This window comes from Uloborus diversus, unplaced genomic scaffold (genome assembly GCF_026930045.1).
Source record: "Uloborus diversus isolate 005 unplaced genomic scaffold, Udiv.v.3.1 scaffold_12, whole genome shotgun sequence".
NCBI classification, from domain to species: domain Eukaryota; kingdom Metazoa; phylum Arthropoda; class Arachnida; order Araneae; family Uloboridae; genus Uloborus; species Uloborus diversus.
The window spans coordinates 5,453,920-5,598,098 of record NW_026557876.1 but is presented as its reverse complement, the minus strand read 5'-3'; the positions used below and the strand labels follow the sequence as shown (position 1 = coordinate 5,598,098).

General features: G+C 33.0%; 2 protein-coding genes across 2 annotated transcripts; both read left to right on the top strand.

Moving 5' to 3' along the window:
• Positions 1-21,239: 21,239 nt before the first annotated feature.
• On the top strand, positions 21,240-28,816 carry LOC129232476 (anaphase-promoting complex subunit 10-like). The gene is made up of 3 exons (XM_054866622.1): positions 21,240-21,325; positions 25,717-25,879; positions 28,531-28,816. The coding sequence occupies exons 1-3, from the start codon at positions 21,241-21,243 to the stop codon at positions 28,814-28,816; spliced, it is 534 nt and encodes a 177-aa protein (XP_054722597.1). The 5' UTR covers position 21,240.
• A 34,328-nt stretch (positions 28,817-63,144) lies between these two features.
• LOC129232369 (cholinephosphotransferase 1-like) lies at positions 63,145-120,115 on the top strand. Its single transcript, XM_054866520.1, has 9 exons — positions 63,145-63,477; positions 68,280-68,427; positions 75,136-75,277; positions 79,447-79,531; positions 85,360-85,491; positions 99,102-99,260; positions 101,735-101,860; positions 106,343-106,499; positions 119,984-120,115. The coding sequence occupies exons 1-9, from the start codon at positions 63,244-63,246 to the stop codon at positions 120,100-120,102; spliced, it is 1,302 nt and encodes a 433-aa protein (XP_054722495.1). The 5' UTR covers positions 63,145-63,243; the 3' UTR covers positions 120,103-120,115.
• Positions 120,116-144,179: the final 24,064 nt, after the last annotated feature.

Here is a 144,179-nt window from a genome sequence, read left to right as displayed (position 1 = left end):
GGCCGGGTAGTTCTCGAGTTTTGTGAGTTCAAACACACAGACGCTTTTTGGAGACTTCATTTTATACTATGTAGAGATGTGTACATGGTAAATAAAGTGATTTTTCTAAAAATTGATTCATCAAATGGATGTTTCTTCTTATTTTTGTCCCAAATGTAACAAAGAAAGAAGTGGTGACATCAAAGGAAGATATACATGACAGTATTTTTTGTGCACTATTCTCAAGAAGAATGATTTTTTTTTTTTAAATGCTTCTTTTAACTATCTTGTGTGTTAATACATTTTTAAGACATAACTTGAGAATTTTCCGGGGGAGAAACCCTTGGACCCCCGTCATGGAGTGAATATCATACTCAGGATTAGGTTCATGTTGTCAATATTTAGTAGTGACTTCCTCTTAAACCAAAAACTGAACCCCATTTTCTTTCCCTAAGTTTGAGATACGTTTGAAATAATTCAGGAGCCATCAATTTCATACACTCCCTTACTTTTCTAACCTAGCTACATCCCTGCACATATGCTTCTAGAGCGAGTTACATAAAAAGCATTCATACTAGTTAATATTTGTCTTTGGTACATTAACCAACTGGAAATTTCGTTGTAACACAAATGTAGTTCTTTCTGAAAATTGTATGAATTTCATGATTACATAGAACATTATAACCTTTTTTTTTTTTTGAGCAATCACGATTGCTTATTGTTCTCACTTGACTGTTTTGGCGTGCTATCATTTTATTTTCCCACCGCCACCCTCCTCACCATCACCGTCGACGGGCTCCTCACGATGCTGCTCCTATAGCGAAAGTCGTCTCCAGGTTGCATCCATGTCCTACACACACGCGCATACATACACACGCACGCACACACATATACACACAAACACATACACACACATACACAAACACACACAAATACATACAGACACCTACACATGCACACACACAAGTACATACAAACAACTACCCACACATTCATGCCTGCACACAGAAACAAACACATATGCCTACACACATACACATACCCCACCCCCACACACACATTCATACACAACTACCCACACACTTATGCCAGCACACAGACACAAACACACATGCCCCCTACGCACAAACACACATAACCCCCACACACAAACACACACGCCTACATACACACACTCGTGATTGCGAAAAACATAATTTGAATTCAAGATGTCAAAATTCAAATTATTATTATTTTTTTTTCTTTTGCATTTGTGTGGTGGGGAAGAGGGGTGACACCATAAATTATCGCCCCGGATGACCCCTTGCTAGGTACGCCACACCACTGGGTAAAATGAAAATAATTTCAGAGCATTAAAGTATACATGACAGATACATTTGTGTAAATTTTCTAGATGAGAAAAAAATTGTTATGTTTTTAAATTGTCATCTTTTATTTGCTGCCTTTAACTTTCATCTTAAGTTTTTTTCAGTATAAGTGAACTTAGTTTCTGTACATGCAAAAATCTTTGTTGATTAGTAATTAAAGCAATCTTCCAAATGTTCTGGGTTTTACTAAAATATTTTTTAACTAAAAATTAGCAGGGTTAAATGTACAATTTGCAGATGATTTTTTTTCACTTTGTGATTTGTTGAAATCAGAATTTTCCTTAAAGCTGTGTTTTCCAGTAAGTTAAAAAAAAAAAAAAAAAAAAACAAATGAAAGTGTGCTCTTAATCAGTTAATAATATCGCTCGTTTGGAAAAAGTGCCACAATACGAAATTTTTTATTTTCTTCTTTTTTTTTTCACTTAAAGGGCTTCAAATGAAGTTATCTTCTTTGGAAAATAATGACATATTTCTGTTCTAATATAAACCACTGGAGAGCACAGCATATTTACTTTTCTTACAGCAAATTTCTTGAAAAGTTCTCAACTTCAAACACTTCTCCTGTAAAATGTCATTTCTTCGTATTATGGCCCTCTTCTTCCAAATGAGCGATATTTTGACCCGTTTCAAGGACTTTTAATTTATTTTCCTAGTTTCAGAAAAGTTTTATTCATAATTCCGTAAATATATGAATTTAACTCACAGCTTTCATTGAAAATCAGCACCAAATAAGCTTTACATTATGTTGATGTACATTAAAAATAAAGCTAGCATCTATTTCACTAAGTAGGATACTCTTTTTTCTTTCTTTTCTATATCTAATATATAGAAGAAAGTATTGGATTCGTGCAAATTTTCAAATTTTGAATTTTGACGGATTCGAACGTTTTGAGGTGAGCTGAGTCCATTTCGACTATTTTTGGAAAATGTCTGTCTGTCTGTGTGTGTGTGTCCGTGTGTGTGCCTGTGTGTCACGTCTGTGTGTGACCAGTTTTTTGTGGCCGCTCTACAGCAAAAACTACCGCATGAAATCGAACGAAATTTGGTACACATATGTGCCGCTATGTGAACTTGTGCCCATTGGTTTTTGGCGCGAATTCCTCCAAGGGGGGTGGAGCAATGGGACGTTTTTTGAGTTTCGCGTGCTTGCTATTCCTCAGGAAGTAACTGGCGAATCAAATAAAATTTGGTCCATGTGTTGCCATTAGCAGGAACAGGTGCTGATTCAATTTTGGTGTCAATAACTCAAACGGGGGTTGAGCTATAGAACGTTTTTTGTCGTCAATTGTGACTGCTGTATCTCAAGAAATAATGAACGGAATGAAAGAAAAATTTATCGGCAAGTAGCCCTTAGTGGGTATAAGAGCTGATTTTATTTTGGTGTCAACAGCTAAAAAGGGGGTAGCGCAATCGCCCGTTCTTTTTTTTCCTTTGTGAGTGCCCTATCTCAAGAAGTAATGCTACGTTCTGGTTGAAATTTGGAATATATGTGAATCCATATGTAAACAGGCTTTGGTTCAATTTTGACGCCAATCGCTCCAAGAGGTGTTGATTTTTTTTTTTTTTTTTTTTTTTTTTTGCGACTAAAAATAGCTTTAATAATGCAACAATAAGAAAGATAAATCGTAATAGATTGTCGTCTGCGGATTTCCCGTGATTTTAATTGTATGGAAACGATCGGAAATATTATCTCAATGATTTAAAATTTTTAACTGTTGCCATCTTATGTTTTTTAACAAATAAAATATTTGTAATTAATTCAAGCAAGACTTTTAAAATAACTTTCAATTTTCGCTCTTTGCTTTGCTTTTGTTATAGTTCAGACATTGGGATGGTCGTCAAGTTTTTGCATGTGTAATTTTGTTTTTGTTGGGAATACTGCTTCCTCGTCAAGCATGGGGAGGGATCAGAAAAAAAAAGAAAAATATAGAAGAAAGTTTCGTGATGGCCACAACATACTAGTTTGTTATGGCAAAGTGTTTTAAGTTCTTAAATTTTAGTCAGTATTTGGTAGTATTTAGTCAGTATTGGTCAGTATTTTTTAAATTTTGGTCAGTAAAGTCAGTATTTTAGTCCCTCCAAACAGTTTTAGCTCCCCTTCCCATTTTTGTGTTGTTTTAGAAAAATAGCAATCTACTGGGAAATCAAGGAATTCTCAAGGAAGTTTTACTTTCTGGAAAATATCAGGGAGTTGCCTCTAAAATCAAGAATTTTTTTTAATCGCTTGCAATCACCCTAAGAGCAACCCCAGATCAGTTTTCCTATCCCCTTCGAGCATGCAGAGCTTACTGCAGAGCATTCGACTAAGTTCTGTTGCATAGTTCGTTTCTGCGCGCATTGCAACATAAAAAGAGCGATCATCGAATGCAAGCTGTCTTCGTGTGGAATATCCACATTTGCTTTCTGTGCCAATGCGTCCAATAAAGATTAAATGTGCACAACAAGCACACGCAAATTACACAACATACCCGGAGGAATGTAGAAGGAATTAGAATTGAAACAGAAGCAAAAAAAGAAAGGGTTGTGATGAAGAAATGAAGAAAATGGAAAAAATTATTAAATACGCTATTGAAAGTGAAACTGTAGTTCTGAATGAAAAAAAAATAAAGATCATCTTCACAAGGTCGCCCATATAAGGGGCAAGAGTGGGCTCAAGCCCCTCCTTATTTAAAATTAGAACTTTTTTTCTTTTAGTACTTTTTTCTTTGCAAAAATGAAAAAACATTTCTTCTCCAGCCTATAGCGAAAAAGTTATTAAAAATATCAAATTTTAATAACTCTAATTTGTACTGATATCGGTTTCTATGGGGAAAATATCCTGCTAAACCATAGGGGAAATATCTGAGGCCCCCCCCCCCTTTAAATTTTGCATATGGGTGCCCATGCATCTTCAAACCAATGCAGCAAGAGAAAAGCTGTTTGCAGAAGCTTCCCAGAAACTAAAAAAAGCTCTAGAAAAAATGGCCTTAAAACAGCAAAAGTAGCTCAAAATATGCTAGACGGAATTTAAAGTACCCAAGCTAAAGAAAAAGTGAAAGAAAAAGAAGTAGAAATAATTCAGAAGACAGAAGTCGAAAAAAAGAAAATCAAATGTTATCACATCATTTTGTTGTAAAAAGCCAAAAATATAAGGAAATAATACCAATGCCAGAGGTGCCACCCCCCCCCCTAAGAGCAAGGGCGCATCCCCCAAAATATAAGAGATCCCCAAAAGCAAGAGCCCCTCCCAAAAAAGAAAAAAATACACTTTAAAATAACTCCCCTAAAATTTCAATGGCGCTTTCTGACCAATCTCCCCCCCTCCCCCCAGGTGGGCACCCCTGCCAATGCAATATTTTTCTGCCCACCTGATTTGAACGAAAAACTCCTGCTCTTTAAGAAATTTCTGTTTTGCAGTTGATTTCTACCAGTCGAACCTGGATCTATAAGCTTCAAGCCCCTACGTCACCCCTAAGGACCCCCAGTTCCTATCACTTTAGCAACAAATTAGATGGGAGTCCCTCAGGATTCAAACCCCTACAATGAAATCCACCCCTCGAAAAGAAAACTGTGCCTCTGCATCTTGTAAACATTTCAAATATTTTTTTCAATTGAAAGTTATTCTTACTTGTTCTACTTTGGATAAACTTTTTTTTATTATGATAGTTACTGTTATGTTAGCTCAGTTTATAGAAGAATTCTCAACTCAAAGAAACACAACTCATTTTCTCTAGTGGACTGTATTTTTTATTTGCGGCTTCTCTAAGCGCACACTCCTCACAGTCTCTCTCATTGCATACTAACATCAACTCAAACTCTCTCAAAATAGGTGGCGCAACATACCGCCCCCCTTGACATGTTACAACATTCAATAATATATATTACTACTCTCAAGTAACAATATACATGCTCAAAATTCACTGTTATTCAGTTAGTAAATATTCACATTTACCATTATTGCTCCACAGTTCACAATTAAACTCAGATTATATTTAAAATATTGTATAATACTCAGAAACACAATAAGCAACAACTCAAATTACAATCAAGCAACCAATATTTATACCAATAAGCACAATAAAATTCAATTACACTCACAAATGTACAATTGATAAAAGTAAGGTGTGTAATTGCTATTCTGGCATAGGTATCAGACAAACCTTAGAAATGAATCTTTTAAAGGTTCCACTTTGAGTTTTCACTAACACAACTCTTATTTTGCCATCTTTACCAGAATAAACGTCAATAATTCTACCTAGAGGCCATGTAGAAATTGGTAAATTTTCCTCCACAATAACAACTAAGTCTCCGATCTTAACATTATTTTTATCAAATCTCCACTTATTTCGTTGTTGCAACTCATTTAAGTAACTACGGTGCCATCGCTTCCAAATTGATTGCACAGTTTTTGTCAACTTTTGCCACTTATCAAGTTGATTATCTCTTAAATTAGTCAAATCAGGCTCAACCACTGAAGTAATAAGCCATCCAATTAGAAAATGCGACGGCGTTAAAACATTTAAGTCCTCTATATCCGTAGATAACGGAACCAGTGGCCTAGAGTTCAAAATTCCTTCAATCTGGATAAGTACCGTGAAGAATTCTTCATAGGTTAATTTTAAATTACCCACAACTCTTTTTAAGTAATACTTAAGAGATTTGACACCTGCCTCCCATATGCCTCCGAAATTCGGAGCTCTAGGTGGAAGAAATTTCCAACTTATTCCTTCATTTGATAGGTACCCTGCAAGGGTTTCACTGGGATTTTTCACCATATCGTTCAACCGCTTTAACTCTCTATTTGCACCAACGAAATTTGTACCGTTATCTGAAAATATTTTCTGGGGCTTACCTCTTCTGGATACAAATCGTTTAAGTGTTGCAATGAATGCGTCTGAAGACAAGTCTGAAACCATATCTAAATGCACTGCTCGTGTCGAAAAACAAATAAACAAGCACACATAAATTTTATTATGAGTACCTTTCCTCTGTCCCTTGTATTTTATATAGAAATGCCCACAAAAGTCAACACCACAGATATTAAATGGGAAGTTTTGTGTTCTGGTAAGTCTCCCATTAATTGCTCAACGACTTTTGGGTTTGCTTTAAAACATACAACACAATTGTGTACAATTTTTCTACACATATTTCTACCATTAAGTATCCAAAATTGTTGCCTTATTTGATGTAGTAAGGCTTGAGGCCCTGCATGCAAATATTTTTGATGGAACATGGCCCCACTGAATGCGCTGGCGCTTACCAGGCCTTGACAATTTTTGACTTTCCTGTGTTAAACCGGGGCAACTATTTCTACACTTGAACATGGCCACACTAGATGGAAAAACTTAAAAACTTCATATTTGCCCAATCTGACCGCAAGGAGGTGCCACAAGCCACGGTTGCATCAACCAATCAACGACAAGTTTCAAAGCTTGTTTACTTTAATTAATAAATGAAACAGAAAACAAACATCAATATTTCGCAAGATGCTCAGAAATATACCGAATCAACCAATTCGAATCGAATCAGTAATGTTATTCAGCTGATTATTTAATGCGTAAATGGGGTATCTAAAGTTGGTTAGGCAATTTCCTTTAATTTAATTTTACATGCTCATTTATACTTTGTGCTTCATTTGTTGGATTATTTTACGCTTAATGGAGAAACTTAATTATTCAGAGAATTATTTTTTATTTTAATGGACTTTTTGATCTTGTTTCTATGCTTGCTTCGCTTATAAGTCTTTAAAAAGACAAAATAGTTTGTGGTATCGCCAAATAAGTACTTTATATGTAACTTGAAATAGTCCCTGACAATAAATAAAATTCAAACTAATCGCCAGCTTAAAAAATGCACCGGTACGTACCTATAACGGAAAATTACCCCCCTCTCCACCCCTTTTTCATTTTAAGAAATGCTAGATATTTAGAGCTGCTCCTAATGCTATACAATTAGAGCAAGATTACAAAAATTTGTAAGCAGATCCTAGACTCCTGCGGATTCTTGACGGTCTACTGTGTATATTTTATTTTTCCAACAGAAAATTCATATCCTAATTTTCGCCAAACTTGGCGATCTAATTTCTTGCAAAGTTTCTAGTTCAAAGCTCCTTTCTCATTCATTTTTCAAGTGCAGAAAATAGTTTTTTTATGACTAGAATTCAATGTTTACAGGATTTTACATCGCTAAATATTTTAATTTTCTTTTAAAAATACAGTCGATTTGCGATAACTCGAAGTCCAGTAACTCAAAGATTACTATAACTCGAAGTTTTTATCAAGTCCCGACTTTTTTGTCTTTAATTTCATTCTAATTATTCTAAATAACTCAAAGTTAACTTCTTTCAACTCGAAGTTTTTTCCAAGATTACTCGAAATTTATTTCGAAAGAACGAAAAAAAAAAAAAGAAAGAAAGAAGTGACTATGTGAGAATAATTATTTCACTTTCACTTGCAATCCGAATTTGAAACGAATGAAGATGTGCACATTTCCTGAAGTAGAATCAGCTCTATTCAAGCGGTTCCAGCATGTTTTTGATTTTTTTCTATCAATACATTTGATTAAACTGTGCATATTGTGCTAAAAAACTTAAGTTCTGTAATTTTGTCTGTTATATGTACATATTAATTAAAGTATTCAATGGTTTTTAATATTAAAATATCAAAAACCAAAACCATCGTTAAGTCAAACTTTCGATAAGTCGAAGTTTTCCGTCGGTCTTTTTACATTCGAGCTATTTGCAAATCGAATGTATGTTTAAAAATATCTTAAAATGGCAAGTAAAAAAAAATCATATCATTGTTTTGCTTTTGTAAGGACAAAATAAATTTTGTGCGGAACTCTCCCCTGCTAGGATTTTACAAAATATCAACAGTGTTGATATTTTGTAAAATAATCTGTTCCCCATTTTAAAAAAAAAATTAGTTTCACAAATTCATGTGTAGATATTTGAGGAGTTTCTTTCCCTATTGCATGTATTTGTTAAATGTTAAAAATAAATTTTAAAAAATAATAATAACTTGAATTTTGGCGGCTTGAGTTCGAATTAAGTTATTCACGATCATGAATTGCGATAGGATCCTACTCGTTGGGTTTCTTGTTTCTACAAATGGAATGAAATGGAAATGACTAAGAAATTTGCACCCGTCATAATATGACTGTTGATTTTCTAGAATAGGTAATACGAGGCCGTAAATAAGATAAATATTTTATGGTCGAATCTGACCTTTACCATAAAAATTATTTACTGCGTGAACACTTTATAACAATTGAAAAATATATTGAAGTAACAGCACTGGGATGCTATAGGTAAGGTGGGAGCCTGGGGGTGGGGATAGAATCTGAGCTAAAGTGAACGCTCTCCGGTCTGTGCACCTTCGGATGTGTGTGTGTACACCCAAACCTGTTTTTGTGCGGACTATTTTTTTTTTTTTGTGTAGTTTGTAAAAAGTATTTATAAAACGAGCGAAAATTATTTATCAAACGAGTGCGTGGTAGTATCATCAAGGGTCGACAGGGGCATCCGATGGGAAGTCACTGTGACTTTCCAAAAATTCCAGAAATTTTTCGGGAGTCGGCAAAATTATCATCGTTTGGTTTATTTTGATTTCGTTTAAATATAATATTTTGGGTATTTTCTACGTGAGACTTTTTTTATGCAGTCCCTATCCACCGCATAAAAAATATCTTTTAACTCAGTTGCGAAAACATTTTAAAGCTACTGGTGAAGTTTCAAGCATTTTTTTACGCGATTTTTTTATGCGGTCCCTATTCACCGCATAAAAAGAGGATTGGGTGTATATATATACATTTTTTTAATGCTCAAAGCGTGTGAAGTAACAGGGTCGTTTCCGAAATTTTAAGTTTTTTTTTTTTTTTCTGAAAAAACATTATTAAAATCATAGGATCTGACCATTTTTTAAAATAACTTGACTAAGTTTAATATTTAAAAAAAATGCATTAATCGGTGCTCTTTCATTGTTTACGCTTCTGCCGATGACATCACAAATGATGAAATGCCATTCACTGATGATACTCACAGAGCACAATATTCACAAGTGTTGGCAACTATATGATTGATAGTAAGCGTAGAGTGCAATATGTAATTCGCTTCTTGATCATCATAACGTAGAAACGCGGTAGACAGATGCGCCAAAGTACATCATTTGGGACGTCATAAAGACCACGCCTTATTTTCAAAATCGGACATTTAAAAAAATTAGTTAAAAACTGAGCTTCGGAAAAATGAAAGTTTTTTCTAGCTCCATGTTATTTTTATTTATTTTTTGATTATGCTATGAATTTCCTTTTGTAAGGAAAAAAATCTGCACTTTTTCGAAATAGCTCTTGTGCACTAAACGTTTGTGCATCTCTGTGTATTTTGTGCACTAATATACTACTAAAATCTACACTAAATTTATTATAACATGAGATGTGCTAAAAATGGAAGGGGAAAAAGATAATAGACATTATTTTGGTGTCCGTAAAATATTGACGCGAGAACCACGGACCCGTAGTAGAACCATGTATTAGTCACACTCTGAATTTTAAATGTTTTTAAAATTATGTTAATGGTTCATTTTCTTAAATTGCCATCATATTTTTAACTTTTCTATTGTTCTTCTTCATTTGAAAAAGAATATTCCTAACCAGGCCTGTCCAGTGGGGATATCACGGGGGGGGGGGGGAAGGGGGCAATTATGACACCCCTAAATTTTTCAAACATACTAAAATTAGGCATTTTGCTCGTATTTTGTTGTTTTTTCCCGAACACAAAACCTTTGCCCCCCCCCCTCCGGAAATTTTTAAATGTCGGGCCTGTTCCCAAACGTACATTTTTAATTAAATTCTATTCGTTGTAAAATATACACTACATTACGAGCGGAAAGAATGGCAATTGTTAACGTAAATTCCTATACATCCCCCTGTCTAATCCCCATCAGCGTCAAATGGGGGCAATGAATGACCCTCTTAAGTTTTGAGAAATGAATGTATTTACAGATTGCGGAGCATATTTTTTTTTTTTTTTTCGATGTAATTTATTGAGCAGAAAAAATTCGCATGTAAATGAGCATGTAAAGTTAGAAATGAGGGCTGCCTGCCATATATCATCAATCTTAGAGCTGTTGTATCTAAAAAGGAAACCCCAGGGGATTTTCAAAAAAAAAATTGAAAATTATTTGCAAAGCTTTAAAAAAAAGGCGTTTGAAAAAATATATTAAGAATTACGCATTAATTTTAAATAAAAATCATATGTTTTCTGTGTTTAGTTTAGAATTTTTACTACGCATAATTTTTGATATGATATTAAAATAACAATAAGAAATGCTCTTCACCTTTGTAATACAATGTTTATTTAGCACTTTTTCTCTTCATTCCTTCTTTTGAAATTAAAATTTTCGTCAAATGACGTACGCCCGATAATAAGTCGAGAAATCACGTAATCACAGATGCCAAAGCGCCAACGCTCAGAATCACGCCAAGTGGAAACAAAAACAGGGGTAGCCAGTGGCGCCCTCTTTGTTGCCATGAGTTTCAGCGATTGCCACGGCCGTTAGTATTCAGTGGGGCCATGGATGGAAATACTCCACAATCAAATGAGTTAATTTATGTTTCGTAGGCAACAAAATTGGATACTTTTTATCATAGCTTAAATTGCTATTTCTAAGCCTGCCTCCTACTCTCAAAATTCCTTTCTTATCCACAAATGGATTCAAACTCCTCAAACGGCTGTTATGGGGAATCATCTTACCTTTTTGTAAATTATTGATTTCTTCTCTAAAAGACTCCCACTGAACCTGTCTTACCAAATAGTTTTCTGCACGTTTCAGATCCTCTATATCTAAAGGGCCGCTTTTCTGCTGTCCTTTACACTTATGCAGAAATCTGTAAATAAAACTAAGAACTCTAACAATTTTAGAATATTTGTTACTAATATTTAACAATTCATCTAAGAAGGAATTAGAAATTATGTTCAAGTTAACCAAATTAAAGTCATTCGATTTCAGTTCAGACACATAATTATCTTGTATAACTGCTTCAGGAACAGGTCTATCTGGATACTCGTCCTCCTTAAGGAATTCGGAACCATTCCACCAAAGTGAACAGTCGCACAAATCTTGTGGGGCCATACCTCTTGAGATATAGTCTGCTGGATTTTGATCCGAAGCCACCCACCGCCATTGCGAGATCTCTGTCAGTTCCTGTATCTTACAGACCCTGTTTGATACAAATGTTTTAAGCTGATATGGCTCCTTCTTTAGCCATGCTAACACAATCATCGAATCTGACCACAAATATACGTTAGATAGTTCCAGATGAAGAGAAACTTTAATGCGATGAACCAATTTCGCAAGGACTACTGCGGCACTCAACTCAAGTCGTGGAATCGTTGTAGTCTTGATAGGAGTTACTCTACTCTTGCTGGCTATTAATTTCACAAGCACTTCTCCTCGGACTGTCATCGATTTACAGTAAACAGCAGCTCCATAGCTGAACTCTGACGCATCCGCAAATCCGTGTATTTCAATCAGTTCTGCACAAGGTAGTAATATGCATCTACTAATGTGGATACTATTAACCAATAGTAGAGATTCGATAAACTGTATCCAGTCTTTTTGAAATCTTAGAGGTAATAACTGAAGCCAGTCCACTTTTAAAAACCACAGTTTCTGTAGAAATATTTTCGCTCTAGATATCACTGGTCCTAATAATCCAAGGGGATCAAACAGTCTGGCAATCAAAGATAAAACGTCTCTTTTTGTATAAGATGACTTTTCTTCTATTTTTACTTTGAATGAAAAACAGTCATATTCCGGATTCCAGGAAACACCTAATGTCTTTACTTCTTCGGGGTTCGCAAACACATAAGTTGATTCTGTACTCTTCACTAGAGAGTTATCATTACTACACCATTTATGTAGCTCCATGCCTCCTTTACCAAAAATTCCTTGAAGTTGTCTTTGAAGCTCTTCTGCTTCGCTCAAGGTTTCTGTACCACTCAATATGTCGTCGATGTACATATCCTTTGATTCTACTTGAGCAGCTAAAGGGAACTCTTTGGCTTCGTCCATAGCCAATTGCTGCAGAATTCTTGTGGCCAAATATGGCGAACTTTTACTGCCATAGGTGACTGTGTTGAGTTCAAAAGTTTTTATGGGGTCATCTAAATGTTCTTTCCACAAGATTCGTTGTAATTTTCTCTGCTCTGGATGAACCCATATCATCCTATACATCTTTTTTTTCACATCTGCCGTGAATGCATAAATATGCTTTCGGAACCTCACCATAAGAGAAAAGAAATCATCTTGCGGCACTCCTCCATTATACTGTATAGTATTTAAAGAAGTTCCGTTAATCGTCGAAGATGAAGCGTTAAACACAACTCTAAGTGGGGTTGTACTATTATCTGGACGATACACGCCTAAGTGTGGTATGAAATACATTCCCCTTTCTTCACCTCCATTTACTTCCGTCATATGTCCCATCTCTTGGTATTCTCTCAAAAAGTTTCTATATAACTCTAAATAGTTAGCATCTTTTTCCAGCTTGTTCCACAGTGAACTAAGTCTCTTATCGCAATATCTCTAGAATTGCCTAAACACTCTGGATTCTCTTTTAGGGGCATTTTTAAGACATATTTCCCCGTTTGATCCCTCTCATGGGTTTTCAAAAAATGCTCTTCACAAATTACAGTTTCTTTATTTTTGACTGGTTCTGGTTCAAAATTTTCTATCTCCCAAAAACTCTTTAGAATTTTTTCTAAATTATCACCCTCTGTAATGAACCCACAATGTATTTTATTTGCATTAGGACTTGATACACTACCCGTGACAATATACCCAAAAACTGAATTTTGCAAAATTAATTTAGTGTTTAATGGAGTGTTTAATGGCGCTAATATATTAGCGCATCAATATTTCCCGGTTTATCAAAATTCTCATCGGCTAATTTTATTCTACTAAATAGCTCTTTATTTATTTTGAGTGGTTCTGAAGGAATTTTATCAGTGATTCGCGGTACAATTAGAAAATCCAAGTTTGCTTGGAAGCTCATATCCGCGTTTGTTATTTCTGCATTTACACAAGACTTAACGATTAACGCGACCTCATTAACACCGGATAAAATTCTGTTTATTTTTTCTCTTTTAAGCCGTAATCTCTCTGTGCAATCCTGAGTCATCAGGTTACAAGTACTACCACTGTCCGCCAGGATCCTCAATTGATGAACATTACCATAATCATCTCTTAAATAACAAAGAGCTGTGCTAAGCAATGGTATTTTTGCTGACTCATATTTTATAGCCGCGAACGATTTATTGCTACTATGAGCCACATCTGGATTAGAAGGAATGAATTCCGAAGTTGTTGGCGCCAGATCACGCGCATTTGCATTTGAGAAACTAAGAATCCCTCCCTCTGCTCTGTTTAAATCAGAACTTATTAGGTTCGAATCTTGCTCTTGACCTTGAGAATAATGTATGGAGCCATGGTGACGCTTACTACACTGAGTGCATGAGTACTTCGATTTACAACTAGACACTTTATGAAATGATAGGCAATTGAAACACAAATTATTAAGTTTGATTAACTTAATCCTCTCTTTTACTGATAATTTTTTGTATTTAGGACATTTATATAAAGCATGCGATTCAGAACATAAAACACATTTCGCAGTTTTCGTTTCGGAATTTTGATACATTTTTGGGGGGATTTCGATACTTTTGAAAATTACCCGAATTTGAGGTAAAATATAAATCTGCCTCTTTCCCCATCTCTAAGGGATCGAACCACTTATCTGCTTGCCGTATAGATATGTGCGACGCTGTCTTTATCTATGGTTTCAAATAGCTTGTCTGAAACTAGAATCTTTTTTAGGGACTCGAAATTAGAAACATCTCTTAATTTTAAATAATATTTAAAATTTGTAGCTAATCTCGACGCGAATTGAACGTGCGACTCATTTAGTCTGCGCGCCTTTTTAAACTGCTCTAAGGACATTTGGGTCGTTGGCTGGAACTCTCGCAATACTAGCTCTTTAATTTTCTCATAATTGTTTAGTTCATCATCTTTTATGTAAACAATGATGTGTGATGCACGTTCTCCAAGCAAATTCAACAAAATCTCTGCTTTCAAGTTCTCTGGAACCTTTTTTGTTAAAAAAGCTCTCTCTAAAGATGAGATGTATCCCCACGCTTCTGCTTTAATTGGAACTTTCAAGGTTAAAGTTCTTATGCTTTTGATAAGCGAATCTAACGACTCATAAGTTTCGCTTTTGCTGTTCTCTTGACTGTTCTCATTTTTGGAATCGGCTCTTAGTTGAGAAAGTTCAAGTTCCGTTTTAATTCTTTCTAACTTAATTTTCTCTAACTCAACTTCCTTTAGTTCATTAGCTTGTCGATTTCCAATTATTGAATTTGCAATCTCATTTACTGATTCTGGATCATTTTTATAAGCTTCGCTGCTTTTGATCAATTGATTTATCATATATACAGTACTTTTTTCATTTGTGTCAATATTTAACTCAGCAGCTATGTGCCTTAAATCCTCTTTTAACGCTCCTTTAAACATTTTGAACTCAATGCAAATTTGCAATTAATAATCAAAAAGAATGTCAAAATTCACGTACCTGTGAATTTATTGAGGCGGATAACTTTTCAATTCGTTTGGCACACTCTCATCTCTAGCAGAGCTCACAAATTGACAAATTGTCCAGTCAAATCACTTAAAACTCACATAGGTATCCATAGGTATGGATGTTCTCCGGCTCGACGGACCACATGTTATGATAGCTCAGTTTATAGAAGAATTCTCAACTCAAAGAAACACAACTCATTTTCTCTAGTGGACTGTATTTTTACTTTCTTCTATATCTAATATATAGAAGAAAGTATTGGATTCGTGCAAATTTTCGAATTTCGAATTTTGACGGATTCGAACGTTTTGAGGTGTGCTGAGTCCATTTCGACCATTTTTGGAAAATGTCTGTCTGTCTGTGTGTGTGTGTGTGTATGTATGTATGTGTGTGTGTGTGTATGTATGTGTGTCACGTCTGTGTGTGACCAGTTTTTTGTGGCCGCTCTACAACAAAAACTACCGCATGAAATCGAACGAAATTTAGTACACATATGTGCCCCTATGTGAACTTGTGCCCATTAGTTTTTGGCGCGAATTCCTCCAAGGGGGGTGGAGCAATGGGACGTTTTTCGAGTTACGCGTGCTTGCTATTCCTCAGGAAGTAACTGGCGGAATCAAACAAAATTTGGTCCATATGTTGGTATTAACAGGAACAGGTGCTGATTCAATTTTGGTGTCAATAACTCAAACGGGGGTTGAGCTGTAGAACGTTTTTTGTCGTCAATTGTGACTGCTGTATCTCAAGAAATAATGAACGGAATGAAAGAAAAATTTATCGGCAAGTAGCCCTTAGTGGGTATAAGAACTGATTTTATTTTTGTGTCAACAGCTAAAAGGGGGGTAGCGCAATCACCCGTTCTTTTTTTCCATTTTGAGTGCCCTATCTCAAGAAGTAATACTACGTTCTGGTTGAAATTTGGAATATATGTGAATCCATATGTAAACAGGCTTTGGTTCTATTTTGACGCCGATCGCTCCAAGAGGTGTTGATTTTTTTTTTTTTTTTTTTTTTTTTTTGCGAATAAAAATATTTTTATTAATGCAACAATAAGAAAGATAAATCGTAATAGATTGTCGTCTGCGTATTTCTCGTGATTTTAATTGTATGAAAATGATAGGAAATATTGTCTCAATGATTTAAAATTTTGAACTGTTGCCATCTTATGTTTGTTAACAAATAAAATATTTGTAATTCATTCAAGCAAGGCTTTTAAAATAACTTTCAATTTTCGCTCTTTGCTTTGCTTTTGCAATAATTCAGACATTGGGATAGTCGTCAAGTTTTTGCATGTGTCATTTTGTTTTTGTTGGGAATATTGCTTCCTTGTCAAGCATGGGGAGGGATCAGAAAAAAAAAAAAAAAAAAGAAGAAAAATATAGAAGAAAGTTTCGTGATGGCCACAACATACTAGTTTATTTGCGGCTTCTCTAAGCGCACACTCCTCAGTCTCTCTCGTTGCATACTAACATCAACTCAAACTCTCTCAAAGTAGGTGGCGCAGTGGTACGCGCGCAGGCGCAACAGTTACTATATTTTTTTAATAACTTTAATTATTTTTTTAAATAACATTATATTTAGTAATTTTTTTAAAAACTTGAATGCAATTTTTTAATAACATTTCTCTTTACTTGGGCCCGTTATCAATCAACTTCACACTAGAAACTGTGATGTTGCATATATGAAGATCAAAATACCACTAGAGCATAGAGCAACTAAATGAATTTCCTGTTTGCTTCAGAGGAGTCTTTATTCAAAAGTTGCGATGTGACTACTAATGATTAATAGAGGGGAAATATTTAGGGGGATACTCCCCCAAAGCAAGAGCCCCCTAAAAAAGAAAAACACCTCAAAACACCCCCCCCCAGCCAAGGGGCACCCCTGAATAGCATTAATGTTTTATGGTACTTTCCTTAACATTGAGTAAAGAAAGTACCTTTGTTTTATGGCACTTTCTTTATAATGGATTTTATATTTAATCGTTTAATATTGAAATTAAATGAAGTTCATTGTTTTTTTGCCCACAACTTTTTTTCTAAAGAACAAATATGGTGAAGCGAAGGTTTGGGACTTAAGTTAGATCACTCCTATCCATTAAACAAAAAAACCATAAAAATTGTTTCACTAGGTGAGACGCTATGAATTTACAAACAATAAAGCGCGAGTAAGAAATTTGAAGAGTTCCCTCGATTTCACCAGGATCCCTCATAACCGTGCTTGAAGACCATTAGACGACCGGGGGAAAAAAAACGTTCATACAGAAAAAGAATTTTCCTAATCGATCCAGGCGTCTTCTAATAATCGGGGAGCATAGTACATAAAAAAAAAAAAAAAATCCAACAAATTCAGTTAATTAGTATTGCCATAACTGAAAATCAAACTGACGGCGTCCTGAAATATTAAATCTAGAATACTTGTCAAACTTCAGAAAATTTAATCGTCGACGAGGGGGAGGGGGGATTTTTGTCTTCAGTTCCCCTTAAATTGAACACTAAATATATTTTAAAACTTAAATATTGAAAAAAGAAAGTTTAATGACTAAATGAAGTTATTTATTAGCAAAAAAAAATTTTATATTAAAGTAAATAATTCAACTATTTTCGTAGGAAAATACTCAGGAAATTTTTCATAAGTAAAAATATTGTTACATGCACTTTATGTATTTTGGGGTCACACTCTAAACCATTCCTTCTCTTTTTCATCAATAAAAGCTAGAAGTAAACTGTGGTCTATGTATTGTGAAAAGTATTGCAACAAACATCAGTGCAACTGCATGGCTGCGCATTTTCGGTTCTCCATAAGAGAAGCACGATAAATACAGATACAAATACAAAAGTGACGACCAGCAACAGGCTCTGGGCCCAGCTAGACTGGTCCTAGTCGATTTACAATCCCCAGTGAAGATCAATGGCCCTCTTAAAACTATCTACTCCCTTGCTCATTACCACCTCTTCCGGTAAACTGTTCCAAGGTTCCACTACCCTGCTATAATAATAATTTTTCCTAACATCCATGTCAGCCTGAGATTTAAATAGACTAAAACAATGACCCCTTATCCTGTTTTCAGTGCTTCAGCCCCGTAACATCTTTCACTTTAATAAATTTAAACAACTGAATCATGTCCCCTCGGTCTCTTCTTTGCTCAAGACTGTACATTTTTAGCCTCTAAGCCTGGAATAATAGTCTAAGTGAGAAAGTCCATTTACTAGCCTTGTAGCCCGCCTTTGAACCTTTTCTAATACATTAATGTCAAACTTAGCTTCTAATAACTTAACTTCTCTTCGCATTCAAATGGTAGAGCATGCAACGGCGGAACCCGCTTCTGGTCAGGTCATCATAGGAAAAGAGGAAGTCAACGTGTAGTTTTAGGTTCTTCAAAAAGGAGTATGAGGCAAATTTTTCTAAATATGAGTCTCCAAAATACACCTTTCGGCTATATTTGATCGCTTAGTTGGGGGCAGTTATGTCTCCCCTTTTGAATCCACGCCTAAAAGCAGGCGTTCGCACATGCTCAATGTAATGATTCTATGAAGTTAAATCGAACGTTCTGGTCAAAAGCTTCTGAGGAAACAAAGCATTCATATATTTTCATCTTCAACTAAAGACATAGCATTCAAAGTTGAACTTTTTCGGTAGGGCTTCAATTGTATCATGCTCGATAAAAAAGGTAAAAACTCGTTTCTCAGAAGAAACAAATTAATAAAGGGTGAACAAAAAAAAAAAAAAAAAAAAAAAAAAAAACGCTTGAACTTAAGAATTTATCTCAAACATAAATTTGTTAAAACTCCGCTATTATAACATTTTTTACGCGAACCCCCAGGGGTTCGCGAACCACCGGTTGGGAAATGCTGCTCTAATGTTACGCATAAGATGACGCTTACGTCATTTTACTAATCGTGAATCATCTAAATAATTCTATCTCAGTCCCAAACAAACACGTGGCAGATGTCACTACTGTTACTGTGTGAAAAGATTGCAGTTACTGCGCTTTATCTTCCCATTGCAGCAATGAGGCAGTGAGAAGCAAAGTGATGTAAGTGGATATTTTCAAGTTTTGAGTAAAATTCATTTAAAGTTCTGGGCAGATAGGCTTTCACTGAATTTTTTCCTAAATTATGCTGTATAGCAGCATCTACCAGGACTACTTATACTATCTCTTGCACCAAAACAGAGGAGAAGTTCACCTACCATTTGTACTGGTTGTCTAGAAATTTTTAATTTTGACACTTACATACCTTTTTGCTTCTCACTGCCTCATATAAATTATTCACACGTGCCTCCAATGTTGTGTTCACAAGAATAGGCGTCGTAACCAGACAGGGGGGGGGGGGGGTATGGTCCGAGAGGTTCATACTCCCTCAGTAATTTAGGATTGAACAACTTCAATAATTGGAAGATAAAAATCCATCATTGTTTGTGGAAAGTTATTGCTGTTTTAATTTCAAGATAAATGTACATATGCTATTACGAAATGCATAATTTATTATGTCACTAAAACAAAATAAATTTCTGAAAAGAAAAAAAAACATATATATATATATATATATATATATATATATATATATATATATATATATATATATATATATATATATATATATATATATATATATATATATATATATGATAGCAATATAAGGATTGAACAAGAACGAAAAAATCTTTTAAAAGAAGGAAAAAATGAAAAAATCCCAAATTACCCTGGGGCCTCATCAGGGGGTACTCCCCAAGGGTAGGGAAAAACCATGAGATGTTTCGTGAGTGCTGCTGGCGAAATTTGCCTAAAAAAGCAGCACTAGTCCCCGACATCTCACAAAACAAGCAAGTGGGTTACTGAAAGTCCAGTGGCGCAACTAAGAAGTAATAGGGGCCTTTATAATTCTCCCACAAAGCCGTCAAGTTATATACGCAGATGCAAACTTGTGTGAATGCATATGGTACTCAATGCCTAAAATTGTCTATAAGCGTTTAATTTTGGAAAAAATTCCTGCCTAATATCATCAAAGCTAGCCTTAAATTTCATTTTCAGAACTTTAATTTTAGAATTTTTCGGAGGAGATAGCTGCTCATTCACCCTTCCCTCCAAACTTGGCTAAATATGTACCTATGTACCAATATATTTGGGTTTTTAGAATTTCAATTTACAGTTCCGAGTAGAGAACCTGATTCTATCTCTTGTTTAACGTCACCAAAGATAGAGGTTTAGAATGTACTTTTATGAGAGAGAGTCCCCGAATTCCCCATCGCTTCTCACATCGTCACCAAGAATAGCTTTAAAATTTCGTTTTTCGAACCTCCATGTTGAAAACTTTTTCCTGTTCCCTGAATCTTATCTCTTTCCACGACAACACTTAACATTGTCTAAAAGTTTATTTTTAGGCTTTCAATTTAGGAACATTTCCGACGGAGAGAACCCACTTTCTAGCCGATGCCTCTAGGGATACTCCCTGAAACTTTACCTCTAAAACATTACTTATGTTTCATAAGAGTAACCCCACTTCTTTCCTTTCTTCTAGTTTAATTCCAAACTGAGTATTGCGTATCCTAGCACTGGTACACACTTTAAATTATCTTTTCTAACAATCAAGCAGTGCTTTTTATGGCACTGAAACAGACATTAATATTTTCATAAAACTTTGAAATCGCGCAATTTACCACCTCCAAATTAAATTTATTTTCTAGTTAAGTTCCGAACTATGTTTTGCGTATACAAGCACAGGTATACTCTTTCATTTTATTTTAGCATTGAATCTTATGGCGCTAAAACAGATATTCTTACTTAAACAAAAAATGTTTTAGCTTCGGAAATTGCCGCCCTAGGCAGCCGCCAACCCCAGGAGGCGTGCCTGTTTCTTGTTTAAATTTTGATTGTAGTGACCTGTAGACCCCTATATGAAAATGTACTAAAGTTTCAAATTTTCATCTAGAAACTCTAGTCCTCTGTGAGTGCGGATCAACCGGTTTGCTCCCGTCGAACAAACCTATAATATTACATCTCCTCTTTACTCCAAAGTGAAATTAGCTTTAACTGTGACTGTTGTTAGTAAACTGCCGGTGATTGGCTATATGTAGCTATACTCTGTTTTGATTGGTGTGTCTTTGTTGTTTGTTGTCATTTTTGAGGAACTTTAGTAAGAAAACATTATTTCTTTTGCTTTCTAATAAATTACTATAGATATAAGAATGAACTAGGAGTTTAAAAATTAAATCAAGATTTCTATGAAGTGCATCGTTATTCATGCTATTTTGCTTGAAATTAATCTTTTTTTTTCCAGTGTAATCGATGGATATTTTGGCAGAAGAGCGAGAAGGAAAAGTTCGCGAGATTGGACCCAAAGCAGTGTGGTCACTTTCTTCTTGTAAGCCTGGTATGTAAAATTTTGAAGAGAACATATTTCTATCGATTTCCTAAGTTTTTATGTCACTATGCATTATGTATACATTTTGGACAGGCCCAGATCAACAAATTTTGAGCCCCCCTCAGGCCCCTTACTGCCCACTGGATTAGGCTTTTGAACCTCAGTGGTGTGCCCCCCCCCCCCATCCTCTTCGGGGTCTACAGGTAGGTAGATCTGGGCCTGGTGTTGCACTAATTAAGCAGATTTTTCTGGCTTATCAACATTTATTTTGATGGTAACGCTAACTACTGCCATCTATACCAAAATATGGTTGGATTGTTGACACTACGTCTCACCTCCCAAATAGGTCCTTGAGTAAAAAAGTTTAAGAGTTCTTTTTTTTCAAACGTATGAAAAAATACAGAGGAGTGGATTCATCTTTCTGGTTTAGGATGGAGTCATTACTGGATATAAGCAATTTGAACCTTGTCTGAAGTATAATATTCAGTCAGATAGGGGGCCCGGAGGTTTCTCCCCCGTAAAATGCTTGAAATAGTAGTTATAAAAACACAGGTTTAGACGATAATTGGAAAGGTTAAGTGGCTTCAATTGGAAAGATTCGGTGGTCCCTCCCTGGTATTTTTTCCGAAATTCAAATATAAAAAACAACTGTAGATAATAAGATAAATAAATACCTTTGTGCTGAATAGTAAAGTCAGAACAAACAACGTAAGTAGAAGCACAAATTTGTAAATTACAGCAGACACGTGTTTCGGCGTTACAGGGACGACAAGTCGGATGTCTTTTCATCCATAAGCTCATTATTTTTTGCATTGAAAAAGGCGTTCCCTGTAACGCCGAAACACGTGTCTGCTGTAATTTACAAATTTGTGCTTCTACTTACGTTGTTTGTTCTGACTTAACTGTAGATACTCTTTCGTAATGTAAGGGAGATTGGGCGGGTTCGGGGGTTCCCATAGAAAAGTTTTCAAAATTGTATTTCCAAAAACGCAGTTTTAAACTATCTATGGTAATGTTAGGTAGAGAAAAGATTCGGGAGGTCTCCCTCAGAAATTTTTCAAATTTGAAGTCTTAAAATTGTGATTTCAAGCTATCTACGGTTAGGGGACAGATACTTTTCTGAAATTGAAGCTCTAAAATTACAATTGTAGCTGACCTTCGTGACGTTAGGGAAAGGAGTTTTAGGAAGCACTCCCCAGAAAATTTTTCGAGATTGAAGCCCTGAAAACCAAATTTAAGATGTTCTTTAATGATTTTGATGAGAGTGGAGGAAGGGAGAAGTGTGCTCCACTTAAGTTTTCTAACCTGTTGCTTTAGAAATGCAATTTTTATAGATCTTTGATCATAAACAAAAAGTCAAACAGGGTGCTTTTTAACTTTCGCCCGAGCCTGAGGGAAGGTCTGTTAATTGTATATCTTGAATTATCAGGCTTTGTAGGCTCCTTCAAAACTCCTCCAATACTCCTTCATTTAGGAAATTGTTTTGAAGGACCCTTCAAACTCCTTCATTTTGGGTTAAACTCCTTCAAAACTCCTACTTTTTTAGTTCAAGACTACATAATCTTCTTCTATGACAATAACTAAAATATTTCAATCGACTACTTAACTTCATCACAAGGGTGATTGTATACGGGCAATTTTAATGTAATTTGGTATATACAGTAGCCCCTCGTTATATCGCCCCTCGTTATGCTGCTCATTCGGATATATCGCTCTTTTCTTCTGTCTCCCGAAATATTAAAGCCTAAAATAAGAAAAAAACTTTGCTTTAAGTTTGAAACCATTTCTGAAAACATATGGTATTGCACAGAGAAGGTCTCTTTCTTCTCTATTTTGTCAATGAACAAAAGGAAGCAATTCTTCTGAATTCGCTGGAAAAGCAGCAACAATTCCTGTCATCCAAATGTACATACCCGCAGAGTATATTTCAGTTTAAGATGGTCTGTAAACTACTTGACATCTTCTTTTGTATTGATACATTGCCTTTACAAGGAGTGAGAGACATCAAGCAAGTGTCATAGTAGCCCATGTAGAAGAGAACATACGCCCTTCTTTTAGTACAGAAAAGATTTGTACTTGGTTGCACAAACCAGGATTTGCATCAAAGGAGGGAATAATTATCTTCAGGGGCAAAATAGTTTCCTGGAAACAATCTGGTTTCTTTTACTTTTCACATCCTTTCTACAGCAAGTAAAACCGATTAGGAAACCTACTCGGAATAAGAGGGTATTGGAATGCTCACTCTTATCTCGCGGTAGCTCAGAAAGATCGTCTTCATTCGCCATTTGATGATTTTAACTTTCTGACGGTGAAAATTTACTTAAATTTCAATCTTGTTTAAATTTCAATAGGTGTGATAGTACCCACATCGAAACCATTAGAAACTAATGTCAAAAAGAAAGAATGCCAATTTACTTGTGTATTAGACATAACTATTTTTAATGCCCCCCGTTATATCGCGCTTTCGGATATATCGCTCTTTTTCTTTGTCCCCCGAAAAGCGCGATATAACGAGGGGTTACTGTATATATATTTTTTCTTTTGTTTCATAAAGATGTGATTTACAAATTGATATAGAAGTCATAAAAGTTGAAGGTGAAAGTATTATTAGTTAACTAAGACGTTTCACAAGTGAAGTAAAACATGGTACTTAAATGGTGCTCGGCTATTTTTTCAAGTTATATGATTATTGTTTCTCCCTTCACCACACTCACAGCAGCAAAAGTCAGGTTGTGTAATTATTTAAATATTTATAAATTCATACGTTGATGTACTGTACTAAATGAGTGTGTTAAAAAAGCAATTGTTTAGTAAATTGCAGATATGATATTGTAAAAAGGGTCATCCACAAGTGATGTCATGCCTTGAGGGGAAGACAGGTTCATGAAATTGTGACAAGGGGAAGAGAGAGGACGACATCACCGTTATTGTAACAATATGTTTATAAAAAAATATGACATGTGTAGTGATGTGGATTGGGTAAATACCCAGCAGGTAGGTAAATAATTTTTGGGTATTTACCCAAGGCCTGGGTAAATGCCCAAAAACTGGGTATTTTAGAAAAAAATGCAAAACGTGAATGGGATTTTTTTTTTTTTTAAATCTAAATATGAAATAATTGGTAAAACTGATTCATACATATGTATTACACAGTTTATAATATTTTTTATTGAAAGACTTGATGAAATTATGAAAGAAACACATTGTGAAACAAAGAATCTTTCTTTTCAATGCCATAATTGGAGAAGTATAAGCAATTCAATGATGAACTTCTGAATTTCGAAATCACAATCTAGGTTAGTCATATCCAAAATGAAAAAAAAGGAAGCAAGAGGGATGTTTTGAAGAATAAACTGAGAAGTTATTAAGACTGTGATATTATTTATTTTTTTGCTGTTTAAGTGATAATGTGGTAAATATAGAAACAGTTTTCACATTAATACGCAAAAAAAAAAATATTGTTTCCTGTTGCCTTGCTCATTTGCATTTGCTCCCCGGTACTTCATGATGAAGACTTGTTCAAACTATTTTTAATACACGCAATTAGTGATGTAGGGTGGGAAGGTAAATATTTTTTTTTGGGGGGGGGGTATTTATCAGAAGGCAGGGTAAATCCCCTAGTAATTGCGCACTTTACAAAAAAATTTTGGGTGGTATCAAAACGTGATGATTTTCGTTTTAAAACATAAACCGTAAAATGAAAGATTAAAAATATAAAAATTTATGTATTATAATTTTTTTAATTAAAGGCTTAATGAAATCTTATCAAAAAAACTGTCAGAATTGAGAATGAACTATTCCAAAACTTAAATGGGATATTTGCTTTTTTTTGTAACAAGTTAAGCTTTTCACTTTTTGTTAGAATGGCTTTTTATATCTGAAATTTGGCTATCAACATTAAGTAGGCATATCCAACACATTTAATGTGAATATCATATTAAATTGCTAAGTTGTTTCACACAATAATTCTTTAAATAGGTGATCAAAATACAATTTTTGGGCAAAAATTTATTGTTTCGTATATGGTTGGTTATATATACATAGTGGAATACATACAGAAAAGTATTATAGTTGAGTACAAACTTTTGAAATAAATACCCGTTTGGGGTATATACCCTGGGTATTTACCCCTAAAAATAAATACCCGGGTATTTTCCATCACTAGACATGTGGCAAGAGGAAGAGTTAGGTGAAGTGTGACACTTTGTGACAAGGGGGGAAGGGGGGGGGGGGTCAAATATGTTGAAAAAATTGCAAGATCATTAACTGACAGCCCATTAGTACTCCTTCAAAATCTCATTTTACTTCTCCAAAACTCCTTCATTTTATTTCTGAAATTGAGTACGAGCCCTATTATGTGTTGAAGCTACTCCTTTCATTTATTAAGTTTTTATTTTCAGGCTTTGGTGTGGATCAACTCAGGGATAATTGCTTAGAAACATACTGGCAGTCTGACGGTCCTCAACCTCATTTAGTTAACATCCACTTTCGTAAAAAGACAACCGTCAAAGATGTTTGCATTTATGCTGATTACAAATTGGATGAAAGCTACACTCCCAACAGGTACTTTTTTTTTCTTACTAAAACTAATGAAGTTTTCTTTCATTTTCAGGGGATTTTTTTTGATTGGAAACATAAAATTTACTATTTTTTGTCTATGCTTTTTATTTGTTAGTTATAGTTGTAAATAACTTTCCTTGATAAAATTTTGAACATTCAAAGAATTAACATTAGCCCTCATGTATAATATAGTTCATGGAAGAATTGGCGTTCGGTAATTTACTTATCCTAACATGCCTATATATATATATATATCAGAGCCGTGTCCAAGGGGAGGGTTTTAGGGGTTAAACCCCTCCCATTGACAAAAAAAAAGTATGTCAAATGAAGAAAACGATGGACTTAAATTAACTTTAATGTGAAAGCCTGCGTTTAACGCCCCCCCCCCCCTTTCTCTCTGAAGTTTTTCTGTAATTTTAACTCAGTAATTCTGTATTTTTTTTCCTCTAATTCAACTCAGATGGACCTAAATGTTTGCACTTCTTTCTTCTTTTATAACTTGAAAAATTTTGCATAACATTCAGATGTTATGCAATTTACAACTGTTAAAGCTTTGCCGGCTGAAATAATATTTTGGAAAAACTTTGGTGGTAGAACCGTTGAATTATCTACCAATACAAAGCATTAATAATGTTTATTGTAAGGAGGTAATGATGAATTTGGCATCTGTTGCAGCTGTGAAGATGTATTAGTGATTGTGTTTAGTAATGTAATTTGCATCTAGAATAGGCTCATTCTGAGCATTATTTCAGAACATAAAATCTGATATGCATTCTCTTACATAAGAAGAATTCGTGGAGAGTTTTAAATACTTGTTGCAATAAACCGCATAGTTAACAGATTTAATTAAAAAGAAACAAACAAGTTTTGATAAAAGTGAACCTGTAAAATGAAGGAATACTTTGGTCACGAGCAGCCAGAATTATTCTTCTAAGGGAAGGGGGGGGGGCTACAGCAGTACTTACAGGTGCATAAACGCCATACTGGGATCGTTAATTTGTAGTAAAACTAAAGGTTGTGAGGGATTGAATCCCCCACCCCCAGGTAAGATTAACCCCCCCCCCTTTATGAAAATCTGGACACGGGCCTGATATATATATATATATATATATATATATATATATATATATATATATATATATATATATATATATATATAAGCTGTCTTCTCCTGAAAAATTCTAGTTATGCCACTTAGATCAATATGATTGAGTCACATCTGTTATTAGGGCTGCTGTCTTTGATCCACTGGATCAAGGGTCTCCAGTAGCGTAACTATGGGGTCTAGCGAACTAAAGAAATTGCACCCCCTCCTTCCCCCGCAGAGTCGCCCACATGGAAAGTCACCGGAGGTCACTGTGACCTCCCTTTCTTGGGAAGGGGGGCAGGGACATTTTGATTAAATAATTTGACAAATTATGAGGCAGCATTGTAATTTTTTTCTTATTATTTTTTTAGAATTGTTTTCAATGATTGTTCCAATGTTCCGTAACAGTAGATCATAAAAACCCCATCTAGTTCTTTTTCTTGCAATTTTTTTTTTAATAATTTTTTTAAAGAATTTTTCAAATTCTATAATTTAAAAAAAAAAAAAAAAAAAAACTCTTAAAAGAGTAGATTATATATACTCCATCTAGCTCTTTTTCTTGTAAGTTTTTTTTTTTTTTTAATTTTTTTTAAAGCATTTTTCAAATGCTTTAATCAAAAAAAAAAAAAAACTCAACTTAAATTTTTTATTTAATCAGTTAAAATGACGCCCCCCCCCCCCCCCCCCCCCCCGCTGCTGCGGCCCTGGCAAAAGCCACTCCTGCCAACTTCTAGTTACACTACTGGGGGTCTCCAACCTTTTTCATTCAAGGTGCACCCACGGCCGAACTATTTAGAAAACTTGCATTACCTTTAAGTTTCTAAATTTATTAAATCTGTAATTTTATCTATAAAGCTTTGCTAGTTACTTTGCTTTAATTAGATTTTACTCTTTGCAATAATGTGTAAAATTTATGAAAACATCTGGGGGAGAAATGATGAAATTTGTCAAAAAAAAAAACATTTTTGAAAAAAAAAAAACATGTGGTTTTTAAAAATAAACCACTTGGTTTAAATCATGGTTTAAAGCAACGTGGTTTAAACGAAACAACCATGACAATTACTGGAGCTAATTTTTTTAAAAGGTATTGGCACGAAGAAAACGAATTTAGAGGTTGCCAATCCCGAAAATTCGTTTTCCTCGGGGAACCAATCGCGAGTAAGTTTCTCTCTCCTCAATGGCTCGCCTCAATCTTATCGACCGCTGATATGACCAATGGCTATTCTGTATTGCAGATATTTAACTAATACAATATGCATCAGATTTATATTCTTTGCAACCCCCCCCTTAAAGTGTTGGATAGATCGACCTAAATAATTGGATAGATAAATATCTATATCTGGAGAGTGATATATACTGGTATTAAAATTCTGATATTGTCCAGCCCTACTAGAAATGTATTGCGCTTGAAAAGAAAATTTTTAAAAATGCTGCAAGATTGAAAATGGTATGGATATGTAACTCCAGGTTGGGTTTTTAGTTTGACTTCTCATTTGTTACAATTTTTAAAGTCAGCCTTGGAAAAAAAAAATTTACAATGTAAAAAAGATATCTTTAATTCTTGCAGGATTTCAGTTCGTGCAGGAACACATTTTCATGACCTCCAGGAATGTGAAGTTATAGAATTAAATGAACCAACTGGATGGGTGAAGATTCCACTAAAAGATGCATTGGATCAGCCGATACGTACCTATTTAGTTCAAATTGCAGTACTCTCTAATCATCAAAATGGGAGAGATACCCATATGAGGCAAATTCGTGTACATACTCCTGTTGAAAGTAATTGCGTTTCAGCAATTAAATTTCCGATGTTATCTAGTGTTGAGTGTTCTGCATACAGTACTATTAGATAGAAAAAAAATAGTGAAATGTATAGTTTGCAAAAGTTTTGCAAAATAAGAAAATTCCATTACAACGAACTTCAAGGGAACACAAATTTTATTCATTATAACAAGAATTTCGTTGTAATGGAAACCAAAAAATAAAAAGGAAATTTAATCATACCTTAAAATTCATTTCATCAAAATAGATATTTCATTGTATTGATGGTTGTTGCAAGAAAATTTTACTGTATTATCTAGATTTGTTAATTTTGTTCAAGTTCAGTTCACTTTATTCAAAATATAACTTCCTTCAGTATTTTTTAAATGAATTTTTGGTATTTTTTAATGCATTTATCATTTTCTACAATTTTTTCTCTTGAAATTTGTGGCTTATGCGTGTATTGGTCTGTAGAAAAGTGACATAAGGCATAAACCATCTTATTTATTTTATTGTAAATAATCTTTAAGTATAGGAAAGTTACATGAAATTATAAAATATCTGATTTATATTATTACACTCATACTCTTTAAGAATGGAAGTGTGGAGCAAAATAAAATCGTTAAGATAACTTGCCTTTTTAAAAATGGAAACATTATTAGTGCTTTTTTAAAAGTTTAGTAAATAAAAGAAAGAACAATGTATCCATACGATTAATATCTGTTCGCATCTGTCTGTCTGTCCATCTGAAGATTGAGAAACTTCTCAAGAATCACTGCGAGTCGAGAGTCAAACCAGGTAACAATCGATTCGAAATTTTCTAAAGAAAACAATAAGACTAATCTCGTAATTGTACGACTTTAATTAGCGGAATTGTTGATTAAAACGTTAAATAACATTACATTATTCAGGAATTTTTATTTATTTTCTGTTGTCATTTTGCATGTGAGCAAATGAAATTCTGATAATTGTTTTAAAAGCGAATTTTTTGGCTGCTGTCCAAATCTTCAAGCAATGTTTCCATTTAGAATTTATTTTAAATTAGCTCAATTTGTCTTTCATTCTGATTTATAAATCCTAAAACTACTCTTTAAAGCAATTTTTTTGTTTAGAAATTTATTGTAAATTAGCTTCGTTTGTCTTGTATTCTAATAAACAATTTCTATTTCTTTCTGTTGCCATTTTACATTTGTGTTCATAAATAACATTATAACAATTGTTTCAGTGGGACTGACGTAGTCAAAACAATCAACCGTGTAATTGGTTGCTCTATTGGGATAACTTAATTTATCGTCTGAAAAAAAGGAAAAAGTCTAGCATCTACTTTAAAAACCTGAAAGTCAAATGCTAACATAACCGTTGTTGTAGTTCTCAAAGTTCCGCTAAACTGAACTGGAGGTGGCATCTTAACACATTCATTTTCGTTTACTACACTTTTGTTAATTTTTCAAGCTTACTAATTTTTTGTTTTAAAAAACTTGTTTCAAACTGTAGAAATCCAACTTTGCATTTCATTTAATTTACGTAATGGGTGAGTCATTTTCATTGTAAATCTAACTACAGCATTTTTTTTTTTTTTTTTTTTAATAATTCAAACAAGGATAATCACTTTCAACTTGTTCAAGCCCATTTGGCTGATCAGAACATAATTCATCAGTAGAGTTAGTTTATGTTAATATGCTTGAGGTGTTATGTGTGCGAACACAGTGTGGTTTACAAGTGCAAACTGATATTTTAATTATTTAGCAGATTTACTGCAGTGATTGTTTGTATATATAATTATCTATGATATATATTTTTTTAACATAAACATAGTTTTGAATGTTTAAAATTGTAGTAAACTGCAGTTATATTGTTTTCATTGTGTTTATATTGTCATAGGGATACTTGATCGCTGGGATCATGTATTCCTGAAATCAAAGGGATCAAGTATCCCTACTATTAGATTTTTACAAACATACTTGTTCTATCATTAACAATCAGTGGTAGTTTACTAAAAAAAGACCTTAATTGTTAATGACTGTATGTACTTGAAAATTTCATTTTGAATTTTTTTAAAAGTTGCATACAAATACAAATACAAAAGTAACGACCAGCAACAGGCTCTGGGCCCAGCTAGACTGGTTCCTAGTCAATTTACAATCCCCAGTGAAGATCAATGGCCCTCTTAAAACTGTCTACTCCCTTGCTCATGACCACCTCTTCCGGTAAGCTGTTCCAAGGTTCCACTACCCTACTAAAAATAATAATTTTTCCTAATATCCATGTTAGCCTGAGATTTAAATAGCTTGAAACAATGACCCCTTGTCCTGTTTTCAGTGTTAAACTTCAGCCCCGTAACATCTTTCGTTTTAATAAATTTAAGCAGCTGAATCATGTCCCCTCGGTCTCTTCTTTGCTCAAGACTGTACATTTTTAGCCTTCTAATACTATAAGCGCCTTATAGTATAGGTGCTTCTATAAGGAAAATAAACGCCTTTGAACCCTTTCCAATACATTAATATCTTTCTTAAGATAAGGAGACCAAAACTGAACAGCATACTCCAAACGGGGTCTTACCAAACTTCTATGTAAGGGCAGAAGAACTTCTTTAGATTTGTTTGAAATAGCTCTGTTGATAAACCCAAGCATCTTATTGGCTTTGTTGCTAGCTATGCTACACTGTTAGCTGAACTTTAAATCCTGACTTATTAAGACCCCCAGATCACTAATTATGTTCTGATATCGACTTTTCTATGTTCTGATCATTCTATATATGTAAATTTCAGAATGCTTTCCTTAAAAAAAATTTCCCTTGACACAGACAATCATTTCTTAAGCTAAAACAAAATGGCTGAAAAAGACAAACTGTTGGCAGTTTTTTTGTACAGGTATTACTTTAACATGGTTGTCAGGTTTCAAAGCTTAACTAGATGATTTTGGTACATTTTGGATCATGTATCCCCAGGGTCAAGTATCCCTAGTCTCCCCTAAATGTGTGAGGAAAAATAAATGATGCAATTGATGATTGAATTAGTTAATAAATAAATGCATTACTGACTTATTAAGTGAATAAATACGAATCAAACTATTTCACTTTGCCACGCCTGTACCTGATAAATTGGGTTTAACTTATAAAATCTAAACATGCCTAATACAGTAAAACCTGTAAAGTTGACCACCTTTGTAAGTTGACCACCTGTCTATGTTGACCGCTTTTGTCAGGAACGGAATTATTCCTATCTTATATAATGAAAGAAAACCTCTGTAACTTGACCACCTCTCTATCTTGACCATCTGTCTATCTTGACCACTAATGAACCCCAAGTTTGGTTTGGAGTATTGTAAAAAACCCTTTGTAAGTTGACCACTTGGTTTATTTTTAAAAATTTTATTCAACAAATTATTATTTTTATTATTTTTTTTATAGCTTTCCAAGAATATTTTTGATGCCAGACCAGCATTTTACCAACTAATGAAACAGCAGCATAACTAAACCTCCTTTTGAGTTTAACCACATGGAAAAACTACTAAGAACACTTTTATTCTCCAAACTTGTTTTTCTTTTGTTGTTAAACGAAAAAAAAATTATTTTTTGATTAACTATAATTTTTTAGGAACTATTAATATAAAATGATTAACTTTTCATAAACAATAAGACTTTTTTTTTTTTTTTTTGATCAATTTACTGAAATTTTAAATTTTCATAACATACTATACATCATTCTGGGAAAATAATCTCTAAAACTATTCGAATAACATTTTATATTATTGATTCAAAGTAATGCTAAACAATGAAAGTGAGTTGAACAGAAAGAGTAAGTGTCAATTAAGCAAAAAATGAATGCATGGTGCAAGACTTACAAAAAAAAAAAAAATCATCATCATCATTACCCCCTTTATAAATTGACCACCTGTCTAAGTTGACCACCAAAGTATTGCACCGCAAGTGGTCAACTTACACAGGTTTCACTGTACTTTACAGTGAAGCTCCGTTTATACGTTTCTGAAGGGAGTGTATGAAAAAAGCGTACAAATGAAAAAAACGTATAGCAAGATACGTTAATATGTATTAAAACTCTGCAGGGACCAAATTAAAAAACGTATAAATGATAGAAACGTATAAAAGAGAAACGTATAAACCATTGAGAAGAAATACTAATGGAGGGAGCCACAGCAAATGTCTCTGTGAAATAAGCTTGGGACCCAATGTTTCCCAGGTCAGGTGACTTGTTTGGCTAGGAAGTTGTCCCGTTTTGGCACGCAATCGCTCTTTTGGCGTTAAATATTTTTCAGACGACATGACGGCGCTTATTATGAAGTCGGGGCTACAAATACATAAATAAATAAATAAATAACGGATACAAATACAGGCCTATCGTTCAAACTCCCTCTCCGCACTTCTTCCCGGATTTTAAAATATAATGTAACTGCATTTTTCATGTATTTTGGTGTTTATTCCTTGAAATGACGGGCATGTACAAATAGCTTAAAGCGTTCTGTTATTGACTGAAAATTTATGGATTCATAAGTATTGTAATCAATGTTTTGAAATGATTTCATACGCAGGCATGTTAGTATTTAAATTGAAGCATAAAAATAGCAAATCTTTATTCTTGCGCATCTGCAATTCACGGGAGCTTGGCGAGAAGATTCTCGCCAACAAAGCAAATGTACACAAAATGCTTAAGAGCCGTTAAAATAATTACTAGTTAAGTAAAAAGTGTTTTTATGGAACTAAAATGTTATTTGCACTCAAGATATACAATGTTTTACAACTTTTATAGGTAAAATAAGTACAAAAGTTTAAAAATTATAGGCAACTGTGGAATATGTACTCGTTGAATGCATATAAATGTCATTTTTTCTTTATTTAGAAGTGAAAAACATTCGTACGTGCTACGGAAAAGTTACTAGATCTCCTGGTGTGGCTTTTTCCTCACAGTTTACAATGCTCGAACACTGCACTCTTACTATAAATCTAATTTTTCCCTTCTACAGTTAAAGGTTGTTATCATGCATGGCTTCAGCTAATGAAAACTTCTACGGTCAACTCGAAATTGCTCCCCAGGTCACATGGTACTGTTGCCGTATCGGGATAGTAGGGTTGCACTCTCTCCATCTATTCCTTCTCAATGCTATAAACCAGCGGTTCCCAACCCTTGGGTCTTAATTTCGGTTTTTCGCGAAAATTCACTTATTAGATATACTGTCACTCAAAAACTCTCCCTGGCTCATCGCCAATAAGGAACTTTTGGATTAAGATTTTTCATATTTCTTAGGAACTTTCCCAGATAATGGAAGATGAAATCTAATTAATCAGAAACTTCTTTAATGAAAATTGTCAAAGTACTTAGTATTCTCTTCAAGCGTCAAGCTAAAAATGCTACTCTTTTGCTGAACTGGCATAACTAACTAGTGAATTGAGACACTTGAGAGGCTTTTTGACAACCTACCTATTTGAATGAGACTTTTTATTGAGGCTTTTTGACAACCTACCTATTTGAATGAGACTTTTTATTGCAGCTACAAAAAAAAAAAAAAAAAAGTAATATAGAAATACATTGAATGTTGCAAATTATTTGAGATCAAAACTATCTAGTTTCAATTCAGATATAAACTCCCTTGCAGAGAAAAAACGCCAAGAAACCCATGGAGCTTTAACTTTGATGGCTTCTTTTTGAGTTTCCTTACAGCTGTGCCAGCAAAGTGAATGCAATAAAGGTATTTTCTTCATTAAAAATTACTTCGAAAATTGTTCTTGTACAGTATATTTATATCTGTGGTGCAATATATATATAAATATACTGTACAAGAACAATTAATTACTGCACAAGAAAAGGGGAGTAACATCTCCAGAACTCTTGTTTTTACCGCACTTTTCAGTCCTAATACGCTTAAGAACAGTTATGAATAGGTCCTCCCCCCTCCCCTCCAGAAAGTAAATTTTGGCTGTACAAGTAATGTGTAGTATTTAGTGGGTCTCAATCTTGTTTTCTACAAAACTGGTGGGCCGCACAATCAAAAAGGTTGGGAACCGCTGGTATAAACAGTGCCTCACTGTATATATTTAAAAGAGCACTAAAAACTCTTTCATGGGTATCATATGAATTTATTTATAAAATATGTGTTTTATATGTGTGACGATGTTTTTGTAATACAATATCAGTTTTTTTATGATTGAACGTAAGAAAATCTTTTAGTCATATAGTATAAACTGTTCAGTCTGAATTAATTTCATATCATGTGAATATTTTCTGCGTATTCTCCAACTTCAATCTGTAATTTCTAAAAAAAAATAAACTTTTGAAATTTGAATTAGACTTGATTATTTACTCATTAGTCTCAGTGGTACTCTTTAACCATGGATTGTATGTAATTTGGCAATCTGCCAAGTAAATACTATTCCATCTGAATGAATCTAGCAGGGGAGAAGGGAAAATAACGATGGGATATTGATGCACGAGTTTTATAATGTCACTATTGCCTTATTCATTTATTGCATTCTCAAAAATAAAATAAGGGGAATCAAAAAAAGTTACCATGGAAACAACAAAAAGACAATAAATTATTTTCATTTTGTTCAGGAACATAAAAGCAAAATGGTAAGCTAAAAACTTTGTTGTGAATAAATAAATCAATTCATTTTTGCCGTGAGAATAAAAATCGAATATACTTTAGATTAAAAAAATGTTGCCGAGAGCAAGTTTTCATTTTTACAAAACTAAGGCTAAATCATAGAGAGGCAAAAGTGCACATCTGAAACAAACCAACACCCCTATAAACTAATAGATACGTCCATTTCCGCATATAAACCGGATATTAGCCTTTCCATGTAATCAATGGTCAGACAGTATGGCAAATTGATTAAGTTAAGGATTAATAACTAAAGAGATTTGAATTATTTTTTTTTAAACTCGCATCCTGTTTGGAGAAGTAGTTTTTATGTAAGCATGCATAAAAACTACTTCTCCAGTCATAAACTCTCAAGTTTATGTGCATATTTCATCAAATTTCAATATTTTAACTTCAAATTTTATTGTTATGTTTTTCTTGTATGCTGTCAAATAATCTGAAAGTTTAGTAACGTTTGACAGAAAACTCCGCATGTTATGAGCCAAAAACTTTTAAAAAATCATATGTTTGAAAGAAATGATTACATTTCTCCGAGGGTATAAGATATACTTTCACGAAAATATACAGATAAATTCTACATACTTTGTACAGTGCCGGTAAAAAAGCTTTATATTTGGTGGGCAATTAAAAACTTGACATAACTTTTTCTTGTCATTTTACTTGGCATGCTCCCTTGTGAATTGGCCGAATACTGAATATTCTTCCACAATCTGACCGATTATTCGGTATTCGGCCAAATCACTAGGGAGCATGCCAAGTAAAGGGTGTCCCAAAATTCACGCAAGATTTGAATTTGCCACCATTTTTTCCATAAATTGTTGGCAGCCATGAAAAAAGAACAATTTGACAGTTGAGAGTTTAGGGCTAGTAAAAATGGGGTGTTATTGTACCATACAGCTAGAGAGAGTGAAACATTTCAATGACTGCATCAGGCATTTCCTAGTCGCGTACTCTCTCATTTCGGTCATCAGAATTGGCACCCTAGATCGTGTGATTTAACATTTTTAAATTTCTTCTTATGGGGTTATTTGAATTCAAAGGTCTATGTCGACAAGCCCACAACCACCCGTGCATTACCGTGTTAAGATACCAATAACAGTAACTGCCTGACCAGCCTCAACTTTCATTATTTTTGAAACAATTGTTCAATAATGAAAGCACCTTATTGTATCGTATAACGCTCCATTTTTGATTACCCTAAACTCTCAGCTGTCAAATTGTTCTTTTTTCAGGGTTGCCAACCATTTATTGCAAAAATGGCGGCAAATTCAAATCTTGCGTTAATTTTGGGACACCCTTTACAATCATAAAATGATGTTTGCATGTAAAGTTTTTAATTGCCAAACAAATGTAAAGATTTTTTTTTCAATGGTTTAAATGTTTTTGACAAATGATATATGTTTCCTTTACTTTGGAAATTTAGCTTTCAAAACCTACAATTTGTTTTGTTATTTCTACATTAATAGAGCAAAAAGGTTAAGTAATGCATAAATAAAGTAAAGGGACATTCGCCCTTCACTTTTCAAAATTAAAAATTAACGATAGATTGAAAAATGATTTTTTACTGATAGGTAGATTTATTTCACAAAAATAAAAACTGAAAATGTAAAATAAAGTTTTTTCATGCTATTTCAAAAGAATGGAACTTTTAATATTGGAAATCCGGAGTCTACAGAGGTCATTCGTCCCGATTTTCTAGGTCACATTCCACATTTTTCAGAGGACACTTAATCAGTAATGTAGCAATAGCATAGCCCTCAAATTTACAATTAAATTGTTGAAAAAAATCATTTTTTTGGGGTGGTGCCCCCCCCCCTCCCTACTTCTTTTGATCCCCCACTTTATTGTGCACCAGCCACCTATGCTCATATTTAATGCAACTTGAGCTAAATCCAGAATTTTATCTAGTTTAGTGGGAAGAATACACGAAAAAACGAACCTCAGCCTGAAATATGGCCGTGAAATCTTGTATTTAAAAAAATTAATGCAGACAATAGTAAAAGAGAAAATTACTGGTTCCACTCTTGTTCTACTAACTTCACAAACACTATTAATGTTACACACGAGTGAGGATGTTAGATCAATTACACTTCTCTTTCTTTTTTTCTTGCACTGCTGAGTGGTTTCTATTTCATAACATATCGGCACATCGAAAACTTCTATGTCACTATCAGACAATATTACAACTGGGACTTCATTTTGAAGAAGACTACATTCTTCGTCCTCAGACAGAATGAGAACATCTCATTTCCATAATTTACATTCGGAAATTCCTGCATAAAAATAAGTAATTTAGAGCAACAAATGCTTAACACCCATGTTTATGAATTGCTTAGACCAGGAGTTCTCAAACTGGGTGCCGCAAGAAATTGGCGAGGGGTGATGTGAAGTATCCGGGTTTTGTGACAAATCCCACAATACCATCCAGGACTTGGAAGGTAAGTTTCTTTAATACCAGTTAGGTTCCTTTAGTATGTTCCTTTTCTTTAGAAGGTAGGTGGATTGGTAGTAGGTTTCTTTAATAAAAGAAAACCTACTACCAATTCAGCAACACAATTGACATAACTGGAGAAAGAAACTGTACAAATTTAGTTTCCCAAATGTTCGATGAGTGAAACTTTCGTAATGCAGCATTTATCAAGTTTTAAGGCTTTTTTTTCTGTCACTCGCTGTTACATGTCATGATCAATGGTCGTTCATTTTCCAACAAGATGGGGTACCCCTGATTATCTGAGAGATTTTCCCCATTTTCTCAATAAAGAGTTTCTTAATCGTTAGATTTGAAGAGGTTCTAATCAGACAATCACCTTTTTCCGTAGCCACCGTGCTCTCCGGATCTAACTCCAAGCGATTTATTTCTATGGTGGCACATCAAAGATTGTGAGTTTGTGCCTCATGATTTGCAAGATTTACACCAACAGTTCACTATTGCATTTTCCAAGATTGACTGTGACATATTACAGCTAGTGAAACAAGAATTAGACTTGATACTTGGTATCTGCTGCAATACGAAAGGCCCCTTTTTCGAACATTTTAGAAACAAAACTTTTATAGTTACATTCTCTAGTAAAGTCAGCGTTTTTGCTGTATTGTTAATATAATTGTTCCAAACCCAGAGGGAATTTTGATATGAAAATGTATAGAATAGGGATAGACTAGGGTGCCATGAAAAAACTCTAATTCCAGGGGTGATTGTGTTCCGGTATTTTACCGAATTTCCGGTATTTTCGGACGTATTTTCGGTATTTTTATGTCCGAAAATACCGGAATTATGTTTTTTTTTTTTTTGCTATGCTTTTATCTCCCTACCTTCGCCATTTTTTTAAAATTATATAATACTCATCAAATATACCTGCAAGAGCCTTAAGATGGACACCTGTCCCTTAAGATGGACAAATGTCAAGATAATTTTGTATAACACCATCTCAAAAGTAACTTTGTAACCCATTAAAATTTTAATCAATGTACACACAATATTTCGACTCAGAGCTATTTAATACTATGGCATAGGTGCACTTAAGTAGTAGGGGCCAAAGATTACCCCCCCCCCCCCGTGCTCGCTTTGAAACTTTCAGGTATTTTTTAATGAACTCACATTCACCCCTGTAAATTCTTTAAAGGGTGCCGCACGTAGGAAAAGTTTGAGAACCCCTGGCTTCGACATCATATGCGGCGGTGAGATGCAAAGGGATGAAAGTGGATTTTTTAAAGTTTTGGGTAAAACGAGTTTAAATTCGCGGCCCTATAGCAACACTTTACCAGGACAACTAGTACCATCTCTTACCTCAAGACGGAGGAGAGGTTAACCTGACATGTGTACTGGATTACCTGCGAATTTTTAATTTGGCACTTGCATCCTTTGCTTTTCACTACGTTCATGTGGGCAAGTAACATTGAATTTTACGTACAGGAGTAGGAGTAAGAAAAGTAGGGGACAGGAAAACCTACGGTCGACTTAAAAAATGCAGAGAAGCCTTGCAGACGGGAATACATTCATCAGTTGCAAGAAGCGAAGAAAAAAAGAACTGCAACTTTTAATTTTATGATTCCACGAATATTTTAAACTAGAAAGTCATCTTTCAAAAAAAAAAAAAAAACGGATTTTTTTCATAGAAACTGCAAAAAAAAATTAAATATTATTTTTTTATTCAAGGTTTTTAGAAAGCATACAAACTTTGGAAAAAAACTGCAAATTTTACTGCACATTTTGGGAAATAAAACATTTTAAAAAAGGAAAATGAAATGTGTTCCCAAACAATAGGACAAGAACAGTATTCATACTGGTGTATGAAAAGGTTTCATTTTTGTAATCGCTTTATTAAGGGATTTTTCCGAAATTCTGGTCACCAATAAACCTTTTTTTTCAGGGAGAATTTCATTATTTTGATTAATGTTCAGGAGAGAAAGTATCGAAATTCAAGAGTCTCACGAACAAATCATTAGTGTTGGCAACTATGAATTTTAAGCTTTATAAACAATGAAACATTATGTAGCAACATGACTGTGATACAAAATTTTGACAATGGGCGTCCATATGGGTGGGGGTGGGCAAGTGGGAGCTCTAGCTCCCCATTAGAAATTAGAACTTCCTTGCTTTCAGTACTCCTTTCTTTGCAAATATAAAAACATTTCTTCTCCAGTCATTAATGAATAAGTTATTAAAAGTATCAAATTTTGATAACCCCTAATCCGGACTGAAATCGGTTTCCATGGGAAAAATATCTGAGCCCCCCCCCCCTAACATTTTGCATATGAGCGCTTATGATTTCAACTGACTGTTTCACTTTTTATGGAATTGCCCAGGGGTAGAAAGCCATCAACTAGGACATCCCATGTTTCCACTAGCAATCTATTCATGAAAAGTCAACGCACCCCTATTCCAAACTCTAGCCTAGCTAGTACCAGAAAATTCAAATAGTGAAATAAAAAAATAATGATAACAATAATAAAAGTAAAAAATTAACAATCTGCGAACGATTTTTGAACGATCAGACAACATTTTACAAGCATTTCCAACATTATTGTATCCTAAAATTTATTCTATCCAATCTTCTATTAATCAATCAAAGGAACACAAACGAAACACGCCGAACCATTAATTCGAAAAAAAATAAGTTTATGCAGCCCAAACAAATTAGGTTTGGAGGAAAATTCTTCCTTCTGTTGGGAAAAGAAATTTATTGAAATCGAAACTTTGGATTTTTTGGAACTCTACTTTTGCCTTTGAGGCAACGTATGACCTTGTTCGAACAAGAACCAAATAGCATTACGGGGCCGTGGTAGCCTGATCGGTAGGGCATTGGACTCGGGGCCGGAGGGGCTCGGGTTCGATCCCCGCTGGTCGAAGACCCACCGTCGTCATTAAAGGGGACTGGGCGACGTTAAATATGCTCGTGGTCTCAATGTCCTCCAAGTGAAACGATACCTCTGGGGGTGCTAGTACCAGGTAGCTATTAGCTCTTGGACTAGTTCTAAATTCTCATTAACTGTTCGATCCGGTGATGGTGCTGCCATCTATCGGTATATAAAATAATGGAGGCAAGGCACTAGTATGCAGACCTCGACATAAATACAGTTGAAGTCAGTTGTGACTCTTGAATAGAAAAAATAGAAAAAATAGCATTACATTATGCTAAGTCAATAGAGAGGAAACAAAAAGAGAGATTTTCACACTAGGCTTTTCCTCTTCGATATATGGCGGGTTTACCGGTTGTTCAATTCGAACATACTCCAGTCTTGAAACAGCCGGAAGAAATAATTTTGAGATAAAAATCTGGCAACAACGATTATTTGCAATCATTGTTGATGATTGTGGTTGTGACGTTCGGTTAGGGACCGAAAGATTCTGAAAGCGTCAGGGTGAAATAGTGCAATATCTTCGCTTTTCTACTTGATTTTCTTATCGTTCATGCTGCCATCTAGCGAACAGATGTATGAGTATCAATCAATATTAATTACAAAATAAGGTTGCAAAGCCCTCATGGTTGTCTTCTTTTTTGTTCCGTATTCATTTATTCTTTATAATTAACCAAAATATAAATATTTGAAGAATTATAAAGGTTACATTTAGCGTTTATGATAAAAAAAAAAAGAAAAATAGACTTTTTCATTTACATACATAATTATTTACTTTAGTGCAATCTTATAAAGAAAAGAAAAGAATGTATTGTTTTTGATTACACTTGGTGTAAATGGGTGAATAAATAAATTTTCAAATTTAGTAATATATAAACATGATAAAATTCAAATTGCCTATAATTGTTAGTAATAATATAATTATTCAAAGAGACGGAATAAAGTAGCATTATTAAACGTTTTTTCATTTGGGTTATTCTAAATAAATACATTGCGCATTTGCATGAAATAGATTTAGGATATGTAAGAGCTACGATTCATAAAAAGAGTAATTTAAAATTGGACGACAAACATTGGACGTTCTTGGGAATTGGTATTTGTTACATTTCGAGGATGTAAAATTAATCCTCTGAACAAAAAAATTAATGTAACCTCAACTGATGAAAGTACTCAATAAACTTCGGTAAAAAATATTTTAGAAATGAATAAAAAAAAGTATTGATGGAATTATTTTCTTGCTATTCATTTACTTTTTACACTTAGTATTCATTATTAATTAATGCTAGGTGAAAAATAACTATGTACAATAGAATAAAAGTTATTAAACTAGTTTGTCGATAATCATATCTTTAAAAAGTGAAAAAGGTGCTGAAAAAATGTCAGTTAATTAAAAGTGAGCAACAAAAATTTTTAATTGGAAAAAAAATTCAAATTCGTTTACAACAAATTTAATGATGAACATATCAGTTTAAAATATGAGTTTTAGTTTTACATCAAAAAAAAAAGCCCTCAAACATTTTAGTCTGCAAGACGCTCATATGTGAAACATATTTTCTATGTTAAAATTCTATATGAAAATAGTTTTATTGTAATAATGATAAAGGTTATTAGAAATGACTACTTAAAATCAGGGTTTCTGATTTTTTAATTTTCTTTTTAAATCAAAAAACTCGAATTTTTTCATTCAGATTTTTTAAAATCTTGAAACATTTGTATATTAGGGTTGGTTGGGGGACGTGGGGTCACTGCGGTATGTGGGTCACCCCCCTAAAACTGAAATAGGGATAAACAACTCTTCAAACTCTCTTCAACTCTTTCAAACGCTTTCGCACAGATCATGTTAAATTTCATCACAGTAATTGGTTTAGCACATATTTGGGATTCGTGAAATTTTTCTAAGTCATAGCACTTAGTCAAAAAAAAATTCTGAAAAATTTTTTTTGCGAGTTCAAGCAACATTTTTCAAAGAAGTGTTTCCAGATTAGTTTTTTTTATTTTTTATCATAATTTTTTTTTCACCTATAGTATAACTTAAAGTTCATACAGCAACAAGAATTTTTGAATAAAATATTATTAATAAGTATTTAAGAGGAGGGGTCCCACTTACCCCGTACAATTTTGCTATACGTGGTAAGTGGGTATTATACCCATCTACAAAGTAAGTGGGTATTATACCTACCCCCTCACTATGGGGTAATTGGGTCCCCCTATAATAATGGGGATTTCAAAATAAAGAGCAACTCTGATTAAGTATTTGTATTGGCGAAATACAAGACAACTATGACGACTTAGTTTAGGAATTGATAGTTGAGCTGAAAACTGCTAAAGCTGGTGATTATTTATATTTGTGAAACGTTCGATTTAAGCAGGTCTAATATTGGAAGTTGATGATACAAATTAAAAAATAGTGTTGAATTTTCAAGAATGAATAGGAATAGTGACACTTTTTATTGGCATTGTGCAGATGATGTTGGGATAATCCCTAAGGATGAAACGATAATGGCTCTTTTTTACAAAGACGCAGTCATTTAGTGTTTCCATTTTTTTTTAACTTATAATTTTGGCAAATTTACTCAAATTGATCTTAATTAACTGTATTACGTTCATTAAACACACCTTTATATGTAAAAGTAAAATATATGTCCCTATAGACTTTCAATAAATTTCACTAATGAAATTGCTTTGTTTTTCGTTTTAAAATTTTCCATGATACAGATTTAAAAGACAGTAAATATCTTATAAATGGATGCATTTACAAAAAAATAATTCACACTAAAAATGCATTACCGCATTTTTAGATATGCTTCATTTAAATTTAAATTAAAGGGGGTGACAAACTTACCCCTTATTCACGCCCGACTCGTGGGGTAGGCAACCTAGGATACCTAGGGTGGCAGATTTAGGCGCGGCAAATTATCGAAGCATGAGAATCTGTTTCAGCGCCATAAGATTCACTGCTTCAAAGCTTAAAAGTACAAATAATTTAGAGTGTGTATCAGTGACAACGGCGGATTCAGGGGATGGTCAAAAGGGGTCAGCTGACCCCCCCCCCCCCCTGTGACAAGATTTATATTATGATTATTATTGAACTTCAAATTTTTAGATCCGAAAATATAGTACTTGAAATCAATGTGAATATATATATATATATATATATATATATTTTTTTTTGAACAATCACGATTGCTTATTGTTCTCATTTGGCCGTCTTTGATGTCCGGTTCCTTTTTCAGCTTGGATCAGGGGCCTCTGCAGCACCACCGCCACCGTCCTCTGCAGGTGCGGCTCCGAGCACTGCCTCCTGGAATCCGTTTCTCCTGGTCGGTAGCGTCCATGTCCTACACACACGCATGCTCATACGCAAGCCTTTACACACATACACAAACGCCTATGTGCATACACACATGATTACGTACATACACACAATTCTACGCACACACACAAGCCTACCACATGCACGCACGCGCGCCTAAACACACACACAACTATACATACGTAGCCGCCCAGGAGGAGGGGCAGGCTTGGGGGGACAGGAGCCGTTTATAGAATACATTGTGCATAGTAATCTACAATCTTTCCCCCAGTCTCTTCTCCCCCTTTTTTTCAAGCAGTTCTCAAGTATAATTTTCTCTTTTTTTAAACTGAAAACTGTCACACATGATAATAGAAATTTTACAATGACAATTATAATTCCTTCAGAACAAATTTTGACTATCAACCACTAGGTTTCAACTCTAGCTGCTCTGCCCCCCCCCCTTCCCCCAGCTACTACCACCAATCCTTCAACTATACTTCTGGGAAACATTAGTACCACTATTTCCTATTATTATATGTTTCATACTTTTTAGAAGAAAAAATATTAAAATTCGGCAGTTTTCTATGTTTATCAGCTTAGAGTCGACAAATGTTCTGAAATAGATTCAATTGGAGTGAATAAGGCAATTGTTAAAACTTGATTATGAAGCAGTCTGAACTAATAAACCTTTCAGCTTAAAATTAGGATTAGTTCTCTAAATATTCAATAAATTCTTAAGATTCATAAATACGTTATAACGTTTAGATAAGATGCGATTTTGTTTAACGCTTTGCTTAATCAGGGGTGCCCCTCATCCTAAACGGAAAGAGCACACACCCCCTAAATGTAAAGAAGTGTCCCCGCCCCCCTTATCAAGAGCTTCCCAAAATTGAAAAAAATACTCCTAAAAACAACCCCCCTAAAAAATTCAATGGATCAGTCTGCGGCATGACCCCTTCCCCTCCTTTAGTGGGCACCCCTGGCTTAATGATAAGGTTTCCATCATCATGTACATTTTTAGTGTAAAATAAAGTGTTAAACAATTACTTTACTTAATTATAGTTTACTTAATTACTTTACTTAAAGTCCATGGTGTATAAGAAAAAATGCAATTTTTTATATATACTTTTTTCCGAAGCGTAATTTTGGAATAAAAGCAATATTGCAAGAATAATCTATGTAGTTTAGCCAGTTGAAGTTAAGATTGTATAATGCAGTGCAGTTAAATTTAGAGCAATACATTCGAAAAATTCAAATTTAATTAATAAAAATTAAATCAACTGATTTTAATCAATGATTTTGTTAAAACAATTTCTTGATTGAAATCGAAGTTTTTTTTCTAAATTACTTAATTAAAATCATGATTTTAATCATGACTTAAATCAAGCTGATTTAAATCAACGAACACTGCTTAACATTAAGTAAGATTGTCAAGCAGTTAACAATAAGTATTAACAAAATCGAAAGCGTGTACGGTTCCAAATTATGAACACATTGAGTATTAAAAAATGATAACAATTTGGATTAAAAAAATGGTGCTCATATTTTAATATCTTGTTGTCAGTCAAGAACTTTTTTTTTGAGCAATCACGATTGCTTATTGTTCTCACTTGACTGTTTTTTTTGACGTGCTATGATTTTATTTCTCCCCCGCCACCCTCTGCCAGCACCACCGTCCATCGTCCTCACGATGCTGCTCCTCTCGCGAAAACCGTCTCCAGGTTGCCTCCATATCCTACACACACCTAAACACACACACACCTACACACACACACACACACACCTACACACACACACACACACACCTACACACACACACACACCTACACACACACACACCAACACACACACACACCTGCACACATACACACACATACACACACGCATGCCTACAAACAGACACAAACACACGCCTGCACACAGACACAAGCACACACCTACACACACACACACTTATACACATACCCACATGCACACATGCCTGCACACACGCAAAAAAAAACGTGATTGCGAAAAAACATAATTTGAATTCAAGATGTCAAAATTCATTTTTTTTTTTTTTTAACGTTTTCTTAAATTAGTCAAGTGCATGCTGGGCAATGTGACATAGTTCAATTCGTTTACTTATTCAATCATTTTAAGTATTGATTTATTAATTAACTAACAATTGCCTTATTTACCCCAATTGGATTTATTTTAGAACTTTAGTCGACTCTGAGCTGATAAACATACAAAATTGTCAAATTTTAAGAATTTATCTTGAAAAAAGTATAAAAGTTATAATTCTAGGAAATATAGTAGCACCAATGTTTCCTAGAAGTATAGTTGAATGATTGGTGGTAGTAGCTGGGGAAAGGGGGGGGGGGACAGACCAGCTAGAGCTGAAACCTAGCAGTAACGAAATTTGTACGCAAGGATTTCTAATTGTTCATTGTAAAACTTCTATCATCATGTGTGACACTTTTCTTTTTATAAAAGGAGAAAATTCTGTTTGAAAACTGCGTGAAAAAGGGGAGAGAAGGGACTTGGAAAAAATTCTAGATTGCAATGCACAATGTACAAACATTTTATGATAAAAATTTACTATGAACTATGCCTCTGGACTTGCACTAAAAGATCAATAATGATAATTGATGTCTACAAATGTTTCAAGACTAAAAAAAAATCTGAATAAAAAAAATCCGAATTTTTTGATTTAAAAAAAAAAATTAAAAAATCACAATCCCTGATGTTAAGCAGTCATTTCTAACCTCTTTATCATTATCACAAACTATTTGCATATAGAATTTTAACATAGAAAATGTGTTTCAGTCTTGCAGAGTAAAATATTTGAGTGCTTTTGTCTGTAGTTGATGTAAAAACTGAAACTCATATTTTTGACTGATATGTTCATTAAATTTGCTGTAAACGAATTTGAATTGTTTTTTTTTTTTTTTTTTCATTCAAAAATTTTCGTTGTTCACTTTTAATTAACAGGTCCAATTTTAAATTACTGCTTTCATGAATCGTAGCTATTACATATATTAAGTCTATTTCATGTGAATGCGCAATATACTTATTCAGAATAACACAAATGAAAAAACCTTTAATAATGCTACCTTATTCTTGTCCATTTGAATAATTTTACTATTAATAACAATTGCAGGCGATTTGACTTTTATCAAGCTAAAATATTACTGAATTTGAAAATTTAATTTTTCACCCATTTATACCAAGAGTAACCAAAAATAATACAGTCTTCTTCTCTTTCCTTTATAAGATTGCACTTTCTAATGTAAATAATCATGCACGTAAATGAAAAAGTATTTTTTCATTTTTTTCCACCGTAAACAAAATTATTAGCCTTTTTAATTATTCGAATATTTTTATTTTTGCTAATTATAAAGAATAAATGAATACTAAAAAAGAAGAAAGTAAGGAGAACCATTAATAGGGCTTTGCAACCTTATTTTTATAATAATTATTGATCGATACTCATACATTCATCCACTAGATGGCAGCATGAACGATGAGAAAATCAAGTAGAAGCGCGAAGATATTGCACTATTTCACCCTGACGCTTTCAGAATCTTTCGGTCTCTAACCGAACGTTATATATATATATATATATATATATATATATATATATATATATATATATATATATATATATATATATATATATATATATATATATATATATATATATATAGTTCGGAATATAACTGAAAATTCAATTTAATTTTAGAGGCGGCAAATTGCGTGGTTTAAAAGTCTTTTGAAAATATTAACATCCGTTTCAGTGATATAAGATGCACTACTTTATTAATGAAAAAGATAACTTAAAGTGTGTACCACAGCTTGGATATGCAAAACCCATATTATTATTTTATATTATGATTATTATTACTCAATGGGGGTGATTGGGGTGCGGCACTAGTCAATATCGCCTAGGGCGGCAGAACTACTAGAGCCGGCCCTGCCCTTACTATGGGGTAAGTGAGAGTCCCGTCCGATTTTTAAAAAAATATAATCGTTAAGAATATTTAAAGCATTTTAGAAAATAATGAAGAACTTTTGTTTATTAATAATATATACGATAAAATAAGACAATGAGTTTAAAATTTTTTGCTTCAAAACTTATGCATAAGTTTTCAAAAACGAACTATTCTCAAAAGGGGTCCCACTTACCCCAACCAACTCTACTTTACATTTAAAAACATAATATACTTCCTACACAATAGGTGAAACAGCAACTTTTTAGCTATTTGCATTTTATGGCAGTAGCTATGTTTGAATGATAGGTATAAGTATACCAGTTTTAACACAAATAATGTTTGATTCAAAATAAATTTAACGTTTAAAATTTAAAAAAAGTTTCATAAGAATTTTTATTTTGAACTTTTGGTGCAAGTCTAGTGGCATAGTCCATAATAAATTTTTATCATAAAATGTCTGTACATGTACATTGTGCATAGTAATCTACAATTTTTCCCCCAGTCTCTTCTCCCCCTTTTTTCAAGCAGTTTTCAAGTATAATTTTCTCTTTTTTTAAACTAAAAAACTGTCACACATGATGATAGAAGTCTTACAATGACAATTAGAAATCCTTCAGAACAAATTTTGACTATCAACCGCTAGGTTTCAAATCTAGCTGCTCTGCCCCCCCCCCTCCTTCCCCCAGGTACTACCACCAATCCTTCAACTATATACTTCTTAGGAAACAGTGGTACCCCTATTTCCTATTATTATATGTTTCATATTTTTTAGAAGAAAAAATCTTAAAATTTGGCAGTTTTCTATGTTTATCAGCTTTTAGAGTCTACAAAAGTTCTGAAATAGATTTAATTGGGGTGAATAAGGCAATTGTTAAAACTTGATCATAAACCAGCCTGAACTGATGAACCTTTTAGCTTACTCTTAAAATTAGCATTAGTTCTCTAAATATTCAATAAATTCATAAGATTCATAAATAGGTTATAACGTTTAGATAAGATACAATTTTGTTTGACGCTTTGCTTAATCTGGGGGGGTGCCCCTCCTTCTAAAGAAAAAGAGCACCCCCCCCTAAATGTCACGTAGTGTTCCCCCCCCCCCTTAACAAGAGCTCCACAAAATTGAGAAAAATACTCCTAAAAACAACCCCCATACAAATTTCAATGGATCAGTCTGCGGCATGACCCTCCCCCCCCCCCTTTGGTGGGCACCCCTGGCTTAATAATAAGGTTTCCATCATCATGTACATTTTTAGTGTAAAATAATGTGTTAAACAATTACTTTACTTAATAAGTTTACTTAATTACTTTACTTAAAGTAATGGTGTATAAGAAAAAATGCAATTTTTTATATATACTTTTTACCGAACTGTAATTTTGGAATAAAAGCAATATTGCAAGAATAATCTATGTAGTTTAGCCAGTTGAAGTTTAGATTGTATAATGCAGTGCAGTTAAATTTAGAGCAATACATTCTAAAAATTCAAATTGAATTAATAAAAATAAAATCAACTGATTTTAATCAGTGATTTTTGTTAAAACAATTTCTTGATTTAAATCAACAGGTTTTTTTTTCTAAATTACTTAATTTAAATCATGATTTTAATCATAACTTAAATCAAGCTGATTAAAATCAACGAACACTGCTTAACATTAAGTAAGATTGTCAAGCAGTTAACAATAAGTATTAACAAAATCGAAAGCGTTGTACGGTTCCAAATTATGAACACATTGAGAATTAAAAATGATAACAATTAGAATTATAAAAAATGTTGCTCATATTTTAATATTTTGTTGTCAGTCAAGAACTTTTTTTCTTTTTAACATTTTCTTAAATTAGTCAAGTGCATGCTGGGTAAAGTGACATAGTTCAATTCGTTTACTTATTCAATCATTTTAAGTATTAATTCATTAAATAACTAACAATTGCCTTATTCACCCCAATTGGATTTATTTCAGAACTTTTGTCGACTCTGAGCTGATAAGAAAATTGTCAAATTTTAAGAATTTATCTTGAAAAAAGTATAAAAATTATGATTCTAGGAAATATAATAGCACCAATGTTTCCTAGAAGTATAAATGAATGATTGGTGGTAGTAGCTGGGGAAGGGGGGGGGGCAGACCAGCTAGAGTTGAAACCTAGTAGTAACGAAATTTGCACGAAAGGATTTCTAATTGTCATTGTAAAACTTCTATTATCATGTGTGACAGTTTTCTTTTTATAAAAAGAGAAAATTCTGTTTGAAAACTGCGTGAAAAAGGGGAGAGAAGGGACTTAGAAAACATTCTAGATTGCTATGCACAATGTACAAACATTTTATGATAAAAATTTACTATGAACTATGCGTCTGGACTTGCACTAAAAGATCAATAATGATAATTGATATCTACAAATGTTTCAAGACTGAAAAAAAATCTAAATAAAAAAATCCGAATTTTTTGATTTAAAAAAAGTTAAAAAATCACAATCCCTGATGTTAAGTAGTCATTTCTAACCTTTATCATTATCACAAACTATTTGCATATAGAACTTCAACATAGAAAATGGGTTTCACATATGAGAGTCTTGCACAGTAAAATATTTGAGTGCTTTTGTCTGTAGTTGATGTAAAACTTAAACTCATATTTTTAACTGATATGTTCATCACTAAATTTGCTGTAAACGAATTTGAATTGTATATATATATTTTTTTTCATTCAAAAATTTTCGTTGTTCACTTTTACTTAACAGACATTTTTCAGCACCATTTTCATTTTTAAAAAATATGATTATCAACAAACTAATTTAATAACTTTTTTTCTATTGCAAGAAGTTATTTTTCACCTGTCATTAATTCATATGAATGCTAATTGTAAAAAGTAAATGAATAGAGAAAAAAAAATAATTCTATTAATGCTTTTTTTTTCATTTCTAAAATACTTTTTAGTGAAGTTGACTGAATACTTTCATCAGTTGAGGTTACATGAACTTTTTTGTTCAGAAGATTAATTTTACATCCTCCAAATATATCAAATACCAATTCCCAAGAACGTTCAATGTTTGCAATTTTTTCGTCCAATTTTAAATTACTGTTTTCATGAATCGTAGCTATTACATTAAGTCTATTTCATGTGAATGCGCAATTTACTTACTTATTCAGAATAACGCAAATGAAAAAAAAAAAAAAAAAAACCTTTAATAATGCTCTACCTTATTCTTGTCTATTTGAATAATTTTACTATTACTAACAATTGCAGACGATTTGAATTTTATCATGTTAAAATATTACTGAATTTGAAAATTTATTTATTCATCCATTTATACCAAGAGTAGCCAAAAATAATGCATTCTTCTTCTCTTTCCTTTATAAGATTGCACCATCTAATGTAAATAATCATGCATGTAAATGAAAAAGTATTTTTTCATTTTTTCCACCGTAAACAAAATTATTAGCCTTTTTAATTATTCGGATATTTATATTTTTGCTAATTATAAAGAATAAATGAATACTAAAAAAAAAAGAAAGAAGGAGGACCTCCATTAATAGGGCTTTGCAACCTTATTTTAATAATAATTATTGATCGATATTCATACATTTATCCACTAGATGGCAGCATGAACGATAAGAAAATCGTACAGGAAAGCGAAAATATTGCACTATTTCACCCTGACGCTTTCAGAATCTTTCGGTCTCTAACCGAACGTGTGGTTGTGGCTTCCCCGGTTAATTTGAATTTAAATAGCGTTTGACAGCTTTTGCTAGTCTTTAAAAGTCTTATTATTGGCAAAATAGTGTAGTCTCGGCTCAAAGTTCTGCCCCGTATCTTCTCCATGACAATGGACGAGAACTTGCGAGCGAAGGAAATCAAGCAACTTGAAAATGTATGTAGTCAATATATTTGAAACTTGACTAATTGGTTCCCGCCGTATTCCCCAGCTAGTCAATAGAACTGCGCAGTGTTTGTACTTAATTCGTAAATAACTTTCAATCATGAGCTCGTTTTGTGTTATTTGTTCTGACAGATTTCGCGATTCTGAACATGTCGTTGCTACTACCTGTGGCCATATTTATCATTTTAGCTGTATCACGAGATGGTTAGGAGAAAATAAAACCTGTCCGGAGTGCCGCTCGATTTTAAGAGAAAATAGACTCTTGAGATTATATTTCAATGTTCAGCATGATGATTCTATTGTTTCAAGTTTCGATAGCGAAATTATAACTCTTAGGAAAACTTTAGAGAAGAAAGACCTTACAATTGAGTCTTTAAATGACAAGATTAAGGGGATTAGAGAATACTTTAGCACAACAGAAGAAAAGTATGTGAAAGAACTTAGCAAATATCAAGAAAAGACCGAGAGGCTAGAAAGATCTGTCCGACATTTATCATCGGTAGAAAAAAATGTTAATAAGTTAGAGCAAGAGAATCGTCAATTGAGAAGCAACATCGAAGGAATGAAAGATGTTCAAACATTAGTTTCTGGGTGTCAGAAAGATGTACAAGACATGGTGGATAAATGCGTCCAGGAGAAGGATTTCCAACAACTAGCCACATTATGCGTTGTGATGAAACGAGAATTGAATAAAGCCCTTGAATCAAAATCGAAACTTCGAGATGATGTAGGGTACCTAACAAAGCAAAAAGGTATACAAGACCATGCATTGAAAAATGCTAACAAAAAGATCTGTAGTCTAATCCAACAGATTGAGAGTATGGAAAATGACTCTTCAGCGAGAAAACGTAAAAAAGACCGCTCAACTCCACTAAACGACTCTAATGATTTAGATTCAACTCGTAGAAAAGTTCATCAGTCCAGTTATGTGTCAGTCAGAAGTGAGGTAGAAAACTTGTTTGATCCAAATGTCCCTTCTACGTCTAAGGGTCATTGTGAAATTTCTTGGGAAACGTCAGGATCCAAGACCGATTTGAATTTAACTCCGATAACGCTGTCGCCAATGCCATCCCATACGAAGTTTGAAAGAAAACCTGTTCCTTGCCAAGTTAAGACAGTTGTTACTATCAATTCAAGCTCCTCGAGTGGCGAGAATAGGTCATCGATGTTTAAAAAATATAAATTGTCCTGTTCAAGCTCAGGTGCATTGAAGAAAGATGCTAATAGTGCAATACAAGTGGGCTACAATGGATTTGGAGGTCACAGTAAAACAATCTTGCCGTCGGCACGAAATAAATACAAATCGTAAACTTTGGATGTTTTGCAAATGTGCTGATGATAGTAACCAAATTTTTGAGAAAAATTAAATGCAAGAAATTACGCACATTTATGCCTAATTTTCTTCTGAAGTGAACTGAAGAAAGCTGTGCTCTTTAAAACTAAGTTAACATGTGAACTGTCAATTTTTTTTCAAAACTGAATGACTGTGGCTCTTTTTGAAAATTCAAACTTTATAAATGCAAAGCTTTGCAAGTACTTGAGATGTTGTTCATTTCGGTTTTCTTGACATGGTTTGTTTGATTACTTGTGAGAAGGAAAAAAAAATATTTCCATTTTGTGATAAAGTTGCACATTATTTATAGGTCTCAAAATAATAGTTATAGATATGTAAACAAACCTGCTTGTCGGATCCAATTATTTTTATGGAAACTTGACTTTTAACACTAGAAAGACGGAAGGGCCTGTGTGGCCCCTCGCGTAGTTTGTTGTTTAATAACTCGGATAATATCTAACGGAACTTAATGGAATTTTCTGACTTTTCATTATATGACACTATTTGAATGCTTGTTTAATCATTTAATCATTCGCATCATAGTACTGTAAATAGTGATCCTTATACCTAGAAAGACGGGAGGGGCCACAGTGGCCCCTAAGCATTTTGACAAATAGAAAATTTATTTTTTTTCCTTTCTCCTAATTGTTGTGGCATAAAAAAAATTGCCATTAACTCTAATTTAACCTGTAACTTCATCTTTATGCAGCCGGTCGGATATCCAAATGCTATAAACAGTACCGACTGCTTACCATCCTAACGGTGGCCATTGCTCTTAGAAAGGAAAATTAATTCAACCTTTTGCCCAGTATAGAGAGAAAAACTAAAAATAATTAAGTACTAAGTTTTTATTTAGTCATGAAAGAAGGTGTATCAGGCATGTGGACTCCCTCAGGGGGAATTTTTAAAATAATTCACTCTAAAAATGGGTAGGGGCCACACTGACCCCTTCAGTCTTTCTAGGTGTACAGAAAATGTCAGTCGTTCTAGTGTTAAACTGTCTTGAAGTGTACAATAACATCAAATGTTTGTGGAATGCTTTTGTATTACATTCATTGTTAAAGCTGCAAAATGGTTTTTGTTTTGCATAAACTTTAATTCAAGCTGATGTATATTTAAAAAAAAATGTTTATTGTTGATAGCATTTAGCATATCTCTGGGCAGATATGTTTAAATGCCTAGAGAGGAGTTATTGGCTTTTTAACCAAAATCTTTTTTTATACTTAACTGTTCATGCAGTTTTTAAATCTAGTGTACATATTATTTTTTATGTGTAAGTATCGGGGAATTATTTATATTTTTAGTAAGAGTATTTTTTTAAATAAAAATTTCTATGAAGCAGTTTCTTCTTGTGCCTGTATTGTGCTTATTCTAATGAATGTCCAGGATAACTTTATAACTACAGTACCCGCCCTTAATAAAATCACTGGATTATAAACTCAGCCGCTTTTTAAAATCAAATCTAGAAGAACAGAATCATTGCAATACCAAAACATGTTAAAACCGTCCTTTAATAAAATCACTATAGCCGCACGGGTGCAGAATATGTCCGATCCGGCGATCTAGGATCAGGGGAAATTTGAACCATCTGGGGAAAATTTTGCAGATTCGATTTAAAAAAAAAAAGAAAAAATCCATTTTTTTTTCTGCAAGTGTATTTTGAATGCATTTCCTTTTGCATCACCACTCTTTATATTTTCATCAACTATTTGTTGGATAATAATTTACATTTAAAATAAATGTAGATATGATATTTTAATTAAAACTTACATGCATTTACTTAATTTGCTTTTTAGATACCGAGTTCTAAGGCTACTAGTTCATTCTATTAGTTTTAAAGATGCAATTGCTTTTTCCCCCCCCAAAATTATCTCTACCTATAGTAATAGGAATGAATTTTTATCTGAAACACATATAGCATATTGTAAAATTTTAGGGAAATTTTCATACAGTTTGGGGGAAATGTTGGTGTTAAAAACATTTTCTGCACCCCTGTATAGCCGTTTTATAAAATCAAAATGTTGGATATCATACCGTAAAAAAATTGATAGAGAAGCACCAAGAAGTGAAGGAATTGGTCTCAAAAGATGAGGAAATCTCAGCGCCAAATTTGCCTCTTCAACAGATGTCAGAAAAGTGCTTGATGATACACGATGCACTTTAGAGATCGCTACTTGAGAGCAAAGAAGAAAATATATCGTTGAACGTTACAAAACAATTAGTAAACTCGCAAACAATATTGAACCTTTACTCTCCAATTCTGTTAACCAAACTGCAATACACCAATATTTTAAGACCCTTGTGTTAAAGGAAAAACAACGCAAAACCCCTTGTGCTCAGTAAAAATGACAACTGTATTTTGAAATACTTAAAACAAAGATAAATGACGTAATGCATTTCGTTTTTTAAAGTATTTAAACTTCAAAACCTTTCATTTTTTTTAAATGTAGGTGTGCCGGTTAATAAAATCTGCCGCTTTATGAAATCAAATGTCCTGAGAACGAATGTGATTTTAATAAGCGGCGGTCACTGTATAATCAACAGTTATAGACACAAACTTACATGTTGATTTTAAATATTTTTTGGTATACCATTATTATATGGAAATTTGAAATGTAAAATGACATCAAATGGTTTAAAGAAATGCTTCTGCATCCATTTACGCTTTATAAAGCTGCAGAGTGATTTTAATTTTTGTTTTTACATCAACGTTGATTGAAGTTTCTGATGTAATTTTAAAATAGCATGTTTATTATTCATATAATAGAGCTTTGCTCTGCATTTAAGCACCTATCCATTCTTAAAAGCTTTAAAGAGTTTTCCGCAAAGAAAACATGAAGATTATGGCTCAATTTTTTGAACAATGTGTTTTAATTATAATTTTTTAATTGCCAGTGCTTTTCATAATTAACTACTAATGCAAGCTTCAAAAATATCATTATATTTTCAAAAATATCTGATATTTTCAATCAGCGCAAACTAATGTATTCAAAATAGTATAATGGATCCTCAAATTACAGTTATTATCACAATAGGCTTAAGATTTCTTTTAATATTCCTATCTAGTGTGTCATTTTGCAGTTTTGTCGATTTTAATTGAGTTAATTTAGAATCAGGGTTGTAGTTTTGGCCGGGATGAAACCCATTTTGGCCATGCCACTGGCAAAAACTGGTTGAAACTGGGTTTAACCGCCATAGAGCTGGCCAAAACTATTGTATAAAAGCACACTAATATGTGTATACATACAGTTTATATGCATAATATTGCACATTTTAGTGCATGATTAAAAGAAATAGGATGTGTATTTATCATAAATGAAATAATTTAAAAAAATGATTTATTGATTAAATGCAACTTTTCTTTAACATTAAAAATTATTCACAATGAAGATAAATGGACACTCGTTTATTAGGAATGCTAAACAGCCTACAATATAAATTAATAGCTATTCTTCACAAAACTTGTAACATGTATTCAATGTATAAAAAATAAGTAATTTACTTCAATTAAATTTAAAATTTATTTTGTGCACATAAAACTTTGAAACAAGTATGTATTGTGCTATTTACACTGTTTGAAACATTATGATCTGATTAACCGTTAGGAACAGTCATTTATTACTTGCACTGGGTTGTAAAATGAACTGTTTACTTGCTAAATAGTGCCTGATTATATGATTGGTGTTTCATGTTTCTTTTAATTATGTACTCATTTATTTTGATTTTAAATTTTATTATTTCTTATATCCATGTCTAATAGCCAAAACTGATTTTATCCGAGCCAGTTTTAACCGGTTTTATCCATGGTTAAAACCACCACTGGCCGAAACTCTTAACAGCCCTGTTTAGAATTAGCTGTTTTATTCATTTCTCTTCTGTTAACTACTTTTACACAGTTACCTATATGATTGAGAAATAAACAATATGCATTAGTCGGATGCACAGTCATAAGACATTTTTTTTTCCGACCAAAGTTTAATATTTAATTATGTACTTTTAATATGAATTAAAATTATATTACTAATAATTTTATGAATACAAAATTAAAAAAAAAGGAATATTATATTATTTTGTTACATTAATCTTATATCTTTAAACGAGCAATTCTTGTGGGTATGTATATATTTCGTATCTCGAAAACGGCTCTAACGATTTGGATGAAATTTTGGATTTAATTGTAGTTTTGCATTCCAAATTCATCTACATCAGCGTTTTTTCTGTAAAAACGCGATTTTTTACAAAAATCAGTTTTTTAATATAAAGTCTAATTGAGTTAAGCCTTGAAAAAAATGGTGAATTGACACATCAGGCAGACGATTTGCACCCATAACAATGAAAATTTGTTTCTTCTAGCTGTAAAAGTTTAAACTTGCTTAGGGTTGCCAGGCTTGGCTGATATTAGCCACTTTGGCTCATTTCAATCACACTTGGCTAAAAACAAATTCAAACGCACTATGTAAGTGGATGTAAGCCTTTTTTTTTTAAAATCAAAACTATTGCTTGGCCGTCTTATTTTATTTTGGCTTCTTATAGCAGAAATCATTATAATGCTGATGAAGTGTTTACATGTATATCTCTTGTTTCTAGAAAGCATCGAGAACCTTAATATTTCGTTAGCGTGATGCTTTTCGAGTATATTTGAAAAAGCATCGAACCTTAGAAAAACACAAGTTGACAAAGAATAATTCTTTTAAAGCCGAGCAAGGCTCGGTCGTCCAGGTACTGATGTATAAATACATCATAAAAATTGAGTATATAACTTTTTGGTTATTTTCAATAATAAATGAACAATATTACTATGATTAATATAATTTTATATTAAAAATACCATAGTTGGAAAAATAAATATCATATTTGCAAAATAAATATTGTGATATTTATCAGCGAACCCTGTGCTTATGCAATAAAAATTTTAAAGTTTTATGTACATTAATACTTTTTATTTGTCATCTAAATGTCAGAAAATTATTAACATATTCAGTCAAGGTATTTTTGAGATAAACTCTGGATGAATTAAATTTCCTCTTTCAGCTAACGCGCTTGCTATATAGAATAGCTAAAGCATTAGCTCTGCAATAATTTCAATGTTTATGCACTAAAGAAAGGTATTAGTCCTTATTATTATTAATTTTCAATCATTGTGTAAAAGCACTCATTTTTGCAAGCTGTAATTTTCATGCAAATGAAGATATTGGTAATATCGTCAGATGAAAATTTTATGCATTTCGCAAGGCTGAAATTTTTGAGATTATGACATCTTCTCGAAAAGATGTGCTTTTGCAGTTTGCAAAAATGGAAAACTCGATTTGATTTTGATTAGCCTATCCAAGGATAGCAGTTCCTAACAGGGTTGGCCAGATTGGACCCAATGGTTTTTTTTTGAAAAAACCCATTTAAAAAAACCCATTATTTAGCCCACTTTTGGGTTTTTTTAAATTTTTTGAGAAGTTTTTTAAAAAAGTAATTAATTTAAATACTTTTACAATTTAAACTTCTATTTTATTTGTTCTTCACCACAGACAATGGACATAAAAAATGAATTTTGAACTTTAATAGTATTTCTTAACTCTTAACGGCATTAAAAATGCTTCAAAGATTTAAAAAATATATATTTAACTTTTATCTTTAACTGGTTAATAAATAACTCAAATTATCTTGACTAAGTCCTGTCACGTCTGGTTTTCTCAATATTTGTAGATTGTACAGAGAAAACTACTTTAGCTAAAAGGCTTTCATGTGAATTATTTTCTGCAACCCGACACGTCACAAATTTCGAATTAATAAGTTATATTTTTTTTATAGAAATTAACAGGTTTTACAAATGGTCGGACAGAAAACAGAATAGGATGTACAGTATTTTCATTATCTTACAAAAAAGTTTAATATTTCTTAATCTGTACACAGAAATAGAAAAACAGGCAACATAAAATTCAAAGAAATGTCTTGATCAAGCTGGAATTCAGTAAATAGGGATTTAAACTACTTGAGGTTCTACAGTAGTTTTGCATAAAAAAAATGAAATACAATAAAGTAAAATGCAAAAAAAAAAAAAAAATAGTAGTAATTAAAAACGAACAATAGATTTTTTCACTCAAGAAGTAATTTTGCCTTAACTGTTGGTAATCATGGAAACTAAAAAATCTGAAACTTCACCATTCTTGGGTTTCGTCGTCTTTCATACTCTTCTTCAGAAAACGCTGAATTTTTACTAGTTTTCCAGCTTTTTTTACCCCAAGACAATTCTTGTGCTTTGTTCATATACTTACGCTACAATATGCTACAAGTACCCTACATTTTCCCTAAAAAAAGACAAAAAAAACCCCACATTTCTTTTAAAAAAACCCAGCTTTAGTTGGTTTTTTTTGGGTTTTATTTAAAAAAACCCAAAAAACCTTGGCTCCATGGCCTTTTTTAAAAAAACCCGGGTTTTTGCCAACCCTGGTTCCTAATGATATGTACCAGTGAGAAGAGATAAAATGGAGGGAGTGAGCAGGGACCGATTTACACACCTGGGTGCCCTGACAAATATGGTGCCCCCCCCCCCCCCCCCCATGCACAAAAAATATGATGGTAAGTGTTGGATATTATTTTGATAGAAAGAAAACTTTAAGATGTTTTGCAAAGAAATCATTTAATATAAATCTAAAATAAATTTATGGTTTCCATGTTTGAAGTTTGTTTACAGTTGCAGATGGAAAAACTACGATACAAATGGTAATGGTAAATCTTAATGTGCTTTCTGCGCATCAATGATTCTTTATATATTTTCTCCTTTGTTTTCTTGTAGTAAATTCATCTATAATGTCCTCATAATCAAGTTTTAGGTCAAACTTCCTTCTATTGATAACAGAGCTAATAAAGATAATTTACCATCAGAAATGAGAGTACGCAAAGGACACTTAATTCTCTTCAATAACGAAAATGATCGTTCTCCACAACAGTTGGCTAATATGCTTTCATTTAATAAAAAAAATTGTCAAATGACAAATTTTTTTTGTTTCCTTTAGATAGAGGCCCCGAACACTGGTCCCTAAAAAGAAAAAAAAAATTTGATGACAGAAATTTGGTGCCCCGAATGCCCTGCCGTAAATCAGTCCCTGAGAGTGAGAACTTTCATTCGTGAAGGAAAGACGCCAAGTCACATGATAGATTTTAATGAAAAGTATTAGAAGAAATCAAGTTTTCTTCGCTAGTTTTGCGCAAAAGGCTTAACTATTCGTTGTTGTTAAGTAACGTGACTTGAGCTGTTTGCCTCAGTTTTTGCTTAGCCAATAATTGGACTAGCTCCCTCTATTTATTAATTCCTGCTCTAGGATATGTTCTAAAATATTTGTTATCACTTGTCAAAATATTTTTGAAGACTATTTGGAGAATGCTGTGCAGTAAGTTTTTGCAGTAAGTAACGTAAAATGCCCCCTGAATCCAAATATGAATACCTCCCCCGCCCCATCATAGCACACTTTTTGGAAAATATTCCCCCAATTTTTTTTCCAGTTTTCGACAGTTTCATAGTTTGGAGGGGAGGGAGCATTATATTACCGTTAAGTTTTCTGAGGGCTAGAGATCTTAACACAACATTTAAAATGGCTATTATTAAAAATACACTGTAGTATTTTTAATAGTGCAGTGAAGAATGTTAACGGTTGTTCACCTATAGTAGGCAGTGGCATAGCCATAGAAAACTTTTTCGAGGTGAGGATTTGGTTAGTTTTAACTTATTTAGTCAAAAGAAGGAAGTTTCAGAGGGGGATATTTCCCTGAATCCCCTCTCCCCTTTGATGTGTCTGTACCAGTTAGTATGAAGAATTTTTTTTAGGAAACATGCTGGATTTTGTTTTTGTTTTTTTTTTCCATTTCAGCAGATGAATAACAAATGAGAGTTCTTAAACAATTTTCTCTTGTTTTGTCTTATATTTTCTTGGCACATGTTGCATTTTTCAGGGCCAGTTTTGAACTGAAATATTTGTTTTCCTCATAAGATTTTATCTATTACTATCTGCATATGACTTATAAGGCATTTTAGCTTTTTTATCGACTGTTTATTGTTGAATGCACTTAATTGAATCTTTTGCATTGAAAAACCATGAAAAGTGTATCTGCAATTTTGTGCTGCAATGACATTGACTTTTATCATTTATATAAAGCAGGGGGTACGGAGTTGAAGGGAAAATGACAAACTCCAAGTCCGGAAATTTTAGAGCCTTTGACTCAGACTTCTTTACCCCAAAATCTTTCTGACCAACTAATTTGACAGCACTAGAAAAATAAAATTAAATAGAAAAATAAGTATTCTCACGTTTCCAAATTTTGTTTTGATTGTCGGCATTGGTTTTAAAGTATTTACACATTCACGAACACACTCTATAAAATGTTTACAAGCTGTAACAAACAGTCTACCTAAAATTATGCCAGCACTCTATGTTAAATGCTTTTTCTGTTTGTTTATTCTTACTAATCCTAAAATTCAAATAGTTAAATGTTTCCACGGAAACACAGAAGTATTGTAATGTTAAACCCCAATAAAATTGCTGTTTTTTGCATTAATGCAAATCCTGTGATATGACCATTCAATTTATTGGAGTTAAGTGTGCTAAAATTAACATTTTTCCTTTTCAAACAGAAATCGTTAGAATTAAACAAGCACTGAGTAACTTTTCTAAGATTCATCTCTCTTGCAGCAATTGCAATAGCGTCGTCTGCTAAGGAAGTCATAGGTTGTTCCAAGGGGGAGGGGACAATTTCCCCCTCACTTTTAGAAATGAAGAGGCTTTGCTCCTCCACTTTTCTAAGTTCAAAATTAAGGATAGATCAAAAAATGATAAAATTAACCGACTCAGGTGTTTAAAGAATAAAGAATTGACGTAATATAAGTGTGTTTTATATTTTTCTCAAATTATTGCTTCATGAACCTGTAAAATGGAGCTTTAAATTGGAAGAAAAGGGGTCTACTGTGGCCATCCACCGCGATCTTTGAGGTCAAGTCCCGATTTTTTGGGGGGCCATTTAATTTTAAAGCGTTAAAATTGTACATAAAAACGAGCTGTTGTGTGCATCACATGACTACCGTATGCTCCAATTTAATGTCATTTCCCCATTACTGGCAATTTTAATGTGATTCAATAGTTTACTCTCTAAATATCACCAACAGTGGCCAAATTGAAAAAATTTTTTTCTTTTTTTAAATCACCAAATTTGTCGCCAAGTTGGCGACCAAAAGACTGGCGGTATATTGCCAAGTGCCCGCCAAATAATACAACACTTGAGTTTACATCGAAATTAACAATCATTCCCCCCCCAAAAGGGGCAAAAGAGCCTTTTAGAAACACCCAAATGCAACCAAAAAGGGATTTGCACAACTAGACCCCACTAGGAGTCTACATACCAAATTTCAACGTTCTAGGACTTACCGTTCTTGAGTTATGCGACATACATACGCATATACATACGTACATACAGACGTCACGAGAAAACTCGTTGTAATTAACTCGGGAATTGTCAAAATGGATATTTCGCGCGTCTATTCCATACGTTAGGCACTTATCCACGTGTGGTAGAGTCGAAAATAAAACTCATCATTCATTCGGGGGTGAGTAAAATGGAAATTAAGGTCGATTTTTTGGTGAAAATTTTTTTTGCGAATAGAATACTTCCTTTTTTGTAAAAAGGAAGTTAAAACGCCAGCTGTAGGGGCACAGTCCACCAAACCTGTTCCCCACCTCTTTTTAACCTCCCCCACTTTTTTTGGTGCTCCATGCCTTTACTGATCAGGCCACCACGTCCCTTTTATTAATTTGTGTTACTTCTTTTTAAAACAAAGAAGGGCTGTCTTAGATTTCATATGAGGACTCTACTCTGCCTTTTTTTCATTTTTGTTGTCAAATTAATTTTCGCCTTAATTGTTATTTTAAATGCACTTTTACTTAAGTTTGGCAACACCCTTTCCGTATTTTAATTTTGTATACGATGTTGTCGAAATGGAAGCGTGTCTACAGTGTTGTTCTCAAATTTTAAATTTTAATTCAACCTATTTCTAAATTGAAAGTTCCTGACAGAACGCCAAATCAAAATTATTGGCCATGTTTTTAACACGAGACATTCTTTCTCCCATTCAACTGAAACGACTGAGTGACCACAAATATAATTCATCAGGACGAACGCTTTTGGATCCCATAGTTCAGCCTTTCTGGAACTGGTTGGTGTTGAAATTGCCCTTATGGTTAGCCCCTAATCTAATGACAATTACCGGACTCTTAATTAATATTCTCACGTCTGTCATTTTAATTGGTTACAGTCCAGATGGAACGCAAGAGGTTAGTTGAGCAATGATGTTTGCAATGTTAAGTCTCTAGTTACTTTTGTTGACTTTACTTTCGTTTCCTCCATCACTTTTATAATGTTAGCTAACAGTGAAAAGGGGGATATTTCGATAATTGGGAATGTGGCGATCTTTCTTCATTGGCATTAATTTTTGGCTCCAGCGCCTACACGAGATGTATTTTTCTTTGCAAATCTAAACAAAGAGATCGAAAACGTCTATTCACATAGGGTTACTATAAATCAGCAGGGTTACCAAAATGAAATTATTTACGACAAAAATGAAACGACCGCGCCAGATTCCCAATTATCGAAATATCCCCGTGAAAAGGGATAAGGAGGAAAGATAGGTCTGGCCGGAGGAAATTTGAGCCTATTTACAGACCCTTCACAAAATTCTACTCGATTAAGACGGACACTTCAAAAAATTCCAATTGATTTAATTAGACCTTTCACAAACTCATTTATTTATAAAGTAGTTAGTACAGAAATCTAATGTGATTGATGCATTACTTTTGGTTGGTATTTTAATGTTTCACAAAAATATTTTTACTCTCAAACAATTATTTGAATTTGCGAGAATGCTTGGTTAATAAAAAAATTTCCTGTTATTTACACTTTTGACATTTAATTTTTGCATTTATAGTAGTTTTGTTTAAATGAATTTAGATAAATTTTTCTCATTAAAATTAAAGTTTTCTATTAAAGCTAATCAGTTACATTATGAAGATTTTGTAAAAAAATTAAGGTGTCATAAAATGATCATGAATTTATGTAGAAGCATATTTCATGTTGAACTGGTAGTGTAGGAAATAAGTCTCATTTTGAGGAGCAGTACTGTTCCTCAAATTCTGATACTAAGACGCAGTTTTGTAAAAAAAGGGGCACAGTTTTACAACATTTTCAACAAGAAAACAATCAAGTTTTTAAAATTGTAATATTTAAAGTGCATTTTAAAAATTATGTACCATGACTTCAGTTAATAAATTTTTACTTATATTTTACAAAATAGAAGTACTGATCCATTTGGTTGCATCCACAAACTCAGGAATATTTGGAGTATAAAAAATATTTTAAAAAAATTAATAGTATTTGCAGCCTGTTTATTAATAAAAAATGGGGGGGGGGGGCAACTGCTCCTCCCTTAAAGAGAATCTCAGACCTTTCTGTCGTTTCCAAATGTTACCAAATATAATTTAAAATTGCAATTTTTGAACTTCAGTTTCAAAAAATTTCTGGAGCAGATCGGGGCTTCCGCAATCTTTCTTTGAGTGGGCCTGGAACAGAGTAGAAGCGAAAACCACTAAGCGATGGTTGCTTTTTACTGAAGTTGATGTTTACCTTCTGTTTCGTATCGTTTTTCAATTTTTTGTATTTACGTTTGTGTTTAATTAACTCTTATTTATAATTTTATCCTGATTGTTGCATATTTATTTATTTATCAAGAGTTAAAACTGCTTTTTTGCAATAAAAATTGCTATCAAGAGGTTAAATTAAAAGCACTTACTTATAAAAAAAATATGCTTTAACAATTCCTAAGAAGAAAATTACTGCGTGAAGGGAGGAAACAAAAATAGCTATAGTTAAATAAACTGCCAGAGCCACGTCAGCCATTGTTTACCACGAGGCATGAAGAAGAGGTGTGGTTGGACTTTGCGTAGTAAATAATGTTATTTTTTCCTTTTCCTTTTTTTAAAATTTTTTTTCCCTTTTCTTTCTATTTTATGCGTAAGACCTTTATATTGTATCTTCTAAACTGAGAATAATTAAAATGTATGTGTTCGTAACAGTGTTGGCAAAAACCCGGGTTTTTTTAAAAAAGCCCATAGACCCAGGATTTTTTGGTTTTTTTTAAAATAAAACCCAAAAAAACCCAACTAAAGCTGGGTTTTTTAAAAGAAATGTGTTTTTTTAAATCTTTTTTAGGGAAAATGTAGGGTACTTGTAGCATATTGTAGCGTAAGTATATGGACAAAGCGCAAAACTAGTCTTGCTGTTAAAAAAGCTGGAAAACTAGTTAAAATTCAGTGTTTACTGAAGAAAAGTATAAAAGACGATAAAACCCAAGAATGATGAAGTTTCAGATTTTTTTAGTTTCCATGATTACCAACAGTTAAGGCAAAGTTACTTCTCGAGTGATAAAATCGATTGTTCGTTTTTAATTACTACATTTTTTTTTTTGCATTTTACTTTATTGTATTTCATTTTGTTATGCAAAACTACTGTAGAACCTCAAGTAGTTAAAATACCTTTTTACTGAATTCCAGCTTAATCAAAACATTTCTTTAAATTTTATGTTGCCTGTTTTTCTGTTTCTGTGTACAGAATATTAAACTTTTTCATAAGATAATGAAAATACTGTACATCCTATTCTTTTTTCTGTCTGACAGTTTGAGAAACCTGTTAATTTCTAAAAAATATACCTTGTTTATTTGAGATTTGTGACTTGTTGGTTTGCAGGAAATAATTCACATGAAAGCCTTTTAGCTAGAGTAGTTTCCTCTGTAGATATTGAGAAAATCAGACGTGACAGGACTTAGTCAAGATAATTTGAGTTATTTATTGACCAGTTAAAAAAAAGTTAAATATATTTATTTAAAATCTTTGAAGTATTTTTTTGATGTCATCAAGAGTTAAGAAATTTTATTTAAGTTAAAAATTCATTTTTTATGTCCATTGTCTGTGGTAAAGAACAAATAAAAAATAAGTTTAAATTATGAAAGTATTTAAATTAATCAATTTTTTCTAAAAACTTCTCAGAAAATATTAAAAAACCCAAAAGTGGGCTAAATAATGGGTTTTTTAAATGGGTTTTTTCAAAAAAAAAAACCCATTGGGTCCAATCCGGCCAACCCTGGTTCGTAACCATAGGCTTGTTTCAAAGATTACTGCTAAGATGCACTAATGTATTCTAACTTCCTTTTTTTTTTTTTTTTTTGCCTTTCCTTAATTTAGCATTACTACTTTTCAGTTTTGAATAATTGTTTAAAAATACGTTAATGGAAACAGATATGAATTTTTTGCTGTGACCTTCTTTATGTTTCACATTCCTGTATGTCTAAATCAGGAATTTTACCCAATAAGATTTTTTTCAACATTGTTCTTATATTTTCTGAGTGAAGAAAATTTCCATCGCTAAGAAAGATATTAATGTATTGGAAAGGATTAAAGGTGGGCTACAAGGCTAATAAATGGACTTTCTCATTTAGACTATGATTTCAGGCTTAGAAGGCTAAAAATGTACAGTCTTGAGCAAAGAAGAGACCGAGGGGACATGATTCACTTGTTTGAATTTATTAAAATGAAAGATGTTACGGGGCTGAAGTTTAGCACTGGAAACATAAGAAGGGGTCATTGTTTTAAGCTATTTAAATCTCAGGCCAACATAGATATTAGGAAAAATTATTATAGCAGGGTAGTGGAACCTTGGAACAGCTTACCGGAAGAGGTGGTAATGAGCAAGGGAGTAGATAGTTTTAAGAGGGCCATTGATCTTCACTGGGGATTGTAAATTGACTAGGATCAGTCTAGCTGGGCCCAGAGCCTGTTGCTGGTCGTCAATTTTGTAGTTGTATTTCGTGTTTTTTTTTTTTTTTTTTGTTCCCTTTCTGAAATAAATCAAGGGCACTAGCATAACATTTTATTTTTTACAATGCTGAAATGAAGTTTATTTTTTTAGTTTAAACAAATATCATTTAGTAATTACTTTAGTTTTTTAAGACGATTTTAAGTTTTTGCCACTTTTTAACCGGTTATAACCAGTTTCTGCCACTGGCACGGCAAAAACTAGTTTCTGCCGGCAGAAAGCCAACCCTGATATCAAGGGACTTAATTCTGTATTCTTAACCCAGGAGAAAAAATTATTTCAAATAAAATTTCACAACTTGAAATGTCGAAACACGTGCGATGAGTAATCAATACAACGCTTAAAGCTGACCCAAAGAGTTAAGAAACAAATATTCCCCCCATCGCTTAGCTCAGGTATCAAATGGCCACGGTGACACTTGTTCCAGGCCCACTCAAAGAGAGTCCTTGCGGAGGACCTGAGCAGAGCCACATAACTACATTTTCTGCCCTCATCTGGCCAAAAATGGCATAAAACAGTTTTTTAAGTGGGGAGGAGGACAATTTCAATCAATTTCTGAGGTCCGTACTAGGGATAGGGAGTACCACTATCTTGTTGCACCTATGCTTCTTGCCTCCCCACTAGCGCAGCTAGAAATACCTTCTGAAGGGGTTTTTTTGATCAAAAATGACTTCTGGAGGAGATTTATTTTAATCAAAAATGACTTCTGGAGGGGGTTTTTTGATGAAAAATACAGTTGGCTCTCTAATGACTTTCTCTATTTAAAGACGACTTTTCACGATCCCGGATGATCTATTTTGATCCCTTGAAAGTCACTAAATAGAGAGCCAACTGTTTTCAGGGGGCAGGGGGATTTTCTGATGAAAAATACTTTTTGAAGAGGATTTTTTGATCAAACGTACCTTCTGAAGGGTTTTTTTTTTTGATAAAAACAGCCCTTTCGTATGCATAAACTACTGTATTAGAATTTATATTTATGTTAAAACTAATGGCTCTGGCCAGTTTTTCAACCCCCCCCCCCTCCCGTTTGTTGTGCCACTGGCCCTCCCTAATGGGAATCCTGCGTACGCCCATGGCTGGAACTGCATTTCGTGTAAGTTTCAGTCATTCTATTTGTAGACCAGTGTGTCTTTATGCTTACTGGTCTTCAAGACCACTCATTTATTTTTTCAAGGATTTCAACGGATTTTAACATTGTCATCTTCCATGCAGGCCCCAAGATGGACATTCGTACTGTGCGCAATTGGCCTCTTTATCTACCAGACGCTCGACGCTTTGGATGGGAAGCAGGCGAGAAGAACTGGGACCAGTTCTCCATTGGGGGAGCTTTTTGACCATGGTTGTGATTCCCTCTCCACAGGTGAGTTGACTGTTGTCACTGTTACTGACAGGGCTGTGGAATTGGACTTATTTCGTGGTAAAGGCAAGGGTATTTGTAATTTGAAATTTTCGAAAATTTTGGGTTGCCGTTTCCGAAAATTTTGGGTTGACTGACAACACATTCTAAAACTGAAAAATTCTTTTAAAAAAAAGCTCATCTTTTAAAATTATTTTTATTGATGGTTTCAGTGATTTTTGTATGCATATTTGAAGAGTTTTTGCAAGGAGGGGGGGGGGGGCTTCTTCAAAGCTTCCAAAAATTTTACTTGAGTCCACTATCTCCCCTGGGTAAAGGAGTCGAGAGTCGTAGGCTTTAAAATTCCAAGAGTTTGAACTAGAATACCATACTGACTTTTATTTTCGTCACCCCCCCCCCTATTTTTAGGAGGAAAATTGGGGGAAAATCAAAAGTGTGCATATGAGTCAAAGCACTACTTTCTGAAAAAAAAATCAGAACATTTTGCGCGATTTTTGTAAATAAACGTTTTGAATAGTAGGAAATACTTTACTTGAATTGTAATGAAGATTCTTTTGAGGAAAAAATTGTGATTTTTATAATTTTGTACAAAAAAGTTTCTTTTCTGCGATCTCAATTTTTGTAAAGAGTTTGTTTTTGCAGTTATGATTTTTGTTATTTCTTGCTTTTATTTTGAATTAATATCAATAACATTTTGCATTGTAGCCGTATTACATTCATTTTTTAAAAATGAGAATATAAAATATATTATAATGTATTAGGTTGAATTTTATAAATTCTTCATTTTCAAAATTGCTGCACTGTTATCTTTTTTTCTGATAGTTCACCTTGTGTTATTTTTCTCTGTTATATTTGATTGCTTTAACAATCTTTCTTTCAGCTAGAAAAATTTAACGAAATTTCAAAAAATCTAAATTTTGATTTTCTAATTTAATAAATTTTGCAAGCCGCCCTTTGCGAAATATTACAAGTATATTTTTAGTATTTAGAACTTAAAAGTAGAATGAAAAGCTTAATTTAAAAAAAAAAATCATGCTACCAAAATGTTGCTAAACTTGTAAAACATCCTTTCTTCCCTCTCTACCCATTTCAAAGTAATTTATTCGTTTCTCCCTCCTTCACTATGATTGACAGATGGGACATTTCTAATGAGCAAGAGAATGCTCAAGACTAATACCTCCAAATACGATAACCAAATTGAATATGACTAGAAATGCATGATGATAAAAGTCGTAAAAAATAGTTGAAGACAACTTAAAATAAAACCAAATTTATTTGGTAATTTAGCAAAGTTAGTTTAAGAACATTAAAAACATTTGAAAGAACGCGAACTAGAGCTGAGCTATAACTATTAAGAACTATCTATTAAAAATAAACCCGCATCGTTGCTTAAAAGCAAACGAGCGCTCAAGTCACCTAGTCAGAGAGAAAAACGCTGAAGAAGTCAATTTCCTACTTGAAACCTTTCCTTATATCCTAAGTCAACTCATTAGCATGCAGACGCCAAATCCCCTTCTGATACACGCCAGCATAGCGCCTGGCCAATGAGCATCGGGCACGTGCCGATCAGTTACGATGCTTTGTCGATTACGTAAAGACCATAGACTAATAATAGGAGTAGACCGAGCTATGGCAACCCTTTTGCTGCTCATAAACCAAACCATGTGACTGGTGGATATCCTAGCAACAGCGGGCGTTGATCGTAGCAGACGATCAATGCCCGCGAGAAATAAAATAAATAGAATGGATGGAGCACGGAAGAATGATCTTTTATGGAGTCTGATTTGTAAATTTGTTATTCTAAGTTGTAAATATTTTGTTAATATAGTGAGTTTTTCGTTTAGATAGTATTGTGCATTTTCTTTATTCAATTTTAATAACTCTCTAAGCAATTAAAGATGCAAGCGCCCAAATAGAATCGGCAAACGGTAAGATTTTTACCTACAATTTCAATTTAAGATACCGATTAGTACATTTTTGCGTTAACGCAAAACTTTTACGCCATTACGTTCACACCAATGTTGATGTAGTAGCTCCGAATGAAATTAAAGTTACCGAAAACTGCGATCAAAAACTAATTACTAATGTCAAAATAATGCATAACTAAAAGAAAAACAGTTCAATCATCTCTGCACCTGGGGAAAAAATTATAATGAAAACACATTATGTCTTAAAATACATGCCGAGTGCCAAACTATAGATAATCCTGCCAGCTGGCAACCATGCCGCCAAAGTTTTTGCCGAACCTTCCACCAGTCACATGATGTATCCATGAACCATTTTTTTCATCAGCAAGTCTGGGGAAGCTCGGTCTACTCTTATTATTAGTCTATGGTAAAGACTGTGATGTCATGGATCGGCGACTGCACGTGCGAGATATGTCTTCAGGCATCCTCATTAGAAGGTCGAAAAACATCGTTAAAAAATTTCTCCCATGCTAGGATTAGGCAGTTGACTGATACTATCGTGGGATAAGTGGTGAGATAAACTAGTTGAAACTTGTTAATTGTAATTTAAGGGGCGCTAGGCCAACAATTTCCGTATTTGGCGTGTTTGGCTCCAAATTCAGAACCAAGGACGGATCCTGAAAATGTTCAAGGAGGGAGTGATTGTTTTTACGCTTTACTCTTTGGAACTTCAATTTCTAAAAACTTTCGAAGAGTGTAGTGAACCCAATAGCTTACCCTTCCTTATGTAATCAAAAGTGTCCTACAGCTGTGTTTTTTTCGAAAAAATCCAAATAGAGCCTTTGAACCTATCCCTAATACAGCTAAATTTGTCTAAAATTGAGATTTTGAAACTTCAATTTCGGAAAAAGTCCCATAGAAAGTTCCGGTCTCTATCCCCAAGAGATAGGCTACGATTACGTTTTAAAGATTTCAGTCCTGGGGAAGAGCTCCCTCTCTTGTAAAACTATCGAGTATTAGTTGGTCTCGTTTTTAAAACTTTAATAACGAAAATATACGCAAAGAAAGTTCCTATCTCAGCTCAAGGAGGTGGTGATCGCCCCTCCCTTGTATCCGTCCTTGTTCAGAACCCTCCTATTCCGAGTTCAGCGCATTATCCACTAGTCTCCTGTTGACCTAAATTAATTTTTGTGCTGAAATAGTATCAGAACTAAGAATAAACAGAAAGTTAGCCTATTTTAAGGACCAGAAAGCTTATTTTATTGACCCCCCAACAGTTAATTACAACTCCCTGATTTTCAGGGTTGGAGGTGAGTAGATTAGTGTGCTTAAGTGGCGGTACATGGCAGAATACCTTCATAATACCAGGACCAGAGGATTTGCATATTATAAAGTATGGTGTACACTAGAGTGGTGCGCCATCGATGAAGAACATAGGTGTTCAAAATTAGAACATTGATTGTATCAATATCAAAAAAGCATCAATGTTTTGTAACACCAAGCTTTTTACATACATCTTTAATCTTGTAAATTGAAGCAAATAATTTTATGGGAAATGTGAATACATTCAAGAATGTATATCTAAGATTTTTGAACTGTTGAAACAAATGTAATATAATAACAATTTTGGCAATGTAAATGAATTGTTGAAAATACTTGAATTTTAGATCAAATAATAAAGTTACTCATGCATATTTTCAAAATAAACTAATTATTTTACCTAATATAATTGTTGTAAAAATATTATTTCCACCGTATGTGGTCCGCTTAAGGACTCGGAAGGGTACCAAGTGGTCCTCCGTAGTGAAAGATTTGAAAACCACTGCTTTTTTTACTACATTTAAAAGATAGCTTCCATTCATTGTGAGAATGGGTAATCATAAAAATCTGGGGGGGGGGGGGGGAGAGTGTTTGGAATTTTTCTTGAACAGGTTTCAAGACACAGATTAAGATTTAATCATCTAACGGGAATGGTTCACCAGAGCACCAAACTAATGCACTTTCCCTGCTGGTTCTCAGTCCTGGATAAAATATAATACTATCTACAAACGCAAAAAGTTTCTTTAAAATTTTTTGCAAAAAGAAAAGAGATTGCTCCTCCTATGCACCCAACAAAAAAATTTTTTAAGTTCTATGCAAGTGGAGTGCCACTGTGAGATAAACATTTTTATGTGTAACTAAAGTTATTGTCACACAATCAGCAGAACCAAAATGCTGCAGAAAGAAAACTAGGGTAAACAAGTATCAAAAGTGTCTGTAATTTCTGAAAATTATCGTCTATATTATCTGAGTCTCCTGGACCTTATCAAATTTCTTTGCCGAATAGCAAATAAATCTGTTGAATAAGAACTGCCTATAAATTATAAAATGTTATGAATTAAAACACATTCTAAACTTTTTTTTTACAAATAGTTTTATGGGATAATATATTTTATACTCACATTTATGATAAAGTAATGGTTTCTTTGTAAATAATTATGTATAACATTGCAAAATGTGACCTCAATTCTAAAATCGCCAACTTGTCCCAAGTGGTGTGGATTTGATAGTTGACTGTTATCTAGTGATATTCACATCAATTTTTTTCTGAGGGTATACTCGTAATCCATTACGCACAATATGTGTCTGCAATCATATACAGTAGAACCTCCATCAAGCGACACCTCTATTTAAGGGACATTTTTTCTGGTCCCAGTCCCTTTGAATAGAGACTTCCATGTATTTACCTCTAATTAAGGGACACTCTGTTTAAGGGACAGTCACAAATCCAAAAAATGCAAAAAATAATGTATTAGCACCAGGGTTGGCAAGTTTCTGCCGAGGCGGTTAAAACCACTGGTAGAAACCGGTTAAAACCGGCATGGCAAAAACCACTTTCTGCCACTTTGCGGCAGAAACTGGCAAAAACTCACAAAATAAAAAATTAATTTTTGGTATACAACTGAAAATGCATGGAAAAAATAATTAATTGTTAACCAAAGTACTGTAATTTTATTACAAAATTATCACAATTAAAAATCAAATGTTACATTGTTTGCACCCTGCAATTGCCTCTTAGAAAAGGTGGTTTCAAAAATCTAAACAGGTTCTCAATTTACTACGCACAAATGAGAAATTTTAGACTATTCTCAAAACAAGAGCTAGCAGGCAATGCATCAAAGAGCAAGCAATGTTCGTGAAACTTTCATCTATTGTATAACTGGTCCACCATGCAGTAACTGGGGTTGTGGTAAAAATTTGACTGGAAAAATAAGTTGAGAGAAATGGGGCCAATTTGTTTTGCAAAAGTACAAAATTTAGGCAGGTAAAATTCTGGCACTTTCTTCTTGAAGCACATGACATGATAATTTCAATCACAAACAATTTAGAGGAAGCATATAAGTGAGCAAATTACAATCAGTAATGCCTGTTTAATTCTGTATGTCACTCCTCTTTTCTAAGCATCCCTGTATGATTTTTTATCCTTTGTTAAATTAATTCAAATACTACGAGCCTCTGCAATTGGAAAGTTCTCTTTCTGAACTAAATCAAGGGCACTAGCATGGGATTTTTTTTTAAATGATGAAATGATGTTTAATTTTTTAGTTTACTTAAACAAATATCATTTACTAATTACTTGAGTTATTAAAGACATTTTAAAGTTTTTGCCAGTTTCTGCCGGTTTTTACCGGTTATAACCAGTTTCTGCCCCTGGCACGACTAGTTTCTGCCGGCAAAAAGCCAACCCTGATTAGCACATAAGAAATAGTGAATTTACTGGGATTCAAGTTTCACTTTTCCTCCAAAAATATAATTTGAGTTAAGTTTGACTTAAACATAGGTATGTGAAGGAAATAAGTAATCCATTGTAAAAAAAAAAAAAGCTAAAATTAACATGCATGTTTTGCCCACTCAACAACTTATTTAAGTAGATTCAGGACCGACGGAGAATGCAAAGCAACTAATTAGCTTTGGATATAAAACATAAAATTTGAACATTATTTTAATTCATAGTATTACATTGTAAATTATGTAACATAAAGCAAATACATGTAATGAATTACTTCAAAATTATTTCTGTATGCTACAAAACTTTGCCATTACAAAATTTTATTAAATTTTAATTAATAAGATAATATAAACTTTGAAATTTGAATGATTATGAATTTTATTTAACATAATGAGACATTTTCAGTATTTAATCTTTAGTGTTAATAGTTAATGTTTACTGTGATATTATACTAAGTACACAGCATGCATCCATTCATCCACCTCCGAATAAGGGACACCTCTATTTAAGGGACAAAATGTCTGGTCCCCTGAGTGTCCCTTATTGAGAGGTTCTACTGTACATAATTTGAGGCAGAAGCAAAGGGATGTAAGGGGCAAAATTAAAAATTTGGAGATAACCAGTACACATGGTAGGGGAACCTCTCCTCTGTCTCGGGGCAAGAGATGGTACTAGTAGCTCTGGTAGTTGCTGCTATACAGCATGATTTAGAGGAAAAAATCAATGAAAGCCTACTTAGGATGTTATCTTTAAACACGTTTTACTCAAAACATGAAAATGTCCACTTACATCCCTCTGCTTCTCACTGCCTCATATGTCAAACTATGAAAATTTTTGAAGCTTGAGGATATTATAAGCTACATTTCTAAAAAAATGTTTGAGAGTATACGGCATTTATGGAGCATCATACCCTATGGAAACAGCTGCTGTCATCTTCATATTTTCTTTTGTAAAATTTGATTTTCTTGCTTATTTCCCAACTTTTTGTCCATCTAGTGTCATCTGAAAATGTTTTTTCCCCCTTCTTTTGTGTAGTGTTCGTTTCCCTTGGCGTGTGCATCGCAGTGCAGCTGGGTACCTTCCCGTATTGGATGTTCTTCCAGTGCTTCACCGCCATGACGCTTTTCTACGTTGCACACTGGCAGACGTATGTTTCGGGGACTCTCCGCTTTGGAAGGTGAGGATTGTTTGAAAATAACCACTTGACCTATCTGAGATCAAATGGTAGTTTTGTAGTAAGGTTACAACCTTAAGCCAGGGCTAAGGCAGAAATACTTAAAATACAAATGGTAGTGTTCCTTCCAGACAGGGCCGTATTTAAGGGAGGGCAGGCGGGGCTACTGCCCCGGGGCCTCCGCGATAAAATTTTTACAAAATAGATCCTAACTTTCACGAGTCGAAAACATCGGATATACATATATATCAAAATATTCTGATATATATATATCAAAGTATCGGATATTTTCGAAAATATGATGATCTTTTCGAACCCTGATTAGGGACCTCCACTCCTTCGTTGCCCCGGGGCCTCCACACTTCTAAATCCAGCCCTGCCTCCAGATATTTTGGGAGGACCCTCTGCCCTGCTCCCTTTAAGGCAAACTTCATTGTCACTATATTATACACTAGCGGTACCCGAACGGCTTTGCCCGTAATAGAAAAATTAAAAGGTCTTTTGGTTCGTCTGTATCTTTACAAATAATGTATGGTGAATTTTCTCGCCGATTGGCTTGTAACCATGTTACGGTTACACGTTATGGTAATTTCGTATCTCGCCAATTGGCTTGTGCCCATGTTACGGTTCCACGTTATGATAATTTCGTAATTTACTTGTCCATCTTATGATATTTTTTTTCTTGAAATTGGAATAGAGAAAGAACCACATCGAATTTTTGAAACGTCGCTTCTAGGTGCACACCCCCATGCTACAAACTAACTTTGTGCCAAATTTTATGAAAATCGGCCAAACGGTCTAGGCACTATGCGTGTCACAGAGATCCAGACATCCTCCAAACATCCAGACAGAGAGACTTTCAGCTTTATTATTAGTAAAGATACCAAGTACTGTAACCCATTGCATACTTGCGAACTCGACTGATTTTAACGTGAGATTCCCGTTTTTTGCTTCCATCTCCCGATTTCCCGTTTTTTACAATTTTCTTCTGTTTTTGCAGTTTTTCAAGCAATCATCAGAAAGTTTCACTTTCTTCTCAATAGATGGCATCCATTTCTAATCATCCACCAATGTCTGGGGAAAGTACAACTCCATATAGTGCGTAAAAATACGAACTGAAACCAATTTTCTGCTCATTGATATTAGTCCTATGACAATTATGCTAGAGCGTGCCAAAATAAGTTTTCTGATCTAACTTACAATAAAGCTACATTTAAGGGCCATTCTGCACCATTTTTCCCTAAGCATTGTGTATAGTTTACACCAGAAAAGGGAAGCTGCTAAGTACTCCATTTTCTCCGTATTTATTTGTGTGCTGCAAAAATTCAAATTTTTTTTGAAAAATCCGGCTACTTCCGATTTTCTTTTTTCAAAAAAAAAAAAAAAAAAAAGTGTACTGAAGGAATTGGCTTGTTAAAGAGTATTAGTTAAAAGAATTTTTCCAATTAATACCTCGTTTAGTAAAAAAAGTTTTTGGAAGCTTTCCACATTGCATGTTCAATGAAGCATGTGCTCTGCCAAAAATTGCAGCAGATTTCAATCCTTTCGCATCTTGAAAATATTTCAGTTATTTTGAAAGTTTGAAGTTATTTTATTATTGGCTACCCTATTCCTACTTATTTTATGTTTTACTTTAATAAAATATTGAATTTTTTTCACGGATTTTAGTAATTAAGTTTTTTAATTTATGAAATTAAGTTACTTTTTGGTAGGGACTGGGGAATGTTCGAAATTTTTAGCTAAGTCACTCATTATTTGATTTTCCCTTGGCAGTATTTTGTATTTTTCTTGCTGCTATCAATTTGCTTACATCTCAGAGAGCCCTATTTCAGTTTAAATTTAGTATTCATGTTATTTAATGGCATAATTTAATAATTTTGGTGTGAAATATGTCACTGGTGAATTACCTATATACTTCTAGTGGAATTTTTTTTTTCTTCAAAGGTTGGCAAGTATGCCCTCGTTATATTGCTCTTTTTTTGGGGGGGGGGGGACAAAGAAAACGCCCAATATATCCGAAAGGGCGATCTAACCGAGATAATTAAAAATAGTTATTCATCCAACATACAAGAAAATTAGCATTTGTTCTTTTTGACATGATTTTCAGATGGTTTTGATGTTTTTGAGTTAAACGCACTTAAAGATAACGTCCTAGGTAGACTTTCATTGAAATTTTTTTCTAAATCATGCTCTACAGCAGCCCCTACCAAGACTACTAGTACTATTTCTTGGTCAAGACCAAGGAGAGGTTAACCTACCATGTGTACTGGTTATCTCCAAATTTTTAATTTTGCCACTTACATCCCTTTTCTTATCACAGCCTCAAATGTACTATCACACGTGTTAAAATTTAAACCAGACTAAAATACAAACATCAAACTTTGAATTAAGATTATCATTTTAGCTACCACAAGATAAGAGTGAGCATTCCAATACCCTTTTATTCCCAATATACTTTCTAATTCCTTCGAATTGATGTAGAATGGATGCAGGATTTTTTCTGGTCCTGGAAAGGATGTAAAAACTAAAAGCAATCAGATTTTTTCCAGAAAACCCTTTCACCCATTCAGATCATTCTTTGATGCAAATCCTGATTTGCTAAACGGCTTTTTCTACTTGGACTAGTATGACACATGCCTGCTATCTCTTATCATTGTGGCCTTAGTATCAATGCAAAAGAAAGTGTCAAGTAGTTTACAAACCATTTTAAACTGAAATGTTCTGTCATGTGTACATTTGACTGAACGGGATTGCCGCTGCATTTCCAGCGAATTCAAAAGAATAGAAGCATTTTCGTTTTGTTCATTGTCAAAATAAAGAAGAGACCTTTTCTGAGTGTAATACCAATCTATTTTCATAAATGGTTTCAAACTTAAAGCAAGATTTTTTTAAAGTATTTCCGGAGAGAAAAAGAAAAAGCGATATATTCGAATGAGCAATATAACCAGGGGCTACTGTATTTTTGTTACTTTACCTTTCATTAATCTGTAAAAATGTCACTATCTGAGTAAAAAAAACTAGCAGATAAAAACCATCCTGAACAAAATATTTTCTCCACATTTCTTCAGTAAATTAATTTCCTTAAATAAAAACATCTCTGCAATCATAAATAAATATATTGTTTGTATATATATATATATATATGTCACCATGAAAATCTGAAATCTGTAAGTGCAGACATTAGCCGGTGAATATCAATATTCACGTGCCAACTAAATTAGGGAATGACCAAATATTTCCACTGAGTCACGGGTGAAAGTGGACATCCTAATATTTTGATGTTTTAGAGTTACATATGCACTACAGTATGAAATATTTTTTTGCGAGAATGAAAAAAAGGGATATATTCCTTTGAAGGAATGTATTTTCATCCCATGAACTTCAATTCAAATTCTTTTGCTAACTTGCACTGCCTCTGGGGGAACAGATGTGTGCACCAACCTGCAGCAGATGGCAAATCTAGTTTCCTTGGGAGCTAATACCTATTACAACACATTTGAAGTAAATTTTAACATAATCATCTATCATACGTCAGCTCCATTGCAAATCAATATTTTTATAAACTTTAAACTTGTGTTAAAAATGTTTGAATCTCAAACATTGAAAATTGTATGGTGAAAAATTGAATTATACATTATGACGATATTTATTATACAAATACAAAAGTGACGACCAGCAACAGGCTCTGGGCCCAGCTAGACTGGTCCTAGTCAATTTACAATCCCCAGTGAAGATCAATGGCTCTCTTAAAACTATCTACTCCCGTGCTCATGACCACCTCTTTCAGTAAGCTGTTCCAAGGTTCCACTACCCTGCTAAAATAATCATTTTTCCTAACATCCATGTTAGCCTGAGATTTAAATAGCTTAAAACAATGACCCCTTGTCCTGTTTTCAGTGCTAAACTTCAGCCCCGTAACATCTTTCGTTTTAATAAATTTAAACAACTGTATTATGTACCCTCGGTCTCTTCTTTGAAATTTACTTTGTTTCAATTCAAGTTTTCGATATTTATTTCCTTTGCTTCAGTTCGAGCTTTTATTTTCAATTACTTTTAGTATTGAACATAAAATACTGTACGTATTACTATATTATTACTGCTACCGTGTTAAAATTGTTTAAACTTGCTTGTTTACTTTTAGTTTCAATAATTATTTTGATTATTAATTAAAGGTTTGATGTAACAGAAGCTCAGTATACAGTTATGTTAATTCACTTGATATCAGCTTTGTTTGGACCACCCATTTGGGCAACTAGGGTGAGTATGCTAACTTTGAATATACACCTGTCTTTTTTTATTGCACAACTTCATTGATTTCTTGACATATTATGGTTTGTGGTCTTAACTTTTTAAAGGACCAGTATTATCATGGTTTTAAGTTACAGGTGCATAATCAACTGTAAATTGTGAATCATTAGACCTCCAAATAGGGGAGGGTGTGCCACAATGAGACAAAAAACACATATTTTTCATTTTTCGTATATTGATGAGTTCTAAAGCACAGAAACACACTTCATTATATTAAAGGTATCAAATTGTAGTATATTGCATCAAATTTAGCTCATTTAATGTCAGAAAAAATAGTTATAAGACATTAAGTAGGGCTACAATGGGACAGCTGAATAATCACTATTTTTACTTAAAGTTTGTAAAATAAGTACCTTTAGCTAGTTTATTAAAGAAACTTAATTCGGTTCAGAGAAAAGAAAATCAAAGTAAAAGAAAATTAAAGTATTTCATTTTTTTATTTACAACCAGAGTAATAAAAGACTATCCCCTGACTCAGGCCCAGGGTTGCAAAGAAACATATTATGTTTGCTTAAAGCATACTTTAAATGTTTAAAACTTTTTTTTTTCTTACATACAAAACAATTTTAATTACAGTAAGCAAAAGGAAAAAAAATCATTTGGATTTAAAAAACAAGAAAAGAATAAAACAATAAGTGCCAAATATTAATTGATAATTAACTTATATAATTATTTTAAACAAATGTTAATTTTAAAATGCTTTGAAATAAGTATCATGTTTGGTAACCTTATCAACACTTAACTGGTTTCTAGTTTTGTTTCTACAAAGCTGTGTAGTAAAATAAAAAGTTTACTTGTAATAATTAATTAAAATATAAATATTTTTAAATCAAGCCTATTTTTTTATTGTTAAATTTCTTTTTTGTAAACTAAAGCAAGAAGTAGATAAGCATTCTACACTTGCTTACTGCTGCTTGTGCCACAATGAGACGTATCATTGTGGCCCAAACAACAAAGTAAAGATTTTTGCTTTATATCATTAAAATAAACCATGACTTAAAAATAATGTAGCTGAATAATAGAAGATTAAAGTGTCAATAACAACATAAACTACAACACTTATCTTAATTGTTAAAGTTTTTCAAGATTATGATAGATGCAAGAAATTATCCAAATAACTTTCAGTGTGTCCAAACAGTAACTATTTTTTTTTCTACAAAACAAAAGCATAGAACAGCATGGAACTAGGAATTCTAGGAAGCATTTTGGTTATGTTTACTCTTCCTAGGTGGCAGTAGCTGTCAGAATTGTATTTATTTTTAAATTTACAATGTGTCATTATGGAACACACTCCCCTATATTACTAACCAAAAAAAAAAAAAAAAATTGAGCACAGAACTAAAAAAAAGAGAGAGAGAGAGATTTGTAGGAGTTTGAGAATTATTCTAATTTTCCTAAAGCATCTATTTTTTAAAAAAATGGCCTCATGTGTTAAGTTGATATAATAGTCCTAAAATATTACCATGTTACGCAACATTAGCCAACATGCTCGGTGTTCACCAGTTTTTTAATAACCCTTTTCTAGCATGTTAGAAAAATATACTTAATTCAACATTTTAATTGTATGTTTAACTTTAAAAATAATACAAGTTCTAAAACTTATCTTATTAGTGTTAATAAACTCAGCCTTTCATCCTTTCAGTAGATTGATAAAATGAGTACCAAGAATGCTTGGAAACTAAACAGTTGGGTTCCGCATTTGGCTGATTACCTTTCCAGAACATGTGCCTTGTAACACAGAGCCCTTGGTCATGAAGACAGAGATGGGCACAGTAGGCTGTGAGGCCACCCAGTTTTAACATTAACCAACAGTTTAATTTCGTTAAAATGTAAATTAATGATAAAAATATAATGGATTATGTACGAGGGCAAATCAAAAAGTCTTTGCGCCTATTTTTTATTTGCCAGAAAAAGATACCTACAGGTATTTACAAATATACGTAGTAAACTACTCTTTGACCATCGATTACATGGAAAGGCTAATGTCCGGTTTATAGGCGGAAATGGACGTATCTATTAGTTTATTGGGTTGTTAAATGGTTTGTTTCAGATGTGCACTTTTGCCTCTCTATTATTTAGCCTTAGTTTTGTAAAAATGAAAATTTGCTCACAGCAACATTTTTTAAATCTAAAGTATATTCGATCTATATTCTCACGGCAAAAACTAATTGATTTATTTATTTACAACAAAGTTTTGAGCTTACCATTTTGCTTTTACGTTCCTGGACGAAATTAAAATATTTTATTGAGCAATCATGATTGCTTATTGCTTTCATTTCTTATTGCGGGCTCCTCACGCTGCTGCTCCTATAGCGAAAGCCGTCTCCAGGTTGCATCCATGTCCTACACACACGCGCATACATACACAACTACACACACACAAACACATACATACAGACACTTACACGTATACACACACAAAAACCTACACACACAAAACTACCCACACTTTCATGCCGGCACACAGACACAAACACACATGCCTACACACACATACCCCATACACACAAACACACATATCCCCCCCCCCCCACACACACACTCGTGATTGCGAAAAACATAATTTGAATTCAAGATGTCAAAATTCAAATTAATTTTTTATTTTTTTCTTTTTGGTGTTTCCATGGAAACTTTTTGTTTCCCCTTATTTCATTTTTGAGAATGCAATAAATGAATAAGGCACTGGTGACATTATAAAACCCGTGCACCAAAATCCCATCTTTATTTTCCCTTCTTCCCTGCTAGATCCATTCAGATGGAATCATATTTACTTGGCAGATTGCCAAATTACATACAATCCAGGGTCAAACAGTATGTCACTTACACTATTTCTCCACATAGTCACCACACGGGTTCAGACATTTGTCCCATTGTGGGACTAAGTTAGAGCTCCCCCTGTGGCAGAACTCTTCTGACTGCCTGTGGAACCATGCATCGTGGGATCACGTGATAGCCACAAAATGTCTATTTGAGAAATATTCTCACCAATTCATTTTAAAAGCTTAGTGTAAACTAAGTGTAAATGTTTTTACTCACTTGTATTTCTTGAATAATGAAAAAGCAGTTAATCTTGTCCCTTAAAGGACGCTTGGTTCAATTCGCCTACAAATCGCGTATCGGAAAATCAACGTGTAAACATCGGAACAACTTTGAACGATGTGTTCGTCAGGAAGGAGGATGTGACGTCAGAGCACGAACGGATGTGTGATGTAATTTCCCGATGACTCCGCGGCAAATCGAATGTTCTGGAAAGATCCAGATTGGCTCTTACGTTAACATATCCAGAGTGACGTGCAGTGTGTGCGGGGTAGGATATAAGCAGACGGAATGAGATGGAAGTCACTCTTCTGCTCGCGTTTCTCATTTTCGACTGACGATAGTCGTATTTTTGAGAGGATCGTTCGCTGTTGAAGCAACGTCCTGCACTCAGGAGATGGCTGTTAGGATTTCGCCATGAGAGTTAGAGACTTAAAATTTTTTGAAACATTTTAGAATAATTCTTTTTAGGGTGTCAAATATTTTTTTGGAAAGATGTTCTTTTGGAACATGAAGATTGATTTGAGTATTGTTGAAATCCCTCATACTTGTTTTACCATTTACTGAAGTTGGATTTTATTTACAGTTGTTAATTATTAGATTTATAAATAAACTGATTTAGCCTTTCAATTTGAGTTCTGACATTTCATTCACTTGATAGCTACAGAAATGTGAAATAGAAAGGCATCTGCTAAACTTATGGTGTTTACCTTCCTTACCAGAAGTAGACACAAAGTGTTAGGTCAACAACGCATTCTTGGCTTCTTCGTCACATGTGAATTTCTGTCCTGCCAGAAACTTCTTCATTGGAGTGAAAATCACTAGGACAAGGTCTCAACTGTAGGTGCGTTTCCCTGTGAATTGCAACGGGTCCTTTGCTACGTACAAAACGAATAACACTTCGCTGCTCATAAGCTGTGGAAGTCTGAAGAAGAACCATCATCTTTAATGACTGATAAAATGACTGATAGCATCTCAGCTCTTCTGAGCAAAAAGCAAATATGGCTGGTACGGTTTAAGGAACTGTCACTGCGAGGAACATATATGTTTGCTTTGTATTCATAGCCGTATTTTGGCTATAAAAAATAGGCGCAAAGACTTTTTGATTTGACCTCATATAATTTTGTAAAAAAAAATAATTAAAGCAAAATAAAGTCAAAATTGAAATGTTTTAAAAATGCACAAGAAGTATAGCTAAGCTATTCAATAGATAAACTCATCACTATGACATAAATCTAATCTAATTTATATTGAGGAAATAAAATATTTTTTTTCAATAAGGCATAGTTGAATAACAGTGTATTATTATTTAATATCTGTTTGGCTATTCTTAATATGGAATGATATGGCAACTGAAAAAAAAGGCTGCATTTATTCCCCTCAAAAGGAACTTATGACCTTGATAGAGGAAAAAAACACTGTAGAAAGTAAAGAGAAAAAAAATAATTTGAATTTTGACATCTTGAATTCAAATTATGTTTTTCGCAATCACGAGTGTGTGTATGTAGACGTGTGTGTTTATGTGTGGGGGTATGTGTGTTTGTGTGTAGGGGGTATGTGTATGTGTGTGTAGGCATGTGTGTTTGCGTCTGTGTGCTGGCATAAGTGTGTGGGTAGTTGTGTGTATGAATGTATGTGTGTGTGGGGGGGGTATGTGTATATGTGTTTAGGCATATGTGTTTGTGTCTGTATGTGGGCATGAATGTGTGGGTAGTTCTAGTTGTGTGTATGTGTGTCTGTATGTTTTTGTGTGTGTGTATGTGTTTGTGCATGTGTGGGTAGGCGTATGTATGTGTGTGTGTGTGTAGTTGTGTATGTATGCGCGTGTGTGTAGGACATGGATACAACCTGGAGACGGCTTTCGCTAGAGGAGCAGCTTCGTGAGGAGCCGGTCGACGGTGGTGCTGCAGAGGGTGCTGGTGGGAAAATAAAATGATAGGAACGCCAAAAACAGTCAAATGAAAGCAATAAGCAATCGTGATTGCTCAAAAAAAAAAAAAAACTACAAAAGAAAACCCATATTATACAGCGTGCCAGAAAATTAGAATCTTCCCTGTATGTTGGTCCACCTCACTTATTTTTGGCATGCCGGCTAATGTGGGGTAGTTATTTTACTTTGAATTTCTGAAATAAAAGCACAAGCTCCAAATTTGAAATATTGTGTCTCAGCAACATTGCACGTTGTTAGGATGTACCAGACCGACGTTATGGCCCCACTGCACCCCTTGGCACCGACAACCTGTAGATCAGAATCAACCAGAATGCATGATGTATGTAGGAAGGTGTTTTAAGTTACTGATTTTTCATTTAAATTTTTTTTGATGAATTTTTAGTATGTTTATTTTTAAATAAAAGTGCATGTTCATTTCTGCTACTTTATTATCAAAGGAGAATATTATTGTTATTAGTTTTTTTTTCTTCAGCTGATTCATATTTATTTTTTAAAATCTCCCTTCATGTATTGTACTTTATTTTTGAAATTCAAGTAAGTCACTTGAAATTTTGAATGGTCCTGCAACAATCCAAAGGCCAAAGACTGATTGACAATACATAGTAAATGATCTTCAGAAGAATTATTTTTCTCTTTGTAATTTTATTTATAATTATTACAGCATGTGTATCATTGCATGATTTTGATTTGTTAAACATAAAAATTGTATTAGTTTCTATTATTTTATTTTATTATTTTTTTATGTTTGCATGATTTTTCTTTGATGTGAACATTTTTGTTTCTCATTTAGATAGCTTCAGTGTACATAGAAGTAAAATTACTTCCCGTGTTTGTTGGAATAGTGGCAGCTTCTTTTGCATTTTATTCTAATATCACATCTATATTTACTGGAGGGGCAGGGAAAAACGGATCCACAATTGCAGTAAGTGAATGCCTCTCATCGTGTTGCCTTTCAGTTGTTTAGGGTATCTGCACACCTTGAAAGTCATTAAAGTTCATGATTTTCAACAACAAATGCTCAAAAAACATGGAAACTGAAAATTAGTCGCAGATTTTCAATTCTAGGACATGCTAAAAATTGGTAGGAACTAGGTTTTACTTATCAGTCGTAAAGTTATGCATTTTAGCTTTTTTTTTTAACTCTGTTATGCGTAAAGTAAAAAATTTTAAGTATTTCAAAATCCGATTGCATCACTTTCTATAAAATTTGCTTGATTTTGTTTTCTAAGTGATTCTATCGCATGGATAACATTAATTTTGTGATTACCAATATTTTTTATCCCTTCTTTTATTTTAACTTGTGCCCTGGTCATTTTTCCATATACACTTTCTTTTTTGTTTTCCTTTTGCATCTGATTTGATTCAAGCTAATACCACTTGCAACAATTATCATTAGTTATGTTCAGCCGTGTTTATCTTACATTTTTGATAATTTTAAAAAAGAATATTGTCTTAAAAAGTTGACTAATGATAATATTGTAGTAGTAGAATATGAAAATCAAATCATTTTGAGTTAATTGTTTTTTAGTTATAATCGTAGTTCAGCTCATTACTTTTTGCTTTAATTTGAATTTTTTGAAACATATTTTCTGAGGCACTTGCAATTTAATTTTCACAAAGCACAAGTTTAGACATTTCTTTTTAAAAATGTTTTTTTTTCCTCCTGAAAACATTGCATCCCGTGAGGCATGGAAAGCTACTTGCAGAAATCATGGAAAGTCATGGATTTGAAAACTTTAGCAAATACCTTGGATGTTGCACTGATGCAGTTGAAAAAGATTGAGAACTGCACGCTCTGTTTCAACACATGAACACTCACAGACAAAAACATAAAGTAGTAAATTGTCCTAAAATTTCATGAGCTATTATTGATTTGGAAACTTCAAGTCACTAAATTAGTGTTTTTATAATATTGATTGCAACATCATGTGTAGGGGTGCATCAAATCATATTTTCCCTGTGTGCATACATAGCAGAATGTAATGTGGGCGTGTCTGTCCTGGCTAACAGTTGGTGCAAATTAGTGATGTGCCCGGATCGTTAAAAAAGTAGATCCGCGGATACGGATCTCAAAATGTTTTTGCCCAATTCAACTATTTAAGTGTAAAATTTATTACGGAAGATATTCTCGTTACTGTTTCTTCAAAAAATGTCTTCTACGGCGAAAATATAATCAAGACTATGATTTACTCTTCGAAGAAATCTCCGTTAAAATTGATGGAGATTTGGAAGGAACGGGTCAGCGCAGCATTAATGCTTAAATAGAATGAAAAAATTATTTCTATCTTGCTTGGTAGATGTAGGATACAGGAGCAAGAATGTAAAGCTGCTACTGAATAGGCTAGAAATAATTTTTCGCATTTTATTTCTGCATAAATGCAGCGCTGACACAATCCACCCAAATTACTCCGACTGACGAAATAACAGAGCCGGGAACACCTTTACAAACAGTAAATAGAGACTTTTGTCTCACTTTTTTTGAAGGATGCCGGGAAAAACCAAAATGAAGACCCTGAAATGATCCATTCAAGATCCGCCAAAAAAGTAACGGATACGGATACAGATCTTTTTTTTTCCTTGGATATCCGCGGATACGGATATCCGGAACATCACTAGTGTAAATGTTGTCACATGCGCAGTAATCACACTGGGTCAGAGTGAATTAACAGACGTTTGGGCACTGAATGTGTGGAAGTTTTTTTTTTTTTTTTTGGATCAGAAGTAATATGTTTAAAATGTAAGATGAATTAGTGTATTGAGAAATAAAAAATTCCTATTATTTTCATATTTTTGTCAATTGGTTTTAAATGTCAATCATAAACAAACACAGTGTTAATGCTTGACAATAAGTAGTTTTTGTTCTGAAATTTAAAGCACATATATCTTGAATTGTCCTTTATGCTTGTGTTGTTGTTTTAACTAAAATCTTTGATGTCTAAGGTTTTATCAAGTCCTTGGGGCTAACAATTTTCAAGAAGTCATTACTAATCTTATGCTTGTATTACTCCTAAGCTGCACTTCAAGCTGTAGTGCAGCATTCGTGCTTTTTCTTTGTCTTGAATATCCAGGATTTCATAGTTCAGTATTAAAATGTCATCTTGTGACCATATAAACTCCTCATGGTATTCGAAACAGTAATAAGTGATTGAATATTTATGTTATGTAATGTTCTCTTCCTAGCTTCCATTTCAACTAGAAAAAGAGCCTGCGGATAATATTTTACCATATTATAAAAATCCTGTTATGGTTTTGCAGCAGCCAATAAAATCAATGAAAAACTCTGACATACAGTGGCTCCCAAAAGTGTTCGTACACCTACGACTTTCAATGAAATAGGCCCTTATCCATTGGTTAGAATTAATATTTCGGAATAGGTATTTAATTATAAGATTTACGATAGATTTTCAACAAAACTACACGAAAATTTTTAATAAAACTTTAAAACATAATTTTTAAAAAATCAAAAACCGAAAATTGCCGGAAATTTTATGTCGCAAAAGTCTTCGTACACTTTGAAAAAATGTCAAAAAATTAGTAAATAATCTAACTTTTTACAAAGTTATTATTTAGTAGAATATCATGCAGTATCAACAACAGCTTTTAAACGTCTGGGAATAGATTTCATTGTTTTTTTCTTTCTTTTTTTGTGCAATTTCTGAGTAAGTGTTCAGTCGCACTTCGAGTCTTACTGTTTCGAGTTCGCTTTTCGTTTCAATGGTGTATTTTCGTAATCTAGCTACCAGATATCTCCAAATATGTTCCATTAAGTTCAAATCTGGCGATTGAGGAGATATTTCTAAACTTAAGGACAATTTTGGAGGCACCAAACGCAAACGTGTGCTTCTTATCGTTATCTTGATAAAAAACAAAGTTGTTTCCGATTACCAAATTTTGCGTTAATAGTCTAAAATTGTTTTTTAAAAATATTTAAAGGAACAGCATAATTCATTATTCATCAAAAAATTCCAAATTTCCAAGTCCTGATGCTGTAATGCACCCTCACACTAGAACACCTTCACCGTCCTGATTAACTGATCCAACTAAGTTCTTAAGATTAAATTCCTCATTTTTTCTTCTATTTACAATTACACAACAATTTAACCCAAAATGTTGAATATATTTTCATCTATAAGTAAGACGTTGTTCCAAAACGTTTTGAGCTTATTTATCATTGGATATTACGACGGAAATCGTAAGCTTACTGTTTTTCGCACGAACGAAAAAATTTCTACGGGAAGAGATCCCATTTGATCCAGCTAATCAGAGAACTTGGCGAACAATTTTAGGTGAAAATTAAACGTAAAATGTTTCATTCAATTCTGCAGAAACTTCTTCAGCGCTCAAATGTGTATTTTTCATAAGTTTTTTAACTGTAAACCTCCGATCACCCATTGTTAACTTTGCCAGTTGACCTTTTCTTACCTTGTTTCCGATTCGATTCTTGTCTGTAAAGCATTTTGTCAAGCACTTCACTATAGAATGGTATAAATTACCTAATTTAGAGACATTTTAAACCAATTTATGGCTACTGTGAGGCAAAAAAATCAAATTTCGAATCGTGTTTGTTGTTTTTTACGAATACCGGCCATTTAAAAATAATAAGTAGTATATTAGGAAATAAATAAACATAAAATTAATGTTAAATGACTTTACAGTGTCAACACAGTACAAAAATAACAAAAAAACGACATGTGATAATTTTAATCATGAATTTATTCGAAAATATTTCAGTGTACGATGACTTTTGTGGCGTATTTTTTCTCTTTCTCTTCGTTTTTTGACAAATTTCAAAAATAAAATCTGGCAATATTTTGAAAAAAACTACTGAGTTTTATTCAGAATGGCATAGGAATGGTGTGAAAAAAAATTGGACTTCATATTCGAATTCAGTTTTGCGTTATTTTGGTTTTACTACAAAATTTCAAGGTATACGAACACTTTTGGGAGCCACTGTACATAAGTAGAGCTGAATTTCATGATGGACGCTTAAATTTTCAGGCAAAGGCTGAAAAGAATAAAATGTAACAGTTTGCAGTATGTCAAAATACGTCTGGGGCATCACTGTTATATAAATGTATTGCGTAATATTTTTTGCATTTATTCAATAACATCATTATAAGTTCAAGTAGGCAGCCATTGATGAGGAATATTTTGAGACTTGAAATTTTAGCTCAATTGGCAGCTTTTGGACACTTTCCCTTTCATTCTGGCAAGATTGGCAGTGCCAAAAAAATTCAGTGCCTAGCCCAGAAATACTATTATTAGCATGCTATTTTACCTCAAATGCTAGACTGCAATGATGTAGTTAGTGTGTAGTAAATGAGAGCAGTGGTGTAGCAAGAGGGATAGGATGGTCACCCCCCCCCCCCTAATGAAACTCAAATTTTATATATGAACACATATGAAAGGGCCTAAAAAAGGGCCACTTTTTGGCCTTTAATTTCGAAAAATTTCGTATGTTCAACCCCCATGAAAAATTTCTTGCTAGACCACTGAATGAAAGTGCTGAGTACATGTGCAAGATTAAAGAATTCAAATATAGGAGTTCCGAGATCCTTTAGTGAGACGACCAATATTTTTGTGCTTCGCACTTGGTTCTATTTCAAGCAAGATCATGTTCATACATTTCAAAAACTAGTTACATAACTGTTAATGTTTTTCATGAAGAAACTAATGCACTATTGAGATTTTAGTAACTTTAATGTTTGAAATGAAATCCTGGAAGTTCGTGAGCTTAATTATTTTGCTTTCTAATACCTGACATATTTTTTCCTTTATCTCTAACTCAGAACAGCAAATGCTCTGCTGCATTTTACAGGAAAAAAACCATGTCAAATTCATCAATGTTTTTAAAAGCCATAAGCGTAACCATAAATTTTTAGTGTATGTACCACCAGTAATCTTTAAACACATTTCAGAAGCTAAAAGACAATCTGAAACAGCTTTATCTGTTGTTAAAATTGTTCCTGAGATTGCAAAATAGACCTTTCACTATAGAGGTAGACAATTTCCAAAATACACGATCACAAAAATAAACACTTCCCAATAGTAAGTTATAAACTTTGCACAGTATCAATGATTAAAAAAATAACCTCATCGCGGCATTCAATATTACAAAATGAACTTTAGAGAAAAACTAATATAACAAAAAGTAAACAACCTCTACAAAATAAATTTAGCATTGGTTTGCATAAAACCAATTTTGCTAGATTCCTGAATTCCTTTATTACATCACTAGTGGTACCTGGCACGGCTTTCCCTGTTGTAGAAAATTAAAAGATCTTTTGGTTCGCCTGTATATTTACAAATACTGGATGATGAATTTCTCGCCAATGTGCTATGCTTGCCCATGGAATGATTCCACGTTAACATAATTTGGTAATTTACTTGCCCACGTTGTGATAATTTGCTCAATGAAAAGTTCTTAAAATTGGAATAGAAAAAAACAAAATCGAATTTTTTAAAAATCACGTTGCCCCCCCCCCCCTCCCTCCCATCCATGCTATAAACTAATTCAGTGCCAAATTTCATGAAATCGGCCGAACGGTCTAAGTGCCATGTACGTCTCAGAGATCCTGACATACTTTCATCTTTATTATTAGTAAAGATTCTCCCATATGTGATAGATGCTTTAAAATGGTTTAAAGAAAAAATGTTTAAAGTTTCTTACCAATTTTACCATCCTGTGTATGGGGAGTTAGAAGAGACTTTTTTTCCTTGATAGTAGTTGATACTGTCCTAGTAGCCAATCAAATCAGGAGAGGTATAACGTAGCAGTGCAGAACAGAACTGATAAATAAAGAGCTCTAACATAAAGATATAAATGCAGAAAGTTTGTAAAATATTTTTCTTCAGTCAGCGTTCAACATTCTTTTCATGTGGTCAATACTTCACAAAGAAATTGTTTTCACCTTCTCACAGCCCCAAGATCTACTTTAAAAAATAAACTTTTAAAATTTTCATACTAATTGGTTCAAAACAAATAGAAAAGTGCAAATAAAAAATATTAAAGTCTTAATTTTTATTTTTGAAAAAAATTAGTGTCTCCTGAAGGTACAATACTAAAATTATAGTGTCTTAAATCAGAAGAATAAAGATTTGAATGCTAAATCAATAATCTCACATAAAAACACAATATTTACTGAATTCATCAGCATGTTTAGTAATTTTCTACTATAAAAATTAAATAGCAACACTTTCGGATGGACATGCGTATCATTTTCAGGTTTTTTTTCCTTTAGAAAATGCTGTTTTCATTTGACTGTAAGCAAGCTGTAAATAAGATGGATCTGCCAATGAAATACCCTATTTTCAGTACTGTCATCAACTACCAAGAACTAATACAGTGAAATTCCGTTACAACGAATACCAATACAACGAAATTTCCATTTCAACGAACTATGTTTTCAGTCCCTATGTAACTGACTTTACAGTATTTGAATTCTATTACAATGAAATTCCCGCTACAACAAACAAAATGTGTGGTGGTCCCTTGAAGTTCGTTGTAACAGGATTTCACTACTAATAACTTTATGTACCTTGGTGGCATTTTTTGTTAGTAGTGCCAGAATGGAGGAGGTAAATACTATCAAGAGTTTATTTGTTTACTGGAACATACTTAGTTTGAATAGGTCAGTTCCATCATAACATGTGTGACATTTTTTGATATTTTTCTTTTTAAACTTCTTTTCATTACCTCAGCATAAAAAAAAATCAAGCATTGTTTAATGTTATTTTATTTTACATATTCTTCTTGCATGCACAATGTAATTGTTAATGCTTGCAACGTACTTGACTGTTTGAGATTTCAGTTGTCACACAAGTTACAAGCTTAATAAAATTAGTAATTAATTATAAAAAACTTACAAATAATTATATTGTGCAAGCAACTGTTTTATATATGCAAAATAAGATAATAATTACCAATACTTGATTTTTTTGATCCTGAGCTAATGAAAAAAAAACTTTGAAAAAAAAAATGTGTAAAAATGTCGCTCATGTTTTGGTTGAAACGCTCAAAGCAGAAGTAGGCGCTAAAGAAGTCGGTGACACTAAGCTTAGCAAGTGATGCAGAACAGGATTTTAAAATGCTAGAGGGTTCCGACGCTTGATCGCTGTAGCTTACCAACCCCCGAAGATTGCTTCTCAATCTTATTTAATTCTCAAAGATTTAAATGGTCAATTAGAAAGAAACAGATTAAACTTGTATTTTTTAAATAAATATTTCATATAAAAAACAATAAAATACCAAACCAACTTCATTATAAAATGTTCTTCAAACAATTACAAAGTATAGTATACATATATTACAATGTTTGAAATGATTAATTAAAAATTATATATATTTTTAAAAATCAGAAAAAAAAACCTCGCTTTTCAGATGAGAAGCCATGGTTGAAGAAATGAGCCACTCTCTATCTCCCAATCCTTATTTATCAGTGTTGTCAATCCCAAAACAGAAAATTATTTCACAGATTATAATAAACAGAATGTAAAGAGTGAGCTACAAAAAAAAATCAAGTAATTTAATCAATTATTAAATAATTAGCAGTTGTTTAAAGTGTATGTCCGGTATACCAGACATCAGGTCTGAAGGGGTTAGAAAGAAACAGATTAAACACCCTTTGGAACAAAAAGCACCCTTTCCCCCGTTTCAAAATAACTTGTACCAACTTCCAGAGCAGTAAGGGGTAAGGGGCTCCTCAGCATTGCAAAACTACAGTTTTGTACGTTTGAAAAGTCGATTTCATATTCGTGGTCTCTAGTAATATATTTTGCTCTTTAGTTCGGGGCTTGAATTGAGTTGAGCCTAAGATTTTCCGTTAAAATCAAAACCCTTAAGGTTTGAATAAGAAAGATGAAACAAACGAATCTAAAGGACGCAACTATGGCAACGCCAAATAAAACATCAATAATTTGAATGGGGATGAGATTTTTCGAACTTGATGAAAACGGCTTGTAACTTTTTTCCTTTGGAGATAGAAGCTTAGTTTTTCGACCATATGTCGAGACAGATCTGGAGTAAAAAATGTTGCTTTATCCAATGGTGTCAAAAAGAAAATTGTGGGATGATTCCTTCACTTTTTGCTGATAGATTTAATGAAGAATGTAGTGCTTAAATTTCAGCTAAGCCTAAAAAACATTCGAGCTAAAATGCAAATAACTCCCGCCATAATTGAGTTAGAGCATTGAAACACATTGCATAGAATATGGAAAATTCCACCCTTTCCATTGATACATAATATTTATAAGTGCAAGTAATTTTTCGCCCCTTTAAGAGGCAATTTATGCGAAATTTGAGCTGAAAAAAATTAATTAAAAAAACTAATACAAAATTTTAAAAACAAAACCCCAAGTGCAAATCACCGGGGCTCGAAGAAATTGTGTACAAAATTTCAACACTGTAAGTGCAATGGGGTTTTCTGGGCGCAGGCCCGCTACAGATTTCCTTTCACAATTTCTTTGACCTTACTTTTTTTTAATACAAAGAGAAAACTTCTTGGACCCAATACTGCCGTGCTAAGCACAGATGTGGTATCTGCACATTTTATCAAAATTGAGTTATTGTCACCAGGTGGTCATTAGTAATTTAATTTACCTAAATGTCAAGTTTCTTGGCGATTTGTGAACGCGAAATATTAAAAAAAGTTTTAAGAAAAAGTTGTAACTGCACAGTTTGCGGAGTTTGCTAAGGCAATTTGACCGTAAGTGACAAATGCTAAGCCTTTAAAGTGGTATCTGCGCAGTTACCACTTTTTTCCTTAGTATTTTTTGTAGATACGACTTTTATACCTTAGTAAAGCAGCATATTTCATAATGTAGCAGTTTATTGTAATACAGAATATTAAAATTAGTTTACCGTTTTGAATAGTTGATACAGGTTGATAATAAAAACTAATAAAACTTTGCATAATTGTTAAAGTAAATATTCAGCTTTTTCTATTTAAATGTTTATTTAAAATGCAAATTCTAAAAATGAAATGCATGTAAAATATTCATATCTAATTCTTTCATGCAAAAAAAAAAAACGCATTTCATTCTACTGCCAGTAATATTTTTATTTAAGTATCGTCTGCTGTCAAAATTATCTTCATGCTCGCTAAAAATGAATCTAGAAAATAAAACATTATAAAAAGCACATTCTTTGAACATAAAAAACAGAAAAGTGTTATGGATTACAGTTTTAACTGTCCGGAGTTTTGAAAATGGTATCTTTCAGAAGGTAGATTCTGTGAGATTTGTATTAACGAAATGAAGCGAAACAGCCAAGTCCAATGAAAGCAGATGTTTTCAGTATTATTTAATGATACATTGAGCACGTTTTGCTAAGCTATTTTTGTCGTATCTGTGCAGATACCCCTAAAAATGCCTAGTAATTGTCACTTACGGTGAAAATAGCTTAGTATATGAAAAGGTTTTGAAAAGAAAATTTGGCGTAAGTACATTTATTAATTTTAAATTAAGATTTTTACAAAAATTCTCTCTCACGGTTTTTAGATAAGTTATTTACGAAACAACTACCGCAAGTTGAGCATTTAGTTAAGTCACAAATCAAAGAAACGAGCTGTAAAACTTTGATCATCAATTTCTCATTTTGAGCTCTACTGCAGATACCACATCTGTGCTTAGCACGGCAGAATACTGGTGGTACATCCAGTTCCGCGACATATCAAATTTTGAAATTCTACTGAAAGTAAAATGCAGCAGGGTTGCATTTGTTGTCTGGCCCTTTCGATCTGGCCCTCATCTCTCTCTTGCGTCCAGCTACCGGGCATGCCTGCAGAGCTACGCCTGGTCCCCATTACTATCGCTTTCCTGGTGAGCCTGATGCTCTGCTACGGCTACCTAACGTCCATCTTGTCTGGCGGAAGCGGGAAGAACGGATCTTCCGTGGCAGTGAGTCCTTCCTCCTTATGTTTCCCCGATCCCTTCCTTTCCCTGTAACCTTGAAAAACACTCCAATATGCATGTTGTAGAGTTGACAGTGCTTTTTCATTAATGTCACACCCATGGGCGCCCATATGCAAAGTTGCAAGGGGGGCTCAAATATTTCCCCAGTGGTTTAGCTGAATATTTCAGGACAGATTAGAGTCATTAAAATTTGACGTTTTTAATAACTAATTCATTAATGGCTGGAGAAGAAATGTTTTTACATTTTTGCAAAGAAAAAAGTACTAAAAGCAAGAAAGTTCTAATTTCAAAGGGGGGGGGCTCGAGCCCCCCCTTGCCCCCCCTATATGGGCGCCCTTGGTCACACCTATATAAACTGTTGAATGCCTTCGCACATTTTGGGTGCATTCGCCAACCTCGACTGGTTAACCGTAGAGGTGCGACTTCGATGGCAAAACATCGATGTTAGAAATTAAAACATTGATGGTATTGAACATCGATCAAAAAACATCGATCTTTTTTTATTAATGTATAACATACAATTTTGAATATACTACACTCATTTAAGCAATACAAAAGACTACGTACCAGACGAATATATTGATAATACTGAACCTCAAATCAGGAATATAATTTAATAAGAATAATTTCGCAACATCTTGGTATTATAGTAGGACTAAAATTAATAATAAGACAAGCACCGATTAATACCAACTAGTTATAGTAATAAGGAAATATTTTTAAACTGAATGAAACTAAATGTAAATTTACATCAAAAAAGAATCTAAGAAAAAATGTATCATAGCACTTACTGTCAGTTGAATGATGAGAAAAAGTTGTGCTAATTATTTGAAAAATACAAAATTAATTCTAACAATTATTTTTAAGAGGAAGAAATATGTGTTGTACTGCTAGTTAATAATTAAACACAAATTGTAAGTAATAGAGTGACGACTTATTGGGGGAAATCGATAAGTTACCCCGAATATTGGTGTTGACACTTTGGAGAAAAAGAAGTTTGTTTACTTTGTTCCACAGAAGCGCATTTCTCTTTTCGCAGACTATCCAACCAGTCAGAAAAACATATCTTTCCAATGGAACAGGAGTTGCTATCACTATCAAATACTTTAAAGCAATTTTTACCAGCTCTGAATTTTTAAAGTTATAATTTTCACCGTAGTAACGTATAGGATTTTCCTTTAGTTTAATTACTGGAGCCTTGAAATAGACTGCATTTTCTGGCACCAGACTACCAGTGTCAGGTACTTCCAATAGCTTTGACCTCTTCCTCACTCTCTAGTTAATCTTCTACTATCTTGTAGTGATCTTCCCAAAAATCATCCTCGACACAGAAAAATTGATCTTATAAAATGATGCAAAAAATTATTATTATTATTATTGGCAACTACATAAGTAAATTTTATTACCTGGAGAGAAAATTGGAGCAAATTTCATGATCATTTTCCATTGAAATTCAAAAACATCAACATCGAAACCAAAACATTGATGGTCCAAAAACATCAAAAGTAAAACATCAACATCGATGTTGCACCCCTAGTCAACCGGTGACAAGGTTCTATGAGATCTACCTGTTAACTGGTTGTTACTGATGTCGTTCTGTCGGCCTCACTGGTTGATCTACCGGCCGACTGCAAGTTAAGCTGATTGATTGAACCGCTTGACATTTTTGACTAATTATAAGTATTTTTGACCTGCGTGTTATTCATCTGCGCCATGTCTGTGCAGGTAACCTGCGATCAACTGAAGGCGTTCGATGAAACATTGGTTGGTGAGCAACCGGTTAGTAACCCATTTTTTCTCCAGCAATTAATAAGTTATTAAAAATGTCAAATTTTAATAACTCTAATCTACTGAAATCAGTTTCTACAGGGAAAATATCCTGCTAAACCATGGAGAAAATATTTGAGCTTCCCCCCCCCCCCTATAATTTTGCATATGGGCGCCCTTGGTGGTAACTGCATTTATTAATTTTAAGTAAAGAATTTTTTAAAAAACATTCACTCACCAAGGTTAGACCAATTATTTACGAAACGACTACGGTAAGTTGAACAGTAAGTTAAGCCACAAATCAAAGAAATAAGTTATTGCGAAATTCATGAATTTCGCATTTAGAACTCCGCTGCAGATACTTAATTAGTGCTTAGTACGGCACCATAACCATCACCATCTACACATTTTCAGGAAAGGTATAAAATACCGAAGAAAGCGCAGTGAAACGATAAATCAAACTTAAAACATGTATAAGGAAAAAAAAAAACTGAGAAGATGAAACGAGCATCTAATGTCTAGCCAGAAACTAAGTTCTATTGATGCTGAGTTTTGTAAAACATGCACTTGAATCAAGGGGAAGGAAAAAAAACAAATTATAATATTGTAGTGCAAAAAGCATACATGGTGTTGTCGTACTCTTAATGGAAAAGTACTATTAACTGATGTAAGTATATATCATTGCATGCTGTTGCTTATCCTAATTTATTGAACAAATTTCAGATTTATTTGGCATTATACTGTTCAGTCTTAAATCTGTAAGTCTGAACATTTAATAAATCAATGTGTCTACTTTTATAATTACGGGAATACCTTACTTATTGGGCTTTCACTTCATACTGACCCCAATGTATTACTGTTAGAAATTTGAACTTTGGTTGTGATTCAGTGCTAGATGGTTTTGAATTTTTTTTTCCAAAATATTAAGCGAAAATAATAAGAAAACAGTGGAAAGATTCTGTATCATTGCATTTACGATTTTCACAACTTTAGCTTTAACTTATTGGAAAAAGTTTGCATGAGATTATACGTTATTTGGATGATATGTCTTTTAGTATTCAAAAGTACAAGTCAATATAAACATAGTGAGAAGTAAAACAATTCATATCAGGAACAAATTGCAGTGAAATGGGCAAATGTATGTCGTGGTGTTTCAAACAGTCTTTTAGAGCAACTTTGAAAAAACAAAATTGATTCAGGAATGAGACAAATTTTTCCTATCATTTGTCGTATTCATTTCCAAATTTTCATTTCTGGCGTTTCATCCACTTTTGCTTCATATGTGCAGTCTTGCATAATATAGACGAACGCGCGAACGGCGTTCACAGAAATTTTTTGGCTCTGCAGAAATTTTTTTTCAAACTGCTAACGTTGATTAAATTTTTTTTTCTTTTTTTTAAAGGGAATTTTTAAGAAAATCCCAGAGTTTATTTCTGTTAAAGCCTTTTAAAGCACATGTGTAAAAAAAATAATGGTTTTGGCAGTTTTCTTCAGTTGGTGAAAAATAAGCAAACTATGTTATTGTAAAAAAAAAAATTAAAAGATTTAAAGCACTTTTTTTTTTGTCTCTTTCATAGTTGAATATAAATTTAATTTTTTATTCAAGGGTGAGTTAGGCAAAATAATTATTTGCAGAAAATTTTCCAGTTAGGATTTGTGTTCGCAGAAAGCTTTTCATTTTATCTAAGTCTGCATATGTGGCTAACTTTTTTCTGCAAAAATTACCTATTTCAAGTTAAGCTAAACGTACTTCATGTGTGCGTATGAAAAATGATTTCAACTGTTCCAAAAGTAATACATTAAACAAGTTTTTTTAGCTGAAAACTTGTGTGACATTTATTATTGATGTCCTAGGGTTCGAGCATCTTTTCTCCAATCATCCCCCTGGCCCTGGTGGTGGTGCCAGCCTTTGTCATCTATCAGAAGTCTGTGTCCAACATCTACGAGCACCACCCCTGCCTCTATATCTTAGCATTTGGAATGGTGGCTTCCAAGGTCACCAATAAATTGGTGGTGAGTAGTTTTTGCTTGAAAAATCTTGCATCAAGTTACTGCAAAAGCACTTATTTTCGCAAAAATGAAGATATTGGTGAATTGGTGTGCTGAAAATGTCGTAACTTTTTAATGAGCGTAACCAAAGTTAGAAAGAAAAAGATTTCGTGAGGCTTAAATTTTCACAATTACAATGAGTTCGCGAAAACTAAAGCCTTCCAAGAAATAAAGGCTTTCACAGTAATTGCTTTTCGGTTATAAATGTGTTTTTATTTCTTTTCTTTTTTTCAATTCATATTCTGTGTTCCTTTTTTTTTTTCACTAGAAGAGTCATAATATTCTGATGAGCTATTAAAACCTTAAAAGGTAAACAAAACATAAAAGAAGTTGGAAAATAAAATGAAATGATTTAAAAAAAAAAAAAAACAGATTTTTAAAGGAAACAATTGAAATATAATTTTTTTTAATAAATTTCTCTTTGTGTTTAGGATTTTTAAGAGAAAGATAAAAAATATTGAAAATTTATTTTTATTGTGTTAATGCAGCTGAAAAAGAAAAAAAAAATGCTGATAAAAGCATGGTATATAGTTCTATATGTATGAGACATATAGAAGTATACATACATCATATAAAGTGGATTGATTTAATCCACTTAAGCTCTGAAAGTTTCATTTATGAACCTAACATTTTGTTGCCAAAATCTGTTTGGTTCAGAGCTATTGTGAGTGGAATCAAAATGAATTTGATTGATTGTAGCTCTGACTGTGTCATATATTAGTTCAGTAGAGTATAGTACTGTGTTGTATTACTGTCATTAATTTACATTTCGTAAAAATAAGGTTTCATTACACCCTGGTTATATTGTATAACATGGGTAGAAAACATGTCCTCCTGCTCACACAGTATAATGAAGTTCTATTGCACAGGGTTCGTACGGGTCATGGAAATCCTGGAAAGTCATGGAAAAAATATTAGCCAATTTCAGACCTGGAAAAGTCATGGAAAGTTGAAACTTTCATTGAAAGTCATGGAAATTAATTTCAAGTCATGGAAAAATGTCTTGAACAAAGAGAAAGTAACAGTAACTGAGGGAGCATTAGAAATCTTGAGTGATTTAACAGTATAGCATATAAGAGCTATTAAAAGTGGAAAATTGAACGATCCCAAAATCAAATCTGAATTTTGAAATCTCATTGCATCCATTTCTGAAGCAGCCGCGTGCCTTTTTTTGCAATGTGGTTTTACTGCTTTGCAATAAAACCACATTGCAAAAAATGTGTTCACTTTTACCCCACATTGCAATGGTTTCACTTATTTTGAATTTGCTGTTATTTTCAACACTTCTTATGTTCCATAATATTGTAGTAGTGAAATTTATGTTCTTAGTTTTGCCCCGCCCACTCAAAAAAAAAAAGCAATTCAATTGCATCCGAGTTCGATTGCATCACTCATACATAGGAACTTGGTTATTAAATTTATCAAAGTTTATCTTAATTTGTTGAAAGTTTGAGAAAATAAGGATATTTAGTCAGGCGACAGAATACAGAAAAAGAGGAATTCTAATTCTCTAAAACAGTAGTGCCCAACATATTACCTGCAAAACTAATCCATGCGCCCCACTGCTACGTTCAAAGTCAGGAATCAAACATGTTCTGGAATTTCTGAACCTAATAATTTATATGCCTTTGAAAATGTGCAAATAAGTAAACAAAACAAGTATACTTTTGAATCAAAAGATTGATTCATAGTTGAATGTTTTTTTTCAAAAAAGATCTGGTTTAGAAACATAAAAAAATAACTATGTGGCTTTACTTTAAAGAACCAAAATACTGTCAAGTTATGTGGATGATTAAATGCACTGTAGACACCACCTGTTTATATATATATAAAAAAAAAAGACATTTAAGCATCATCATATTTGTTTCACTGCATTTTTACTTTACTTAAATTTATGATGAAGACAAATAAGAATAGTTTAGTTTTTTAAGTGTAAACTTATATTTTTTCCATTATGAGTAAGTGCTTCAATGAGACTGTGGCATTCCATGTAAAAGTTTTGCTAATGCTCATTTCCAAAAATTAGCAAGTTTGAGATTAAATAGTGCTATTCTCTTCGTGTAATGAGGTCATGAAAATTTTCATTGAAGTCTTGTAAAAGTCATGAAATTTTTCATCCAAATTGAGTATGAACCCTGACTGCAATTCAATGTCCTGTAATGACCTTGTAAAACAACAACTTGTAGCAATTTATTTTTCTGTAGCTAGTTTTAACAAAAAGATAAGACAGAAAGAAATTAAATTTTTCTATATTGTTATGCTGTATGTGCAAAGAAGGATGTTTTGCCTTTAAGAATTCCAGTCCTTGGAGAAAAATATCTATTTTAGCTGATGTAAATCCTATGGCAGATTGCACCCATGTAAATAATGCAGTCTGCTCACTTTTGAGTTGTATTACACATAAAATGGCTGTTATTTAATTTTCTTTTTCCGCATAGATCGCTCACATGACAAAAAGTGAAGTTGAATATCTGGATTCTGTGCTGGTGGGGCCTGGCATGTTGTTCATGAATCAATATTTCAACACTTTCATTGATGAGTACATTGTCCTGTGGCTGTGTTTCGTAAGTATGCTGCACAATACTTGTACCAAGTTGAGTCAAAAGTTTTTCATACTAGCTGCGTCGCCCGGCTTTGCACGGTCCGCCTCGAAAATAAAAGTTATGTCAAGTGACGCGAGTTCAACACTCGGGCTTGAACCAAAAAAAAATTTTTAAAAAAGTCAGTGAAATTTTGCGGCAGATTGTGAAAAACCCCCAAAAAGTAAACATTTTAAATCCTCTGATTACAGGGAAAGCCCCAAAACAGAAACAAGATTTTTACCTGTTCATATTCGAGAAAAAAAAAGGCAACAGAGCTTTCACCTCAATGATTTTCTTCACCGCTATACATTTTAATAAAAGCATTGTTGCGGAAAGTGGAGATGAAACACTGAATAATCATTTGAATGCAGGAAAGCCTTCGAAAAATAGGGATTTGATTTTGAAATCTAAGAGTCATAATTAATAGTTTTTAATTGATATCTCCGCTCATTATTATCGGAGGATTATGTTAAATAGACAAACATGAAGACGGGAGGATGACGAATCTATCGATACCTGGTTCGATGGTCAGTTCACTGTCGTTCGGGAGAAGAAGCTTGGACATACATAGATACGCTCAGTTTTTAATTATATAAGAAATTTTCCCTGTCCTGGATTGGCAGGCCTGAACGTAACACATGCAAATTACAGTTCCTGCGCAGCTGATCTAAAATGGTAGAACGGAGTTTGACCTTATTCAGTTGCTGCGATTTTACTGTACCTGTTTAAACGTTGCAGTCTCTTGAAATAGCGGAGGATAAGCTAGCAATTTGTGTTATTTTCCGTTTCCTCTGGAAAAAAGGTCTTAACGCAAGGGCAGCAGCAAAAGAAATTGATGATGTTGAGGGTCCAAGTTCTATGAATGAGCTCACTGCTCAAAATTGGTTTAAGCGTTTTAAAGAAGGTGATACGACCCTTTAAGAGAAACCAAAGTCTGGGTGGCCATCTGTTGTCGATAATGAAGTTTTGCTGGAAGCTATCCAACACCAGCCGAGTTCTAGCACCCGAGCATTATCAGCAGAACTTGGTCCTTCCCAAAGTACCATCAATCGACGCCTCCACCAACTGGGGCTCGTGAATAGGCACTGTCAAAAAGTACTTTTGTAGATGAAAATACAACAAATTTATGACTCAACCTAGTATAATATTCATCAGAAACTGTTTAATAATATTTATTAAATGTACTATACCTTTGAGGATTTCCTCTTATATATATATCTGTATTTCTTCCTTCCCCTTCCCTGCAATGACAAGAAACCTTCCATGGTCACCAAAGCCTGACTACTTGAAACCTGATTTTTAAATCTACACTACTTACGAATTTCTATATCTACACAATGTTTATGCATAATTGAGTGACCAGACCAGTCTTGTTCAAAAAAAAAAAAAAAAAAAAAAAAAAAATCATCTCTCCTATGCATTTTTGATGTAACCTTGCTTGATTTGTTTCAGTTAATTTGTTTGCACCATTTACTTGCATATGTGTGTAATGCATTTTCAATAATGAACAATCCTTTTTTAGCTTTTACATGCTTTTTTTATACACTTTTATTATTTTAGCTACATTTTAAATGCATGCGAGTGTTATTGTTCTTTCTTATTTAACTTAAGTGTGTGCTGCACATATAAAATATAAATGTTTGCATTGCATATTTTATTAAATTTTGTATGCTTATTGAAATTTAAAAAAAAATCACCCTTAAAATATGTTAAAATTGATCTTTGGCTAAGACTTTGAAAATTTGGCTCATTTACTGGCTAACAGATTGAAATCCTTACCGCCCCCCCCCCCCTGGATATGAAATAAATTGTGACATGCCATAGGATTGCCATGTCTATTTGATTCATTAGGAAACATTATTTTCAACATCTCTTTTTTTTTTTAAATGTGAAACTAAGCACACTTTGAAATCCTGTGTTAATGGAGTGACAGTAACAATGTGATTCTCATAAGCATGCCATTAATTAATTCTTAAAACATTTAAAAATTTAATGGCCAAGAATTTTCTGCTGTTTTTGAAAGGAAATAGATAAGACATAACCAAGTAGTTTTTCAACAACTTGCATGTAAAGACAACACCATAAAATTTGTGAAATTTAATGATTGGTGGAGAAAGTTTGTTGTGTGTTAAAGCATGTTGTATTGTCGGAACATTATCACACTCGGGGCCTTAATAACATCTGAAGTTAGAAGAAGCTCAGTCTTATTTCGGTGCTCCCTACTTTATGGGTAGGGAAATTTTCTGCACATTTTTCGCACATTAAAACAAAACTTACTAATGCAACAAGGAATTATTTCTGTAAGTGTCACTTTAGATATCAGATAAAAGTTTATCTGTTTTCTTTCTCTCCCCAACATATAGGGATGCTGTACCCTATATGTACAGCATCCCTATATGTCTATTACAATGTTTGCTCTGCAATTCTCAGTAAATAAGGATGGTTAGTTGTTACCAATTTTATCGCATCATGGAATTAATTGCTATAAAAGAACATTGCAACAGAGTAAGACCAAATTTTATTGAACTAGTTCTGGTGTTTTCAGTCTATTTAAAATTATACGTAAAAGCAGAAACTCAGTTCTGAAGCCCAGTTTTCAGTCATTTTTGTGCAGAGGGGAAACTTAAGCTTAGCAATTTTGTTTTATCAAGCCCTGATCCCCCCCCCCCCTCCAAGTGCAGTAGAACCTTGTTTATTTGTTTGGATATCCAGATTATCCAGATCAAATTTACAACTTTCAAAAAAAATGTTTGTTTGGCACTCTTGGCTTCCTTAAGAGGTTTTTCCACCTCCGGCTCAGTCACTCCTATTACGCGCTGATGAGTGCTGATAAGCTAGAAACTGCAGTCTTTAGATGGAATGACTGAACCGGTGGTGCGTTTCATGTATAGGTTCTACTGTGTGATGAAAGAAGACATGAGGTAAAAGCTAATAAATAATGAGTGTATGAGTGCAATCGGAGAAAAATCCTACCAGTTTGCTTTTTTATTTAATTTGTGCCATAGGATTGTATAACAAAGGAAACCTGTACCTAGTGATGAAAAATAAATAGTTTTTGAATAAAGTAAGATAATGATCGAGTTTTATTTCTTCAGCAATCATCACAGCTCCTCAGTGTGCTAAATTATATTTTCTTTTTTTGAACACTTGTGTAAAATAAGCTTTTATTTTAAAATTGTATTCAAACCCTTTTACTTCTCCAAAAGCTAAATTTGGGACATGCGTCTTTTTATTTTGAAAACTTACATCTTAACAGGGTTGGCCGAATTGGACCCAATGGTTTTTTTTTTTTGAAAAAACCCATTTAAAAAAAAACCCCATTATTTAGCCCACTTTTGGTTTTTTTTTAAAAATTTTCTTAGAAGTTTTTAAAAAAATTAATTAGTTTAAATACTTTTACAATTTAAACTTATTTTTTATTTGTTCTTCACCACAGACAATGAACATAAAAAATGAATTTTGAACTTTAATAGTATTTCTTAACTCTTAACGGCATTAAAAAAATACTCAAGATTTTAAATAAATATATTTAACTTTTTTCTTTAACTGGTCAATAAATAACTCAATATTATCTTGACCAAGTCCTGTCACGTCTGATTTTCTCAATATTTGTAGATTGTACAGAGAAAACTAATCTAGTCAAAATGCTTTCATGTGAATTATTTTCTGCTAACCAACACATCACAAATCTCGAATAAACACAAGGTACATTTTTTAGAAATAAACAGATTTTTCAAACGGTCAACAGGTACAGTATTTTCATTATCTTATGAAAAAGTTTAATATTTCTTACTCTGTACGCAGAAATAGAAAAACGGGCAATATAAAATTCAAAGAAATGTTTTAATTAAGCTGGAATTCAGTAAAAAGGGATTTAAATTACTTGAGGTTCTACATAACAAAATGAAATACATTAAAGTAAAATGCAAAAAAAAAAAATGTAGTAATTAAAAACAAACAATAGATTTTATCACTCGAGAAGTATCTTTGCCTTAACTGTTGGTAATAATGAAAATTAAAAAAATCTGAAACTATATCATTCTTGGGTTTTTTCGTCTTTTATACTTTTCTTCAGAAATTGCTGAATTTTAACTAGTTTTCCAGCTTTTTTTACCCGAAGACAATTTTTGCATTTTGTCTATATACTTATGCTACAATATGTTACAAGTACCCCACATTTTCCCTAAAAAAAGACAAAAAATCCCAACTTCAGTTGGGTTTTTTTGGGTTTTATTCAAAAAACCCCTCGGTCCATGGGCGCTTTTTTTTAATTAAAAACCCGGTTTTTTGCCAACCCTGCATCTTAAGAGTTTTTGCAACTTTCGCCCCTGCCGTTAACTACATTGCGTATTTACTTTTGTTATCTGCATGTTGTTCCAATGTATCATGAATGTTAAAGCAGTTTTGTACTTAATTCTTTTGAGAAAACCTGTTCCACTTACGTACTTTTAATTTTTTCCACAGGTGTATTCAGCGTGCAATCTCCTCCACTACAGTACGATTGTCTGCCGCCAGATCTGCTCCCACCTCCATATCAGCCTCTTCACCATCGTGCCACAGGACAGCTCCAAGATGGAAGAGGAACCGAGCTCCCTAGTGTCGGCACCACTCTTGCAAAATGGTACACACTCTAATTTCTACAAACGAGGGTGATTCTATCTCTCTGGTGCTTTGGTTTCTCCCCCAGAGCTTCTCTTCAAGCTCGCTAAATTGCATCTTGAAAATCAGATGATAATAAATTAATTTGATTTAATGTGACTAATTTATTTTAAAATGGTATGTTTATGTATTTTAAGTGACCAGTAATGGAGCTATTTACCTCCCAGAACTTTTTTAATTTGACTGGAGGAACTGCAACTTTAATTTGGAACTGTCTTCCAATTTTGTTAAAATCATTTTTTTTTTAAATACTTCATTAGAAGTGATTGTTATGGAATTGTGTACAACATAATCCTAGTATTATTTTCTGCTTTAGAAGTAGTATTTATATTTTCCTTAAAATTTCCGAAATGAATGTCTTATCATACGAGGGTCGATCCTAAAGTAAGGTTCACAAAAATTTTACAAATATACAGCGCTGTCTATTCTCATTGAAATTTACATTGTTGGAATGAAAAAAGGTCTCTCTTGATACATGATCGCCATCTTTTTCTGTGCATTATTGTCGACAATGCCCTAACTTCTGTATTGAGTGTCACAGAATTCCATCGCTAACCTGTTGATGAAGCAATGCTGTTTTGACTTTGTTGTCGCTCCGAAAATGTTGACCATCAAAATGTTCCTTAAACTAAGGAAACAAGTGGCAATCACTAGATTCTCGACAGTGCCCTAACTTCTGTATCGAGTGTCACAGAATTCCACCGCTAACCTGTTGATGAAGCAATGCTTTTTTGACTTTGTTGTCGCTCCGAAAATGTTGACCATCAAAATGTTCCTTAAACTAAGGAAACAAATGGCAATCACTAGATTCTCGACAGTGCCCTAACTTCTGTATCGAGTGTCACAGAATTCCACCGCTAACCCATCGATGAAGTGTTACACCGCTTTTTTTTTGACTTCGTTGTCGCTTTGAAAATGTTGGCCCTCAAAATGTTCCTTAAACTAAGGAAACAAGTGGCAATCACTAGATTCAAGCTCTGAACTGCAATAAAGAAGGAGGTGGTTTGTTGACTGTCATGTCCCACTCTGACGGTGGAATTCTGTGACACTCAATATTTAAGTTAAGGCACCGTCGATAATAATGCACAGAAAAATATGTTGATTATGTATCAAAATACATTAGGCGCCACTTAAAGTGATCACTTTGGGACAAATATAATTTGATAACAAATAACCGACTGATAACAATAACCGAAAAGAATCCAGGAGACACAAAATAATGATTTTTTTCCAATTAAGGTGCATTTATTTTGGCAACCTCAAATTAAAATCGCAATGACTCAACTAAACGCAGTTTCAAATTATAAATTATTAAATTAACATAATGGAAATATCTGAATTATAAAAAGTTAAAACGAAATTATGCAATTTTTAATCACATAGTAATAGGTGAAAGTAAAATATGACCGTTTTCCCTGACATTCGTAAACCAGTTTCAAAGCACATTCAGCTTTTCTATCTTTTCCAGCATGGTTTTGCTTGTTTAAATTTTAATTTAACTTCGCTTTGTTTTCAATCAATTCTTTAATAGTTTACAAAGCAATGGCAACAATGGAGATCCTACATCAATGCCATGTCCAGGGACTGAATTTTTTTAGGTGCAAAAGAAAGTTTTCTTAGGGGGAGTCTGTGGTCACTGTGGCGAACTTTCTGTAGCTTCATTCCAAGAAAATTTTTCAACTGCTATTGAAAACCACAAAATGCTACACAGAAAGTTAGTCTCGTCAGGGTTTGCCTATGTATTTCTGTTAATTGAGAAATAAAAAAGTTATAACAATAAACGAAGACGCTGATTACAATAGCCAACTTTTTTAACGTGTTAACATACAAGTGTTCCGGGACTTCGTGATTTTGATAACATAAAGTGAACAATAACATTAACCATGATCACATGAAGCGGCTCCTACTGTAGAGAAATGTTTTTTCTTTCCAACAATGTAAATTTCAATCAGAATAGGCTGTACTGTATATGTGTAAGATTTATGGGAACCTTACTAATGGATCAACCCTCATATGTGTCCTTTGCACATCCTAATATGTATGTGTCTATGCAGGGAGAGGTCTGGCCAAACAAAATTTGGATCCAAATATTTCACAATAGTCCTGTTCAAACTGGGGCCTTCATAAAGTTTCCTATCAAACACATGGACTTTTCACAAACTCTAAAATGAAAAAGCAGGTCTCAAATTAAAATGTTTATTTCGGTGCATAACCAGAAAAATTTTAGAACGTTTTTTGCAATTAAATGAGGGGGGATCAGCTTATTACTGATCTGATCTGCTAATTCTGAAAAAAAAGCGGAGGGGGGCGGGGGGTCTGCCCTTACATGTTGTCTGCGGATGCAATTAATATTACTTATGCTTCTTACTTATGTATTTTGTTTAAAAAGATATTAACTTTAAATCAAATCAGTTATTTTGTTTTTACAATGTTGCTTTTTTTGTTGGTTTTCGCACAGCCAAAGTTAAATGGCTAGCAACAGTGTTATTGTTACTGATTTCTCTGAAAATACAAACCCCTGCAGCTTGAAATTGGCGCGTAAGGTCTTTTGTCTTAGCTTCTTACCCATTTTAAATTATTGCCATTGAGTGGCATTAAGCTTTATAGCAACTTGATTTAAAATTATTCCAAGCATTTTAACACTAGTTCGGGAGAAAATTGTATGAGTATTGAAGTTTTAGTGTTAAACTAAACAGGCAGCAACTTTTATCTATTGCAGCATGTTAACATTCAAAAAATAAGTGTTTTCAAATATTCCTAATTGAATGAATTGAGAAAATGTAAAATTAGTAATAGATGTAAGGGGGTGTGATTGTAACAAAAGATTCAATTTTCAGTATTTTCATTAGTTAAATTTTGCTTCGTGTCTCAAAGTGCTCATCAAAAGACACATTACTTGTCGGTTATAATTTCCTTCGTAATATCCGATAAATCAATCTTGGCTTTTTTTTCCCCACCCACTAATTTTTATTTTACTATTATTTTTTACATATATATAGAGAGATTGAAAAAAAGAACCCATTATAAGTGATATTAACCTCAAAAAAATAAATAAATAAAATGAATAAATAAATAAAAATACTCCTAAAAGCACCCTCTTAAGATTTTGCCCCTGTGATTAACACTAAAAGGAAAAACTCAGAAAGAAACTCTGGATATATTACTGTATAAATTGTGAACTTTCAAAATATTTCAATTTTCACAAAATTATGTGATTTGCCACACAAAAAGGATGCTGTGAAATTTCCTAAGCAGACCCCAGATATATAACGTACATACACACATATATATAATTTTTATACTTACTTTTAACTTTATGCGTTAGGCATAAAATTTACTCGTTTTAATTATTTTACATGCCAGCCTTAACTTTTTAGGCATTTCGAAATTCAATTGCATCAGCTTCAGTGATGCTTGCTCATTTTTGACAACTATGTGAACTAATTGCATAAAAATTAAAAACCTAATGTTGGCCATTATTTTCAATCCTTTTTATGTTTTATTTTTTGCTGAAAATTTGCACACATCTTTTTTGCCTTACCCATTTGAAAATTTTTATCCATTTCCAGCCTAGTTAATTCAAGCCAACACTATTTGCACAATTTATATTTACAGCTTACTTAACTTGCCAAAGATATAGTAAATGAAGATTTTGATAAAATCGATTGTATCTAGTTATCAAAAACAAATGGCAATAGATTTCTGAAATCAAGAAACTTTCTGCTGGAAAAATGAGGCGGGACTTCTTCTATTGCAACGGATGAAAAGCATTTGTTAGTGTCTGCAAAGCATGACTTCAATGCATTTTTTGCAGACATTTCTAAAGTATTATGTTTTTAGTGAATAGTTGAATTGGCGAGTTTCTGCCAATGCGATTCAAACTACCAATATTCACTTCTTAAAACTGACATAACAGAAACTAGTTTCGCCAAAATGTGGCATAAAAAAAACTTTGTAAAGATACTAATTGGAACGTTTTTCCCCCTAAATGCTATCTCTTTTAAAGCAAATTGCTTACTTTGCTAAATCATATCTTTTACTAAAAGTTTTTTAGTGTGTTTGTGCAGAAAAGTGTAAGTAAGTTAGCTTACGAAGTACTTAATGATCTAAATTATGTACTTATTTTCTAAGAAGTGCCAAATTTGTATCATATATAATTTTTACCTGTGTGTTTTAAATATATTTAAAAGTATTAAATTGTGGTGATAAATTTTTTTTTCTGAGCTATTGAAATAGTTAGAATGAGCCATATGAAATAGTTTTTCAAAGTATTGTTTTTTGTCAATCATTGGTGCTGGTACTTGTTTTTTTACCCCCAGTACTTGTTAGATGTGTATTGTAAAGCCTGATTTCTTTCTTGAATAGCATTAGATGTTAAACTTTTTTCGTACAATTTTGCATCGTAGCACGTTTAATTATGCTGTTGTCATGCTTCGTGCAGCCAGGGCAAACAAGAGGCAATGTCAGCCTAGTCAGGAACTAGGAGTCTGGCTCTTTTGGGGGACCCCCTCGGAATCAGAGTGGTATAAATTTTATAAGTTTTGTGACGGGAGAGGGTTCGGCAACCAAACTGACTAGAGGCCCGCCTTGGCTCTTGGTAGTCCTGCAGGCAGCTTTCTAGTGCCTGTTTCAGCTTTAGAAAGACTGAAAACAACCATAAATTCAGCTAATTTGTGTTGGGCTGCTAATGCATCTCATTTACATGCTGAATTAATTGATTAATTACGTGGGTGATAGTTTCTTTCCTTTTTATTTTCTCCGAACAATATTTGATCTGTTGTTACGTTGTAAATTGATGTGATATTTTTTATTCATTGTTGCTCACTTTTTTTCCTGCACTTGTACTAAATGTTTCAAAACAGAAAAATATTTTTTTCTTTTTTTGAAAACTGTGCAATGTTTGAATATGAAACTATATGCATATTTAAATATAATACAAATGTTCTCAATAACAGTGTGAGATTATTTAATTTAGTATTGAAATGGAAGCCCTTAAAAGTAGTTGCTTGTGCAGGGCTCCCAACAGGTCCATTTTCCCTAACAGTCCCTTTTAAAAATCTGGTATTTCTGTTTTATTTGGAATTTTCCCTTTTCCCTTTCCTTCATTATTTTCTATCTATTGATTATTATTATTATTATTTATTATTTTTTTGTAATAAATTCATTCAGCTTAGTTTTTATTCTAGCTAAAAACGTTTTAATTGAAACGATAATTTTTCTACCATTTAATCGGCTGACATTTTCCTCTCGTGTATCTATCACCAGTAATGTGGCAGATTACCAACTCCTGGTGATTAATCGGTGCATCCCTGATTTTAATCTTTAAACGTTTTGATTAAGATCCTTCATTTTTTTAGAATTTAGGTTCATTTGTTTCTTAGAGACTGGCTAAAAATTTGTTGGGAACCTTGCTTATGTAGAAATGGCAGTGGATCTTCTATTTTTGAATGAAATTATTTTTGAAAAAAATGTGCTTACATTTCAGATGTAAATTATGTTTTTGTATGGTTTTGTAAGTAATTGTTTTGTACTCAACTTTCTTATATTTTCTTTTTTTTTTTCTGGTAGATATGTATACAGATTGTTTATATTGAATCAAAACGTCTCAATTTTAAAAATCTTCATTTAAACTCAGGCTGTGATCATGGTTTTCAAGTTTTTCCATTCATTTTTACTTGTGAAAAAAAATTGTCTTGCTTTTACTTTTAGGTTTAAAAATGGTTAAATTGATCCTTTTTGTAATATTTTGGTGCTGTTCCCTTATTATTGTCCCTAATATTGGCAATTATTTTCCTATCTGTCGCCAATAAGAACATTGGCGATAGTACTCAGTATGATAAAGTCACTACAAAGCAAAGGATTAAAATTTTGAGTGAAGAATTGGATGCTTCATTAACATGGCAAAGAAATCCCCCCCCCCCACACCTGGGTCACTCATGAACATTATCTTGCAATGTCTATGAACTTTAAAAGCAGAAATCAAACATCAAATGACCATGGTTTTTAGGGTTTTTTTTTAATTAACTAAAAAAAAATCTTTTTTAATGCTATTTTGTTATTCAGATATTTTATAAAAATAAAAATACCATTCTAATCATTAAGTAGAACTTCGGTAGGTTTTATTCAAATCTGTTTTTGCTATATCTAGTTTTGTGGGTTTTTACTTTAGCTTGCAGATTTCCAAATGAAATAAAAGAAGTTCTTTGATCTTGTATAGTTTAAACTTTTTTTTTCTATATTAGACTAGCCAGAGCCATTGGTCATTTAGTAGTCATATCCAAAGAATATTTCGAGAGACTTATGAAACAATTGAAATTAAATTTCATTCACTATCAACTAGGGTGCAAGTGCTTGTTTAGGTTTTTATAAAAAATGAGCTTTGTTATATTTTAAAAACATTATCTGGTTTTGAGCAAGCTTTAATCATATGTACATTTGAAAGGAAACTTCTTTGTAATGATCAGTTTGCTTGAGTTGCATGCTGATTTGCTTCACTGGGTATTTTCAAAAATGGCCCCCCTTCAAATCATGATATTTTTTTTCACACATATTTAGTCTTTAATTTAGATACTGTTTCCCAAAAGAATAAAACCCTCCCTTAAAACATTCCTCACTATGCCTCTGCTTCTAGTAATATATAAATACAGCAGGGGTGCATCAAGTGGGGGGGGGGGTACAAGCGACCCCTTCCATGAAGGTGAATTGTAGCTATGCTTGTGACTAACAGTATTATCACTGATAGAGAATACTTCATGTGTATGTATGTATGTATATCAGGATTTGTTTTTGTTGCCTTTTTCATTGTGCAGTTTGATACAATTTGAGAGCTATTTTTTGAATATTTTCTTACTATTTTTTTAATATATGTGTAAATAGTCCTAATTCACAGTAATTGTTGTGCATATTTCAGCGAGCTTAATTCAATTTTGTATTTCATTTTTCAACTTTTCTTGGTAAATATTGCCACCTTCAGTAAAATTAATTTGGTACAATTCGTTTCAACTAAAGAAGAACCAATATTATTTGTGCAAACCATTAACCGTGAAGCAATTTTATTGTAAAAAAATAGGTAGAAAAGTCGTATGTTATTGTGTTGATTATTTATTCATTGTCTGAATCACTTTATGTGTGCCTTTTATTTTATGCACATTTCATTTGTGCTTTTGACAACAAATCTACAAAGAGCTCATTGAACTACCTACAGAACTAGAATACTAAATGAACAATCTTTCATTGTCTGCTCGAACCCAAACAAACATTTTGAAACAACTTGAGTTTGAAATTATTTTAATCTGATTTACATTTCACTTTGAATAAAAAGGCACTCTTTTATGTATGAATTAATCCTTTGTACTCTGTTGTGCCTTCTGAAGGGACATTAAAATTTATTAGTTACCTTAAGGTTACAGTACCTCAAAAATGATGAAATGGTCAAAAAAAAATTTTATTGCTTATTTCAAAACAAAAAAACTATTCTGAACACAGGGGAAAAGTTTCAATGCTTTACTTCAAATATTTAAAAAATTATGAGTGGTTTTAGGGCAGGCTCCCTATGTGTTCTTATGCAAAAGAAAAACTCTAAACTGCTTTTTCTCGATGATGGTGTTTTTGTGTTTTCGTGTCATTAGAATCCCTAAAGATTTTTTTTCTATTAGAGATACAGCTTTAAAGTAATACTTTTTTGCTATTGGGATTACATATTTGACAAAACTGTGCATTGGATAAGTATTTTATAAATTACTCTAATGTCTAGAGAATGTCAAACCTTTAAAAAACAAATTTAAAAAAAAAAAACTTTGATTTTTTTTACATAATTAATCACAGAAGATTTTCTAATAAACTCATAAGCAAATGCATGCACAAATTTTTAGAGATGATTATAGTGATCGTTTAGAAAAAAAAACTTTTTTCAAATTAGTGCAAAAATAAAAAGCCTTAGAGATTTCAAAAAATTGAAATTTTCCTCAATTTTTTGAATTTTCAAAAAAAGTAGGCAATATTTTTAAATTTTGAAATTAAATTATTGATTACAAAATAAGTATGCATGTTATGGTTTCAAAGAAGTATAAAATTTGTATAAATTAAAAGAAATTGCTTGAAAGGTACTGTGACCATAGACTAATAATAAGTATAGACCGAGCTATGGCAACCCTTTTGCTGCTCATAAACCAAACCATGTGACTGGTGGATATCCTAGCAACAGCGGGCGTTGATCGTAGCAGACGATCGAAATAAAACAAATAAAAATTGATGGAACACGGAAGAATGATCTTTTATGGAGTCCAATTTGTAAATTTGTTATTCTAAGTTGTAAATATTTCGTTAATATAGTGAGTTTTTCGTTTAGAAAGTATTGTGCATTTTCTTTAGTCAATTTCAATAACTCTCTAAGCAGTTAAATATTCAAGCGCCCAAAAAGAATCGGCAAACGGTAAGATTTTTACCTACAATTTCAATTTAAGATACTGATTAGTACATTTTTGCGTTAACGCAAAACGTTTACGCCAACGCTGACGTAGTAGTTCCAAATGAAATAAAAGTTACTGAAAACTGTGACCAAAAACTATTTCTAGTGTCAAAACAATGCATAACTAAAAAAAAAAAAAAAAACAGTTCAATCTCTGCACCTGGAAGTTTTTTTTAAATGAAAACACATTGTCTTAAAATACATGTCGAGTGTCAAACTATAGATAATGCTGCCATCTAGCAACCATGCTGCCAAAGTCTTCGCCAAGCCCTTCCACTAGTCACGTGATACATCTATGAACCAATTTTCTTCATCAGCAATAGGGTGCATCATTTGCCCAACTAGTCTAAAATTGTTTTGTCCCTAATTTAAAAATGTTCTCATACTACTAGATAGCATTCCTGTGAATTTTTATGAAAATCAAAATTAATTTAGGTATCCCACCTCAAGCAAGTTTCTTTTTTAAGGTAAATGAACAATTATAACATCAAACGTTACTCAAAGTGCAATACTGGGAAATATTTTTTTAATTATTTAATTTACATTGTACCTGTGTTAACTTTAACTGTTACCATATTTTCAGTAACTCTACATAACATCTTTTGTAACTATTCACTGTTCAGGTTCACTATTTGTTTTCAACTTTCTACCATTTTCTTCTATCATACAACTACTAATGCTAGTTCTTTAAGTTTTCTTCTTGTTATTCTATGCATATGTGTGTCGTAAACCACTTAAACAAGTTAATCTATTCTATTTTAATTCATAAGGTGTATGAATTTTTGAAAGTAAGTAACATATTTTGAAAACTTTTAATAAACATGAGTGAATCAGCTGCTGTTGAATCAGTGACATTTTCTCCACAAAGAAAGCCTTATTCATCTGTACAAAAGGTAAAAGTCAAAACCAGACAATCTTCAATGGTATTTGGACTTGGAAGTGGAATAACTCAAGAGGACTCAGAATTTAAGAGTTCACGTTTAACCACTAGCTTGCAAGTGCTTCGCTGCTTGATGTATCATATTGAGAAAGGTGCCGATCATAATCTTACCAAATGGGAGTCTTCTAAACTTGTCTTGTCAAAAATATCCGATTTCTATGCAAAAGCAAACATTCCAAAGATTACTTAATGTAAATCCTGTGAGAAAATACTAAAACTTCATGAAGACAACACAAAATTAAAAACAATTCCTCTTCAAAGAAGAAATACAACAAATTCCATTAATAAAGTAAAGAAAGTGAAAGAAGAAATAGCTAAAACATTTTCATTATGGCTTAAAAATGTAGAATGCCTTATAAAAAATCCAGAAGATTTAGCTTTTCTTCAATCTATGAAAAGTTATCGTCTAGCAACCTTTGGCTCACATGATAAAACATATAACTGCAGCATGTGTAGTTATTCAAAAGCATTTGGGTAAAGCTATCCTATGGTCAGCTTGCCATCACCACATTGGAGAAATTATATTGTCACATGTGTTTGACAATTTAAAAATTGAAGCATCGAAGTCACCACACATATCTGTTTAAAAGATTTCTCAACCATTATACATTACTGCAGTTTATGGAAGAGAGTGACGCTGATATACCTATAAATTTATTCAAATTTGATGACAGTTCATTCAGTGAGTCCGCAAAAAGATTAATTGACAAGTGCAAAAACAATGTTATCACATTAGCTAAATCAAATGTTATGTTTTGCAGAGGTGACTACTTAGAATTTGTTCAAATTTGACTTTTATTCTTAGTAAACGATCCAAATGAGATAACTGCAGTCGACTGTAAACGCCCAGGAGCTTTACACAAAGCATAATGGATGGCAAAATTAATTTATTCAATCAAAATTTGCTTATTTCAACATCAAATCCAAGAACTGCCAACTGGAACAATAACTACACATTAACAAGTTTTAAAATTTAAAAATTTTGTTAATTTCGTCACTTTGGTATGTATAGTTCATGGTGGATGACGTGCACTTCTGTCTTCGATGCACCATGGAATGACTTGAATTCTTTCATTTACTTATAAAATATAGTAAATTCAGAAATTTCTGGAAGTGCAATTAATGCTTTTAAAAATCACCTTTGGTATCTGACAGAAGAAACTGTACCTCTAGCACTGTAGAGTGATATAGCAAACCGAGGTGCTCTTGCTGACAGTATGTTAGCCATTAGACCAGCTAATCTTTCTAATCTAAAACACAGATTTGGTATGGGATTTGGAAAACCAAAGTTTCCAACAGAAATTCGTTCATCATCAACACTGTCTGATTTTGTTGGCATTGATTCCTGGTTTTTATTTCTAATTTTGAACTTAGATTCAGAAGTCACGGTGGAAGATGTTAAACAGTGGCCAAATTGTATTTCATTTCAGACTTCAAAAATTAATTTGAAAGGAATAAATGTAGTAAACGATTGTGCTGAGCGAGGAATAAAGCTGAAGAATGACTTTTTAATATCAGCCAAAACTGAAGATCATTACCAGAATATATTACAAGTAGTTGAGCATGATCGAAAACAACTCCCAAATCTTCTCAAAAGGAGGAAAATTGATTAAAAACTAACTTTCAAGCCAAACTTTAATAATTAACAAAGTAATATTATGAAACATACTGTAAATTTGCTTCAATAAGTAAAATAATTCTTTCAGTAACTAAGCAAATGTAAAAAAATGCTTAACGTGTTATTTTTCTGAGTTTTCATAACTTTCAGTTGGCAGGTGGCACACATAGATATTGTTCAAAGTGTGAAAAATTTCGCACAAATTGTTAATTTTGTATGTAGAATACAAATAGCTTAGGGACAAAGCATTTGTAAACGAAAAAAAATTTGATGGGGCGTATGATGCACCCTAATCAGCAAGAATGAAAAAGCTCGGTCTACTCTTATTATTAGTCTATGACTGTGACCCCTTAAGGAATTAACGAGTGGTCCCCAAACTTAATTTTTGTGAGGTTGAAAAGTCAATGCTGTCTTCAAATTTTCCAAATAGTCAGGCAAAATTTTTGCTGCAGAGTAAAATTTTTTGGGAGGTCTCTGTGACCTCCTTAAATATTCTATTAAGGCACTCCTTTGAATACACTTTTTCCAGCACATCTTTTTGAGGGATGCAAATTGAAAATAAAGAAATTTATGCAAGAAGTTAAAGCATCAACAAAGATAATAAGTTTTTCATGCTTATTTTGCATCAGTTTAATTCGCAACTCAAATATCATCCTTGAAACATGCATAACAGAACATATTCTTATACATAGGTCTTAACCTGTATTTAAACTTTTTGAGCATTGCTTTTAATCATGTTCAATTGTGAGCCAAGTGAGTAAGATGTATTCTTCCACGAAACCTTTACTCCTATGATGCAGCACTATACCAGGTAATATTCCAGTTAGTTATATTGGTCAGTGACTGAAAAATTTCTTTGGAATGATGTCATCCTGACAACAGCATTTGTTTATGGGCCGTCATTTGGTACCCTAAGCTGGTGAAATGCAAATTGAAATTAAAAATGAAAAACAATCAGTTAGTTACCACATACTTAAACTTTCATGTGTATACGTGAGAATAAAATACTGTAATTATTCTTTTACACGTTGTATGTATTTGAAACAGATTTCAAATCATGTTTGAATTGAGCTGTATTTTGTATGTGTGAGAAAAGTTTTATTGTTTCAGATATTTTCAAGGAAAGTTAAAGAAAAATATTATTGTAATTGGGAGTGTAAAATTTTTTTGTATTAACATTACATCTCCATGTGCTATATATATTTTTTGTGAAATTTTTTGGTGCTTTTGATAATTGACTAAGTAAAACTCGTACAAATTTTGTGTGGCAATAAATAGTTTTATTCAATGAAATTTGTCATTTTATCTGCTGTTGACTTCATTAGATTCTTTACGATATATTTTTTTTCTCTAAGAGGTATTATACCTTCAAGGCCATGCCCTAGGAATTAAAAACTTTTTATTGAAAAAAAAAATATTTTCCAATATTTCATGACTCTTTTCCTTGAGAAACTGGAGACATGGTGGAGAATTTTGATAATGACATAATGGCTAAATGGCAGTCCTTTTTTTTTGTGTGTTTGTGTTTAAAAGTGGACATGTTATTTCATCTAGCCAACGTTGTTGTAGAGCAAAATAATAATTTTGTTTATAATAGAGATTTTTAGTCATTTCCCATTTACTTTCCATTAACTGTAATTTGAAAGAGGCAAAATTTTTCAAAGATGTTTCTTATGTGGTATTTTTCTTTCATTTAAAAATTTTCTTCTTTTTCAGATACAAAATTAAGTGTCTGAAAAGGAATAAAATTTTTCTTTTCAATATTTTGCTAAATTTTTGTCAGAATTTTAAAAAATGCTGTGAAATTTTATAGAAAAAAAAAACATTTTTGCTAACATTTTTTTGAAATTTGTTTGTCAGCAAGCATGTTAGATAATTTATAATAGAATAATTATTTCATCCTGATGAGGAGAGTGTTTTATTTTTCAAAACTTTTTTTAAAGTTAGTTTTTTTCCTGTGTACACAGTTCACTGTTTTGTAAAGTGTGTATAAAATATTCTTTTTTTACAACATATTATAATTTATTCTGTGAAGTAACACTCATTTGTAAAAATTTATGAGTTTACTTATAAAATTTACTTGTGAACAAAACATTGTTAGTTTATTTTATGGCTGCCCCCCCCCCCCCCCCGTTGAATGGGCTCTATTACCTCCTTAAGAGCAATATTTTGTTCTTTATCCTTTGCACTGTCAGCCATTCTTTCATAATTGAATTTCTCCAATGTAATTTTTATTTAGCCATGATTAAGTAATATCATCAATTACAGGAGCATGCATACTCAATTTATGAGAGTGGTTATAACTCCTAAAACCCGTTTCTCGGGCAGGGGCTTGAATGATCGATCATTTGTGTTCTTGATCAGTCTCTGTGGAATGCATGTTGATAGGATGTCTGAAATTTTGTTTCTGTCCCCCTCTAGATGGCGCCTCAGAGACCTCAGATCTAATCTCCAACCCCCGATCCCCATCCTATCAACATCCATTCCTAGAGGACGGAGACTCTGTGGACGAAGTGAAACTGGATGACGAAATCCCGTGATGTCATACCCTGCCTCCGCTTTGAAAAACTGTATGTGTGCTTTTATAAACGTTTGCTGAAATTCAGGGAACGGCTTTTACGTGGAAGCACATCGCAAAATCAAGGGAAATGTGGCAGACACGAAGTCTTAGTGTTACCATGTGGTAATCAAGCTGCTTGCTTAATCATTTTGTCTTCATCATTCAATCATTTTGTAATCATCATTCATTCAGACCTGGAAGTCATATTACACCATTTTAAGCTAATTTCAAATTGTTTTCATATAAGAGCACTGCAAAAAGAAAAATTGATTCATCTGAGGTATTTGCTCGAGGAATGGTATGGATGTAAATAACCCACAGATTTGAGACACGACAGACAGGGGTGCCCTCCTAGGGGGGGGGGAGGTCATGACGCAGAATTGACGCATTGAAATTTTTAGGGGAAAGGGGTTGTATTGAGGGGTATTTTTCTCATTTGGGGAGTCTTCACGATATTTAGAGGGGTGCGCCCTTACTGTTAGAGGGGGGACACCCCTGATGACAGGAATAGGATCTGAAATTTTGGTGAGTAATCCTGAAACTGAGGAGTTCATTAGTTTCACTAAAATGTAAAATAATCCACCAACTATACAAATCTGTAGCTCCATTACGATATTTTGATAATCTGCCAAACAAGTGTATTAAGTCATTAAACAAAATAAATGAAAGTTCTATTAAAATGTAAAGTTAAAGAATAAGGAGTAAGCATAGTAGTGAGGAAAATGAAATTTTCTATTTTTGCTAAATGAGTTTAATAGGTGGGAAAATTATTATAGTCACACCTGTCTTTCAGTTTTCTAGAGGAGGGGGGGGGGGGCAATAGGTTTTTAAAAGATTGTTTAAAATTCAAGGTCTGCTTCACTCCCCCCCTCCCCCTTTCCCTCCACACACACACACAATCTTTCAAATGACGGGCTCCGATTATAATGCTTATACAGCAGTGGGTCAAAACCTTTTTTTCTCCGGAGGGCTGCATCTCCATATTACGATGAATCTCGCAGGCATGAAAGTTAAATATTCCCCCCCCCCCCTTAGATAGAATGGAAAAACAAAAGAGAGAATTTTAAACCAAGAATTGTTGTGTTCACAACATTCAGCTTATTTTATTAATATGAAGTTTCCACCTACTTTTAAGAAACTAATTTCTGACTGTTTGAACGTAAAATTGCATTTACTGAATGAAGAGTGTTGGTTGTTTTGGAAGGTTACAGAAGATACAGTAGGCACCGCTTAATGTGATCACGGTTAATGTTATCATTCGCTTAATGTTATCAGAATCACGAAGTCCCGGAACACTTGTATGTTAACACACATTAAAAAAGTCGGATATTGTAATCAGCGTCTTCGTTTATTGTTATCACTTTTTCATAAACTTTCAATTTTTCCCCCGTTTTTATTCCTCAATTAACAGAAATACATAGGCAAACCCTGACGAGACTAACTTTCTGTGTAGAATTTTGTGGTTTTCAATAGCAGTTCAAAAAATTTCTAGGAATGAAGCTACAGAAAGTTCGCCACAGTGACCACAGACTCCCCCTAAGAAAACTTTCTTTTGCACCTAAAAAAATTCAGTCACTGGACATGGCATTGATGTAGGACCTCCATTGTTGCCATTGCTTTGTAAACTATTAAAGAATTGTGTTGAGATTGAAAACAAAGCGAAGTTAAATTAAAATTTAAACAACAATCAAAACCATGCTGGAAAAGATAGAAAAGCTGAATGTGCTTTGAAACTGGTTTACGAATGTCAGGAAAACGGTCATATTTTACTTCACCTATTACTATGTGATTAAAAATTGCATAATTTCGCTTTAACTTTTTATAATTCAGATATTTCCATTCTGTTAAGTTAATCATTTATACTTTGAAAGTGCGTTCAGTTGAGTCACTGTGATTTTAATTTGAGGTTGCCAAAACAAATGCACCTTAATTGCAAAAAAAATCATTATTTTGTGTCTCCTGGATTCTTTTCGGTTATTGTTATCAGTCGGTTATAGTTATAAAATTGTATTTGTCCCAAAGTGATCACATTAAGCTGCGTCTACTAGTGTGATATAATTTTCAATTTGCAACATTGAACATAGTAATGGTGCTCATTGATCAGCTTCGCGGACCTTATATGACTCATCAGGGGCCAATCCAGAATTTTTTTCAAACTGCCTATTTTTGTGAAAGTATTGCATCAATATTCTATTGTGATTTCTTAAAGGTATATTCTTATTTTTGTTAAAGAAAATTAGAGCAACTTAAGCGTTAGTTTAAAAAGTGCAAATATCATCTACTATTTCTAACAGGGCTTTATTTTTTTGGGGGGGGGGGCCTAAAAGGTAAAAAAATATCATTTTATCTCTGCTCAAAAAGTTTTGTACAATTCAGGAAATCATCAGAAAAACAGCACCCCTCTCCCCCTACTACAAAAAAGTTGGTTACCTAATCAATTGTTCATATAAATCATCTTAGCATTTTATTTTATGAGTAACCTGGATTTTAAACAGAAAAACAAGTTTACTATTTCAAAATGTAGATTTTTGTGAAACTTTCTATTGTTTAATATTGTTTTGTAACTGTGCCGTTTTTCAAAGTTAGTTTTATGAACCTGCTAATTTTATTATTTGATTTTTGGGAAAGTAGCGATTTTAAAATAAGATTTTTGTGAAGGTACCGAAAAACGGTAGTAAAATCTACCTGTATTGGACCCTGCTCGTGGGTTGGGCAGGACTGCTATGTAGGAAAAATACCCATTTCAAAATTAGCTTCTCAATGTGCAACTGTTTAAGCATTTCATTGTTTTTCTCAGGAAAGGCTTTTCCTGTAGACTTTTATTTTCTGTAAGATCAATTTTTTTACTAGCTTTGCTTACCACTCTTATTTTAAATGAACAACAAGATGATGTGGCAAAGAAGCTTTTCAACTACCCAAGTAGAGGTTATTTTAAGCAGTCTTAGAACCAAAATGTCTGAGAGGCATGTGTCTCTCTTCCTTAACTGTTTTATTTTGTTTGCATGGAATCAGGTTTCATTAGTCATTAAGTGGTATTTTTGCATTTCGTATCTCATACTGTTAGGTCGACAGTAGACTTACAAATTGACCTTTGAAATAATTTCAAAATTTTCAGCCTACCCTAAAGCAACTTTCTTTTTTTCTTTGTTTATGCAAACAGTAGAAATTTTTTAAGAGGTAAGCTAAGAGATAGGTTGCTAGATTTTTTTTTTTTTTTTGAAAGTCTAAAATGAAAATTCTGACAGTTTTGTGCTAAAAATGATCTTTCATATAAGCTATATTGATGTTATTTTTAACTAGTCAAACTCACTTATAGGGATCATGAAGGGACCCTGAATTTTTTACTTGCTATAAAAAGATTTTGCTTGTAAAAAATTAGTGCAAAAAATCATAAAAAATTATGCATACTTGCTTTCTTCTCCCCCCCCCCCCTAAAGTTTCTCTACAACACTAAAGAAATTAGGTAATTTGCTTTGAACTGTATTATTGTCTTTTGTGTCATTATTTGCAACTGCAACTTCGAAGAAAAAAAGAAGGGAAAAAAGATTGGATAAGCTGAGCAGGAATTCAATAAAAATTTCATGAACCATAAAAAATGTTGCTAGCTTTTAAGTGGGTTTTGCTCGCTAAGAGCGTATTATGCTCCCGTAGGCTTAACATTGTACCAAGCAAATTTTTCTAATTTCGTCACTAAATCGACAGACACAATTACAAACAAGTTTGACTTGTAATTAGTATGCAATCCTTGGTACCCATATAACTGGTGGTTTTATTCTTTTAATGCCTAATTTTCTATGGGGAAGAATCTCTTTACAATCACCAAACATTTATTGAATATTACCCCATGCAGTTGCGTTCCTAGCACAAGTTCAGAAAAAAATTATTTTTATTTGTATGGTTCAACAAAATTTAAATTGAAAGGCAAGTACAAGTAATGAACACTTTTTATGTATAATTTGCCCCTTCCATAGTATTATAGTCCATTTATGTTTGAAATTTGATAGATTAAATATATGTTGAGGTATATTGAGGAAACTTTTCAGAATTGATGTACAGTGAAATCCTGTTACAACGAAAATCAATGTTATTTCGTTGAATTGGTATTCGTTATGACAAGATTTCACTGTATTAAAAAATTTTTCATAAACTCTTAAACCCATCTTAGGTTGTTACCCCCCCCCCCCCTGGGAGGACTGCCACCTCCTCCCTATGTGCTATATGGTAACACTACTGCCCTATAAGATTATGAATCGGCCACAGTGAGATGATTTCTAACCATTTTTATCGATTAGTCATCACAATTAAATGAGGCGTTACACAGTGATCAATGGGATCTGCTTTGTTGAGTTTATTTTATTCATTCTTTTTATATTATAAAGCATTTATTTTGTTTAATAATTATGTACATCTCTTATAAATTATTTGTATACACATATTGCATGAAATATGCAAAGCATTTATTGAGAATAGATAAATATCAAAATGAGAAAGATAAACTTTTGCATTTCATGGTAGATAAAGATTTCTTAAAAGACTTACAAAAGTTTAATAAAAATAATTTAGTTCTGACAATACCGATATAAATTCCTTTCACATATTAATTCAGTTGTTATTTTTATTCATTTGAAATTAAATGGGCCCCATGTATTTCCTTTTATGTCACTGTATGGTGAGGTATAAATGAATTACATCATTTTTTTTCCCGAATTAAGCATCAAAACGTATATGGTGAACGAAAGAATTTTTGAATTTTTTTATTTGATGAGATTCAAAAGACCAAAATCCACAAATCTCGAAGTGCTTAGGTTCAGCTTTGAAATTAATTTGTTAATTTTATTAAAAATTAACTTTATAATGAATAGTTATTTAGCTTTGCTCTTTTGGAGACAATTACAAAGCTTGATCCACCAACCCATCCAAGACAAAGGAAATATAATATTATTTGAAATTTTTCAAAAACCAAAAATCTATACTTGTTTAAGTTATCCCCTGAAATTTATTTGTTAAGCTTATTAACAATAAACATTATACCTAATTAGTATTTTTCATTTTTGTTTTTTGGCCACCATTATACCGCTTGTCCCACTTGCCAACACACACACACAACAAGTATCATCAACACACATACAAAATTATAATAAAACACCTCAAAAAAGACTTAATGGACTGATTTTTTACCTTAACCCTTTATGCCCTGACAAAACTCTCAAATCCCCCCCCCCCAAAAAAAAAATGCAAAATGAAAAGTGAATTTGGAGAAATTAATTCTGTTTTAAGTTCTGCCTTGAAATTCAGTTTAAAAAAAAAAAACGTTTTTTTGTTTAATAATTTTAATGTAAGGTGTTTCTCTTTTATGAAGAAATGTAATTAAAAAATTTCAAACTCCAAATTTGAAGAAATTTGGGTCATAAAGCATTAATATAAATCCATCCTTGGTGATGTGTGAGTATTCATTTCGCCAGTATTCACTTGTAATTTCATTAATGCTAAATTCAGTAACAAAGGTTGTGATTTATTTTTGCATTGCACTGCATTGCAGGGTTAAAATATTTCTACACAAGTGCATGGGCGCCCTTATGCAAAATTCTATGGGGGAGGGGGGCTCGGAATTTTCCTCAATAGTTTAGCAGAGCATTTTCCCCATGGAAACCGATTTCAGTACAGATTAGAGATATTAAAATTTAAAATTTGACATTATTAATAACTTATTCATTGATGGATAGAAAAGGATTTTTATTTTACATTTCTTACAAAGAAAAGACACTAATAGCAGGTAAGTTCTCATCTCAAAAGGGGAGAAGCTTAAGCCCCCGCTTGCCCTCCTATATGGGCGTCCTTGCATAGGTGTACTTATTTGTCTTTCTTTATGTCCGGAATCTCGTCAAACTGGTATGGTATCATCATTGAATCATAAATGTCTGTCCATTTTGATATTGCAAAAACTTCAACAACGCCATTTATTGAAAGTGACTGAAGCAGACTGTGCAGATAGTTTAATATTAATTTTCTTCAGGTTGCCTGTTGTAGCATTGCTTTATCATTTTTTTTTAAATAATGCACAATCGCTTAACAAAAAAAAAAAAAAATCTTGTTCTCACGGCAATGTTCCCAAGCTAAGTACATAGTGGAATTTCATGCTGTAGAAATTTCGATTTTTAAAATTTAAGGTATTTTTTGACTGGAGAGCTGCAAAAATAAGATAAATACTTTTTTTTTCTTTTGATTTAATTTATATTTTGGGTTTTAAAACAGCATCTATGGGTCTCTTGGGTCACTGAGCTATTACACATTTATTGGTGATGTTATTTGATACAATGTGAAGCCATTTCAGGCACAGGAATAAAATTTTGCATTGTGATGATGTTGAATCAATCTTTCGTTACAGAAGCAATTTGTGATCTATTATTTGAAAAAACTACTGAAATTCATTCAACTCAAAAGTAAAATGACTTAACAATAGTTGGGGCAAACAGGCATTGCAGTAATGCTGTGATTGATCTGAGTAGTATTCACAATGCTGCTGGGTTAAGTTTGCCCCAACTATTGCATTAGAGGATGTAGGCATTTAGAAACTGAGATACTTATTTAAGGTATAAAAAACTGGCTTCAGGCTAAATTTAGTGGCCATCCCGTGTTTGGCAAGTTTGACGGCATAGTCACTATGACCTATAAAAGTTTTTAAAAAAATAATTACATTTTTGTACGATTTATTAAATATCATTTCTATACAAAGTATAAGGTTACAACACAAAGAAATATTGGCAGGCTCCATAATTTCTGCTAGAATTATCATGTCCTTTGAAGTTTTCTTTGAATTGTAAAAGCATATTATGAAAGAGAAATTGTGAATATGTTTTTGTACACTTTTTTAAAATAAAGGACAAATATGTGATAAATGTGTGGTTTTTGTTTTGTACTGTTTAGTTTGTGCGAGATATTGGTGCAAACAATTTTTCTCACCATTCTGAAGCGTTGAAAAATCAATGAACTTGATTCAAATGATGAAGAGTCACTGAGTGATAGTATCAAACCTGAGCGGAAATCTATATTTGCCAGAGTGTGGCAAATCTACCACAAAAATTTAGTTTTTTGTTTGTGGTTGCCTATAGCAGTGGTGCCCGACCTTTTTTTTTTAATTTTAGGGCCTCACCTCATACTACAGTAAGTCTTGCTTATTAAAGTAAAATTTATTCAAATCATTTTAGATAATATGGGAAAATACAGCAAAAAAAAAAAGAAACTTAACTAACCAGTAACTGTTATTAATTTATGGTTATTTAATTTATTGATGCACTCCGGCAGAAGCGGCGATTGGGACCGGAAAGTGAGGGGGGGGGGGGCAAAAAAAAAGACAACTAAAAGCCATTGGATTTTTAGTGACAGCAAAAAAAATAAAAGAAAAAAAAAAGGGGGAAGGTTGTATGAAATAATGCTAAGGCTGGTTTCGAGAGCATATGAGTGGTAATTGATGTAAATCTAACAGCTTAACTCATTTTTTTTCTGAAGATTTTTTAAGATTTTCCCGAAGAAACATTTGGTAATAATTTCATTGAGCAAGTATGGCTTGTTTAAGTAAAACAATCGATTTACTAATATCTAACCAGTTAATGTATAAACTAAAAGTTACTGCTTGTGCGAATAATGTTTTGTAAACAGATACACAAAGTAAAACAAATAATTACAATCTGAAAATTTTGAAATTTCTGTTTATTTATTTATTTATTTATTTATTTATTTATTTCAATTTCTAGTCTTGATTTCTAAACAGGAAAAGAAAATAAACTTCTCACGAAAAGTGAGGAGGCTGTTGCCTTCCTTCCCCCCCCCCTAAAGCCGCCGCCACTGACTGCCGGAAGTAGTATATAATTCAGACGATTCGGCCCTCTTATTTTTCGAATTGAAACTCCAATACCGCTATTGTAGTTCGTTTTTGATTGTGTTACGGAGAGAGGAGTTCTGGTTTCCCCTGCGGGTGTCCCCGAATTCTTTTGAAACTGTGGTTCTAAAAACTCAGTTACCCAATCAGTTGATGATGTTTGGAGGAATAGACATTCAGAAGCACTTTGCTCGGAACGTTTTCGAGGTTGAAATCTTAAAAACGCAATCGTACGCCACCCTTGGTAAAGTCGGGTGGCGATTTTTAAAAATTAGGGCTCTTTAAATGTAATTTAATCGAACTTCGATGGTGTTAGGGGGGATGAGTCTTCAGTAACTACCCATTCCCCCCACCCGGATATGTTTTGAAATTGAAACTTTAAAGCACTGTTTGAGACATCTTTGGTAATTATAATGGGACGAAGGTTCAGGGGCCCTCTCCCGACAATTTTACGAAATCGAAATTCTTCAAACATGATTACAGATAGTATATGGTCTTATCAGGAGAGGAGGTTTAGTTGCCCATCCCCTTTTTGCTTTAATCTCGATGTGAAAAGCAAGTCTAATGCTGAGGCAAAGATCAAAGTCTCGAGTCATGTGATTGAGTACAACAAATGGTTGATTCGTTTTGCGTGAAAAAAAAAAAAAAAAAAATATGATTTCTTCCAATATTTTCTCTTTAAATTAAAAAAAAAAGTAAGGTCAAAGAAATTCCGAAAGGAAATCTGCGGCGGACATGCGCCCAGGAGACCCCATAGCATCTGCATCCTATAAATTTTGAACGGAATTACTTCGAGCCCCGGTGGTTTGCATTTGTGGTTCTGTTATTAAAATTTTAATTAGTTTTGCAATTTTTTAAACTCAAATTTCGCGTAAATTGCTCATTAAAGTGGTCAAAATTACTTGCATATATTAATATCATATTTCGTTGGAGAGGGTGGAATTTTCCGCATTCTACGCAACTTGTTTCAATGCTCTAACTTTAAATCTTTGCGAATCAAATAACATTGCGAAGCAATCATCGGGGATTTGTGAGCGTCAACGAACGAGTGAGCGTCAACGAACAATAAAATCCTCAATTCAGGAATAAAGGCTTCACTCTACATAAACGCACCTTTTACCCCCTTCTCAATGCGGATCCTCCGTGTTTCTGCACTCTGCTTATTGGTCTTCCAGTTACTGCATGTTTACCTGCAACTGTGAGTTAAATTTGTTCTTTTTGTTTACTTTACGAATTTAGCCCGTGAAATTTTGAAAGGAAGATTTTGCTGATTCTAACTGATTGATCTAAATTCGTAAGTTTGAATTTTTAAATTACCCCTTTCCCCACCTATCATTTTTTTATGCTGTAATTTTAAATTCTTCAGAATTGTAATCATTAGGTGCTGAAACTATAGTTTTGTTTTCACAGTGCAATGATTAAGTGCGATAAAGCGAAGAGTTCTAAAAAGGCTAAAATGGCATTCCATCTTTCCTAGTTTTTCTTTTTTTGGCTTAATTAAAAGACTCGTCTTCAAAACGTGTATTTGCAAGTGCAGTAGAGTGTCGAAAAATCTGAGTCTCAAAGGTTTGACTATTTTTCTCGCTAGTAAGAATGAAGTTTTCTTATTTAGTTATTTATTTGGGGGTATTTCGATAATTGGGAATCTGGCGCGTTCGTCTTATTATTGGCGTTATTAATTTTATTTTGATACCTAACCCTCCCTGCTGATTGAGAGTAACCCTATGTGAATAGATGTTTCGGTTCTCTTTGTTTAGATTTGCAACGAAAAATGCCTCTCGAGTCATTCTTCATAAAACGCGCCTTTTTAGGTCCAGGGTGGTTAGTTTCAAAAATATTTATTTTTGAACACTTTTTTTTATGAGATTTAGAAAGAGCGATTCTCGAAAAATTGTCCCGTGCGTAACGCTAAGTTTTTTTATTTTTTCCAGCAAACCAAAGCCTTCAAAAAGAATGCTGTCAGGGAACAATACATGCTTTAATATACTATCAAAGCATACAAGTTAATACCATATTTAATTAGTAGTTACTTGAATAAAATAAAAAACTTAAGTTACGTACGAGACATTTTTACGAGAATCGCCCTATAACAAATTTTGAAAATGATTAAAAAAAAAATTAATGTTATAATTTTTTCAAAATGTTTATTTCACTGAACGGAGGGATACTTGTATGCCTCCGTTACATGTCCCAACACATTTCCTCCCATACTTTTTCATTTATTTACAAAAAATATAACAGATTTAATTGTGAAATTTGAATTGCTTGATGTTTTTTTAAATAGTTTAAAAGAATTATGTTATAAAATAAAAAATTATATAGCATTCATAATCTTTTAAATCAGTCATAGTCTTGTATCCTACGTTCAGGATCTAATTAAGTATTAGAATTTCCAATGAATGGCAGTACTGACAGCTTGTTACAAAGATTTAGAATCACAAGTAGCTTTTTTCAACTCTAGGCAGGGTTGGCTTTCTGCTGGCAGAAACTGGTTTTCTCCCTGCCGGTGGCAAAAACTGGTTAAAACCGGCAGAAACTGGCAAAAATTAAAAAGCATCTTTATTAATTCAAGTAATTACAAAATGATATTTGTTTAAGTAAACTAAGAAATGTAATTCCATTTCATCATTGTAAAAAATAAAAGTAATTGTTTTTGATTTAGTTTGATCAGAAAGAGAACTGTTTAACTGCAGATGCTCGTAACAATTGTATTAATCTAAAGGATGAGAATCTTAAGGGCACTTAAGAAAAAGAAGTGACATACAGATTTAAACAGGCAGTTACTGGTTGTCATTTGCTAGCTTATACACGTCATCTAAAATCCTTGGGATTAAAATTATCATGTGCTCAAGAAGAAAATGCCAAAATTTTACTTGCCGATCCTCGATTTTATACCTAATATCACAGCTTTACAAAACAAATTGACCCTATTTCCCAAAACTTATGTTTCCAGTCAAATTTTAAAACCAGCCCAGTTACTACATAGTGGACCAGTTTAAAAAATATATACAATTGATGAAAGTTTCATGAATCTTTGCTGGATCCTCAATGGCATTGCCATCTAGTTATTCTGTTGCGAGAGTATTCTGTTATTTGTCCTCTATTCATAATAAATATAATGTTTGATTTTTAATGATATTGTAATTAAACTGTGTTTTGGCTATCATTTCATTATTTTCCCATGCTAAATTCTTATTGGGTATCAAAGATTTCTTTTATGTCATTTTTTGAGTTTTTGCCAATTTCTGCCACAAATGTGGCAGAAAGGGGTTTTTGCCATGCCGGTTTTAACCGGTTTCTACCAGTGGTTTTAACCACCTCGGCAGAAACTTGCCAACCCTGACTCTAGGTCTTAATAGAGATGCTAAACGACTTAGTGTGAAATAATTTCAGCACTATTCTCTTTGGAGTCAAACAGATTCTTAACTTTGTGTATCCTCCTTTCTTGAGTTAAAAGGAAAGAATTGTTTGTGTACTAATTTTGTTTTAATAGTTAAAATTGAATAACTTTTTTCAAAGTAAAATGTCGAGTTAAACGTAAACCAACACATTGTGCATAGCAAAACATAAGAATTTGTATCCTCCGTATATGAGTCAGCTGTTACAGTATAGATGTAATAGAAGATATACAATGAGAAATGGAGCATACAACTTTTTTAAAAAATCCATTTTAAGAAAGATGTGTAAATTTTTTTATCAGTTCAAATCCTGTTCCTCAAACAAGATGCAAGTGTATTTAAATGAAAAGTTTAAAAATAAATCTAAAATATATACAGTACAACCTCGATATCTCAAATCTCTCGGGACGGGAAAAAATTTTGAGATATCGAGTTTTCGAGTTATCAAGGTTTTTAAAAAATTACACTACTAACTCTCACATTTTCACACACGTACGCTGTATGCATTTATATATGAACTATTGGACCACATCAAATTACGATCAATAAAGTAGTCTTCAATATTTCCCTAGATTTGAAATTTTCCAATTGTCGAAAGTGCACAGGATGAGATTTTGAAATGAACAAAAATTTCAACTTGGTTTTTTCACCTAAAAATTTAAAAATTCTAATTTTATCTTTAACCAGTAACCTCACATTCAAAAAGTTCTCAGCAGCCATTTTGTAGGAGCTAAAAAAGCTGAATGAAGAAAACGAGGAACGCATTTTCCGTTTTCGCTTGAAAACTGACGGACGAAAAATCGAACCCCTTTCCTCAAAATGGACAACATGTTCGAGAGAAATGCACAAAGATTCTACACTGCACCCCCTTCATGCCAACACTCCCCTATTATCTTGCCCCAATCCCCTATTCACAAATTTCCAAGAAAAGGGATGAAAAACGTTAAGCAATTGTCCCTGGAACTGGTTTTACTACAAAAATTGCCGAAGCAAAACAACAATTGAAACTTGCTTCTGTGCAAAAAAATTTCAACATATCAAGGGTTTCGAAAAATAAATTTCGAGATAACTATGGAAAATACATAGGGGTTTTAATAGAAAATGCTGGGGAAAATTTTTGTTTCGAGACATCAAGGGAGATAAGGAGGTTCGAGATATCAAGGTTTGACTGTATTTACTATTCGGTACCCTCCATTCCAGGTCCAAATTTTTAACTACAAGAAAAAGTTACAAAATCATCAATAAAGAATGTGACTAGTGAGAGTAAAAGGAAAAATTGAAGATTTTTTTTACATGAATTTTAATTTCAAAAGCCTACGTTTTTTTGTATGATGACCCGAGCAGAAGCTGGAGCCAAAAGTTGACGCCAATGAAGAAACATCGCCAGATTCCCAATTATCGAAATCTTCCCATTTATTTTTGTTCCTTAACAGAGGAGAATTAAATTTTGGAACCACACATTTATATCATAACGTGAACAAGAAAATTACCATAGCAAATTGGCAAGAAGTTCATCATCCATTAATTGTAAATATACGGGTGAACCAAATGACCTTTTAATTCTCTACTATGAGCAAAGCCATGCGGCAGGGGTGGATTCAGGGGAGGGTCAAAGGGTCCACTGACCCCCCTGTGACAAGAATTTTATTTTGTGATTACTATTACTTCATTGTTTTAGATCCAAAAATGTAGTGGAAATAAGATTTTTTCCCTTGGTTCTGTAAGGAATTTCTTCTTTGTACGTCGAAACTGAAAGGATTGACTGGGTTCATTTACTGGGCTATTGCTATTTTGAGGTTTTTGTTCCTTTTCAAAATAACAATCATTTCAAATGTGTTAAATGTTTTTTCAGAGCACCCTTCCACCTCAAACCAATGTGTGTATTTTTGTATTGTTTCTGCTTTTCCAACTATTTTATAACTAATCTCATCTATTCAAAGCTTACTGCAACTGCACCAGCCTGTCTGCCAAATGTAATATGACTTTTGATGAAAATTTGAAAGAATGATTAGAGACGTACCGAGTAGCACTTTGGCCGAGTACCGAGTACTCGGCCTTTTACTACTCGGCCGAGTACCGAGTTACCGAGTAACTCGGCCTTTCACTACTCTGCCGAGTATCCCAGTACCAATTATGTTGAAAGAAGGACCACCGACACACACCGATGAATTTTGAACTTATTGAAATAGTAGTATAGACCTCCTTGTCCATATAATAGTTTTTAAACTAAATTCCTGCTGAAATTTAACTACAAAATTTTGAAAAAATAATGTTTTTCAAATTAAAAATGAATAAATAAAAGGTATGACTTATCAAGTTGGAATTAAAACAAATTATACAAATTTATTCATTATAGGTCTTAAACATAAATAATTTTTAAAAGCAAAAAAAATGTGCAGGAACACTGCAGACACGTTTTTCTGTGTTACAAGGATCGTCTTCTCAGTGCATAACATGTGAACTAAAGAATGTAAAGGCATACAACAAAAAATTCGACTTTTGCCGGATGCCTTTAAATCAACCAGCTCACATTTTGTGCATTGAAAAAGAAATTCCTCGTAACGCCAAAACACGTGTCTGCAGTGATCCTGCACTGTGCTTCTAACGTTGTTTTATTTCCTTTTATTTTTAAAGCTAAGGTATTTTTATATATCTTATAACTAATTTTAGTTTGTAGCAAAAGTTCCATATTTGCACAATTTTTAACAAAAAAGTTTTATTAACTTTCGAGACATTCGAACCAAGATTTATTCCATTGAAGTATTTCAAACTTTTTTTATCCTCAAAATTTAAATTTGAATTGTAAATGGTTGCAGAAAATTATATATACTTGAGCTTTTTTGTAAATTTTAATATATTTAATTTTTTGCAACTACTCGGTATTGGCCGAGTATCTGATCAAAATTTGGCCGAGTACCGAGTACTCGGCATATTGGCCGAGTAGGCCGAGTACCGAGTAGTTACCGAGTACTCGGTACATCTCTAAATGTGATCCATAGTGCCGGCTATGCCGTTGGAAAAATTGGAGAAGGTACAATTCGAAAAGGTTTTGATCTCATTTGTGGAGGGGGGGGGGGTGCTCCATCCATCACCCTTGGAGGGATAGACTTAATTGATACTTTTTACGCAGGAGCTATAGCACTGGCCATTGAGACTTGACCCCCCCCCCCTTACATTTTTTTCTGGATCCGCCACTGCCATGCGGGTACTACACCACTAGTTCAGTAATATAGAGCGATTGGGAGAGCTGTCACCAGCATTTGTCAAGTGGCACCATTTTTCTTTCGTCCATTTTGGCATTCTTATTAATGAAAAATTTTAGCACTGCAACACTGCTTATATATGCTTACTACCAAGCAGCACGACCTTGAGGGTCACGAATCTGGATGAAATTCTGGATTTAGGTCTATTCCCACTGGATATGGGCCAGGTAAAGCGGTTTGACTGCATAGGCCCTAGTTTGGCCGTAATGGGGTCCAAAGTTTCCAGTTTAGCTCTGGAAAAGGAATTGTTTTTTTCTTTGAAATTACTCTTTTTTTTAACTTTTTTCTTGATATTACAAAGCAGTATCACCCAACTGAATGCATTCACAGTATAGAATAAATTCCACCGTCCCACTACATAGTACTAACAAGAGACGGGACAAATGTTAGGAGGGCAAAATAGTGTGCTAAAATTTGAAATTCCAAATAAAACGTTATTGCATTTCAGGAGCCAAACAAGCAAATGTAGACCCTCCCTGCAGTCGAACAAGAGCCTATGGTCTCAAACTATTTTACCTGGGCTCATATGTAGTATGAATTGACCTAAACCCAAAAGTTGATCCAGATTCGTGACCCTCAAGATTTTGCCGTCTGAACCACACTGATTTGCAGGACACCAGAATTGCAATGACGTTTGTATTGGAATTTGAAACTTTGGTACGCTATCTACCCTATCAAGACATTCTGCATCTCTTTTCAGTACAACAAGGGGGGGGGGAGAGAGATTTATTCTATGTTGTAAATGTATTTAAGTGGCTCATACTGCAATGCAAATGCAAGAAAAGGGTATAAGAAGCTTAATTTCGAAGGAAAAACCATTGATTTTCTGGAGTAAAATATCAACTTTGGACCCCCGGTTCAGCCAAACTAAGGCCTATGCAGTCTAACCGCATTACCTGGGTTCATATCTAGTGCGAACTGACCTAAATACAGACTTTGGTCCAGATCGGTGACCCTCATGGTCATGCCGTTTGGTCGTTAGTACTTCTGCCCTTTTCCATCTTCAAATATATCAAGTGTCAATGATAAAAGCGCAGAAATAGAGTGAATTTATTGTCCCCTAGAAGTTGCGCCTTGGGGGCAAGGGTTTGGGCTTGAACCCCTTAGATACATCACCAATAACATTAATGTTCTGCACATGTAAGTTTTGGTATACATCATTTCTTAATTTCTTTGATGATCGGAATCCTTTTGAGTTTCCACTTCTTTCGTGGAACCCCACGAAATTTCAGTAGCAAAAATGAATTGCAGATGGTAATTCAATAAAATTTTCATATTCTTGCAATGACAAAGTCCGTTTTCGTACGTAAAAATAAATTGGATTTTAATTTAAAATTCGTTTTGATGCCTTTTCGCTGTTTATTCGGAAAGTACTGATTTAAAGCTTTACTGACATCTTTATCGATTTTTTAAAATTTTAATTTGAATCAAAAAGAAGAAAAGTGGAACCCTTGAGGGATCTCGATGGAACCCTGGGGTTCAGCGGAACACAACTTAAGAAACGCTGATATACATAATTTTGAATTATATATTTTTAACAGGGTTCAAACAGGTCATGGAAATTCTGGAAAGTCATGGAAAAAAAATAAACAAATTTCAGACCTGGAAAAGTCATGGAAAATTAATATTTTCAATATAAGTCATGGAAATTTATTTTAAGTCATGGAAAAATGTCTTGGGCAGTAAAAAAGTAACAATAGCTAAAAGAGCGCTAGAAATATTGAGTGATTTAGTAATATTGCATATAAATTGAACGATCTCAAAAACAAATCCGAGTTTTGAAATCCAATTTCATCTGCTTCTGTAACAGCTGCTCGCCTTTTTTTGTAATGTGATTTTACTACTGGGGCGTCACTAATTTTGAATCCACCATTATTTTCAGCACTTCTTATATTTTGTATTCTTCAGTAGTAGACTTGCACATTCTTGATTTTGCCGTGCCCCCTCAAAAAGAGTAATTCAATTGCATCCAAGTTTGTTTCAACTACTTGTAAAAAATTCATTATTAAATTTACCAGAGTTTATCTTAATATGTTGAAGGCTTTAGAAAATGAAGACTTTAGACAGGCAATAGAACATAGAAATAGGGGAATTCTAATACTCCAAAACAGTATACATACAGCTCCCAAAACTGATCCTCGTGGCCAACTGAAATATCTGGTTTAGGAAAAGGAATTTACTGAAAAACGTGGCTTTATTTTAATGAACGCATATACTGTCAAGTCACATGGATGATTAGATGCACTATTGACATCAAAGGACAATGTTTTTATGAATTAAATTTATTTTTGGAAACTTAGTAATGACTCATTCAATTTTTGTCCCATGCATTACTATATGGCCCTATTTTGTTAAATATTTGTTAGACATTTAAACATCAGTGTGTTGCATTCACTATTTTTTATTTTGCTTGAATTTGTATAATAAAGACAAATAAGAATAATTAGTTTCTGCAGTGTGCACTGATATTTATTCAGTCACAAGTAAGTGCTCCAATGAGGTAGTGGCACTCGGGTAACAATTTTTCTAATGCCCATTTCCGGAAACTGTTAAGTTTTACATTAAATAGTACTATTCTCTTCGTGTGACAAGATCATGAAAAACTTTATGAAGGCCTGAAAAAGTCTGGGAAAAGTCATGGAAATTCTTTATCCAAATTGAGTATGAACCCTGTTTCAAACTTTTAGTGAAATACTTTAAAATGAAATTAAACGATCTTTTCTTTTACACAAAACAATAGATAATATTAATTTTTCTTCTATTATTATTTTTTTTTCCCCAAATAGAGTCATGTCATTCCTGGTCGTATACTTCCTGAAAATAGACGAAGTGGAAGTGATATCACATGCATGGAGGACAAGTAAGGGAAAGTGCAGGTGGCCTCCGTGTATGGACCGATTGCAAGTAAAGAAATATATGTTGCAACACAAAGCTCCAGAAAGTGATTGGAAGGAATACAGGGTGGTTGTCATGGGAAAATATGGTGAGAGAGCTATTTCTATCAACTTTTCACTTTAACCTTTATTATATTTTGATTGTCTGTATTTTGAAAGTAAATATTGTGTTTCTTCAACTTATGTTGTCTCTTTCTATAAAAATACAAGTGTGCTTAACATAGATTTAAAAAAAAAATCAAGTTAATACTATTATACTTTTAAGCTCATTCAATTGGTCTGAAAGCAAAACATCAGTAGAAATATCTCAGTAAACATACTTGCCGAAAATCATATTCATGAAAGGATTAACCCTCTCACTGGCAAGACCGTGTTATATTGTTCTTGGAGTTCCATTTTCTCTGCAATATAACTTTTGAACCGTTTTTTTCCCTATCGAGGAAAAAAAATGATTTAAAAGTTGCATTGCCAAGAAAAGGGAGCATAACACGGTCTTGCCCGTGAAGAGGATTAAATAAATTAATGTTGTGGAAAGTTGACGATCGCTACACAACTTTAAAAAAATAAAAAATAAAACGATCAAATTTATCAATCCGCATTATCCGGAGATCTGGACCAACGGGGTTCAAATTTGCGGGTTTCTACTGTATTTTGTTGACTCTTGCCAGAAACGGTTAAAAGACAAAAACTTAAAATGATTTCCTGCTAACATCTTAATGTCTTTTAGATAATTATGCAAAGGCAAAAAGAAAAGTTCAGATGACATTAGATATGAGGAGTGTAGATAGCGACGAATCAGACTTGGAGACGAGGACAAAGGAAAGACGAGAACGAAAAAGGAGAAGATATTCTTCCTCCGACAGCTCTGAAGACGAACCTAGAAACTCTCCAGCGCCAGTCATTCTTGATGTGTTCCCATCTGTTGAGCTTGACATAAAACAAGAAGAAAATTCAGAGGTCGTTGGTGTAGAACAGATGTCAAGCGTAGAATTTGGTGCAAATACTACAGGTAAGTAATTTTAGCATTGCCATTATTAACGAGAATGCAGAAGGAGAATGCATCAGCTACAGGGTTCAAAAATATCATGATATTTTGATATGTATCCGATATTTTCAATCAGTACGAACTAAAGTCTTCAAAATAGTAAATGCATCGTCAAATCACTCTTTCTTTTCTTATATTATTATTACACTATGTAGACTTACATTAAGGTTTCTTTCGTTACTTATATCTAAAATTTCATTTTACGTTTTTATCAATTTTTAGTGGAGTTGATTTAGCATTAGCTGTTTTACTCATTTTTCTTCTTTACACAGTTGTATGATTCAGAAATAAAAAATATGCACATTTCTTTTAAGACATTTTTAATATGAATTACAATTGTTACATTGCCAATACATTTATGAACATAAAATAAAAAAAAAATATTCAAAAGGTCCATTTTTTGTGAAAAATTAATTAATTTTGTGAAAAATCAAATAATTTTGCAGATTTTTTTCTTTTTGTAAAAATAAAATTTTAGAATTTTGAGAAGGCTCACACTGCATCATGATTTTTACGAAAATGTAAAAAGATTTTATTTGTTTACCTCTTAACAAAGCGTACTAAACATCAAAGATTCAAAAAATCAGATTTCCATAGCAGATACAAAGAGAGTGCAATCCACAAAGTATGAAAACAGCTTGTAAAAAAATATTTTTGATAAAATTATTTTAGAATTGCATTTTAGAGTCCTATGATAAACATATCATTAATATCTGGACACATTTGAAACAAAAGAAAAAAAAGTAAAAAAATTAACCATCAATTCAGCATTTTAATTTTTGACTCATAAAAGAAAATGGAATTCTGCTTTAAAAACTTGAGCTAAGCGTTGTTACAAAAATAAAGAGACTTTTCATTTATTTGCATCCTAATAAAGCAAAGTTAGCTTGAAAAAAGAATAAAATATAATTATCATATCGGTTGTAAAAAGATTGCGTTTTTCAAAATGTAGGCATCTAAAGAAAAAAAAACGGTAAATAAATTATCCAATTTAGCACCGAAAAATCAAACCCATATAACTTTCTTCCAAAATAACAGTTAAACTTTGCAGACTCTAAGTGGCAATAAGTTTGAAGTTGGTAATCCCCCTACTGTCCTTTGCAATTCTAAGTTCCTTTTGCTGTATATTATTGTTTATTAAATCATAACAGGGAGAAAAGTGCTTAGCCTTTTCAGAGATGGTTGACACTTTTTTAGAGAAGTTTACAACAACACCGCTGCATAAAACAAACAAGCAAAATTATTAACCTGACTTTCAGTTGTTAATTTCTTTCAAAGAAACCAACAACAAGCATTATATTTATCTGGCCGTAGTAATTAGTTATGTTAGTTATTTATCAGCTATTTATACCTTGCAGGAGCATCACAAGAGTGCCTATTTTTTTTTCTTTCTTTTGCAAAATTTGCAGATTTTGAACAAGTTGATTCCTTTAATTTAACTTTTAAAAAGGTTCTAAACATTATCGTATTTATACACAGAAATATACTGCGTTATTTTGATTTGAGATTTTCTCTTTCAATTAACAATTTGTGAAAGATCCCTTTTTTGTTTATCAGAATTTTGTGAAGGGTCCGTTTTGGTTGATCGGAATTTTGTGAAAAGTCCATTTTGGTTGATCGGATTTTTTTTAAAGGTCCGCTAACGGACCCAAATTTCCTCTGACCAGACACCCCTGATATTATATTACTTCGTTATATTAATCATGTATTAATACATCATAAAAATATAGTACATAACTTTTTAATTATTTTTAATAAAAAATAAACAAAATTACTATGATTAATAATTTTTACATTGAAAATACGGTGGTTGAAAAAATAAATATTTAAAATATCAAAATATCATGATATTTTCAAAATAAATATTGGATATATCTCCTGATATATATCATGATATATATCGACTGTATATCAGCAAACCCTGATTAGCTATATGCAAGGTTTGTATTTAGCACACATTTTGTGTTACTAAAAAATAGTTTCATTTCAGAATGGCAAAAAGCTGTCACTGCTGATTTAGAACACATCAAGAGAAGTCTTGATAACTTAACTCAGTTGGTGACTCTGATTGGAAATCATTTAGCTCCTGGTGGTTTTTCCCCAAACATAGAACTGCCAAAACTGCCAATTCAAACATTAGAGGAGTTTGATGAATGGGAAGATTTTCTGAACAATCCAGAGTGTTTTACCTCTGCTGTAAGTTTAATATATTTTTATTAACCAAATTATGATAAGTGAATAAACAAAAAAAAAAAAAAGTAAGATTCATCTCATTATATTTGTTTGTTCACTGACTTCAGTAGCGGATTTTAGGGGGTCTGGGCATCCCCCAAAAGGGTGAATAAGGTTAACTATTTCATTTATTACTAGTGGTACCCACACGGCTTTCCCCGTAATAGAAAAATTAAAAGGTCTTTTAGTTCGCCTGTATATATTTACAAATAATGTATGGTAAATTTTCTCGCCATTTGGCTTGTACCCATTTTACGGTTCCACGTTATGATAATTTCGTATCTCGCCAATTGGCTTGTGCCCATGTTACGGTTCCACATTCTGATAATTTCGTAATTTACTCGTCCATCTTATGATAATTTTGTTCTTAAAATTGGAGTAGAAAAATATCCACATCGAATTTTCGAAAAATCGCTTCGAGGTGCACACCTTTATGCTACAAACTAACTTTGTGCGAAATTTCATGAAAATTGGCCGAACGGTCTAGGCACTATGCGCGCCACAGAGATCCTGACAGACAGAGAGACTTTCAGCTTTATTATTAGTAAAGATTTTTGATTGACTTCTCTGTAGCATAATTTTTTTACATATATTTAAAAAGAACACAAATCACACACACAGCATATTTTGAATGAAAGCATTTTTGTTTGCTAAAGAAGTATTACTGGAGTTTGAGACCAGAGCAGCAAAATACAGTTAACTCACTGGTTTTGAATTCAAGGGAACGCAATATTACGATTTGTCCATTAATTTTTCTTTGATGGAAGTGTCTAAAAGAGTCATTTTGGTTTAGGAAGCTATTTGCGAAGTAATAGATTTATTTTTCAGCTTATGAAAAATGCAAAATAAAAAAAAAATCACATGGTAGTTTTTTTAAAAAACCATGACATTAATGGAAACGGCATGCAGTATCAAAATGTCACCTTAACTATCATAGCTTTGAGAACAAATAAACAAATATATGTAACTGCTTTAAAATTCAAGAAGAAATAGTTCTTCAATAAAACTTACATGGAAGGCAATGATTTTTTAAAGTAATTTAATACTACTTTATGATTAAAATATAAATTATAATTTATAAAAACTCAAATGAAGTATTGTATTTATTTATTAACCTTGCCCTCTTGGTATAATCATTATGACAATGATCTTAATTAAATTAGTTAATTTTAAAGCATCTGGGTGGTATTATAATGGGTTTAGTAATTAATTTGTTGGAAATGTTAAAAATATATATTTTACGTCCACTCCACATTCAAAGCATATTAGTGTAAGACATTTGTGTAAGTGATCCTAAAAAAAATAAAGTCATGAAAACTTTGGTATGAATTACTGTATACTGGGGGGGGGGGGGGCTATTCAATTTACAGGCCTCCTCCAAAAGTTATTTCTGTATCCGTCCCTAACTCACTGATATACAGGGTGTTCCGTTTTAACCTGCAAAAACCTCTATTTTCGCAACCTTTAGTCCAAGATGCATACTTAAACGCAGCATTTTGTGACTTACACCACTTTATTCTAGCTGTCAATAACACCTTTTGGGGGAAGTATAGAAATTAAAAAGGGTCAAAAAAAATATGTGTTCATAGAGTGTTTTTTCTAATTGATTGAGGTTTCGTAGTGTGTTTTTGCGTATCATGGCATACCATTTGCATTTATTTTTGAATGCCAATGAAAAATATAAATACTTAGCTTTTTTTTCTTCGACAAACTGTCATTCTTCTGAAAGGGCGATAAGTTCCTATCTCATGTTCTATATGGTCCCTTAAAAATTTGAACTCGAATATCTCCTTGAGTTTTGGGTCCCACAAATGTCAAATTTTTTTGTGTTAGTAATATCTTTCAATGGAGATTATTTCTCTAAATATAAGTTAGGGGACCTAGGGCCTGTATAAAAAGTTAAATTTTGCATTTTTTACTCATTTTTATTTTTGCTTCTAACTTTCAACATATTAACTCTACATCTGGTTTTGAACATTTTTGCAATTGGAAGTAAAGTATGCATCTAGGATTAACGGTTGCGAAAATAGAGGTTTTTTGCAGGTTAAAACGGAACACCCTGTATATGAGAAATCTTTTAGTTACCCCTTTCCCCCTTTTTAGGTGAACCAGTTCTCATGCAAAGTTGGGACAGATGTGAAACTGGCGACTAGAAGAATTATGTCTGGTGTGCTGACAAATCATGTGGCAATATCCTTCAACTGGGCAGGCAAAAAGCCAAAGAGATGCTTCAAGACATCAAAAACTGCTCACTTAATTATTGGTAGCTATTGATTATTTTTAATGTATCTTATGCAAAACAGGGTCCGTGATTTATTTTTTAAAATTTTTTTTAAATCAAAAAAGTCAGATTTGTTTTGTTTAAATTAGATTTTTTTTTATTTTTTAAAAAAATTCCAAAATTTGTCGACATTAATTACTTTACATTTATAAACATAATATATTTCATCAGAGTTCGCCGATATATATCAGTCAATATATATCATGATATATATCACATATATATCCAATATTTATTTTGAAAATATGATATTTTGATATTTTCAAAAAAAATTTTTTTTCAAATATTCTTTCAATATAAAAGGTATATTAATCATAGTAATATTGTTCACTTATTATTTAAAATAACCAAAAAGTTATGTACTGTATTTTTATTATGTATAATACATCATTAATGAAACAAAGTAATATAATATTCCTTTTTTACTTGTATTTTATTTTCATAAAATTATTAGTAATGTAGCAATTTTAATTCTTATTAAAAGTACCTAATTAAATATTAAGCATTGCTCAGGAAAAAAGAAAATGTCTTATGACTGTGCACTAGGGTGGTCCAAAAAAGACCCTTTTTAAAAAATTCCTGATTTTTATTGGTCCTACCCCCTCATTTGGTTCCATCTGAGTAAAAAATAATTATTGTGAAGTTTGAGCTCATAATTTTAACATTTAGAGGTAGCTCAACAGCCTCAAAGTTCTGTGTTTTTCCATTTTATGCTATAAATGCAGATAGAAATAAAATTGACGCTATTAAAAGTATATAATTTATTTAATTAAAATTGCCAGCATTTTGTAAGTTAAAAATAGTTACATAATAATAATATTTCAACAGTTATGTATATGGCTTTCCTTAGTACACATTACAAACTCTGCTTTTTACATCCGGGATAAGCTCGTCAATGTTCTGCGACAACTTGCAACAAGAATTGGAATTGTTCTTCATTGCGTGTCATTTCCCATTAAACTCTTTTATAAGGGCTATACCCCTTTCAGCATTATCATTAACCACTGAAATTCCTTGAATAATCCTTTTTGCTTTCTTAAAATCCTCCTGAAGCTCCCAGATTTCTGG

Coding starts and splice junctions, on each gene's coding strand:
- LOC129232476 (XM_054866622.1), top strand. CDS start 21,241: ATGGATATTTTGGCAGAAGAGCGAGAAGGAAAAGTTCGCGAGATTGGA. Junction 21,326..25,716: donor ACTTTCTTCTTGTAAGCCTG/GTATGTAAAATT, acceptor TTTTATTTTCAG/GCTTTGGTGTGGATCAACTC. Junction 25,880..28,530: donor GAAAGCTACACTCCCAACAG/GTACTTTTTTTT, acceptor TAATTCTTGCAG/GATTTCAGTTCGTGCAGGAA.
- LOC129232369 (XM_054866520.1), top strand. CDS start 63,244: ATGTTTTTAACACGAGACATTCTTTCTCCCATTCAACTGAAACGACTG. Junction 75,278..79,446: donor GGGACTCTCCGCTTTGGAAG/GTGAGGATTGTT, acceptor TATTAATTAAAG/GTTTGATGTAACAGAAGCTC. Junction 99,261..101,734: donor AGGTCACCAATAAATTGGTG/GTGAGTAGTTTT, acceptor TTTTCCGCATAG/ATCGCTCACATGACAAAAAG.